At 56.7% G+C, this 121,896-nt stretch overlaps 7 protein-coding genes across 30 annotated transcripts in view; 3 read left to right on the forward strand and 4 right to left on the reverse strand.

Annotated features, from left to right (window-relative positions):
• IQCN (IQ motif containing N) overlaps nucleotides 1-6,882 on the forward strand; it is a 13,743-nt gene extending 6,861 nt beyond the window's left edge. The window contains exon 2 of the mRNA XM_028086985.2: nucleotides 1-6,882. This exon is cut by the window's left edge and continues 5,581 nt beyond it. Within this exon, the coding sequence (XP_027942786.2) occupies nucleotides 1-6,862 (6,862 nt within the window). The 3' untranslated portion in view covers nucleotides 6,863-6,882.
• Nucleotides 6,883-28,179: 21,297 nt separating this feature from the next.
• Nucleotides 28,180-40,953, forward strand: PDE4C (phosphodiesterase 4C). Its single transcript, XM_028087217.2, has 15 exons — nucleotides 28,180-28,348; nucleotides 31,547-31,738; nucleotides 32,264-32,300; nucleotides 32,391-32,464; nucleotides 32,755-32,807; nucleotides 33,162-33,274; nucleotides 33,355-33,448; nucleotides 33,997-34,160; nucleotides 34,360-34,458; nucleotides 34,856-35,020; nucleotides 35,107-35,206; nucleotides 35,839-35,993; nucleotides 37,523-37,645; nucleotides 37,910-38,092; nucleotides 38,624-40,953. Exons 1-15 carry the CDS (start codon nucleotides 28,203-28,205, stop codon nucleotides 39,008-39,010), a joined length of 2,085 nt encoding a protein of 694 aa, XP_027943018.1. The 5' UTR covers nucleotides 28,180-28,202; the 3' UTR covers nucleotides 39,011-40,953.
• Nucleotides 40,954-44,560: 3,607 nt separating this feature from the next.
• RAB3A (RAB3A, member RAS oncogene family) lies at nucleotides 44,561-49,722 on the forward strand. 3 transcript variants are annotated; one of them, XM_028087171.1, is made up of 6 exons: nucleotides 44,561-44,705; nucleotides 45,679-45,749; nucleotides 45,871-46,098; nucleotides 47,188-47,306; nucleotides 47,848-47,972; nucleotides 48,861-49,722. In XM_028087171.1, exons 2-6 carry the CDS (start codon nucleotides 45,708-45,710, stop codon nucleotides 49,049-49,051), a joined length of 705 nt encoding a protein of 234 aa, XP_027942972.1. In that variant the 5' UTR covers nucleotides 44,561-44,705; nucleotides 45,679-45,707; the 3' UTR covers nucleotides 49,052-49,722. The 3 variants fall into 3 exon arrangements, with proteins under 3 accessions (XP_027942972.1, XP_027942973.1, XP_027942975.1); XM_028087172.2 differs by lacking the exon at nucleotides 45,679-45,749; XM_028087174.2 differs by lacking the exon at nucleotides 48,861-49,722 and having other exon boundaries at nucleotides 47,848-48,274.
• On the reverse strand, nucleotides 46,856-52,906 carry MPV17L2 (MPV17 mitochondrial inner membrane protein like 2). Of its 9 annotated transcripts, none has more exons than XR_015769511.1 (6): nucleotides 51,827-52,608; nucleotides 50,826-50,902; nucleotides 50,602-50,730; nucleotides 48,913-48,974; nucleotides 47,870-48,657; nucleotides 46,856-47,395 (listed from the first exon to the last, which is right to left on the reverse strand). XR_015769511.1 is itself a non-coding variant. In XM_088028992.1 (4 exons), the coding sequence occupies exons 1-4, from the start codon at nucleotides 52,206-52,208 to the stop codon at nucleotides 48,933-48,935; spliced, it is 630 nt and encodes a 209-aa protein (XP_087885118.1). In that variant the 5' UTR covers nucleotides 52,209-52,608; the 3' UTR covers nucleotides 47,427-48,932. The 9 variants fall into 9 exon arrangements, 6 of the variants coding, with proteins under 6 accessions (XP_087885118.1, XP_087885121.1, XP_027942971.2 ...); XR_015769512.1 differs by having other exon boundaries at nucleotides 46,856-47,183; nucleotides 47,274-47,395; nucleotides 47,870-48,974; XR_015769510.1 differs by having other exon boundaries at nucleotides 47,870-48,974.
• An 8,633-nt stretch (nucleotides 52,907-61,539) lies between these two features.
• IFI30 (IFI30 lysosomal thiol reductase) lies at nucleotides 61,540-65,179 on the reverse strand. Its single transcript, XM_028087196.2, has 7 exons — nucleotides 64,895-65,179; nucleotides 63,589-63,771; nucleotides 63,434-63,508; nucleotides 63,094-63,186; nucleotides 62,136-62,288; nucleotides 61,917-61,970; nucleotides 61,540-61,825 (listed from the first exon to the last, which is right to left on the reverse strand). Exons 1-7 carry the CDS (start codon nucleotides 65,027-65,029, stop codon nucleotides 61,763-61,765), a joined length of 756 nt encoding a protein of 251 aa, XP_027942997.1. The 5' UTR covers nucleotides 65,030-65,179; the 3' UTR covers nucleotides 61,540-61,762.
• A 2,379-nt stretch (nucleotides 65,180-67,558) lies between these two features.
• PIK3R2 (phosphoinositide-3-kinase regulatory subunit 2) lies at nucleotides 67,559-79,934 on the reverse strand. Its single transcript, XM_028126850.2, has 16 exons — nucleotides 79,839-79,934; nucleotides 77,277-78,019; nucleotides 74,457-74,549; nucleotides 74,052-74,102; nucleotides 73,839-73,970; nucleotides 73,539-73,749; nucleotides 72,950-73,035; nucleotides 72,693-72,801; nucleotides 72,506-72,604; nucleotides 72,162-72,342; nucleotides 71,941-72,066; nucleotides 70,756-70,898; nucleotides 70,336-70,512; nucleotides 69,394-69,465; nucleotides 69,047-69,217; nucleotides 67,559-68,682 (listed from the first exon to the last, which is right to left on the reverse strand). Exons 2-16 carry the CDS (start codon nucleotides 77,596-77,598, stop codon nucleotides 68,475-68,477), a joined length of 2,181 nt encoding a protein of 726 aa, XP_027982651.1. The 5' UTR covers nucleotides 77,599-78,019; nucleotides 79,839-79,934; the 3' UTR covers nucleotides 67,559-68,474.
• An 806-nt stretch (nucleotides 79,935-80,740) lies between these two features.
• On the reverse strand, nucleotides 80,741-119,201 carry MAST3 (microtubule associated serine/threonine kinase 3). 14 transcript variants are annotated; one of them, XR_015769517.1, is made up of 29 exons: nucleotides 111,061-111,438; nucleotides 110,667-110,756; nucleotides 102,314-102,402; nucleotides 102,162-102,234; nucleotides 101,961-101,981; nucleotides 101,320-101,434; nucleotides 100,749-100,909; nucleotides 100,489-100,564; nucleotides 99,992-100,201; nucleotides 99,800-99,901; nucleotides 99,412-99,544; nucleotides 97,801-97,862; nucleotides 97,310-97,395; nucleotides 96,261-96,469; nucleotides 95,447-95,585; nucleotides 91,778-91,910; nucleotides 91,384-91,549; nucleotides 90,735-90,836; nucleotides 89,947-90,069; nucleotides 88,974-89,083; nucleotides 87,709-87,845; nucleotides 86,758-87,002; nucleotides 86,051-86,257; nucleotides 85,538-85,764; nucleotides 84,952-85,074; nucleotides 84,262-84,398; nucleotides 83,972-84,153; nucleotides 82,419-83,122; nucleotides 80,741-82,323 (listed from the first exon to the last, which is right to left on the reverse strand). XR_015769517.1 is itself a non-coding variant. In XM_028126861.2 (28 exons), the coding sequence occupies exons 1-28, from the start codon at nucleotides 119,196-119,198 to the stop codon at nucleotides 82,590-82,592; spliced, it is 3,972 nt and encodes a 1,323-aa protein (XP_027982662.1). In that variant the 5' UTR covers nucleotides 119,199-119,201; the 3' UTR covers nucleotides 80,741-82,589. The 14 variants fall into 14 exon arrangements, 13 of the variants coding, with proteins under 13 accessions (XP_027982662.1, XP_027982656.1, XP_027982652.1 ...); XM_028126861.2 differs by lacking the exons at nucleotides 110,667-110,756; nucleotides 111,061-111,438 and adding exons at nucleotides 113,251-113,282; nucleotides 119,160-119,201 and having other exon boundaries at nucleotides 80,741-83,122; XM_028126855.2 differs by having other exon boundaries at nucleotides 80,741-83,122; nucleotides 101,356-101,434; nucleotides 102,162-102,231.
• Nucleotides 119,202-121,896: the final 2,695 nt, after the last annotated feature.

Here is a 121,896-nt window from a genome sequence, read left to right on the forward strand (position 1 = left end):
AGAGGTGGCCTCCAGCCTAGCCCAGCCATCTGTGACCAGTGCGTTAGCCCCCAACCTAGCCCAGCCATCTGTGACCGGTGGGGTGGCCCCCAGCGTAGCTCTGCCATCTATGACTAGTGGGGTGGCCCCCAACCTAGCCCAGGCAACTATGACCGGTGGGGTGGTCCCCAGCCTAGCACAGGCATCTGTGACCACTGGGGTGGCTCACAGCCTAGCCCAGCCATCTGTGACCAGTGGGGTGGCCCCCAGCCTAGCCCAGCCATCTGTGACCGGTGGAGTGGCCCCCAGCCTATCCCAGGCATCTATGACCAATGGGGTGGCCCCCAGCCTAGCCCAGCCATCTGTGACCGGTGGGGTGGCCCCCAGCCTATCTCAGGCATCTGCAACTGGTCATGTGGCCCCCGGCCTAGCCCAGCCATCTGTGACCGGTGGGGTGGCCCCCAGCCTAGCTCAGGCATCTATGACCAGTGGGGTGGCCCCCAGCCTAGCCCAGCCATCTATGACCAGTGGGGTAGCCCCCAGCCTAGCTCAGGCATCTATGACCAATGGGGTGGCCCCCAGCCTAGCCCAGCCATCTATGACCGGTGGGGTAGCCCCCAGCCTAGCTCAGGCATCTATGACCAGTGGGGTGGTTCCCAGCCTAGCCCGGCCTTCTGTGACTGGTGGGGTGGCCCCCAGCCTAGCTCAGGCATCTGTGACCAGTGGGGTGGCTCCCAGCCTAGCCCGGCTGTCTGTGACCGGTGGGGTGGCCCCCAGCCTAGCTCAGGCATCTGTGACCAGTGGGGTGGCTCCCAGCCTAGCCCAGCCATCTGTGACCGGTGGAGTGGCCCCCAGCCTAGCTCAGGCATCTATGACCGGTGGGGTGGCTTGCAGCCTAGCCCAGCCATCTGTGACCGGTGGGGTGGCCCCCAGCCTAGCCTGGCCTTCTGTGACCAGTGGGGTGGCACCCGGCCTAGCCCAGCCATCTATGACCAATGGGGTGGCCCCGAGCCTAGCCCAGCCATCTATGACCAGTGGGGTAGCCTCCAGCCTAGCTCAGGCATCTGTGACCAGTGGGGTGGCTCCCAGCCTAGCCCGGCCGTCTGTGACCGGTGGGGTGGCCCCCAGCCTATCCCAGGCATCTATGACCAATGGGGTGGCCCCGAGTCTAGCCCAGCCAGCTGTGACCGGTGGGGTGGGCCCCAGCATAGCTCAGGCATCTATGACCAGTGGGGTGGCCCCGAGTCTAGCCCGGCCATCTTTGACCAGTGGGGTGGCCCCCAGCCTAGCCCAGGCATCTATGACCAGTGGGGTGGCTCCCAGCCTAGCCTGGCCATCTGTGACCAGTGGGGCGGCCCCCAGCCTAGCCCGGCCATCTGTGACTGGTGGGGTGGCCCCCAGCCTAGCCCAGCCATCTGTGACCAGTGGGGTGGCCCCCAGCCTATCTCAGGCATCTGCGACTGGTCATGTGGCCCCCGGCCTAGCCCAGCCATCTGTGACCAGTGGGGTGGCCCCCAGCATATCTCAGGCATCTGTGACCAGTGGGGTGGCCCCCAGCCTAACTCAGGCATCTGCGACTGGTCATGTGGCCCCCAGCCTAGCCCAGCCATCTGTGACCGGTGGGGTGGCCCCCAGCCTATCTCAGGCATCTGCAACTGGTCATGTGGCCCCCGACCTAGCCCAGCCATCTGTGACCGGTGGGGTGGCCCCCAGCCTAGCTCAGGCATCTATGACCAGTGGGGTGGCCCCCAGCCTAGCCCAGCCATCTATGACCAGTGGGGTAGCCCCCAGCCTAGCTCAGGCATCTATGACCAATGGGGTGGCCCCCAGCCTAGCCCAGCCATCTATGACCGGTGGGGTAGCCCCCAGCCTAGCTCAGGCATCTATGACCAGTGGGGTGGTTCCTAGCCTAGCCCGGCCTTCTGTGACTGGTGGGGTGGCCCCCAGCCTAGCTCAGGCATCTGTGACCAGTGGGGTGGCTCCCAGCCTAGCCCGGCCGTCTGTGACCGGTGGGGTGGCCCCCAGCCTAGCTCAGGCATCTGTGACCAGTGGGGTGGCTCCCAGCCTAGCCCGGCCGTCTGTGACCGGTGGGGTGGCCCCCAGCCTAACTCAGCCATCTGTAACCTGTTGGATGGCCCCCAGGCTATCCCAGGCATCTATGACCAATGGGGTAGCCCCGAGTCTAGCCCAGCCAGCTGTGACCAGTGGGGTGGGCCCCAGCCTAGCTCAGGCATCTATGACCAGTGGGGTGGTTCCCAGCCTAGCCCGGCCTTCTGTGACTGGTGGGGTGGCCCCCAGCCTAGCTCAGGCATCTGTGACCAATGGGGTGGCTCCCAGCCTAGCCCAGCCATCTGTGACCGGTGGGGAGGCCCCCAGCCTAGCCCGGCCTTCTGTGACTAGTGGGGTGGCCCCCAGCCTAGCTCAGGCAACTGTGACCAGTGGGGTGGCCCCCAGCCTAACTCAGCCATCTGTAACCTGTTGGATGGCCCCCAGGCTATCCCAGGCATCTATGACCAATGGGGTAGCCCCGAGTCTAGCCCAGCCATCTGTGACCAGTGGGGTGGCCCCCAGCCTAGCCCAGCCATCTGTGACCGGTGGGGTGGCCCCCAGCCTATCTCAGGCATCTGTGACTAGTGGGGTGGCCCCCAGCCTAGCCCAGCCATCTGTGATCGGTGGGGTGACCCCCAGCCTATCTGAAGCATCTGTAACTGGTGACGTGGCCCCCAGCCTAGCCCGGCCATCTGTGACTGGTGGCATGGCCCCCAGCTTCGCACGGCCATCTGTGACTGGTGGGGTGCCCCCCAGCCTAGCTCAGGCTTCTATGACCAGTGGGGTGGCCCCCAGCCTAGCCTGGCCATCTGTGACCATTGGGATGGACCCCAGCCTAGCTAAGGCATCTATAACTAAGCTGTCTAGGAGGAGTGGGGTAACCCCCAGCCTAGCTAAACCATCTATAGCTAAGCCGTCTATGACCAGTGGGGTAACCCCCAGCTTAGCTAAGCCATCTGTGACCAGTGTGATAGCTCCCAGCTTAGGTAAGCCATGTATGACCGATGGTGCGGCTCCCACCATAGCCCAGCCATCAGTGACTGGTGGGGTGGCCCCCAGCCTAGCCCAAGCACCAGTGGCCTGTGTGGTGGCTCCCAGCCTAGTCCAGCCATCAGTGGCCTGTGTGGTGGTCTCTAACCTAGCCCAGCCACCTATGACCAGTGGGATGGACCCCAGCCTAGCCCAGCCATTTGTGGCCAACAGGGAGCCCCTCAGCCTCTTCCAGCCATCTGTAATTGGTGGTGCCAGTTGCGTAGCTGGCCAGTCAGGCTGGGCCCCTAAAGTGGGTTCAAATCTACCATCAAGAGTGAATGCCATGGCCCCTAGTCTGCGTCACCCATCATTTGTGACTGAAGTCCCCTTGAGCACATCATACTCCTCTGCCATTAGCAGCCCGGGCCAAGATCTGACCCAGTCATCTGTGGCTGCTAGGATGGCCCCCTGTCAAGATCCTGCAATGGTTGGTGGGGTGGCCTCAAACGCCCAGGCCCCTGAGTTCAGCGAGGTGTCCCTGGCGTTTCATCAGCTGCTCGGTGTCGGTGGGGGACACACAAGCGTCACTGAACTTTCTGCGGTCACTCTCTCAGCCCCGAATCTCTACCAGGCCTCTGGTGCTAGTGGAGAGGACTCTTGTCTAGACCAGGGAACGAGTATATGTCCTGGGGCTCTGTTCCAGGGCACTATGGCTGTTGGTATGTTCCCACATATGTCTCGGGGGACCCTGGCTGCTGGTATGTTCCTTGGTATGTCTCCAGGGCCTGTATCTCCGGGTATGACAGGGAGTGTGTGCCAGAGAAGTGTGACAACTGGTATGGGCCCAAACCAGTTTCAGATGGCCAGTGGCGTGACTCCCATTGCATCCCCGGCCCCTGTGGCAGGTGCCCCTTTGATTCACAAGCAAGCCTCAGAGGGCCCTGGTTTCTCTCGGGCTTCAGTGCCCAAAAGACTGGGTATGAGTCCATTCAAGTTTTCTCAGGCCAATGCAGGTGCCAACATGCCTCAGGTCAATGTTGATCTCCCAATATCTTTGAACCACCAGCATCCTTCAGTGTCCACAATCATGGCACCCGGTTATGAACAAGGAAATGCTTTCAGCCAGGAGCCCGTGATGGACACAGCTAGTGGCCTGGTGCCAGGTTCTGTAGCCACTAGGATGACCACAGCCATGGCCCCAGGTACCGGGGCCAGTGGTGCGGCCCCCAGCCTTCCCCCAGGATCCTTGATCAGCGGCATGGGCCAGGGTCTTCCTCCAGATCCTGTGGCCAGTGCTGTGGCCCAGAACTTTCCTCCAGGTTCTGTGGCTAGTGGGGTACCCCCCAGTCTAATGGCGACATCTGGGGCTGGTGGGAAGAGACAAAGCTTCATAAGACCCTCAGTGAGTTTCACTGCCCCAAGCCTGATCCCAGGTTCAGTGTCAAGTGGGATGGGCCCAGGTGTGTCTCCTGGGTCTGTGGCCTCTAGTGTGGTTCCAGCCATAGATGCTGGGGGACTGAATCAGGACCTGATTCTAGGGTCCACGGATAATGCAGCTGGCCTGCCATCCACAGTGGGGAATGTGGCCCAGAGCCTCCCCCAGGGGTCCATGCTGATCGGGATCACTCCCCGTCCTTACCATGGAGCCCTGGCTAGGGAAGGGTCTACAACCCCCTTCCAGGCCTCCCATGCCACTGGCCTGGCTCAACTGCATCCCCAGGCCTTGGAATCTAGCGGCACGACCAGGAGAGTACACCAAGTGCCCACGGTCCTACAAAGAGCCTCCCAGTTGAGCCACGCTCTTGAGATGATGCCATTTGAGGCCACAGATGACCAGGCCATGACGAAACCAGAGGACCCGAACAAGGCTGTGTCCCAGGTGTCCATATCCAGTGCAGAGTCCATGGTCCTTGACGCAACCCCGTGGATGTCCCATAATCCCCTGTCAACTGACCACAGCCACGAATTCCTTCCCAGTGGTCAAAGGCCGTTGTTGGAGATGGTTCCTAGCCTGACCAAGTCTCTGGCCAGTGGCATGACTCCTGTCCCGCCCCAGTCCCTGAATTTTGCCAAGCACTCCATGGCTGGTGGCACCACCCCAACTCTGCAGCAGAGGTCAGCAACCAGTTGGGAGGCCCCCAGCTCCCACTTTGTGACTGCTAGCAGGGTTCCCAGTGTGCACATGGAGTCTGTCAAGGTTATTGGGGCCCCCTTGGCTCGACAGGCATCAGTGGCTCACGTGGTGCCCCAGAGCCCCTCAGTGACTCACATGGTGCCCCAGGGCCATGTCCACAAGATGGGGGCTTCTCCCATGGTCTCAGGGTCACCGAAGCTGGTCCATAGCAGTACTATGGCATCCAGTGTGTACCCAGGGTCTATAGCTGGGATGGGGACCCCAAGCACTTCCCAGAGGTCAGGGACCACCTACAAGGCCTCACATGTGCTGTATCCGCCCATGGCTGGTGGGATAGCATCTGGTGGGTTCCAGGTAGAAGCGGTCCCCAGGGCACACAAGAAGCCAGCGTCTGGGGACCTGACTCAGAGAAGCCACAAATTTCTTGGCTCTAAAAAATCCTACAGGTTCATGCATGGTTGTCTTGTCTCAGACATGCTAGACAGTAATGTAGCCAGGGTTGTGCCCTTGCATGAAGTGCAGGAGCACGCCTCCAGGTCCTCACAGGAGAGTCCCGAACACTCCAAGAGCGCACCACCAGCCATGATACCCATCATCCGTACCACTGAGGTGGCACACGACACGACCGCCCCTAAGCTGCCCCTGGAATTTCGGAGGGTGTCTCTGGGCTATGAGTCTTCACCTGATGGTTCCCAGAGGCCCCTTTTTACCCCGGAGTCAATGCAGGGGTTCCGGGATTTCCATAGCGCCGTGGCTCCTGCAGGTAGTCATAGTGCGTCCCTGACTCCCACTGTACTCCAGGGCCCTGTGGACGCTGGCATAGCTGGTGGCCAAGCATGGAACTCGGCCGTCCCCAGTGTAGCCGTCGGGCCCATGACCAGCGCCGCGGCCCCCGGTGGCCCCTGGGATCTGGCCAGGGCTTCTGTGCCCAGGGACACTGCGGGTAGAGAGGCAGCAGAGGATCCCAGACCGTCGGGGGAGCTGGTGATGTCGATGCAGGCTGTGGAGAAGATAATCATCCATGCCGTGGTCACCATCCAGGCATGTGCCCGCGGCTACCTGGTGCGCCGAACCATCAAGGTGTGGCACCGGTGGGCCATCATCATCCAGGCTGTCTGGCGTGGCTACCGTGTGCGGCGGGACTTGGCCCGGCTCTCTCAAGCTGCCACCACCATCCAGGCCATGTGGCGAGGCTTCTGCACCCGCCGGAACCAAACCCAGGCAGCATTGCTCTCAGGCGTGTGGACCAAGACGGACAGCAGGACCAAGTCCATGTCGGACCACCGCTGCTTCCAGTCCTGCCAGCCGCATGTCTGCCCCCTCTGCCAGTCCCTGAGCCCCAGGCTGGGGAACCCGCCCAGCGTGGTGATGCTCATGGGGTCCAGCCCCCGCACGTGCCACATGTGTGGCCACACCCTGCCCACTCGGGTGGTGCACGGCATGGGCCGGGGCTCCAGAGTCCAGGCTGGCATGCCGTGGGCCTGTGGCACCCCGATAGCCTCCTGGAGCCCCCGGCAGTCCCGTTGCCAGCATAAGGCAGCCATGGCCATCCAGTCGGCCTGGAGGGGCTTCACAGTGCGCCGCCAGCTGAGGCAACGGCAGGTGGCTGCCAGGATGCTCCATGCCACCCGGCGCGGCCACCACACCCAGGCCTCCCTCACTACGGATGAGCTCTTGGGACCGGCAGCATGGGACAACTCGCGGCACATGCAGTGGCCAGGCGTCTAGGACGTCGGCTGACTGGTGGGCGGGGGCGGGCATCAGGGGAGGGGCAGTGTGGCTCTCTGGGTCTAACGAATAAAGCCCTCCACGGCCTGAGTCTTGGTTCACCTGTGCTCATGGGGGTGTCTTGGGCCTGGTTCGGGGAGTGGGGGGGAATTGGGAGGATCTGGAACATCCTGGATGGGAGCCTCCAACGATGCACTTGGTACATGGGGTCTGTGGCTGGGATGGGGACCCTAAGCCTTTTCCGGAGGTCGGGGCGAACCGACCCTGGGGTCCCACCTCTGTTGCTGTATCTATCCACGGCTAATGGAGTGGGGTCCAGTCAGTTCCAGATGGAAGCTGTCCCCAGCACATTCCAGAAGCCAGCGTCTGGGGATCTGGCCTAAAATGGCCACCATGAGTTCTTTGGCCCTAGAAAATCCTACAGGTGCATGCGTGGGTGCCTCGTTCAGGACACGCTAGGGGGTTCACTTCCTGATTTGGGAAGTGTGTCCTGCCTTTCTCCTCTCACCCCTGGTCTAGGTGAGAGCGAGCCAGACACAGATATGCCCAGCCTGTACGGGCAGGAGCAGGGCAGAGAGGGAGGGGGCCACCTCAGAGGGGGTAGCCTGGGCAGCGGAGGGGCAGAAGAGGGTGGCAACATGGGTTTGGGGCAGCTGTGGAGGGGGCCACAGAGTGGAGGGGAAAGGGAAGGGTGTGGGTGGGCAGGAGTGTCTTGAGTGGAGAGGGAGAGTTTAAGGGCTTCAGGTCATGGTCCAGGTGCGGTTTTTAGGAGAGGTGGGGGTATCCAGGTGGAGAGGGCAGCAGGAGTGACACCCCAGTGAACAGAAAGTAGCAGCCCCCCAGAGGCCCTGTGTCCCGAGGCCCAGCCTGTGTGCAGTCCCGCGGGCCGCCAGCAGGGTGCGCCTGCGCCTGCAAGTGTAGAGAGCAGGCACCTGGCCGCACACCTGGGCTGAGCCCGCCTTTGGCCCTCCCTGCACCGGAATGGCAGGCTCCCAGCCGCCACCACCACTTCTGCTGCAGGCTGTGGTGCTGCTGTCGGGTAATTTCTCTTCACTGTCACCTGTAGAGGTAAGAACAGGTCAGGAGGAGACCTGGCCTCCAGGAAGCTGGAGGGGGGGCACATGGCCCAGCTACAAGCCTGGCTTCTGGACCCCTCCCTCAGGCCACCCTGGTTGGCCTGCCGCTCCTCCCGCCTTCCCCCAAAACACGAAGGGCCGCTCCTCTCAGAAGGGAGGTGGGGCGGGGGTGAGAAGAGCTGGAGCGCCACCACGCCTGCAACCCCCAGCCCCTGCCCCAGCCCCAGCCAGTTCTGCCATCCCAGCGTGAGCTGGACCAGCCAGAGGCTAGTGGGGCCTCCATACCCAGTCTGAGGTTCTGTTTCAAACCTCTTTCCTGTAGCCCCACTCTGCAGGGATTGGAGTGAGGACCCCAGGGCCATGGTGGGGGTGGGGGCCGGGGAGACGCACAAGGGCTCACTTCCTGGCCACTTACACTATTTATGGCTCCCAGGAGACATTCTTGGCACCTGACTTAATTTCCGTCTGCTGCCCTGTAAGACAGTTCCCAGAGTGCATGGGATCCTCCCTCAGCCCTCCATCTCCCACCAGGTCATCGCTCTTTTTGACCCTGTGCCCCAGCTCCAAACCTGGACTCTCGAGAGTGGAGACCACCATGCATGAGACTCTTACCGCAGGAAAGAACTTCGTTCAGAAGACACTGCATTTACCCTCATTGAGGAGCTCGGGAAACAGGCTTGGGCAAGATGAGTCTCCCAGCTGTGCCAGGCCCAGATTCGAACCAGTTGACTTGGCTCTTGCCAGCCTCCTGGTCTGGGACTCTCTGGGCAAAGGAAACTCCTGGCACAGTGCGTGGAAAGAGCCCTACCTCACCTTCTGGTCGAGTCTCCCGCAGCTCATGAGCACCTGCCTACTCTGTACCGGGCACTCAGCTGAGCTTGTGCCCTCCTTCCCCTCCTCTTTCAAGGCCCACTGCTATTACTCAGTTCACTTTAAAAAGTTCAGCTCCCCGGGGCTTGGCTGGGGGTCCACTGTGGCCCTGAGTCGTCTTCTGATTTCAGCAGAAATTCCTCAGTGATGGGAAGCGGTTTGGGGAGGCTGGCCTCTTGGCTCTTGACTCCTTGGAGGTCCTTAAGGGGCCCTCTTCCCACCTTCACAGTCTCCTGGGGCCAGACTCCCTACCCTTCTGAGCCTCAGTTCCCCATCTGTAAAATGGGAATGACGTCAGGCCAGTGCACGATGCCTCTTCTAGACTTCTCTGTCATCCCCACAGAACCTGGGAAACCGGACAGAGAACTGGGGGTGGGGGTGGGGTGGGGTGTCTGTGTGTAGACCCAGCTCCCTCCTGGGGCCAGCACTGGATGGTACTTCCACATTTTCGTGGCCTGGGGTGAGGCAAGGGAGGAAGCACACAGATTTGCCCAGGGCAGAGTGGATGGGGTGGGGCAGGGAGCGGTTGATGAATGAACTGGCAAACTGCTAAGGTGCCTGGAGCCCAGAACTGGGAAGTAATTGTGGGAGGTGGCCCACAAAACATTTACCCACCCTGAGCTCCTGGGCTCAGCGCCTGCGATGGTGTAGAAGCCAGGGAGTGGCTGGAAAAAAGCAGGGTAGGTTTCCAGAGACCCAATCCCCCGATTCTTCCCAGAGCCCAGGCCTCTGAGCCAGGCCCTCATTTAAGGCTCTGAGTTTAGCCTTGGGGACCTTCCAGGTACCTGGTGACAATTAGGGGCTGATTCTCCCCGGAGCTCGGAATGGATCTGTGCAGCTGAGCATCACTGAGTACCCACTAGGTGCCAGACCTGTGTGAGCACTCAGAGGCCCTGACTTACCGTGATGTCCATTTTACAGAAAAACTGAGTCCCAGAAAGTTTAAAAGAGTTCTCCAGGGGGCGTCTGGCTGGCTCAGTTGGTGGAGCGTGCGACTTTTGATCTCAGGGTCATGTGTTCAAGCCCCATGTGGGGGGTAGAGTTTACTGAATGAATGAAAGAAAGAAAGAAAGAAAGAAAGAAAGAAAGAAAGAAAGAAAGAAAGAAAGGAAGGAAGAAAGGAAGAAAGAGAAAGGGAGAGAGAAGGAAGGAAGAAGGAAGGAAGGAAGGAAGTTAGGAAGAAAAAGAGTTCCTCAGGGGCGTCTCGGTGGCGCAGTCGTTAAGCGTCTGCCTTCGGCTCAGTCATGATCCCAGGGTCCTGGAATCGAGCCCCGCATCGGGCTTCCTGCTCTGCGGGAAGCCTGCTTCTCCCTCTCTCACTCCCCCTGCTTGTGTTCCCTCTCTCCCTGTGTCTCTCTCTCTCTGTCAAATAAATAAATAAAATCTTTAAAAAAAAAGAGAGAGAGAGAGAGAGAAAGAGTTCCTCAGCAAGCTGCCTGGGTTCAGCGGGTCTCTAGAATCATAAAGCAAGAATAGGGGCTGGGAGGGTCTGGCCTGGCCTGGAACTCTGACTGTGGGACTTCCGACAAGGGCACCTTGCTTTCCCACTGAGCACTCAATGTGGTGAACTAAATCTTTCAGGTCTTGCTGAGAGGCAGGTGTTTACCATCTGAGATAATAGGGAAATCGACATCCAGAGAGGGGCTGGGGCTGCTCACCCTCATTTCTAACCATCCCCTCCCCTCAAGGTCAGTGGCCTTTTCCTTCCGAGTGTTATTTTTTTTTTTGGTGCTCTTGGAGAGCAGGATGGAGAGGCCAGCTTCCAAGCTACAGGTCCCCCAGTTCAGTGGAAACCTCCACCAACCATTTCAGCCCCCTGAGTTCAGAGACAGGCTCTACCATCCACCCCAGAACCCTGAGTTTAGAGGCAGACTTGTTAAAACACAAAATTCAGTGGAGTACATTTGAAGATCTAAATGGCTTTATTTAATGATTCATGAATTGGGCAGCAGCCCATCTTAGCAGATAGAAAGGAGCTCTGAGGAGCTGTACAAAATGGAAGGCCTTGTATAAGCAGAAGGGGGGAAGAGAAAGGAAGTTTCTGGCAAAGGGTGGATTGTTTCAGGCAAGTTTACCTTCCTTGGGGGAATGCAGAGGAAGGGTGTCTATCAGTCAGATTATCTCCCAAGTGCTGACCGGGTCATTCCAGATTGACAGGGTAGAGGTCACACTCCTGTGGGAGGGGTGGAAACTGCAATTAGATCAGGTATGAAGTCTTGGTTTGCTGATCTGGGGCTTAGCACAAGTGACTCCATTTTGGACCTTTTTCTTTTTTAGCAGACTCAACTGGCCAGAGTCCGTAGTTAAGAGGAAGCCTCCACGATCCCCCACAACTCTTCAAATTCAGAGAAAACCCCCATCACCCCACCGATCCCCAGCTCCACAAGTCCAGTGTTGGCGCCCACCTCCTCACAACCTCCTCACCCCAGTTCTGGCTGCCCCGGTTCAGAGCTTACTCCTACCTCCCACTCCAGCCCCCCAAGTTCCTCCACCTTGACCCTGCATTGGAGTTCCACTTCTCTCAGCCCGAGAACAGAGCCCTCCTCCATGCCCTCAGCCACCACTGATGGGACCTTTGTGACCACCTGCCCTGGTGAGTACTGAGAGGTTTGCAGGGTTGGGGAAATGTTTGGGGGTACCAGGCTGCAGTTCTGAGATTGGCCACCAGGGAGAGACACAGACCTGAGAATACGCGGAGAAGGTCTCCCCACTCTCTACCTGGTCTCACCTAAAGCCCTTCAGACCCTCTTCATTCTATGCACATTTATTAAGTGCCAAGTGTGGATCATCAGGTCCTGTGAGAGACAGCTTTGTTGGGAGACAGATTATAAGTAAATTATATATTTGTTTATAAAAGAACAAAATAAACAGGATAAGGGGTCAGAATGCCAATACAAGTGGATTGAATTAAAAAAAATTTTTTTAAACTTTTATTTATTAAGTAATCTCTACCTGCATGTGGGGCTCAAACTCACAACCCCAAGATCAAGAGCTGCATGCTAGGATTGAAAAATTTTTTTTAAGATTTTATTTATTTGACAGAGAGAGCACAAGAACTGGGGAGCAGCAGGCTCCCCACTGAGCAAGGAGCCCGATGTAGGGCTCGATCCCAGGACCCTGGGATCATGACCTGAGCCAAAGGCAGACACATACCTGACTGAGCCACCCAGGCGTCCCTAGGACTGAAAGTTTTAAAGAATGGTCAGCAAATGTCTCAGTTTGAAGGAGGTGAAGGAGGGAGCCACACAGGTATCTAGCGGGAGAGCAGTCCAGGCACAGCCCACAAAAAGATCCTGAGGTAGGACTGTGCCTGGGACATCTGAGGGAGAGTGAGGTGGCTGGAACCAGGTGAGCGAGGCGAATGAGTGGGATACTGGGGGGGGGGGCAGTGAGGTAGGGTAGTTGCCGAGTGTGACCACAGAGGGCCCCAGGCGTTCAGTAGAAGCCAAGCATTGTTAGGGAGTTTAGAAAAATCTGTTATTCCAAATAACACATCGTCTCCAAAATGTTCAAAGAACGGTGTAAACACAAAGGGTAATGACCTGCTTAAAGTCACAGGATGTAGGGCGCCTGGGTGGCTCAGTCGATTAAGCGTCTGCCTTTGGCTCAGGTCATGATCCCAGAGTCCTGGGATCAAGTCCCGCATCAGGCTCCCCCTGCTCTGAGGGGAGCCTGCTTCTCCCTCTGCCTCTTCCTGCCACTCCCCCTGCTTGTGCTTTCTCTCTCTCTGTCAAATAAATAAATAAAATCTTAAAAAAAAAAAGTCACAGGATGTAAACCATCTTCACAAAGTGTCAATTTTTACATGCGTCCTCAGAGCCTTGCTGCATTTGGGAACAGAATTCTAGATTAGAACCCCCGAGAGTGGCCAAGGAGGGCAGCAAAAACACAGAGAACTGAATGAATTCCTTGGGATACTATTCAAAAGAAAAAGGACAAAGCTGTGCTTTAAAAAAGTCACAGCGGCATTGGGAGGGGGAAGCGAGAACGGCTTCCTGGGAAGGGACTCAAAAGGCTCCGGACCCTGGTGGGTGTTTCAGCCTGGGGAGGGGTGGGGTCCAGGGCTGACTCAGGCCTCCTCCCCTCAGCTCCAAGTGACACTGGGGCCCCCGAGTTGCAAAGGAACCCAGGCGTGGCAGTGGCTGTGTGTCTTCTGGTGTCCGTTTTGCTCATCGGGTCTTTACTGATGGCTGTGAGGTGCTGTCACCAGGGTGTGTCTGAGTTCTAGAAGCTGGATGACGTCTCCATGGGGAGGTGGGGCCTGGGCTGGAGGGACTGCCCTCCCAAGACCCTGCTGTAAACCCTGCTGGTGCCTGAATGCCCTCTTGCGTGTGTTTCTCCTCCAGGGAGCTGCGAACCAAAGGTCATCTTTTGCCCATCGCCCACCAGAGTGATCTCTGTGGGGCTGAGAGAGAAGGGGGCTTGGATGGGGCCGGAGCACCTGAGGAGGGGCTACGCTTGCCACAATAAAGCCCTTACCGTTCCTCTGTGGCCTCCCGAGTCATGGGCTCCTGTGACAAACATTTCTGGGTGCCTACTCTGTGCTGGGATCATAGTGGGGACCATTTCTCCACCCTCATGGGACCTGCAGTCTCAAAAGTGGAGGCAGACAATAGCCAGGGGATCAAATGACATCATTTCACATGGCACAAAGGGTCATGGAGTCACAGATTGGGGCTGTGACCGAATCCCAAGGGCCCACGTGTCCAGGTTTTCTGAGAGGGCAGGGAGGTCTCTCTGGGGAAGTGATATTTGAACCAAGGCCTGAAAGGTGGGAAGGAGCCACCCTGGAGAAAGCTGGAAGGGTGTCCCAGGAAGCCAGCACAGCAAGTGCAAAGGCCCTGTGGTGGGAAGAACTTGAGATGCTTGGGAAACAACAAAGAAGTGAGTGGAGTCAGAGTAGGGTGAGTGATTGGTGAGTGGTGGGCTGCACTGGCTGTGGGAAGCGGTGTGGGTTTTAGCCCAAACATCACAGGAGAGTTTCCAGCCAGCAAGTTCCACAATCCAGTAGATCTTCCTTCAAGTCTTCAGGAGGGCAAATCAGCAGGGGGAGAAGGCAGTCCAGGAGGCAGGGACAGTGCCAGAAGCACCCAGAGAACAGGGAGTCAAAATGGCTCCCCCACTTTATTGTCTCAGTCTTGTTTCCTGGAGTCTGAGCCCCGGCCCCTCACTTTCTCCCCTCCCATTGTATAGGGAGGGGCAGGCTATCGCCTGGGGACCTTTAGTGGGTTAGTAGGTTCTTCCTGCTTCCCACCCACCCCGTCCCCTGGAAACTTCCAGGCTTTTCTAGCGGAGTGGGACGTGGAGGCACCAGGCTGTGCCTTGGCCAGGATTCCAACCTGGAGCTGCGCCCTCAAGGCTGGGTTTACCCTTCTGTGAAATGGGTGGTGACAGAGGTTGGGGGGTCAAGGTCACACAGCACACAGGGGGTAAAGCCTGCCGGGGTGGGGGAGTCATGCTCTAATGATTTTTGGGGGCAGAGGGACAGCGGGGCCTCCCGGGCAAGCAGCCATTCTAGTGAAACATTAACTTGCAGTAGCTCAGGAGGTGGCAGCGACACACAGCCCCTTTCCTATGGCCACAGGACCCCCTCCACCCCCCATCCACTGTAGTTCCAGTCCCCGCTGTTTGTGACGAGTGCATTTAGCAGAGAGGGTCATCTATCTGCTTAGGGTGGCACAGCACGGTGGCCAACTTTCCTGGGGCCTCCAGGGATCCCAGAGGGCCACCCCTAAGCTCCTGAGGCCACACCTCATGGGCTGTCCTATGAAGCATGTGTCCCAGACCCTGAGCGGGTAAAATCTTTCCATTCTTACCTCAAATCTGCACTTTCCTCTGTCTCTCTCTTTGTGTCTCTCCCTTTCTTTCTTTTTCTCTCTTTGGCTCTTCGTGTTTCCGCCTGTCTCCCTCCCTTACAAGCACAGGAATAATTAAACTTAACACCCGCCCACCCTGAGCCTACCTCCCCCTTCACACACACACCCTCCGTCACACTCCTGGCTACTCTCTCTCATACCCATGCGGGGGACACCCTCCCACCCTCCCCCATCACTCTGAACTGGGGGTGGTAGGTGGGTGTGTCCTGTCTGAGCCTGGCACTCAGGTAGTTAAGGGGCTCCACCGGTGGGAGGGGGACCCTGGGCCGCCCACTTGGGCAGGTCCAGTCCTCCCCTCCTCCACTCCCAGGGAGGTCACGGGACTCAGACGGGACTCAGCGGTGGCAGGGAGTGCCAGGCCTGCCTGAGCTTAGCAGATCTTGTGTGAGTTGTGGGGGGGGGGGGCGGCAGTTCTCAGATAGTAGACTGGGGTCCCTGAATCCACCGGAGCTGGGCTGGGAGCTGAATGGATCCCCCATGGGGCCTGGGGCCAGGGGATTTCTTCCTGAAGGTCCTGATGCTCCAAGGCTGTGGACCCTGGCATGGAGAGGGCAGGAGGCTTGGGGAGTGTGTGCAGGCACCAGGGTCTGCTGCTCCTGGGTGGAGGCCCCTGCAGAGCTCTAGGGGGAGGGGCGTCCCACACTGGTGCCTGTGCTATGGCCCCGGCTACCTTGATTGAGCATCTGTGGGCACCCGGGAGAGGGGACAGGGTGTGGGATGGGCCTCCTGTCTAGGGGGAGTCTTGCAGGGATTTGGTTGGCTCTCAGGACCTGACAGGTCTCACATCTGTCTCCCCGGGCTCAGAGATACCTGCAGCATGAGGCGCAGTGGAACAGCACTCTCCTTCCTGCTAAGCGAGGTGAGTGGGGCGGTGGGGGGTGGGCTGGGCTGTCCAGACCACGGGGGCAGGGCTCACAGTACCTCCCCTACTGGAAACATCCAGAGCTGTCCGAACACCTACTTACAGACAGGGAAACTGAGGCCCAGAGAGGTTATGAGGAGTCTGGGACTCAGCCCCACTCTGCTGTCCAGCCCAGCACTGCAGCCACCGCTTTTAGGAGAGGCAGGGGTGGGGGTGGGGGACCAGTGGAGGACAAAGGAGCTGCAGGGACCCTTTGGGGTCTGGATGCAAGGTTTTGACTGCCCAAGGAGAGGAGGCCTGGGTTCCCTCAGTCCAGGGAGGGCATGAGGTCACACCTTTGGGGCAGGGCCAATGACCTCATTCTGGGAAACTGAGGTAGTAAGCAGAGAACCCAGCAGGAGCTGACACTGAATGAATCCCAGGCTGCTCACCAATGTCTGAGTGACTGGTAGGGTCTCTGGGACCCTGTTCGCTTGTACAAGGTAAAAAGGGCTAACACTGTGTGGTCTGAGGGAGGGCAGGATGGGCTGGTCCCCTGCAGCTGGCAAGGTCCCACATGCCTTCACTCATTTATTCACACCCCAGCTGTCTATGGGCAGAGAATAAGGATGAGGGTAATCCTGGTTTACGGATGAGGAAACTGAGGCACAGAGAAGCTAGCCCTCCCTTAAAGTGAGTGGCCAACTGAGGTTTCAACCTGGGCATTCAGGACCCTTTTCTGTGCTCTGAACCCCACTGCTCAGCCCCCCACTGCTCAGCCCCTGACTGCTTCAACCACCCAAGATCCTCCCTGTTCCTCCTCCTTTTTTTTTTATTTTTTAAAGATTTTATACATTTATTTGACAGAGAGAGAGAGAGAGAGAGAGCACAAGCAGAGGGAGCAGCAAGCAGAGGAAAAGGGAGAAGCAGGCTTCCCGCTGAGCAGGGAGCCCGATGAGGGGCTCGATGAGGGGCTCGATGTGGGGCTCGATGTGGGGCTCGATCCTCATGACCTGAGCCGAAGGCAGACGCTTAACCGACTGAGCCACCCAGGCGCCCCCCTGTTCCTCCTTTTTAACATGGTGTGTTGGGAGGCCCTGGTCAGGCAGCCCCAATGAACCCCGGCAGCCAGCTCCCTCTCTGAGCTGCACCTTCTTCCTCTGTAAAGTGGGGACCCCTTAGAGCTCCCCACAAACACTCAATTTACAGCATCAGTCATTCTACTTGCACACGGAATGCGCACTGCATTTGGGGCCCAGCTTTGGGCTTGGGGGACATGGAGGCTCATAGGCTGGGGAGACAGATGTTCAACTAAGGAAAAGGATAAAATTTGGGGATGGGTGAGTGGGAATGCGACTGCCCAGGCTGGGCAGGAAGGGCTTCTCTGAGGAGGTGACATTTAAGCTGAAGAGTAGATGAAAACAAACAGCCAGCCAGCGGGGAGCGCTGGGGGAAGGGCTTTCTCTGCCGAAGGCACAGCTCCTGTAAAGGCCCCGAGGCAGTACAGGTGGGGCTGGAGCAGGTTGAGCTAGGGGAGATGGAGGACGGTGAGAGGCAGCTGTGGGTGGGGCCTGGGACAGATTTAGAGTTTGTCTTAGAGGCAGGACTTGGGGTCACAGCCAGGGCTAGCACATATCGAGACCTTGGGGACAGGCAAGATGGACAAATCAAAAGGCAGCTTCTCAGCCTCCCTCCAAGCCCTTCCCCCTCACCCCTCCTGCTCCCCCTCCTTCCCCGGGCTTTTTGTCCCCACTCTACCCTCTTAACAGGGAAAGCAATTAGTCTGGAGTGGCAGATTGATTAATGCTGCAGCTGAGAGGCTGGGAGGACCCTCCCCTCTCCTGCCTGCAGCCCTGGTCCAGAGTGGGGAGGGTCGGTCAACTGCTCCCCACAGGGCCTGTCTTGTTTGTTTCACCCTAAAACCAGCCTGACCCCCCACGAGCCCGGACCCAAATATCCAGCTGCCTCCCCTAATTTTTTTTTTTAAGATTTTATTTATTTGAGAGAGTGAGAGCGAATGAGCAGGGGGGAGGGTCAGAGGGAGAGGGAGAAGCAGGGTCCCCACCAAGCAGGGAGCCCGATGTGGCACTCAATCCCAAGACCCTGGGATCATGACCTGAGCCCAAGGCAGACGCTTAGCCGACTGAGTCACCCAGGTGCCCCTGAGCCCTAAGTATCTTGGTACTTTCCCCTGACAAATCTTCCCCATCCAGGTGGCCCCACCTCTCCAGGTAACTAGGCAGCTACTAGTTATCTGGTAAATGATTAGTCACCCATCATAACCCTGACTTATCCTTGAATCCCCTTGAACATCCATGGCCATGGACCATCTCTCAGTCTCCAAAACATATCCCACATCCACCCATGGGCCCCACCATGGTCCATGACCTACCCAGATGCTGCCCCAGCCTTTACCCTGCCCCCTACAGCCCCTTTGCCCTGAGATAGACACAGGAAGCTTCTTAAAATTATAAAACAAATCACTTCCCTCAAAAGCTCTCAGTTGATTCCCATAATTAACTCCCAACTCCTCTCCCCACCCCCGAGGCCCTGCAGCAACCCCCCACCCACTCACCCCCACACTCCCCTCTAGGCCCTCTGCTGTTCCTCAAACCCCCTGTCCAGTCCCATGTCAGGGCCTTGGCCCATGCCGTTCCCTCTGCCTGGTATGCTCTTTTTCTAGCTCTCTCCTGGCCAGCTCCTTCTCTTTCAGGTCTCAGGTCAAAGTTACCTCTTCAGAAAGGCCCCTAACTCTGCCTGGACGACATTATCAATGGCCCTCCCATCACTCTCCAGGCTCCTATGCAGTTTAATTTTCTTTCTAGCACTATGTGCTGGAACTATCTTTTTGTATTTGCGGAATAAATAAATGAGTGAGAATGAATGTGGGCAAGTGGTTTCCCCAACTGGAACTCACGTTCCACAAGAAGACAGTGGGCAGGTGATAGCTCAGTGGGCCTCCTGTTCTGGGAGGGGCCCACTGTATCCAACACACCCCACCCTCTGCTTTCCTGCACATCCTCCCAGCTGCCAGGAACCCTCCCAGGGGAGGCCTAGCATTGAACACTTAGATTTCTACATTAGAACTCAGCTACTCCTGGAAGAGGGTTATGCTCTTATGAGGTTGGGGGTGGGAGGACTGATTAAGTATCCTGGGTCCTAGAAGGATCAGATCCATGCAAGAGCTAAGTGGGGTTGGTGGGAAATAAGCAGCTCCCAGCAGTGTGACTCTCAGCCAGTCATTTCCTCTTCTTCTGTAGAGAAATGCCCTGTGGAGGCTCAACTGATGTGTGTTCCTCATACCTTCTTCGCTGAACCCCCTTGCCCTAGCTCTGGCCCTAATTAGCCATATTTTCTCGGACCTCAGTTTTCCCATCTGAATGTTTGGTCTGATTGCTGAGATAAATTAATTTGTGAGGCTCAGTGGCAGAGCAAGAGAAGGCGGGGCTGCCCCTCTGAGGTCCACTTCTCCACATCCCATTTGCTCCTTTGACACCCCCCCAGCACACACGGCCCCCCCCCCCGTGCCAGGAATGCCAAGTCCTGCGGTCAGCACCACTGACAGCTCTCAGCCTGTGACTGGAACACGTGGGTCTGTCCTTTTTTATTAACTACCCCGAAGTAATTGGTACCATTTTCATCCCATTTCACAGACAGGAAAACTGAGGCAGGCTTTTCCTACACCACATGGCGTGGGGTAAACCCAATTCTGTTGGGATGGAGAGGTCATGTTGCAATTCACCCTGATTCTGTTTGATTTTCAAATGTCTCAAGTGTTTACTCAGGGTATGAATGCCAACATCATCTTATTTAATTTCCCCTGTTCAGTTCTTCCTTCAAGAAATGAGGCACTGAAGCTCAGAATTCAGGATTTATTTACCAAAAACAAACCTGGACAATTTCTTAACCTCTGAGCCTCAGTTTCCTTGTTTATAAAATGAAGATAATGGTGAGTGTCTTGTTGGCTCAGTCAGTAGAGCATGTGACTCTTGATCTTGGGGTTGTGAGTTCCAGCCCTATGTTGGGTGTAGAGATTACTTTTTAAAATAAAATCTTTAAGAAAAAAAATTTTTTTGTAGTGTTCCGTGATTCATTGTTTGCATATAACACTCAGTGCTCCATTCAATATGTGCCCTCTTGGGGCGCCTGGGTGGCTCAGTTGTTAAGCATCCGCCTTCAGCTCAAGTCATGATCCCGGAGTCCCAGGATCGAGTCCCGCATCGGGCTCCCTGCTCAGCGGGGAGCCTGCTTCTCCCTCTCCCTCTGCTGCTCCCCCTGCCTGTGCTCTCTCTCACTCCCTCTCTCTGACAAATAAATAAAGTTAAAAAAAAAAAAAGGAAGGAAGGGAGGGAAGGAGGGAGGGAGGGAGGGAGGAAGGAAGGACTCAGATACAGCTCTCTGGTCCAGACCAGGAATCTGGGTGAGGGCATCTTGGAGCCTCCTCGTGGTCGCCTGGATCCCAGAGAGGCTCTCTACCTGGGAACTTGCTTATGTCTCACCACTGTCTCTCCCCAGCGGGTCCGGGAGTCAGTGGATTCTGGCTTGGTCCCCATGAGCCCACTTGGCAGTGGTGTCATTCGGAGAAGATTTTCAGGGACTCCACTGCTGCCACCGCTGTCAAACCGCCTTGGAACCCCTGGAGAGGTTGAGCCCAGTGCCTGTGTGGTGTTCACCATTGAGGCTCGAGGGACGGAGCAAAGCCACAATCCAGACCCACGAAGGTGAGGAGGCAGATGGGGATCGAGGGGGCCAATCTCAGGAGAGAGAGAGAGAGTGCCTCATCTAGCTGAACATTTCTCTAGCTTGTTCAGAAAACATTTATTAAGCACCTACTGTGTGCTGGGCCCTGTACTGGAAACACAGCCATGGGCAAGCAGGTGCCCACAGGATGATGATGGAGAGACACTCATATCAGGTGGAGAGATCAGGGTGCCATGGGAACCCAGAGGAGGCTTCTGGCCCAGCATTGGGAAGTATGAGGTGAGGAAAGGACTACTTGGAAGAGGTAGCATCTAAGGTTAGCATGAAAGATGAAGATAAGTCAGCCACAGAAGCGCAGGGAAGCATATGCCAATTAGAAGGAACAGATTGTACAAAGTCTTGGACTCAAGAAGATCAGGTGTATGAGGAACTGAACAGAGATCAGTGTGACTGGAGGGGAGCCTGGGGATGTGGGCAGGGGCTGGACCACACAAGACCTCATGGGGTGCAATGGGAGGCCATGGGTAGGTTTTCAAGAGAGTGAGTTGATCAGATTGGCATTAAAAAAATTCTCTGTGACTACTGTGAGTAGAATTGTCAAGGCTTGGGCAGTTCTGGGCAGGAGATGGTGGTACATGGACCAAGGAAGAGCCATGGGCTGGAGAGAAGTAGGCAGATTTAGAAGTTATTTATGAGGTAGACACAGCAGGCATTGGTGGGCACCAACAGGGGGTAAAAGAGAGCGGGGACTGGTGTGGACAGCTCCTGGTCTTTGGCCCTTCAACTGTGACATCCCTTTTCATCCTTCCAACAATGCCAAGATGTGGGGACACCATCATTATTCCCATTTTTCAGAATAGAAAACAGGCTTAGAAGAGGGGGGAGTGACAGCCAGCCAGTGGCAGAACCCATGTTCCCCACCAGGGGACCAAGTTGTCTCCCACTGTCATCTTTGGAGAGCAGGGGGCTAAGAGGAAGGGCAGTGACTGAGCCATGAAAGTAAAGGACAGAGAAGAGTCATTTGTTTTCCATCACCCAGCAAGACATGGCAGTACTGGGGCTTGAGTTCAGTCTGTCTGACCCAAACATTTCTCATTTCTCCAACGTGGGGACACAACTAGGGTAAGAGGGTAGATACCTCTATGAGAAATAGCCTTGAAATAACCCTCTGAGATGGTGGCTCTTCCTGCCCCCAAACCTACTGCACCAAGTGGCCCCAAATGCCTTCCTGCCCCAGCCCAGAGCCCACACTCACCCGCCCAGCCCTGCTCCTGTGCATGTCTACTTCTGTTAACCATAATAGAAAATGTTCTCACTCTCCCTTTGCCACTTACCAGGAAATTACCCCTGAGATTAGGATGCCTGGTGGGCAGGGCCTTGAGTTTCTAGAACTGGGGAAGGGAGGGGCAGGCCTGGGATTTGAGGGCAGGAATCATGGCTGTGAGGTGGGGCCCAAGGCATAGCGGGACGAATGAGATCCCACCATTTCCGCTGAGGGTCTGGGCGTTGGTGTGGCTATAAAAGGGTGCCCCTCTCTACCCACCCCCACTGTTGGCAGCCCCGACTAGACGCAGCTTCTGTGTGCCCACCCTAGGGATGGGAGGGTCCTGTTACAGGCCTCCCCATTTCTCTGCCCTTCCCGGATTCCTGCCCTGTGTGAGCGGGGGTTTTAGGGCTCCAAAGAGACCCCATCTTGGGCTGAACCGCTAAGCCTACTTTCCTCAGCTTGGCAGAGAAACACCATCCGTGCCTACCTCTGAAGACCAGAGCTCTTGACTCTGCTTCCAGACTCCTTGCTACGGTCACTGGGGAGGGTTGAGGACCCGCCGCTGCTCAGCTTTCAGCACCTCCTGGGCAGATGACGCTCTGGTGTGGAGGTGCTCCTGAACCCCTGTCTCTCTGCGCTTCCTGCAGCTAGCTTCTCGCGTCTCATCCACCCGGAGCCCCTGAATCCACTACCTTCTTCCTTTTCAGCACCAGGAGAAAGGACAGAGCCTTAGCGCTGGGGGTCTTCAGAGCCCCTGTCTCCCTGCTCTCCATTCGGCAGCAACAGGGAGGACAATTTCTGTCTTCTCCACTCCAAGCTCGTGTCTTGACCCTCCTTCATTCAGCACTAGAGGGGACAGCAAACCATTCTCTGCTCTGGGGGTGTCCCCAGACCCTGTTTCCAACCCCCACCCCAAGTTCTTCTTCCCTTGCTGCCCTTCAGCACCATCGGGGCACGGACAGCTCCTCGGTGTCAGCCCCACCTTGAGCCCCTGTTTGTTTCTACCTTCTCCCGCCTCAGCACCTCTGGCGCGGACAGCTCCTCGCTGTCGCCTCCACCCCCGGCCCTGGCCGGACCCCGGCGCAGACACTCCTGGTTCCCAGGGACGGCTCCCGCGCCCTGTTCTCTTTGCTCCCTGCTCTCCCCGCTCCCTTCTTCTGGCGCATGGAGACCCCAGGGGTCCAAGAAGGGACGGAGGCATCCAGCGAGCTGAGTCGCGCTCGCAGCCGCCAAGGCATAACCAGACCCCCGAAGCACTTGTGGCGTCAGCCCCGGCGCCCCATCCGCATCCAGCAGCGCTTCTACTCGGACCCGGACAAGTCCGCGGGCCGCAGTGAGCGGGACCGGAGCCCGTGGCCGGGGCTCGAGGAGTCGCGGCGCTCCTGGCCCACCTCCAACAGGCGGTAGGTGGGCGGGGGCAGGGCACTCCCGAGGCGTGGGGGAGGGGCGCGCGGGGCCTGGCGGGAGTGGGGGAGGGTCCTTGCTTCTCCTGGGGCGGGGGTCTCTGCTGCTTGGCTTGAAGCAGGTTCTCTGGAGGAAAAAAAAACTGTTTTTATGTGGGGTGGAGCTGGAGGGTGGTGGTGTCATGATTGCTTATAGGTCTGTGATTGGGTGTTCTAAGGTTCTCTCGCCTCTCAGTGTGTGTATGAGTCTGAGCAGCTGCGACCCATGTGTGCTCCGACCTGTCATGTGAGTGTCCACAGCCAGCTGTGCCTCTGGGTGACTGGATGTGTTTGAGTGTGTACGTGCCTATGTGTTTCCCCTTGTGGTGCCCATGGGTGTGTGACTGGGCGTGACTTCACTGTGATCCAGTTGGATGTCCGAGGGTCCTCCAGATCTTGGAATGTCCTAGGATGTTTGTGGGGTTTGTGGCCACCATGAGTATCTGAGGGCACCTTGGGGAGGATGCATGAGAGGACCAGGGCGGGGGCCGTCCACAGCACTGGGGAAGGAGCCTTCTCTGTGGTCTGTCTGGCCCCCTGTCACCCGGGGAGGAGTGGAAGCCTCTTCGGGAAGCCTCTTGGGGAGCAGGATGTTTTTTCCACATCAGAAGGGATGGAATGGAGAAGGGGGGAGTAAAGGGGGAGGGCTGCTCCTCCTTTTTCATATAAACCAAGGGTGGCAGGCAGGGGAATAAGATAGAGACAGAAAAGAAACACAGAGAGGGGAAACAGGGACCTTAGAGGAACCAGAGTTGGGAGTCTCAGGGCTGGAAGGCTGAGGAACTGGAGGAGTGAGGAGCAGGGTCTAGGAGCCCCAGGCCCTCCTTGGATAGGAGGGGGAGCCACCTGACTCTAAGGCCAGATCCAGAGTCTGGGGTTTGAGGTTAGGCTAAGTGACATCCTTTCCTCTCTGGATCTTGGTTTTCATTTCCTCCCACCTTGGTCCATGGACATCCTGGGGCCACTGACTTCTTACTTAATCAACAACCCTGGCCTAACACTTCTAGCCTGGTCCCCTAGCAGCTCTGGGATACGTCTGGGACAGATGGGCCCCATGGCTCAGAGGGTTGGGAGCTGTTCCCAGGTGACCCAGCAGGCCCCTTGGCCCCACCAGCTCCCCCATCCCTCAGCTCCTCCTGCCCCCACTCCCAGTGACTCATGATTTTCCATCTTCAAGAAAGAACAAACAGGTTTGCGCCTGTCTTAGGGGGAGACCCCAAGTGGCTCTGGAAGGCAGGAGATTGTGTTCCTGTGAGTGTTCACAGGGGTGCGTGTGCATATATATGCTGGTGTGTGGGGAGGGGCTCAGCCCTTGGGGAAGCTGAGTTTAAGGACAACCTACTGTGTGGTCCCAAAAAAGTGACAGTGCTTCTCTGAACCTCAGTGCTGACAGTGGGATGCAAACATGAATCTGTATTTTCTACATTTTGTCTTGAACTTTCTTTGTGGGAGCCTGGTTCCCAGATCTGGCTGTCCTCCCCACTGCCCCAGGCAGATCATGTGGTCTGGGAGGATCCTAGCATCTTGTTCAGCAAGCATTTATTAAGCACCTACTGTGTGCCAGACCCTGTACTGAAGACACAGCAATGGGCAAGCAGGTGCTGACAGGCTCATGGTGGAGACACTTACACCAGGTGGAGATAGCACAGGGTGATCTGTGTTGTGATGGGGAGAGCTCAGGGTGCCAGGGGAGCCCAGAGGAGGTTTCTGATCCAGCACTGGGTGAGTAGGAGGTGAGAAAAGATGGCTTGAAAGAGGTGGCATCTAAGCCTAACCTGAAGGATGAAGAAAATTTAGCCAGGAGGATTGAAGGGAAAGATATGCCAAGCAGAATGAACAGAATGTGCAAAGCCTTAGACTCAAGAGGATCAGATATATGAAGAGCTCAACACAGATCACTGTGGCTGAAGGGAGGGAGGAGGAGACTCTCTATTTACTCACAAGCATTTATTGAGCATCTACTGCATGCCAGACACTGAGGGCGCAGCTGTGAGCAAACGCAGGTCCTGCCTTTGAGGGCCTGGTGGGCAAGGCAGATTCAGATCAAGTAATCATGACAAGGAAATGTAAAATTGTACCCATGAGGGAAGGGTGCTCTGAGAATATTTACCCAGCTGGTCAAGGAGGGCTTCCTGGAGGGATCATGCTCCAGCTATGATCTAAAACATGAAGAGTGAGCAGGAGAACATTTGAGCAAGGGCATGGGGTGGGAGTGAACCTGACTGGTTCAAGGAAAAGTAAGGAAGGGGATGAGGCTGGGGCAGAGTGAGCCAAGAGGAGGGGGGTGGGGAGGTTCAGACCTCAAAAGGGTCAGGCCACACAAGGCCCTCAGAGAGGTATGGATTGAGATGGAAGGGCAACAGGGAGCCATTGGAAGCGTCTGGAGCAGAGGAGGGTGAGATCTGACCCATGTGAGCATCTATATACCCTTGACTCAGCCCCTGCTCTCCTCTCTTTGTCTAGATTCTCCATGGGGGCGGGGGAGGGGGCGCCTGGGTGGCTCAGTCAGTTAAGCGTCTGCCTTCAGTTCAGGTTATGATCCCAGGATCCTAGGATCCAGTCCTGTGTCGGGCTTACTGCTTAGCAGGGAGTCTCCCTCTCCCTCTCCCTCACTGTCTACCCCTCCCCTCCGCTCATGCGCTCTCTCTCTCTCAAATAAATAAATAAAATCTTTAAAAAAAATAGATTCTCCATGGGGACTTGGACAAGTCATCTCTCCTCTCCAGACCTCAGTTTACTTGTCTGTAAAATGGGCATAACAGCACCCACCGCCTGTCTCACTGGGGCCACCTGGTGGCAGAGGAGAAGAGTGTCTGCCAAAGGACGGACTGCTTCAGTGGGGGAATTCCAGTCCGCGATGTGCTAAGGGCACTAGAGTGCTGGGCGCTTCCTCGTCAGGCAGGACACAGGGACAAAGTCAGGATGGGGGTCCTCCTGTCCACCCCTCCTTCAGCCTCAGCCTCTTACCCGGCTGGGTTTGGGGCCTCCCGGAGTCAAGCCGACCAGGCTTCAAATGCTGAGTCTTGGCTCTGTGGCTCATTTTCTCCATCCCAAAAGCTATTAATAGAGCATTACTGTTAAAACTGTTAATAAAATATTTAAAGTTGAATCTATTAATGTTTCAAACCATTAAACTATTAAAACTCTTGATAAAACATGAATGTCAGAGTAGTCTCTGGGACTTCAGTGGGGATAGAGTCAGTTACGCATTAATTGGGAGAGGGCACGCGCTAGGGAGCCCTCCAGCCTAGGCTTGATTGACCGTGGCCCTGCCGCTCAAGGCTATGTGTGACCTCAAGCAAGTGAACACCACCTCCCTGTGCCTCAGTTTCCCCATCCACAAAATGAGCGTGATAGTCCCCACTTTGTAGAGTTGCTCTGAAAATCAAATGACTTTTACATGTGCCGCCCTTGGCTCAGCGCCAGGCAAGTAGGAAGCAGTTGTATTGATGCATTTAGTCTTAGCTTTCCATTTCACGTCTGTGACTTCTGGGGAGAGACTGAATCTCTCCATGCCTCAGTTTCTCCTTGGGGACATGGAATCCTTACAAGCTGCTCCCATGGGGCCGAGGTGGTATCGAGGCTCCTCTGACCCTGTCCCCAGTGCCTCCACCAGGCTGATCCTGGCAGCCTCTATCCCCTGGGGACTGGCTATAATTAGGTTCAGCCACAGCAACTACAGATGGTATTTTTGACTTTGGGACAGCAAGTCTGGTTCCCACCAGGTGTCCGGTTGCAGGGCCATGGGGGCAGAAGGGGGTTCCCAGCCAGGTCCTTGAGACTTTCTGCACTGCTGGGCCCCGGTGTGCCCCTTCTCTGAGCCTCCATTTTCTCACCTGTACAATGGGGACCATGGGATGGTTGGGAGTCAGGAGAGAGTCAGAGTCTCCTCCCTGTGGCACCTCAGGTTCCTCCACTGAAGCTCTAATCACCCCATTGTATATCACATTCCTCTCGGAGTGTCAGAACTGTGGGTGCCATTTGCCTAGGGACCCCAAAATGCGTGAAGTCCCCTGGGACAGCCCAGGCAGGGGAGGGAATGTCATCCCCCAGCAGGGACACCGTTGGACTTAGAACTTGTGTGAGGCCTCAGCTGAGAGGCCCAGCCTCCCTGGGCCTCAGCTGCCTCTGCTTAAGACATGGGCATTCAAGGGCGCCTGGATGGCTCAGTTGTTAAGTGTCTGCCTTCGGCTTGGGTCATGATCTCAGGGTCCTGGGATCAAGCCCCACATCGGGCTCCCTGATTGGCGGGAAGCCTGCTTCTCCCTCTCCCACTCCCCCTGCCTGTGTTCCCTCTCTCGCTGTGTCTCTCTCTGTCAAATAAATAAATCTTTAAAAAAAAGAAAAAAGACATGGGCATTCAAGGTCCTGCCACTAAGTCTCAGGTGAGACTTGGTTTCCTTTTCTGTGGAACGGGGCAGGGCCACCCCAACGCCAGCATTCAGAGGGTAGAGCACGTAGTACAGATCCCTGAAAGCCCCAGAATCTCCCATTCCAGGCCCGCTGGGGTCCTTCCTGGGGCAGGGGAGAGGCAGCTGATGCTACACAGACGGAAGATCTGGCGGGAGTGGAGTGCGGATGTTTGTCCAGTAGAGACAGCAAGAGAGGGAAAAGGATCCAGAGACAGGGCCTGGGGAATGTCAGAGCGGGTGGGGGTCATGTGGGGACTTGTGGAGGGAGACCGGGAGAGGGGGAGCTGGGTTCGAACCCGCTCTCCTGGAGCAAAGCCACGTGCCTGTTACTACCTCTCTCCAAGCCTCAGTTTCCCCACCTGGTAAAGGGTTAAGGGTTTGTAGTTTTGGGGCAGCCCTTGGAGGCTTCAGGCCTCATATTCAACATATGGAAAATGGGCAGATGGGTATTGGAAACACTGCACGGGATCTGAGCAGCCCCTTGGCAAACTCCGTGCCTCGGTGACCCTCTCACAATGGAGGACACTTCCCTTTCTGACTTCCGCATTTCACTCTTCCGCCAAGTTGTCAACCCAACAAGCTGCCCTAATTGGGGCCATGTGGACAGAGGGAAGTGGCTAAGATCCAGGTCCTGGGACCCACGGGGCCACCCCCAAAGGGAGGGAGCAGAGAGTTGCGGCCAGCTCAGTGCCTCAGTTTCCCCATTTGTCCCGGTAGGGGCATCACGGAGAGGTCCAGCGGCGAGGCGGAGCCGGTGCGCCCTCTGCCCCCTCCCCGCCGGGCCCCGCCCCCGCGGCTGTCCAGAAAAGGTCCCGCGCAGCCTGCGCTGGGTTCAGCCTCCACGCGCTCTTGGCGATGCAGGGACCCCCCGCGCCCGCCCCGGCCCCCGGGCCCAGCTCCCCTCGGGGCTCCCCGCGCGGCTCCCCCGGGCTCTTCAGAAAACTCCTGGTGAACCAGAGCATCCGCCTGCAGCGGCGCTTCACTGTGGCCCATCCGCTGTGGTGAGGCGAGACGGAGGGCCCGGCGGGGGTCACCAGAACAGCTAGGCTGGAGGTGGGAAGGGCAAGGTCAGGGACAGCTGGAGCCGGGTCGGGAATCAGGGTAGGGACGCTCTGCCCCTCCCTCTCTTTCTCCGTATCTCTCTCCCCCTGCCCCATCTCGGTCTCTCGTACTTGGAGACTCTGTCTTTCTCTATCTCTGTATGTCTCTCCCTCCACCCGCTGCCTGTACAAAGGCCCGGGGGACCAGCGTCTGTCCCTTTCCTGCTGTGTGGCCCAGAGCAGGACGGGCTGAGGCTCACGTCTCCTCCTGACCCTAGCCTGCTGAACGCCCTGCGAGGGAGGGGAGGAGGAATGGCTCCTCCCCTTGTTCTCGCTCCCCAGTCAGTCCCGGAGCCAACAACGAGATGGCCCGGGGGCCAAACACCAAGCCTTCCGTGTCTACAGGGGAAGACCTGATTTGACTGGGGGCCTTCGAAGCAGGGTGTTCGCAGTGTAAGAGGGCGAGTTGCGAGTCCCACGCAGAAAGCGGACCTGCGCTGACTGAGCGCCGGTTCCTCGCAGCCCCACTCGGTTGCGTCCTAGAAAGACTTCATCCACCGTTCTGGGTTCTAATCCCGACCCCTTCAGGAAGCTGTGACCTCGTGGGGCACGGGGTCGAGGCTGGGGTCGGAGGTGGGGCTTGTGGGCGCCGACTGTATCTGGCACCTTGCTCTGGATTCGTGCCACATTGGCACTCACTTGATAATTTGGCACCTGCCGGCTCAGGGACTGAAGGTCCCTTCACCAAGGTCACACGGCCAGTGACAGCTGGCAGGGTAGAGGCAATCGTGACCGTGGTCCTTGATGGCGCCCTTTCAGTCCGGGAGGGGCGGGGTGTCCCAGGTCCCGGAGAGCGCCGCCAGCGCACCAGACGCCTACGAAGAGGGGTCCCTACGGAGGGTTCCGGAGAGAGAGTTCAGGGGCGTCGAGGGAGAGCCCTCGGTCCCAGAAGGTGAGGCTGGAGGAGGATGGGGTCCCTCTGAGGCCCCCTTGCCTCAGTTTATCTATCCAACCGATGGACAGACGCACGGTTCCCACAGTCCAGGCGACCTCGCCCCGCGCCGCCCGCGTCATGGAACCACGGTCTGACCCCACAGCTCCCGGCTAAGTTTAGAGCAGAAAGAAAAACAGCTTTTCTCGCGGCGCGAAAATCCCCGCCCAGCCCTTAACCCTCCGCACCCATTACTTGGATTCTAATCCAGCACCCTGTTGCCTCTCCTGGCCTCAGTTTCCCTATCGATCCATGGGTTTGCTCTTCCAGAAACTTTGGCGAGAGGCAAGAGAGGGGTAGGGGGTAGCCACTCCCAGGGCTCCCCTTCCGAGGGCAGGTTTGGGTATCCGCTGCCGCGGGCCCTCCTGAGTGTCTCTTTGCTAGCCTCCGAGCCCCGGCCTGGGCAGGATAGGGTTAAGAGGCACCCGCCCCTCAGGGTGACGTCACGAAGCGGGAGCTCGGAAGCCCCAGCGGTCTGGTCATTCTCTTGGAAGCGCCGAATTCGAAAAGGCCGAGAGCGGCCGGACATAGCCGACTATTTCCGAACATACCCGAGTGAGGCCGGACTAGGCCGAAAGTGCCCGACTCGGGCCGAGGGCCTCCCGGGCTTGCTCGTAAACCTCGCGCAGCCGGATTTAGGCGAACATGCCCGTATGCCTCCGAACCTGCCTGAGCCGGGTCGGACGTAGCCGGATCTTACCGATTTCGCGCGACTCATGTCCCGGGGTCCAGACTGGTTCCAGTGGGAAGGGCTCTGGGGTACAGATGTGGAGACGGAGGAATGAGGGGCACAGGATCCCTGGGTAGGGTTGCGACTGTGGGGGCAGGTGGACAAACTGGAGGCTACTTCTGCCCAACCCACCGAGGCCCTATCTGGTCCAGAACCTATCTGGAGCAGGCCCAAACATGTGTGATCAGACCCAGATCGGGTCAAACGTGGCTGTACGTGACGGAGCCGGCCCGAATCCAGCCGAACTGGACAGAATCCTGTCGAATCCCCCACCCCCACTGCGGTCTGAGCCGAATCCCCGGCTCAGAGTCTTCTGGCAGGTGCTGATCCCGCCGGGTGGACTGCGATGGGGTCACTTGGCAGGGGACCAGGTGGACACCGGCCCTTGGCCAGGAGCCCTGTGTCTTGGGAGGTCCCCGGTGTCTTCCTGGCTCCGCCTCTCCTGCCTATCCCCTTCTCCCTTCTCAAAAGCCCATGACCCGCACACAGGCAGCCCCTCTCTCTCCTACTAACTCCACTCCTGAACTTCTGTTTCCCCCGGGCCCCTCCCACTTTTTCTCTGATCTGTAATCCCAAGGGATGGGGGTGTAGTTCCCCCTTACCCAGTCCAGGTGTGGCCTGACCGAGACACAGGGCCGAGAGCTGGGAGGGGGTGTTGGGGATTACCGGAACAAGGGGCCCTGGGCAGAGGGTGGTGCTGCGGGCAGAGGTTAGGGTTAGGGGAAAGGTAACAGGCAGAGCGTTTGGGCCTAAGATGAAGCAGAGGAGTGGGGAAACTGAGGAAAGGCCAACTGAGCTGGGGGCATGGTCGACAAGGTTGGGGCAGGGCCATATGGAATGAGCGTGGGGCCTGGGAGCTGGGAGTGAGGACAGGTGATCGGGAACATGGCCAGAGCTGGCTGGGGGAGGCTTGGAGCATGTCAGATCCAAGCTGGACCCAGGCTCCCTCTAGAAAGGAAAGCCCAGGAGGTTGTTTGCTGTCCCAGTGAATTTATCATGCGACACAGACCTTAGTTTACTGTTCAGTAGTACAGGTACACAACGGCAGTCCGCTCGTGCTCTGTTGTTACTCCCAAAAAGCGCTGTTGGGGAAGGAGTATACCATGCCTACATTAGAGACCAGGTGGTTGATGTCCAGAGAAAGGCCAAAACCTACCGATGGTCACACAACCACATGGGGACAGATCGGAAACTCACGTCCCGGGGTCCAGATTGGTCCCAGGGGAAAGGGCTCTGGGGTACAGATGTGGAGACAGAAGAATGAGGAGTACAGGTCCCCTGGGCAGGGGTGCGACTGTGGGGCAGGTGCACAAACTGGAGGCTACTTCTGTCCAACCCATCGAAGCCCCAGGGAGGATGTGACACTACAGGTGTGGGCCACAGCCAGGCATCCACATGCCAGGACCCGAGGCTCTGACCAAGCCTAATCTGCCTTCAGCTTTGACCTGGAAAATGGATTCTCGTGCGGGAGAAGCACCCTGGACCCTCAGGCTGGGCCTGGCCTTGGCCGGGTCATCCAGGCCCCTGCTCAGCACAGCCAGAGGCGAGAGTCCTTCCTGTACCGTTCCGACAGTGACTACGAACTCTCCCCCAAGGCCATGTCCCGGAACTCCTCTGTGGCTAGCGATCTGTGAGTCCAAGGCTGGTGGGATGACACCTCCCTGTTCTTCCCTCCTTTCTTAATTCCTCCATTCAGCATACCTCCTTCAAATGGTCATTTGAACTGGGCTTTGAGGTTTAAGTAGGTGTTTTCCAGACAGCTCACCTATGCGGTCGAGCATGCGGAGAATGATATCCGGTAATTGTCTGTGCTTGAGCTGAGGCTGGGGTTGGGTGGCAGTCTGGAGACATTAAGTCCAATTAGCAGCAACAGAACCAACACCTTGATTTGAGATTCCTGGTAGCCAAAAGGAAAAGAGAAATACAGTAATTTCCACCCTGCCTCTATTAAGATCTCTGCCACCCCTGGTTCCCTATTTGTGAGATGGGGAAGAGACAGGTGAGGGGAGCTCGGGAAGCAAAAGAACACCCAAAGGAGGAGTCATGAGGGGAGGACGCGCTGAGGTGAGGACATAGTATGGATAAAAGCTGGAAGATGGGAACCAGCGTGAGGTCTTCTCCTGGCCGCCCTTCCTGATGTCCCATCTCCCCGCAGACATGGAGAAGACATGATTGTGACGCCCTTTGCCCAGGTGGGTGCCCACCCTTTGCCCCTCCTCCCGTGAGCCAAGCAGGCAGAGCCGACCCCTGCTTTCCAGCGCTGATCACGCCCCTTCCGACAGGTCCTAGCCAGTCTGAGGACAGTTCGGAGCAACGTCGCAGCCCTTGCCCACCTGCAAGGCCGCGGGGCAGCCAAGTACGCAGAGGGCGGGGCGGGGGCGGGGCTTGGCGGAGCGAGGTGGGGCCTACAAGCGCAGGCATCGGGGCGGGGCCTGCGGGAGAGACGGGCTGGGCTGGCGGAGGGGGCGGGACCAGGCCTGGAGTGGCGGGGCCTGAAGACAAGGTGGGCCCGGCTAAGGAAGGGCCCGACCGGAAGGAATGCGGCCAGCAACTCGCCGGAAAGGGGTGGGGTATGCTGGGTGGGAGCGGGGCCTGGGAGACTTGAAGGCAGGGCTGTATGAGTGACGGAGGCCATCCCTACTGCAGGCAGGCATCAGTCGAGAACCCCCTAATTGGCAGTCAGCCCCCTCCACCTACAGGTAACGTGCCTGCTCCTATTCCTTCCTCCCACTGCTGGACAGCTGTGAACTTCCTCTCCATGGTGACCTACTCCGCCCATGAATCCTTAGGCTTTGCTAATTGTAATCCCCAAAACACCCTTGGGGATGGAGTCTTCCACGCCCATATTACAGATGGGGAGGCCAAGGCCCAGGGAGGGCACAGACCTGCTCATGGTCACACAGCTACTTGGGAACAGATCTATCACTCAGGTCCTGGGGTCCTTAATGGCCTTATTGGGAAGGGCTCCAGGGTCCAGATGCAGAGATAGAGGCATGAGGGGCACAGGGTCCCCCAGGGGGGTTGAGGCAGCCCCTGACCAGCTTGGCCCCCAGAGGACACTGGGCAGAAGCTGGCTTTGGAGACACTGGACGAGCTGGACTGGTGTCTGGATCAGCTGGAGACACTGCAGACACGGCACTCAGTGGGGGAAATGGCCTCCAACAAGGTGAGGAGGACCAGATAGCCGAGATCATTTGCCTCTGCCCACAGTGCCCCCATCATCACTGCCCTCACCTTCTCCTGCAGTTCAAGCGGATGCTGAACCGGGAGTTAACTCACCTGTCCGAAACCAGCCGCTCTGGCAACCAGGTGTCCGAGTACATCTCCCAAACATTCCTGGGTGAGCTGTGGTGGGTCACTGCTTGGGCAACATCATAGAGGTAGGAAGAAGGAGGAAAAAGAAAGTCTTGTATTACAGACCTCGATCTGGGGAAGACAGAGCCAGACATGGACACCTCCAACCCCAGGGGTCAGAGATGGACCACAGGGAAGAACAGAGGGAACTTTCAGGAGGAGCAGGACATTAAAGCTAGGGTTCTGAAGCATGTGTAGAAGTTTTCCAAGGGGGTACATGGAGTGAACATGGAGACAGCTAGGTCTCCAGATTGGGAGATGGAAAGGACATTTGGCTGTTTGGGGAAAAATACTGAACCCCAGGTACCCAAGGGCAATGTCAAACAGAAGGGGTCCCTGAGATCAGCCATGAACAGAGGAGAAGGGTAGTAGCTATAGGCCAGATAGGGACTTTACTCCAAGCTTACTTTGATCCAGGTAAAAAGGAAATAGGTTGGTCCTGAGGCTTGGCAAGATCCAGGACCTGAGGCTAGGCAGGGTGACCCCAGCAGTTCTGAATCAGTTTCCCTGAGCCCCACCCTGCTCCGTCTACAGACCAGCAGACTGAGATGGAGTTGCCCAGGGTGACCCCCATGGAGACCCCAAGGCCCATGTCCCAGATCAGCAGCCTGCGTGGGGTCCCCCACAGTGCCAGCCTCTCTGCAGCCACCATCCCACGCTTTGGGGTCCAGACTGACCAGGAGGGGCAGCTGGCCAAGGTGGGTCCCCAACTGGAATCCTGAGACTTGAGTTTGAGTCGTGGCTCTGCTTGGATGCCCTATCTTGGGCCTCAGTTTACCCGCTTATATACTGGGTAGTTGGGGCTCAGTGTAGGACCTGGGGCCTGGTGGGGGGTGTCAAGGGTCCAGGGCCCGAGGAAGGTGAGCTGGAGTTAAGCTCCAGTTCTGCACATTCTAGGAACTGGAAGACACCAACAAGTGGGGGCTTGATGTGTTCAAGGTGGCAGAGCTAAGTGGGAACCGGCCCCTCACAACCATCATATTCAGCATCTTTCAGGTACCTACCTGCCCTCGCAGGGCGACTGGAGTTTCTTTCCTTCACATCTTCCCACCCCAAGACCTCCGGGGACACTCATTTTCAAATCCTCCCTGATACCCCTGAATGGCATAACTTAAGCTGCATATTGAAGGATGGATTTTTCATGTTGAAAAATTCATTGTCAACAAGCCTCAGCTCTGAGCCTGGCCCTGAAGAGACCCAGTCTTGGGGGGAACAGCTGGACAAAGATAACCCCAGCCTTGTGAGGTCTGGGATAGACCAGACGGGAAGGACAGGGACCAAGGGAATTCAGAGGGAGAGATGGGAGGGCATCCTGGAAGAGGGGGCATTTGAGGCATGGATAGGAGTTCAGAAGGAGAGAAGGCGTAGTGACTGGAGGCCTGTGATGGACCAGGAACGGGACCTGCTCAAGAGATTTCAGATCCCAGCGGAAACACTTGTTACCTACCTTCTGACGTTGGAGAGTCACTATCATGCTGATGTGGCCTACCACAACAGCCTACACGCCGCTGATGTGGCTCAGTCCACGCATGTGCTGCTGGCCACACCTGCCCTCGAGGTACTACCCTAAGGCTAGAGGCAGCCAGGGTGGGTGCAGGTGGCAGAGAGCCCACCCCTTACCTCTCATGCCTCGCACCTGCTCAGGCCGTTTTCACAGACCTGGAAATCCTGGCTGCCATCTTTGCAAGCGCCATCCATGACGTGGACCATCCTGGGGTCTCCAACCAATTTCTCATTAACACCAGTGAGTTGGGGGCGGGGCCCTGCCGCCACCTGTCAGTCATGTGATCATCTCGGGCCCACCCACTCCTATTCCCAGCCTAGTTTCCCTGTTTGTGAAAGGGTGGAGACCATCCCTCCCTTAGGTGCTCAGAGCGGTTCCAGGTACACAGTAGGTGCTCAATAAATGAGAAAATAACAACTGTGGCAGAACTGCCCTGGGCCACAAAGATTTTAAAGCTCAGAGTCCTTTGACATTTCTGAAGAACTCAGTCAAATAATTATTGGGTGCCTCCTGTATACATCCTTGGAGAGCTGGGGACAAGAGTGGAGCCTTCTTACTCAATGATCTCAGAGTAATAAGATGACAACTCAGTTGTTCAATCAAGCAGCACTCAGTATGCGCTGTCTCCTGCCATGCCAAGGCCTCAAGGAGTCCCCAGTTTCGAGGAGGCAGAGCTGAACACAGATGCCCCTAGTCCTGCAGTCAGGGCAGGGCTAGGGGGAAAGACCGAATTCTAGAAGGCTTCACGGAGTAGAAGGCATGAGAGGCAGGGGCTCCACAGATGAGTAGGAGTTTGCCGAGGGCTTGGGAAACCTGCCTTTGGGTGGAGTGGGCAGGTGCACAGGTCTTGAGGCTCTCTGCCTCCCCTGCAGACTCAGAGCTTGCACTTATGTACAATGATGCCTCTGTGCTGGAGAACCACCACCTGGCCGTGGGCTTCAAGCTGCTGCAGGCAGAGAACTGCGACATCTTCCAGAACCTCAGCTCCAAGCAGAGGCTGAGTCTGCGCAGGATGGTCATCGACATGGTGAGGCCACAGCTAGGAATGGGATGGGGTGATCTTGGCCTGGCTGAGGGTTCAGTTGGACCTGGCCATGAGCCATCCACTGTGAACCTGAGCTTCCTCTTCTGTAAAATGGGGTAATGACCATCCAAGCCCTGGGCGAGGGTCGCCAGAATTAAGTCCTGGCTGCACTTCACACACTGTTTCTGGGGTTTCAGGTACAATTTTTTCGAAACCTAAGTCTTCCCATTTGATATTTTTCAGATCGGAACACAACATTAAGTTTTGGGGTCTTGTGCCTCAATTCATTAATTTAATTATTATTATTATTATTATTTTAATTAAGCAGGCCCCACGTGCAAAATGGGGCTTGAACTCATGACCCTGAGATCAAGAGTCACATGCTCTACCAGCTGAGCCTGCCAGGCGGCCCTCATTCATTAATGTAACAAGCATTTATTGGACACCTATTGTGTGCTTTCCCTGTGCCAATGACCAGTAGAGTTCTGGCCTTTATGAGACTCATGGTCTGTGAGGGAGGTGGACCCATAGGCAGAGCCATAATGAGAGACCTGAAGACAGAGCCGGGGTGGGGGAGGATACTCAAGGTTGAGGAGGGCTTCCCCAGGAGGGAACACTGAAGTCAGTGGGGCCTGCAGGGTGTGGAGGGCCATGAGGTGGGGGAGGAGTGTTCCCAGCGGAGGGAACGGCATGTGGGGATAGCTCAGAGGAAACCAAGGCTCTGAGTGAAGAGCAATTAAAAGTTTGGTGAGGTGGAGTTGGGGCCTTGGGCAATAGGTGCGCCCAGTGAGTGCATCCCTGAGGCAGATGGGAGGTTTGGGGAGAATTTCTGAGATTTTTATCTGACTCTCAGAGAAGCCCATGGGCTGCATGTAGATCACTCCTGGGCTGGCTCTGCATGGGTCCAGTTAAGTTGATTTTTTTTTTTTTTCCAGCTGACTTTTAAACAGCTGTGCTCAGAGCTGAACTTCCTTCCAAATGGCTGAAAACAGCCCTTTTGGCCACGTGGTGGCCACAGGGGAGTGGTTGGGGAGCACCAAGGCAGGTCCTTCCTGACTTTAGATCCACCTGCGGCTCCCGTGGCCCTCTGCATAAATCCCCCACTCCTCCCTGAGACCCACTGCGATCCTCACCCTCCTTGCTACTGCACTCACTCGCTGCAGCCTCAACTGCCTCCTCTATGTTCCTCAGCTAATCCAGCCCCAGGGCCTTTGCACAGGCCGTACCCTCTGCTGGGCCTCACCAGGCACAGCTCACCTCAGCCCCCAGTTTACTCTCCCTCCGCCTTGCCCTGTCCCATATGTGGGATGTACCCCATGAACCCAACAACCTTGGAGAAGGGACCATTGACTCAGTTCCCCTTGTGAACTGGGTTTGCAGTGAATCTTGTTACAGCCCCCCATTTCACAGATGAGGAAACTGAGGTTCACGGGACTTAGGGTCAGAGTGGGTGCGGTGCCTGGAAGGTGGGGAGTGAGGGATGGAACAGGTGCAGTCCTCATAGTTGTCATCCTCTCTTGTCTGCCCGCCAGGTCCTGGCCACAGACATGTCCAAACACATGAACCTTCTGGCTGACCTCAAGACCATGGTGGAGACCAAGAAGGTGACAAGCCTTGGAGTCCTGCTGTTGGACAACTACTCCGACCGCATCCAGGTGTGTGGCCGGGAGGGCCCTGGGGCCTCCCTGGGGTCCATGGCTCTCATTTTGCTTTATTTCTGAAGCACCGACTATGCATCAAACTTGAAGAAACAGAGGCACCTAGAATCCCACGCCTATGCCTTAGCCATTCTTTCCCCGGCCTCAGTTTCCTCCCCCTCCCCCGTAAGATGGGTGTGTTCACGGGCGCCAGCCTCTTGGGGATGCTACCAGGCCTGAGGGTGGCCCGGCCAGAGCCCTCCTGAGCCGTGGTCTCCCCAGGTCTTGCAGAACCTGGTGCACTGTGCGGACCTCAGCAACCCCACCAAGCCACTGGGGCTGTACCGCCGGTGGACGGACCGCATCATGGCCGAGTTCTTCCAGCAGGGCGACCGGGAGCGGGAGTCAGGCCTGGAGATCAGCCCCATGTGTGATAAGCACACCGCTTCAGTGGAGAAGTCCCAGGTCTGAGGGCCCCCGGGGCTGAGCCACCAGCAGACACGGGGGATAGGGGAGGGAAATGGCGGGTGAGCCGACCCCAGGAGTCCTGGCTTGGCCACAGCTGACCAGGGAAGGGGAGTGGCCTCAGGGTGAGGTCTGCACTGGGCTGGGTGGAGTCAGGCCTGGGACACATTCTCTCTGGGCTGCAGGGAGAGGGATCTGCCCTGGTGGAGCTGGGAAATGTCAGTTTTGGGTGATATGGGGGTCCCTGAAGGGGCTCCCAGTCTGGGGGACACATCCATCCAGCCGTGAGGGGTCAGGGCTGGGATAGAAGGAAAGATTTAGTGGTTGCGGGGGGGCGGTGTCCAGAAGGGGCCAGGGAGAGTCCTTAGAGGAGGGGTTGTTTGAAGAGTGTTTTGAAGGATGAGTAGGAGTTGGGAAATGGCATTCCAGACAGAGGGAACAAGCTGGGCAAAGGCCTGGAGGCCGGACCGGTTCTAGATTCCATGGTGACTCACACCGCACAGCTCCCCACCCCCCCATATCAACCCGCAGGTGGGTTTCATTGACTACATTGTGCACCCACTGTGGGAGACGTGGGCTGATCTGGTGCACCCAGACGCACAGGACCTGCTGGACACGCTGGAGGACAACCGTGAGTGGTACCAGAGCAAGATCCCCTGCAGCCCTGTGGGTCTCAGCAGCCCCGAGCAGGTGGGCCCTGACCGATTCCACTTGGAGCTGACTCTGGAGGAGGCGGAAGAAGAGGAGGAGGAGGAAGGAGCTTTGGACACGGAGGTCTCGGAGTCACCTGACACTGAGCTTCTGGCCCCTGACGCCAGCCCTGACCCTGGGGCCCTACTCGCGGACAACCAGAGGACTGGGGGCAAGCCCTGCGTGGACCATGAGGCCAATGTGATGGCTGAGCCCTTTGGTACCTAATGGCTCCTGGCAGATGGGTGGACCTTCCAAGAAGAGGTGGCCCTTGCCTTGCCTCCCCCCTTCCACCCCCCTTCCCCACTGAGGGAGACAACCAGGCTTCTAGTTATAGGCAGACCTTGGGGTCAAATTGGAGGCACTTGGCTGGGGTCCAGCCTGACCGTGGACTTTGCCGAGAGAGCTCTTCGGGGGGCTGGGCTGGGGGCAGCCTCTTCCAGCGCCCTTGGGATCTCCTTCCTGGGCTTCCACCTCCGGTGTGGAAAGAGGATATCCGCCAGGCCCCTTGTCCACCTTCTCCAGTGGTCATTCTGGACGCACAATCCATCACTTTATCTTTCCACTCTTGATCACGTATTTATTGGGCGGCTACTATGTGCCAGGCTTGCGCCTGCTGTGTGCTTCTAGGGTAGCCCTGCACCTGGGGGTGGCAAGTCAGTCCCAGGAGACCTACTCCCCTCAGGCGCCTCCCCTTCATCTGCCAGGCAGCTCCATGCAAGAGAATGGAAACTTGATTGGGAGAATTTTTAGCCCCAAAACTTTGTCCAGACCCAAATCTGGCTCAGGAGCTCTGGTGGGGAGCAGTAAGGGGCAGGAAAGACAGGGTTCTGTGTCGGGAATTGTCTCTGAAGATTGACTTAGCTTGTGGCTGCCTGTGCACCGGTTCTGGCTTCAAGTCACTGTAGTTTCTGTCTTGGGGTCTCTGGGTTCTGTTCTCCCTAGCCCCAGGACCCCCTGCTGGGTCCTCCCCCCACTTTCTTCCTCTTATAGAACAGCAACAAAGCACAGCGTTCTCCTCCCCGCCCCCCCATGGCAGGTCTCTGTTTCTGAGGCTGCCTCCAGACTCCCGATAGGGGGAAGGATGCCTCTGAAGCTTTCTTCCAAGTCATAGCTCCTTCTGGGCCTCAGTCTCTCCTCTATGGCCTGATCTTAGTACTTGGGTAAATTGTGGTTGGAGGGTGGTGGCTGTGACCTTTCCAAAATATCTTAGAAATGTGGGGGCATTGAACGTGTCTCTGGGGTTAAATAAACCCTATTACCCCAAATTAATGCCATGCCCACCTCAGGGATGGGGAAACGGAGTTGCAAATGGGTCCTGGTGCCTGCTCAAGGCTCTGCAGCTGGGAGCAGGATGTTTGCCAGCGGCGTCCCCTGGTGGACGGAGGCACGGAAGGGAGGCGGGGTGAACCCTGGATTCTCCTTGCCTTTCCCGCTGTTTCTCAGGCTCCTGGCCTGGTCGGGCTGGCGCTGAAGGGGCCTGCCTTGCCCGAAGCAAAAGAGGCATCTCTGCTTAAGTATCACGTTCTGTTCCCGCCTCCAGAAGCCTCAGTATCTCCCCCACCCGCCCCTCCTTCTGTGCCTGGAGAATTATAACAAGACCCAAGTCATCGAGCAGCAGCCCCCCCCCGCCCCCCGGCTTCAAGAACAGCTGGCTTCATTCCTGAATAATTCCATTGATAATTCCATTCCACTGATAATTCATCATCATCACAAGTAATGATCAAATTCCACAAAAGGACAATTAAAATTCATCTGGGTCATGAACTTAGTACATTTCCTTCTGGACTTTTAAAAGGCAAAGATTTAGGGGCACCTGGGTGGCTCAGTCGGCTAAGCGTGGGACTCTTGATTTTGGTTCAGGTCATGATCTCAGGGTCCTGGGATGGAGCCCCACGTCGGGCTCACCCTCAGTATGGAGTCGGCTTGACATTCTCTCTCCCTCTGCCTCTGCCCCGCCTCCCATGTGCTCGCGCTCTCTCTCTCTCTCTCTCTCAAAATAAATAAAAGCTTAAAAAAAAAGTAAAAGGCAGAGATTTAGGGGATTTTTATTTGTAATGTTTTTCTCCCTCCCCTTTTAGTTATAAGTAATACGTGTTTACTGTAGAGAATTTGGAAATAATGTAAACAAATACAAAAGAAAATAAAATTCTGCTATAACCTCCCTGGTAGATCATCTGCCTTCAGCGTTTCACCTTACTTCCCTCTGTTTCTTTCTTCACGGATTTATAAGAACATATGTGCCCCTTCAATCTGGGCCACAGGCATCTCTCCGTCTCCCTCTTACCGACTGCACTCCACCCATGCTGGCTTTCCATACCCCACACTGTGGCCCCACTTCAGGGCCTTTGCACATACTGTGCCCACCACCTGGATTGCTCCTCCTCCACCCGTTGGGTCTCAGCTCAGCATCTGCTCCCCTGCAAAGTCCTCCCAGATCCACTCCCCCCCCCAGGCTGGCACTGGTGGAAGTTCTCAGAGATTCTCTGATTCATGTCCACCACCCTCTCCACACCCTGATCCCCATAGGTCTGGGCCAGATCCACCACACCACCTTGGTATCCCCTAGAGATGGATATTGACAACTTCAAGTCTCTTAACTTCTCTAAGCTTTTATTGTTTCATGGGTAAAATGGGCTCTTTGTGAGGATCACATAATTGCCACAGGTAACATTTGAGAAGAGTGTGTCCTGAGCCAGGCACTGAGACGCCTTGCTGTTCCCCCTTTCTGGAGCATTGTTCCCTCACCTCTCCCTCTGGCCAGCTCCTTCTCTGTCAGGCTCCTGCTCAATGTCACTTCTCGAGGGAGGTCTGCCCTAACCTCCCGGGCCAAAGTCACCCTCTCTCCGATCATTCATTCATACATGTCATGCCATCACAGGGCACTTACTGTGTCCACAGGTCTAGGTGCTGGGGACACCAATCCCTGTCTCTCAGAGCTCTCAGATGGCTAATGGATAAATAAGTTAAATAATTATTTCTTTTCTTTCTTTCTTTTTTTTTAAGTAGGCTCCACATCCAACATGGAGCCCAATGAGAGGCTTGAACTCATGACCCTGAGATCAAGACTTGAGCTGAGATCCAGTGGGACGCTTAACTGATTGAGCCACCCAGGCGCTCCTCAAATAATTATTTCTGATAGGCGATGTGTCAGGAAGGAGAAATACGGTGATGTGATAGGGAGGTGACATGAAATTGGAACCTCTGAAAGGAGGTGGGTGTCCATCAGAGATCTGAAGGGGATGAGTGAGCCAGGTTTAGAAGGAGGTTGGGGAACAGTGCTCCAGGCAGAGGGAACAGCAGGTGCAAAGCCCCTGAGGCAGGATTGCACCTGAACCAAAGGGAGCATCTAATTGGAGGAGCAAGATGAGATGGGGAGGTAGCTGTTGGGAAGTGGGTGGCTAGGGGGCCTGGGGCTCTGGGGCGGAGTCTGGCCTTTACTTTGAGTGGGGTGGGACTTGGAAGGGTTTAAGGCCTTTCCCTCATCAGCTCTGGTGTCCCGCGCTGTGCAGCAGTTCCTCATTCAACCATCCCTAATTCTGGAGTGGAATGCTGATTCTGAACAATAAAGGCCTTGCATTATTTTTACTTCAAAATACAAATCCCTCAGTGCTGCAGCTGATGCGCATTGTTGTAGGCCTTTCCCCTTGGGGGGGGGGGAACAAAACAGGTATTTCTTTCTTTCTTTTTTTTTTTTTTAAGATTTTACTTATTTATTTGACAGAGAGAGATACAGTGAGAGCAGGAACACAAGCAGGGGGAGTGGGAGAGGGAGAAGCAGGCTTCCCGCGGGGCAGGGAGCCTGATGCAGGTCTCGATCCCAGGACGCTGGGATCATGTCCCGAACCCAGGGCAGTCGCTTAACCAACTGAGCCACCCAGGCATCCCCAAAACAGGTATTTCTGAGTGCCACCCACGTACGAAGGGCGAAGCATGCGTTTGGGAAGTAAGGAAGCTGAGCAGCCTTACACGTCCTCACCTCCACCGGGGTGCGCGGGCCGGGTCGTGGGCCAGCCGTGTTTGGGACGCCACCAAATGCCGATCTCCCTGTAGGGGGAGATTAGGGGTGAATTTATTTTTATTTTTATTTTTTATGTTTTTCTCAATTTTCCAATTCTCCGCAGTAGGTTCGTAATACTTCTAGAGTCCTGAGTGGAGGAGAGGGACAAAAATGTTACCCTTAATCAAAATAGATTTCCCAAACGCTGGCGGAAAGCGTGGGACGTCCGCACTTCCAGGGGGCGGTGACGGGGGGCGGCGGAGGGCGGGCTGGAGACGCTAAGTTATTCTGGTCTCTCGGCGCCTCCGCAGCTGGCGAGCTTTTTATAAACAGGACGAACACCACCCCCCCACCCCCGCCCCGCGCCGCGCCTGGGGAGGAAGCAAGGAGATCAAGATTCTCTGGGGACCGGAGTTGAGGGGCAGGGATCCAAAATGGGGGATAGGGTCTCATTCTCCAGCCCCCTTCCGCCCTGCTGATATTTCCCCCTCAAGATTTGGGGAAGTAAACGACTGAGCATCTCAGCCCCCAAAGTCTCCACTGTCTGAGTCTTGTTTCCCCAGGATGGAGGGAATGGGTCCCCTGTCATTTAAGTCAGGAACCTGGGTCGGATTAAGCATCTCCCAGCCCCATCTTTACTGTTTGGGGCGCCACCGACTGCCGGGCTTCCTTCCAAGTCCCAAGCGAGGTCTTTGAACCTCGCTAAGACTCTCTCTGCTTCGCATTTTTGTTGTTTCCTGCAGGTTTTGGGGGATTTAGGAGGTAAGCCATTTCTCTGCCCCCTTCAGCATTATCTTCGAATTTTTCTCCGGAAAGTGGGGCTCAGGGAGAGGAGGGGTTCTTGTGTCGATTAACCCCTTCCTTCTTTTCGAGAAATTAGTTCTCTTGATCCCTATTTTTCTTCTTCTTTTTCATCTCAGAAACAGGATCGGGCATCTACCAACCCAGTCATCTTTGGAGATGTTACGCCTCAGAAATTGGAAGGGGCCTCTCTTGGCCCCTATTTTCGCTTTTTTTTCCCATTTGTACTTACTTTTTAAAAATATTATTTATTTATTTATTTATTTGACAAAGAGAGCACAAGCAGGGGTAGCCGGAGAGGGAGAAGCAGGTTCCCCGCTGAGCAGGGAGCCCGACGCGGGGCTCGATCCCAGGCCTCTGGGATCATGACCTGAGCCGAAGGCAGACGCTTAACGACTGAGCCACCCAGGCGCTCCCATTTGTACTTATTTTGAACTCATAATTAGGGGGCATGGAGCGTCTCTCAGATGTTTGTTCCTCTTTTCTGAGATTGGGAATTGAGAATGTTTTTAACAAGAGGTCGCGGCACCCAAGACAGGGCGGGGACCGCGGAAATCTCAGACCAAAGGTGGGAGGGGGCGGGGAAAGAGAACGCCCCCTGAAGACCCAGGCTCAGCGAAGGCCTCAAACCTCTCATCCCTGCAACCACTTGGGAGCCACCATTGGACAGGAGCAGAAGGGTGATGATCTCTGGTTGGCTACTCAGTCCGTCGCTCGGGCGCTTAAGCCAGTGAGAGGGTACCACTCAGTCCCGCCTCCCTGACACAGCCAGGAGGAGGAGCAGGTAGGCACCGCCCCCGCGCTCTACTGGATGAGCACATTGACTGCACCCCATTCGTGCGTCAATCCGCGCGGGAGCCCCGCCCCTCCCGGCTCTGCGTGCGTCAGTGGGCTGCTTCTCCACGCGCCGCTCCGCCCCAGGATGGCGTCACGACTGTATCTGCATGGGAGGCCCCGCCTCACTCTTTGCAGGACGTCACCGCGGACTGCAGGGGCCTGAGCCGCTGCCGCCGCCGCCTCTGCCCCTGTCGCGCAGCCCCACATCAACGCAGGGGGCCCCGTCACCACCGCCGCCAAAAAGTCGCTGCCGCTAGGGTCGCCACCGCATCGGTGCAGGGCAAGGTGAGTTCCCGGGCGGCCTAGTTCCCCACCTCTCCGAACACCTACATAACCTTCATTTGACTCAGATGGGCTTGGCAGAGTAGGGACGAGGTTGGCTAGGGTTAAATGGGAAGGATGCGGCGGTCACAGCCCTTGTAGGGGTAGGGCCCTGGCTTTCCCTACCTGCCCGCTCCTCACCCCCACCCCCCACCCCTGGCCTCTGCGGCGGAGGGGGAAGGGAGGCGAGTGCCTTGCGGGAAGCTGTGCGCACGGGAGGCTGTGTGCGTGCGCGTGCGTGTAGTGTGAACACGCGTGTGCGCGCCCGCCTGTGCCAGCGGGTCTGTGTGCATACCCTTTTGCTTATGTACCGGGGTATGCTCGTGTGACCCGGTGGGTGTCCTGACCCCGGTGAGTGCGTGCCGCACGCGGGTGGAAGGAGACGCATGGAGTGTGCGTGTGCGTGCACGCCGTGTGCATACGTGCACGGGAATGCGTGTCCGCGTGGGTGACGTGTACACGCCTGCATGGGTGGAGGGCGCTTCGCGCACGGGTGGGTTTGCACATTTGTATATGCGTGTTGGTGTGCGGACAAGTGTCTGTGTCCCTTTCCTGTGCACCGAATGTATTTGACTCTCATGTGCACACGCGTGTACGGGTGTGTTCCCTACTGCGTGCACGTGAGCGTGTGCACGCCCCGCCCCTATCACATGACCAGCTGTCTCAGCCCGATCTCTCCCAGCTTGGGAGTCTGAGGGAAGTGGGTGCTGCGACGCACATCCCCGCGGGAACGTACACGCGTGTGCACTTGCGCCCGCGCGCCTCCGATCTGAGGAACATGAATGACTGATGGGGGGCGGGGCCGGCCGCAGTCACCCCTACCCGCTCAGCCTTAGGGGTTAGGATTACAGCTCAATCTGGGGTGAAGGCATTCTGGAGGGGGCTACAGGGGTGTCCCCATACCCATCTCTCTGAGCTCCTCCCTTGACACTTCCAGCCTTTCAAGGTCACGGCCCGCCCTTTGCCATGGGTCCCACCATTAGTACTGGGGCTCCCGAGGAGTTAAAGGTAATCTCTAAACACTAGCCCCTCTCAGGGGCTCTGGAGTTCTCTGCACCCTGTTCCTGGGGCTTGGGCAGTTGGGGGCGGAAGGGGACTCCTCAGGCTCACCTACACCCTGCACACCCAGATGGCATCCGCCACAGACTCACGCTATGGGCAGAAGGAGTCCTCGGACCAGAATTTCGACTACATGTTCAAGATCCTCATCATTGGCAACAGCAGCGTGGGCAAGACATCTTTCCTATTCCGCTATGCAGACGATTCCTTCACGCCTGCCTTCGTCAGCACTGTGGGCATTGACTTCAAGGTCAAGACCATCTACCGCAACGACAAGAGGATCAAGCTGCAAATCTGGGTGGGTCCAGCTGGGGAGCTCCTGTCTCTATCAGTTTACCTTCCCAGAAAAGCAGCCCCAGCTTAGCCACTTTCCTGTCTGGATTCATTCATTCACACCCTGGGCATTTATCAGGTGCCTTCTGTGTATCAGGGGCTGGAGGCCCAGAAGAGAGTGCCCTGTTCTCCCGTGGGTGCCTCATTACTGCTCTCCAGGAGCAGGGAAGGAGCAAATGCTGGGTCCTCTCTGCCTGCTGTTATCGAGAGCATCACTTGGCTCGGTACCTCAGTTTTCCCCCCATTAAGTGCTTTCATGTGAGTCTGTATGAGGTTTCAGCTGGATCTTGGCCCCCAACCGCATTCTCTGGGACAGGAGCAGACACCTTCCACAGGGTCTGCCACCTCCCTTAACCCCATGGAGACCCGAAGGAACCTGTTAAATCCCAAGCCAGAGCTGTCCCTCCTCTGCTCATTGCGTTTCCATGGCTCCTACCTGACCCATCCCCTGACCTGAGAGACCTTGCCTGGTCTGTCTCCTTCCACCCCCGCCTCCTTACTGTTTCTCAGATGATCCAGGCACAGACCCACTTCAGGGCCTTTGCCCTCGGCCGGGATTGTCTTTCCCCTAATCCCCACATGGTTCCGTCCTCACTTCCTTCAGCTTCTAAAACCATACCCTCGCGCACACTGCCCGGCCTTCTTTGTCCAACTTTTTCCCCTCAGTCTTTTTCACCCTCCAGCATAGGATGCATTTTTCTTCCTTTTTTGTGTGTGTTTATTATCTGTTCCCTGTACTGTGTAGTCGGTTCCACAAGGCAGTGATTCTTGTCCATTTTGTTAACAGCTGTGTCCCCAGGGCGGCACACACAGGTCAACGCCCAGGTATGTTGAATGAATGATGGAATGATTCTGTAGGTACCTGCCTCCGGAGGTTGGTTGAGCACCATGTTCTCCATGTAGGTGGCCAGCCTGCTTTCCCTGAGCCACCGTGCCAGCCCCCTGCTTCTCTCCGGTCCTCAGGGGGGCTGGACTGGACAATCTCGGAGTTGGTTTCCACTCTGAGGAGCTCACGTGTGGGGCCTCTCTGACCCCTGTCTTTTCTTCCCCCTAGGACACAGCAGGGCAAGAGCGGTACCGGACTATTACCACAGCCTACTACCGGGGTGCCATGGGCTTTATCCTCATGTATGACATTACCAATGAAGAGTCCTTCAACGCTGTGCAGGACTGGTGAGCACACCCTCACCGCCTCCCAGACGGTCTTTGGTGTTGGATTCTCAGACCTGCTCTCAGTCTGTAATAACTAAAACGTGGTGGCACTGGCTCAAATTAAGGGGAAAAAAAAAGAGTTTCGTTTCAGGTAGAAAAATGAAATTTTAAATGTATAGGTAAAAAAAAAAAAAAGGGAGGGGGCAGAAAATATAAGAATAGTTTGCATAGGGTGAAAGGATAGAAACATTTACATTTCTGCCCCAAATAACGGTACATTTTAGGGAAATTTCTGAATTGGCAGAGGAGGGAGAAGTTCTTGTGTCTGGGGGACGGGGATCTGGGAAGGGTGGGCAAGCCTGCATGAAAGGGATTTCGAAGGTCAGGGAGCCGTGGGACCGTGTTCATGGCAGGACAGAGGCTGGGAGGAAGGCCCGAGCCTGCCAAGTTCAAGCAGTACTCGGGAGGTGGGGGGCTAGAGGGTGCTGAGGGATGAGGAGACGAGAGGTCGGCGGAGCTAGGATCCTCCCAGACCTAACCCACCCGTCACTGCCTCCCCCAGGTCGACCCAGATCAAGACGTACTCGTGGGACAATGCCCAGGTGCTCCTGGTGGGAAACAAGTGCGACATGGAGGATGAACGGGTGGTGTCGTCGGAGCGTGGCCGGCAGTTGGCTGACCACCTTGGTGAGTGCCTAGCGGGGCTGCCCACCTACAGGCTACGAAAGGGACGCTGAGGCCCTGAAAAGGGAGGGGACACACCCAAGACCTCCCAGCAAAGCCAGGACAGGGCCTGGATTTGAATCCAGACAATTCACACTTTCTGCAAATGGCCTGGAGCCAGGAGCTGGATCTTGATGGATGCATAGGAGTTCATTGTGCAGTAAGTTACTGATTCACTCTGACACCCTCACTGCTAGCCTCGTGTTGGGTTGCTGGGCTCAAGAGGCCTCATTTTGTGGGGCAGAGGGAGAGACCTGGGCTGGGGGAATGCATGGCGGAGCGGGGGGGGGTCTGCCTGGTGTAGGTAAGACCTGGAGGAAGGTGCCGGATCTGGTGCTCGAGCAAAGGGTGGTCTCTCAGGCAGAGGAAGCAACTTTAGACACAGGCCAGAGGCGGGGAAGATCCTGGGAGTTCTGGCAAATCATTTTATATGGCTGGAACTCGAGGGTCACTTGGGGGAAACACGGCTGATCATGCAGGGCCTGAACCATATGCCGAGGATCTGGGACTCCTGCAAAGGACTGGGAGCCAGAGGGTGTGTAAGCAAGGGGGGGCGGGGCACAGGTGGATGGAGTGCCAGATGCTGCCCGGGGCCAGGGCACAGGCTAGGGTGGATGGCGAGAGCAGGGACATAGGTCTTGCCAGGGGCCTGGAAACGAGAAGGGGAGTTTTAGGGTGAAGGAAGGAGTGTGGGAAACAGGGCTGACCTGCTTCCTTGCAGGACTTGTTGGCACCTCTCACAAGTGATTGGCAGTAGGAATCTCCAGATGTTCCCTGCCCTCAGAGAAGCATCTCTGGGGGGTGGGGGTGGGAGGGGACCAGGGCCCTCACCCCTCCCTTCCCCACCCACAGGCTTTGAGTTCTTTGAGGCAAGCGCCAAGGACAACATCAATGTCAAGCAGACCTTTGAGCGCCTGGTAGATGTCATCTGCGAGAAGATGTCTGAGTCCCTGGACACGGCCGACCCTGCAGTCACTGGCGCCAAGCAGGGCCCGCAGCTCACGGACCAGCAGGCGCCTCCACATCAGGACTGCGCCTGCTGAGAGCTGCCTCCGGCCCCATCCCGGCCCCACCCCTGCCCACCCCCTGGGCCCGATCCAGCTCCCACTGGCCCAGGGTGTGAGAACCCCCCTGCCCCCAACTTAGCCCCTCACCCTTATTTATTATCGTAGTTATTTATTTATTTATTGGAGATGTCCCCCAGGGGCTCAGGCTCCCCACCCACCCCTTGTCCCGTCCTGTACATACAGCCCTGTCCCCACCCTGTTGTGGCGTGGCGTGGCGTGGCCCTGTGAACTCACCACTCACCCTCCTCTCAAGACCCCACCTTTTTTAAAATTCACCCCCAACAACAGTTACCGGTTTTGCAGAGGGGGCCCGATGACCCCTCCCCCAGGGCAGGCTGATTGGGTGATGGGAGGTAGTCGGGTCTACCAGCCTCTCGGCTGTGACACGGTGGGCCAAGGCCACTGTGGGGGTCTCAGCATGGACCATGGGGTGGATAAGAGCCAGGTAATGGCCCGCCTGGCTCCTCACCCCCAAAGTTTTACCCTTATTTGGAGGTGAGGGCTGCTGTGGGTACTCGCCACCCTGGGGACCCCCCCCAACACCAGACCTGTTCTGACGTCATGAGTGTCAAATGTTCCCCCCAGATCCCCAGGAGATGTCATGACAACACTACACACACCCAATAAAGTGAATGGATGACACCGTGTCCCCATGAGTGCCAGCCTGCCAGGGTGGCCTTGGTCATCCACAGGATTTTCAATGACCAAAGAATTTAATAGAATTTCCACAGTCTGTGATCTGAGTATGAGACTGGAAGCCACCTGGCCCTGCCCAAGGCTCCAGATTCTGGGGGCTGACTCCAGGCTGGGCCCTGCTCCAAGGGGATGGGCTATGTCCCCACCTTGGGCCCAGGGCCCAGCCCATAATAGTGTTGAGGGGTTGGGGCTTGGGACGGGCTGGTTGGGGCCCAGTGCTGCGGATGGGAACATCTGTCACTGGTTCACGGAGGGCCTGCGGTGAGAGGGGCTCCTTGGTGACCATCTTCATGATTGTGTTCCAGGTGGGGAAACAGGTCTTATACTAGGCCTGGAAGGGGCAGCCCAGCCAGATGCCTAGCGGTTGGGGAGGGGCCAGGACCAGGCTAGGCCTGCTCAGAGTCAGTCCTGCTCTGTCTGGCATCCAGTCTGGAGGGCTGGGGCAGCTCAATCTGCACAGTGCCCAGGGCCACGCAGCCTAGGGGTGGACGGGCCCAGGATATGTCTGTGCAAGAGGGATCTGGTCACACACCCCGTTCACCCCTCTGGATTCCTCTTCACCAAGCGAGAGTCCTCACCCATCTGTCTTCTGGCTGGGCTCAGTCCTGCGGGGCAGACGCAGCAGGTCCTGCCCGAGGTCACATCAAACAGCAGATAGGGGCTGGGTCTTCACCCTGCTGGGGTTCAGCTCCCCACCCACCTGCTGTAGTTTGTAGATTATCACAGGCTAGGAGGACCTCACCCTAGAACGCAGCTGCACCGCCATTTGGGGTTCAAACGTGTGGCCCCTGAGGAGACCCCTGGGTATCTGGTCCGCCCACCGAGCTCACCCGGTACTTCAGGTAGGAGAGGTACGTGTCCCAGCCCAGCGTCAGGCCATTGATGTAGGTGACTCGGAACTGGGGGGGCACGAAGAGGAAGTTCACCAGCTGGGCAGCTGGCCAAACGCACCAGTCGGCCTGCGGGGAGGGGCGGAGTGTGGTGAGGGGCGGGGCCTTGCAGGGCGGAGGCTGCGAAGGGCGGGGCAGGGAGCGAAGTGGTGGGCGTGGCCCACCTTGTAGAATTCCCAGAACTTGTCCCGCAGCTCCTGGCAGCTCTCATCCAGCGATTGGCCCTCCAGGCAGCCAAGGCCTGGGAAGGAGACCAACAAATTAGAGTGTCAGAGGCTGGGGAGTACTGGTGATGGAGCGGATGGGGCAGGAACCCTGAGGGACAGTGGCGTCCCTGGAAGACTGACCAAGAAGTTTAAAAGCCGTGTGGTGGGAAGGGCCACACACAGCAGAGTGGTTGGTGTAGAGAAAGAAAGCAGAACAAATTGGTTCCAGTGAGGGAGAGGTCATAAATAAACACGCACCCCCTTAGGGGCACCTGGGTGGTTTAGTAGGTTAAGCGACCAACCCCTGGTTTCGGTTCAGGTCATGATCTCGGGGTCCTGGGATTGAGCCCGAGTTCGGCTCCACACTGGGCGTGGAGCCTGCTTAGGATTCTCTCTCTCCCTCTCCCTCTGCCCCTCCCACCTCCCTCTCTAAAAACAGACAGACACAGGCACCGCAAAGGATGAAGTACCCTTCCTGAGGCTGAGGCTGTTTTATTTCCCTTCTTTCAAAAAGGAGGAAATTGAGGCTGGGGGGGGGGGCTGGAGCGACACTCTTCCCAGAGCCAAGGGCTGGATGATTGTACCCCATCAACCCCAGCCTCAGCAACTCTTCCTTCAGCCTCAGGGCCTTTGCACAGGCAGTTCTTCATGCCTGCTGGCTCCTTCTTCAAGTCTCAGCTGAGTGTCCTCTCCTCTGGGCGGCCCTCTCAACCACTGCCCAGGGAGCCCCACCTGAGATTGCTTCATCCCTCTCTCACTAAGCACCATTGTCTGATTCTGCCGTTCATACCTGCCCCCAGTGGGTCTGTCCTGGCACCACTGTGACCCAGCACCCAGTCCAGAGCCACACACAGAAGAGGCCCATCAGAAATGCACGTCATCATCCCTCTTAACACAAAGCGGGCTCTACCCCTCCTATCACAGGGAAGGACAAAGCCCAAGCTCACAAGGCTCCTTACCCAAGAAGTACCAGACGCCTAACGTGGGAGAGGCCACCAGCTGGTCGATGAGCACCTTCCTGAGGACGTTTGGGAGGCCAGGGAGGCCAGACGCTGGGAGCAGGTGGTCCAGCCAGAGGTACCAGTAGTGCAGGAAGGGACCCATACTGCAGCCCACTGCAAACATGCTCGCTGAGAACAGTTCAAGAGTCAGGGGGGGACAGCAAGCCCCCCAATCCATTCCGTCCCTGGTTACCCTCCCACCCTGGTAAACCTGAAGCCCTCCCAGAGCCCACCTGCATGTTCTCCCATTACAAGCTCCACTGCCAGGAACCGTTTCAGTGGCTCCTCTCCCGTTTTCTCTCCTCATCCCCTTCACCACCCCGTGAGCGAGTTCTACCATTGCTCAGCTTTCCGGAGGAGGAAACAGGCACAACAGGTTGGGATGTGCGGGGCCAGGGCACAATCCCAGGCTGGCTGGGTCCAGACGCTGAGCCCTTGACTATCCTTGGTGCAGTTTCCAGTGCTCAGTGCTTGGTCTCAGTGACGGAATAAGGAAAGCGGACGGAAACTGCGTCCGGGAGGAGACAGGGACCAGGAAGTAGGAGGAGACGGAGACCTGGGCTGGGAAAGAGGCCTGAGACCCCGGCGCGGGGAGAGAGGACGGAGACCCGAGCGTGGGCTGTGAGGGTCCTGGATGCACACCAAGGTCAAGGGTCCCGCGGGGAATTGAGGTCACAGGTCTCCGATTCTGAGGTTGGGGTCAAAGGTCTCCCGGGGTCAAGGGCCAGCAGCGCCGGCCTCCTCACCTGAGCGCCGGGGATCGAACTTCTGGCCAGGGCGGTTGCGGACCTCCCAGGATTGGCGCACGCCGTCCCCGACCGCCATGAGAACACCACAGCCCAGCGTGTTGGTGACGAGCAGCGCACGGCCTTGGAACAGGGGCTGCCCCACGGCCCGCAGTCCGCGCAGCCAGCGCCAGCCGCCAGAAGCCATAGCCCACCGCGACTCGGGACCCGGCGCCGGGGACGCCGTCCCGGTGCTGGCCAATCGCACGCGGTCCTCGCGGTCTGCACGCCCGCCCCAGTCCTCGCCAGCCGATCGCTGGCGGCTCGGCGTTCCGCTTTGCCGGGCTCCAGATGTAGTAACCAATAAAAGGCCGGCATCCCATCCCCGGGCCAATCGCTGAGCGAAGCCAAACGCTGCCTTCCGCACTTTACGAACCAATCGCAAATAAGCGTCTCTCCGCAAAGCGCAGAGCAATAGTCGCCCGGCCACCCTCGTTTCCCCGCCCCTTTCTGCGCCGGCCTATGGACAAGCGTCGCCGCACCCTAACAACCCGCCCAATACTGCACTGACCAATCGCAGATAGCCTTAGGCCGGCGACTCGCGGTCCGTTGTCCCGCCTCCCGTGCCGAGGTGGCCAATCTTGCTCCGTCGCCTAGTTGCTTTTCCAGATTCTCCGATTCTCCCGGAATTCCTGAGAAGGGATCCGAGCCCCGGCCTCGGCGGCTCCTGCGGCGGAAGTCTAATCCCGCAAACACTCACGGAAGTCGGGGCAGGGTGTAGTTCGGCTGCGCCGGCGGCCCGGTAGAATCCTGGCCCAGCCATCGACCTTGACTTGAGCTGGGTATCTGACCTCAGTTCCAGAATAGTAATAGTTAAAACGTTAGGCACTCTTCTGGGCACGTTACGTGCATTAATGTATTTCACAGGCAGCTCTGCAAACAACTATATCCCTGTACTTTACTTCCTGTGTTCCTGTAGGGAATAATAGGAGTTTCCATGGAAACGTACGTTACTTACAAGGAACCAGGGTGTCGCAAACTGCGGCCTGTGGTCCAAATCCCGTTGCTGTTCTTGTGAGGCTCAAGAGGTAAAAATGTTTCTTATATTTTTTTAAAATGTGTGAAATAGTATAAAATTTCTGGACATGAATCCGTTTTGAAGCCCTATTTTCCTTTCCAACGGATGAACTCTTGAACTGGGCGAGAATCAGCAATAGTTTTACAAGCAGTAGCGCATAAAATTTCAACAGAGCAATTGGCATTCAGATCATACGGAGAAAGTAAAGTTAATACATACCCGGGACAGTTTCATTTGATAGCACCAGTAAAATTACAATAATCAGAAGTGACTCAACTGGTCAGTGATGTGGGAAACAAAGGCAAAAGAAAAATTTAATTTCCTTACTACCTACAGCCCACAGACAAGTCCTTGAAACAGGCAGTGACATTCCTCTAGGGACTCAGGGGCTGCCTCGATGGTATTATCATTGCTAAGGGCAAAAGGCGATCTTAGCCCGACCCCCGGGATCTTGTAAGTCTATTTTAACATAAAAATTCCTTCGGAAACTTCCTTTATCTCTAGCCCCCAAGAGACATGTTGGCAATCATCCCCCAAGCATAGGGCCCACCGATATGCATGGGAAGGGTCTCATGACTAAAGTTTTACTAGACGGTAATAAATGGCCTTTCCCCAACAAGAGCTAGCCCCCTCAAGGTCCTGGAAACCTTGCTTTCAAAATTCCTTCGAGACTTACACTCTCCCTAACCCCCTCCCAACTTCAAAGTATACAATGGGCCACCCCTCATGACCCCGGTGCAGCTCTTTGTGCCCACGGGTTCTGTCCCCGGGCTTTAATAAAACCACCTTTTTGCACCAAAGACGTCTCAAGAATTCTTTTCTTGGCCGTCGGCTTTGAACCCTAACATTCTTTCCTACATCAGTCAGCACCAAATTACTAGGGTTTCTTTCTTCTTTATCTAAATCAGGTAATTACCCCTTCCTTCTTTCTCATAAAAACCCTTTCCCTCCATGAAGGAGACACTTTTCTGGTTACTCTGGAATCTGTGCTCTCGAATTGTAATTCTGAGACCCCGAATGAAACATTTGTTCCTTTTCAGTTTTGCCTCCTTTTCTCAGTTGACAAAAGGTTGGGGGGGGAAAGATCAGAATAATATTCTATGACATGAAAATTATTCAAAAATCAAATTTCTGAATCCATAAATCTGTATTGGAACAGAGCCATGCCCATTTGTTTCTATAGTGTTTCCTCTCTCACTACAATGAGTAGTTGCAACAAAGACTGAATGGTCTGCAACAGTGAAACTATTTACGGTTTTCAAAAATCAAATTTCTGAATCCATAAATCTGTATTGGAACAGAGCCATGCCCATTTGTTTCTATAGTGTTTCCTCTCTCACTACAATGAGTAGTTGCAACAAAGACTGAATGGTCTGCAACAGTGAAACTATTTACGGTGCTCCTTTACAGCAAAAGAGTTATTAGGACACTGCCGGTCTCAGTCCGAGGAGCCAGTGACTCTTGATCTTGGGATTTTGAGTTCGAGCCCCACATTGGGTGTGGAGATTACTTAAAATAAATAAATAGATAGATAGATAGATAGATAAAATCCTAAGTGTGTCTGGGTGGCTCAGTCGGTTAAGTGTCTACCACCACTCGGGTCATGATCCCAGGGCCCTGGGATCGAGTCCCGCATGAGCCTGCTTCTTCCCCTGCCTGCTGCTCCCCCTGCTTGTGCGTGCTCATTCTCTCTCTCTCTCTCACACACACACACAAATGGATAAATAAAATCTTTTTAAAAAAAGTGTCCATCAGGAAGAAGAACCTTTGCTGTCTGGACCTGTGATACTTAGGGTTTCTGTTGAAAGAGGTCAGGATATGCCACCCCAAAATATGCCACTCTGGCAGATTGATTCTTTTGAAAGATAGCAAGATGCAGAAAGGACATACGGAGCTGCTTTTCTCTTCCTAAGAGCAGGAGATAAAATTCCCAAGTGGAAGGTGCCCTCCCTGTACCAGGAGGAAGAAACACCATTATCACCAGAGAGGGCGAGTTGAGGCTGAGGGGATCCAGACAAACAGACCTTGTTAAAATAATTTATCTTCCTGTAGTCGCTGCATATCCTTTAGTTGCTTTTCCATCGTCTCCCTCTGTTGAACCTAGTAAGTAAACACTGAGGCCTAATTCTTGGGTCTCCCTTTTTCTTGTAAGGGCCCCCATGGTTTGGTAATGAGGATGGGATCACATTGGCTGGGGCTCTCTTGGCTCTCTGGGATGTGCCGCTGAGAGGTGCCGGGGGCTGATGAAGCCAGCAGGTAAGGTAAGAATTTTTACCTCGTTTGCTTTCTGGATCTCTATCCATTGGGAGAGGATGGTAAAAATTTCTCTTTGTCCGTTCCCTCTGGGTTCTGATTGGCAAGAGAAAAGCATTTGTAAGGATTAATTCTTTGGATCCTTTGTGACTCTCGTAAATTTGGTTTTGGGTACCCACTTGTTGATCCCTCCCTCCAGGGACAGCTGTTGCTTTCTGTCTGTCTCCCTTTGTGTGCTGAAAGCTTGGCTTGGCTTTCTGCATGCTGCAAGAGACCAGACATCAGGTTAGGAGCCTGGAGAATATGTCGATGACCAGAGAGAAATGGGAGTTGTACTCCCATTTGTGGCTAGGGTCATTGCCAGCTCTCCAGAGAATTGTCTGTCTGTCTGTCTTTTGGCTGTCTTTGGGAGTAGCTCTGGATCTTGGGAAGAGTGCATCTTTTGTACCCTCTTGGGGGCATCTCTTGTGTCCCTGATTAGATCATAAAAGGCTTTGGTTTGGGTTTGGGTGCTAGATCACTTGGAATAGGTATACTTTTGGTTTTTTTAAAAAAAAACACAACAAATTCAGTAGTGCCAGAAAATTTTAGTTTGTCTGAGCTGAAACCTGATAAGATATTTAAAAGGACTTTTAAAATTCTTTTCTTTCCTTTTTTTTAAAGATTTTATTTATTTTTTTGAGAAGGGAGAGGGAGAGAGCATGAGCAGGGGGGAGGGGCAGAGGGAGAAGCAGATTCCCAGCTGAGCAGGGAGCCCGATGTGGGGCTCGTTCCCAGGACCCTGGGATCATGATCTAAGCTGAAGGCAGACGCTTAACCAACTGAGCACCCAGGTGCCCCAGGACTTTTTTTTTTTTTTATTCTTAAAGGAACTCTATGGACAGAAATTGTCTAATTGAAAGCTAATATTCCCAGGCTGATAGGAACTATTTCCAAAGCTAAAATGGAACTACCTACTCAGAGGGCTATTTGGGAACAAATTAGCATGTGAAATCTCTTAAAAGTCTTCTTTGCAAATATTAGTAAATTGTTCCATCTGCCAGAAATATAGTTTGGATTAAACTATTTTTTTAAATTTTTAAAATTTAGGGCGCCTGGGTGGCTCAGTCGTTAAGCGTCTGCCTTCGCTCAGGTCATGATCCCAGGGTTTTCGGATCGAGTCCTGCATCGGACTCCCTGCTCAGCATGAACCCTGCTTCTCCCTCTCCCACCCCCACCCCCGCTTGTGTTCCCTCTCTCGCTGTGTCTCTCTCTGTCAAATTAAAAAATAAATAAATAAATAAAATTTATTTAAAACAAATTTTAAGGCTTTTTATTTTTTTACTTTTAAGTAATCTTTTTACCCAATGTGGGACTCCAACTTAACCCAGAGAGCGAGAGTCGCGATGCTTTACCAACTGAACCAGCCAGGTGCCCCTAATTTAATTTTTTTAAAAATGTAAGCTCAATGTCCAATGTGGGGCCTGAACTCATGACCCAGAGATCGAGTCCCATGCACCACTGACTGAGCCACCCAGGTGCCCCCTCAACTATTTTTTTTAAAGATTAAAAAAAATTTTTTTTTTAATTTTTAAGTAATCTTTACACCCAACATGGGGCCTGAACTCATAACCCCGGGATCAAGAGTCACGTGGTCTTCCAACTGAGCCAGCCAGGCACCCCTCAACTATATTTTTTTAAACATGTGAGTTTTGTATTCTTGTACCTGTCTCATGGCCTAAAATTTAAAAATAAGAGCTATAAGATCTCTGATTGTATGTGTCTCTATGTTTATGTAATATTTTTTTTACCTCCAGAGATATTGCTAAAAAGTAATTGTCAAGAGCTCTATTTAATTGACTTGTTTAAAAAGTGCTTACATAAATTTAGTCAAACACACTCATTATCTCTGTGTTTAAGATTATAAAACTATAAATTCAACCATAAGAACAAAACCTATAATAAAAGTGAATTGTGTAATGTATATCAAGCATGACACTAAATAAAAAAGGGAGAGAGTTGTATGTTTAATTTTTTAGGTTCTTTACGTCTGTGATTTTTGATACTTGCCTGATTTGTCAACAAGAAAAATAATGGGGCGCCTGGGTGGCTCAGTCGTTGAGCGTCTGCCTTCAGCTCAGGTCATGATCCCAGGGTCCTGGGATCGAGCCCCCTCAAAGGGCTCCCTGCTCAGCGGGGAGCCTGCTTCTCCCTCTCCCACTCCCGCTGCTTGTGTTCCCTCTCTTGCTATGTCTCTCTCTGTCAAATAAACAAAATCTTTAGAAAAAAAATAGGATGATAGCTAGCTGTGTCGTGACTCATGAAATGTTCGTAAGTCATCTAAACATAATTGTTTTTTTTTAAAGATTTATTTATTTGAGAGAGCGAGAATGAGAGAGAGAGAGAGAGTACATGAGAGGGGGGAGGGTTAGAGGGAGAAGCAGACCCCCTGCTGAGCAGGGAGCCTGATGCGGGACTCGATTCCGGGACTCGATCCCGGGACTCGATCCCGGGACTCGATCCCGGGACTCGATCCCGGGACTCCAGGATCATGACTTGAGCCGAAGGCGGACGCTTAACCAACTGAGCCACCCAGGCGCCCCAAACATAATTCTTAAAAAGGAGTAAGTTAAATACATGTAAATGGGATAAAAATTTACAAGTGAACTTTTCTTTTTCTTTTTTTAAAATTTTACTTATTTTTTTAATTTATTTGACAGAGAAACAGCGAGAGAGGGAACACAAGCAGGGGGAGTGGGGGAGGGAGAAGCAGGCTTCCCACTGAGCGGGGAGCCAGATGCGGGGCTCGATCCCAGGACTCTGGGATCACGACCCGAGCCGAAGGCAGACGCTTAACGACTGAGCCACCCAGGTGCCCCAAGAGAGGCAGGATTCTAAGATGGCCCCAAGATTTCCGCCTCAGGTGTGCATCTGTATGCCCTCCTCCAGCACAGGTAGATCTTGTCGATATGATAGAATACGAGTATGATATTACATTATTTTGCAGGCATAATTATCCTAATCAGCCCATCTAAAGGGAGACTGGTTAATGTCCTCACTGTCTGCGATATATTTCTATTTGTCAGATTCCTAGAGGTGCCTTGGCTGATTTGAGGCAAGAATAATACCCTGTTAGTCATAATTCCAGTTATTCCTTAAAATGTTCATTTGGCCAAGATCCCACTAAGTTAGTTTCCTGTGGTCAGTGACACTTTCTCCATTTTTCCTTTGCTGTTCGTGACCTTGGCACTTTTGAGGAGTACTGATAAGATATCTTATAGAATGTCCCTCAGTCTGGGTTGGGGTGATGTTTTCTCATGGTTAGACTGGAGTTCTGGGTCTTTGAGGAAAGTCCCACAGAGACGGAGTGTCTTTTTTTTTTTTTTAAGATTTTATTTATTTATTTGAAAGAGAGAGAGAGAGAGAGAGAAAGTGCACACAAGCAGGGGGAGTGGCAGTCAGAGGGTGAAGCAAGCTGAGCCTTCCACCGACCGAGCCACCCAGGTACCCCGAGATGGAGTATCTTGATTGCATCATATCAGGGCATGTGATATGTACATGGTTTAACATGGGTCATGCTAACCCGGATCACACGGTTAAGGTGATACCAACCAGGTGTCTCTACTGTCAAGTTACTCTTTTTCCCTTTCTCTACTCTTTGGAATCAAGTTACAAAATCCAGTCCACTCTCAAGGTGCTGGAGGTGGCAGAGGAGTTAGAATTAGGTTCCTCCAGAACCTGAAACACCTATATACATGATTTGACCAGCCAATTTCCAGAAACTAAGTTTGGCTTTTGGGAGCCAATGCTTACAAAATCCTTACAGGAAAACTGGCTTGTACCTGGCTGGCAGGGTCAGTCTTATAGGTTGGTCCTGGTCAACTAAGATTTCCTGTGCTATTTTAGGGATGTCCGGAGTAGAGCAATTTTCCAGAAGGAATAGATACTGCAGATGAAACCCGGTGGCGTGGTGGAGTTTTTTGCCTGGAGTTAACGGATGTTAGAGGTTTTCAAAAGTCCAAACTTGAGATTCCTTATTGGAAACTCCCAGCAAAGCAAACTGAATGCCTGCTGCCCTTGTGTAAATAATCAGGGCAAATCCAGTGAGACCTGCCAAGGAAGGTCTTCCTTTGAGATTACTTTGAACAAAAGGGTCAACTCAAATATTATCCAGCCATTAAGAAAAGGGAGGAAATCCGGCTAATTATGACAACACAGAGAAACCTGGAGGGCATTATGCTAAGTGGAATAAGCCAGGCAGAGAAAGACAAATACTGCGTGATCTCACTTCCGTGTGGAATCTAAAAAGACAAACCCATAGAAACAAGAACATTGGCTGCCAGGGGCCGGGCGAATGGGGGCAATGGGTTGGTCAAAGGGTACAGACTTTTATTATAAGATGAGTACTTTCTGAGGCTCAAACGTACAACATGGTGACTCTAGGTAACGGTACCATATTGTATACTTGAAAGTTGCTAATCCAGGAGCTCTGAAGTGTTCTCATCACACACACAAAAAGGTAACTACGTGAAGTGATAGAGGTGTTAACTCGTTGGTGGTAAATGTTTCAGGATATATACACATACCCAATCATCACATTGTAGACCTTGAATGTATACAAATTTCTCAATTATACCTCAATAAAGCTGGGAACACCCCCTCTTTCTTTTGTCTTTAGCTAAGGGTGGTATTTAAAGTGATGACTTAGGGGGCACCTGGCTGGGTTAGTTGGTGGAGCATGCGACTCTTGATCTCCAGGCTGTGAGTTCGAGCCCCACATTGAGTGTGGAGATTACTTAAAAATAAGAATAAAGGGGCGCCTGGGTGGCTCATTCAGTTAAGCAGTCTGCCTTCAGCTCAGGTCATGATTCCAGGGTCCTGGGATGGAGCCCCACATTGGGCTCCCTGCTCAGTGGGGAGACTGCGTCTTCCTCTGCCCCTCCCCCCTGCTTGCACGCACTCTCTTTCACGCTCAAATAAAATCTAAAATAAAATAGGGGCGCCTGGATGGCTCAGTCGTTGGGCGTCTGCCTTCGGCTCAGGTCATGATCCCAGGGTCCTGGGATCGAGCCCTGCATTGGGCTCCCTGCTCAGCGGGAAGCCTGCTTCTCCCTCTCCCACTCCCCCTGCTCGTGTTCCCTCTCTGGCTGTGTCTCTCTCTGTCAAATAAATAAATAAAATCTTTGAAAAAAATAAAATTAAATTAAAAATCTTAAAAAAAAATAAAGTGGTGGCTTGTGCCACTTTGGGGAGTTTTACTCAGTTTCAGTGGGTATTTCCCATGTATTCATGAGGTATGCCTCCCTCTGGCCCATATCTGCCCAACTCCTATCACCCAGTGTGGCGTCTGCAAAAGGGAGTAGTTAAGGGCTGTCTGTTGAATTACTGAATACGTCTTCTGCCTCATGAACTCCTAGTCACCCTTCAAAACCCCAGCCCCAATGTTCCTATTCCCTAAGCAGAGCCTTCACTCCCTCTCTGGGCTCCTCCAGCCCTGGTGCCTCCCCTCTGGCCTGGGTCTGCTCCCCGTGGGGCGAAGAGTGTCTGTCTGGTTCTGCCTCGCCTAGAAAGGGGACTTCTCAGGGGGGTCCCAGCAGCGTGTCGGTCCAGGGGGACTTGTTAACTTATCAAAGGGATCACAAAATCCAGAAGTGTTTATTAAACTCGTTTCAATGTAGCACCATTCTCAGTGGGGCGAGATGCTTGATCTGGGGGCAGGATTCTGAGTCTGGGCTTTCATGGAATGTGTATAAGTTATCTGGATGATGGGAAGCAGCTGCTGAGAGTCAGGGATCAGGAAAGACAGGGACAGGTGCCCTTTTGCTCTTCCTCCAGCAGCTCCTTCCTGGGCACCAGCTGTCACTTGAAGCAGACTTCCCTCTGGGAGCTGGCCATGGGTTGGCAAATGTCTGGCTTCTCACCCTGGAGGAGACGGCCATGAGCTGGGGGTCCCGAAAGGAGCTGCTGCCCACCCCCGCCCCTAGCAGACCCCTCCGGTCCCCTTCCAGCTTGCCTGGTACAGGTGGCAGACGAGGCTTAGGAGCTGACTCGGATCTTTCAGGGGTTTCTGCACGAAGCAAGACAGGAAGTCATCCAGTCCCACTTGCCTGTGTCCAGCCCAGAAGGGGCTGCAAATGGCCCCAAGTCTGGCCCCTGCCTCCCAGACCAGAGGGCATATCTGTCATCCTGGTGCTGGCGCGGTGGCCATACCGAGGGCTAGAAGAGTTCTTACCCCATTGACGACGACCCAGGGCACATACGCGTGGGGCGGCTGCAGGGCATCTGTAAGCTGGGCATTGACGTGCAAGAGCTGCATGCCACGGTCCCCCATTGCGCACTCCATGATGGTGTCCGGGGACACCTCTGGGGCATAGATCTGCAGGCACTGAGGGTGGACAAGGGTTGCTGGCTGAGCGGGAGCATTGCCTCAGCTTCCTCTGGGTTATCTCCCCAACGGTCTCTCCTCCAGCCCCCCGCAGGGCCAAGCTTGTACCTTCCTGGTAACAGGAGACATTTGGGTCCACAGCATAAACAGCGCGTGCTCAACACCTACCTGAGTGGAGGCCCTCAGGGCAGGGGCTCAGGCTGCTTCTGTGTCTCAGAAGACCAGACCTGCAGCCCTGGACCCCTTACGGTATCTCATTTTCCTCAGAGCTTCCGTATGTGCTGTTCCCTCTACCAGGAACACCCTTCCCCTTCCTTCCCCAGAATCTGCCGAGTGCTCCTTCCTCCTCTGTCCTCCTCTGGCCGCACTATGACTCTGCAGGGCTCGGGGTGTCCCAGGGTGAGCCTTTTGGGTGGTCCAGATGTTTGATGAATGAATAAACTATTGGTGTCAATGAGTCACTCCATTGGGAGGTGTTTTTTTCATAATCCTCCAGAGAAGTAGGCGGGTCTGTCCTGTCATCCCCATACCCCAGAGGAGGATCATCATCTGTGTCCCTGGACATTTCTGTTCATCCAAGACCAGCTCAGAGGCACCTCCTCCAGGAAGCCCTCCTTGATCTGCCCATGCTCCCCCAAAGAGCTCTGTTCCCCTGCTTCAGAGATTTGAGGCATCCAGAGGGAAGGCCATTTTCCTGGGGCTACACAGAGAGTGGTGGTCAGGCCAGGACCTGAACCTGGGTCTGTCTGGGGACAGGGAAGTCCAGGGTCTCCCAACCCAGGGCCAAGTGAGGGGTGTTGCTCACTGGTTTCAGATTTTTCTCCATGTCATCCATTTCCTCTATGCAGACAATGGTCAGGATGGCCAAGTTCTTCTCTAGCTGGTCCCACAGGCAGGCCTGTGGGATAGGGGGTGGACAGGCAAGGGCATGAAGCGAGCCCAGAGCAGCCCTAGACCGCTCTGCGAGTGATCACGGGTGTTCACTAATGAAGCGGTGAATGAAGATGTGATTCAAGAGGCATGCAGACAGAGGATGGAGCTGCCTGCAATCCCTTCTGAGCCTGGCTTTTGCCTTCCTTACGATGGGCAATCTCCCCCCTCCACCTCTGTGCTCCCACCACTCAGGTACCCTGGGGGCTGCTCACCTCCACCTTGTTCAGCTTGCATTCCTGCTCACCGTGCTGGCATGTGAACTCCCACCTGCCGCTGACATTTTGTTCCTGCAAGGCAGCTGGGTGAGTGCTGGCACCAGGTGCCCCCTTCCCTGGCCTAGTGCCTCGGTTTCCCAGGGCCAGCATACCTGGGCATTTCCATAGGGCACCAGTGTGACATTGAGGATCTCCAGGACCATCAGCCAGGTCGGGAAGAGTTCTCGGACCAGGAAGACCCGGCAGCCGGGGCACAGCGCCTCGTAGTAGAGGCTCACGTTGACAGGTGGCGCTTGTGACTTCCTGGGGGGCATCTGCAGGCACAGGCCCCCAGCCTGTGCGGGAGGAAGGGGTGTGAGCCTGACTCTCAGGCTTTATTGCATCCCTAAATCTTCCTCAATCTCAGTTTTGTTTTGTTTTTTTAAAGATTTTATTTATTTATTTGACAGAGAGAGACACAGCGAGAGAGGGAACACAAGCAGGGGGAGTGGGAGAGGAAGAAGGCGGCTTCCCCTGCCCTCCCCAGCAGGGCCCTGGGACCATGACGGGAGCCGAAGGCAGACGCTTAACGACTGGGCCACCCAGGCGGCGCCCCTCAGTCTCAGTTTTTCTGCAAAACGGATGTAACAAAGACTTGCAAACAGTAGGCACTTAATTTATGAACAGCTCTTGCTTTCCTTCAGTTGAGGTGAAACCCCTCGCCCAGGGGAAATGTATGCAGTAAGGACTCAACACACATGCACATTTCTGGTCACTGCTCTCCATCCTGCCTTCTCGGAGGTGCATACCACAGGAGACTAATGCATGCTCATTTGTGGCCACTTCATCCCCATAGCCTTGGCCCTGAGCTGAGCAAGGCCCTACACTTGGGCTGACCCCTTATTTATTCTTCCTCTCAAGGGGCCCAGGTGAACCCCCCTCCCAAGCCCTACTGCTGAGGCGGCGCCTAATATGTGCTGACTTCCGGTTTCAGTTGCTGGGCGGCAGGCAGCCAGTGCCGGTGCAGGCAAAAGCAAGTGGCTCAGCCTCCGGGGCATGTAGTTGCCCCGCACCAGAAACACGCGAGCTCTTCCCTGGCCGAAAGGCACCCAGGAAGCAGCACCTGGAGGGTCGGTGCCACGGGCCCACTTCTCTGGGCTTCCCTGCACTTCGAAAGAAAACTCCATTCCCGCCCCAGAAGTACCCTGTAGGAGCTCAACGCACCCTCGGGTGGGGCGGGCGGAGACGGGGTGGGGGACAGCTTAGAGTGTCAGACGCGAGATGGGGAAGTGAAACGACTCGGATTGGGGCCACAGCGACGGGGGGGGGGTCTTCGGTGCCGACCCGGGGCCCCGAACCCCGCTCTTTCCCGGCAAAATCTGGGGAGAGGGGAGGAGCCGCCCCTCCCGCAGCACCCCGCTGCCCGGGCGCCCGGGCCCGCTGGCGCCCCCTCCCTCCCCGCCGCGTTGCCGTCCCTACCTTGCAGGCGGCCGCCCCCTCGGGGAGTGTTTCCAGCGGGGACGCCCGCGCCGCCGTGGGGTCCTCCGGCGCTAGCAGCAGCAGCAGCAGCAGCAGCAGGAACAGCAGGAACGGCAGGAGTGGCGACGAGGCCATCACAGCGGGGCGAGGGTGCGGAGGCGGGAGCAGCGGCCCGACAAGGAGCCGCCTTTAACCCGGCGGTGGCCCAGCCCCCCAGGCCGGACCCGCCTCCCGGGGGCCCACGCCCCTGGGGGCTGGGGCGGGCGTCTCTCGGGGTCGGCTGGCCTGTCTGAGTCCCCTTCCAACCTGGCCCCCATCCTCACTCCCGCCAGGTGCCGGGCCCGCAGTCACGAGGCCGTGGCGCCGCCCTCCCCCCGCGCCCCGCGCTCTCCACCCCGACCCCTCCGGGCCGGCAGGGCCGCCCGGTCATGTGAGGCTGGGGCCAGGGCGCCGCGAGCCGAGATTAGGTGGCGGCTTCAGAGACACGGAGACACGGGGACGCAGAGAGAGACGGGAGGGTCACCCCGCGCCCGCCCCGCGGACCGCTCTGGGGGCGGCCGGGGTGAGCCGGGGCGCCCCCCCATTCCTAGTCTGGGCACCTCGCCTCGCTACCCTGCCGTCTCACGGCGGCTGATCCCCCGCCGGAGAGTGGGCCCCCTCCCGCCACCTGCCCCTGGCGCCCCCTCCTCGCCTCAGGCTCCCCAGCCCCGACGCTGCAGTCCCACCAAGCGTGGTCGCGCGGGGCTGCCTCAGGCGGCGCCACAGCTGAGCCAGAAAGCAGAAGCCAGCGCTGGTCTTGGCGCTTCTTGGTCCTCCCAGCCCTGTCTGGGGCGGGGGTGGGGGGGCATAAAGCAAGCGGGCGTTCCTTCTTTCCAGCATCCAGAGCTGGAGGTGGTGGGGGTGGGGTGGGAGTGGGCAACCAGGCCCGCGGGGAACTCCCACGGGAGGAGAGAAGCCCCGGGTTGGGGCAGTCATTACCTGAAGCCTATACTGTGTACAGGGGGTAGGCTGGGGGGGGGGGGTATGGTGACGTGGGACCCAAACCTGCTGGAGTCACCTGGACCCGGGTTTGCCTCCGGATCGTACTGGGCACCCCAGGCGATGGACCCTCAGCTTCCCCTTCTGTCAAATGGGGACAAGAGTGAAGTTTGGGGAATAAAGCCACAGGGAGGGCTCAGAGCCGGGGGCAGGGGTGAGGGGTGGGGTGGGGGGGAGAGTTGCCCCAGGCTGGGGTGGGGGTGGGGGGCACCGCTGGAAAAGTGTTGACCCGGGACAGTAACCAGGCAGAGAATAGCCCGCCTAAAGGCGTGGAGGCTGGGGCGGTGAGGGAATAACCCAGATGTTCAGACTTTGCAGGGCCTCAAATACCAGGCGTGACACAGGACCTGATCCCACGGGAGGAAACACCCACACCTGGCCCAGATTACAGCCAAATCCCCAGCTCCCCAGCTCCTGTGTCTTCTTCCCTCGTGGGGGAAGTCCCCGCCTGCTATCCATAGCAGCAAGGCCCCGGGCTGGGGTTTCCCTGAAGTCCCCACGCTGGATGACCCTGCCGTCCTGTCCCTTTGAACTCTTTGCAAAGCCCATTTCCTTTGTGATGCCTCTCTAAGACTAAGCAGCACAACTCTGCAGCGTTGGCCGAGCTTGCTGGGCAGGACAGAAGCCATAATAAATTGCTACAATTTTTCCAGTGCTTGCTAAGCACCTATTGGATGAATTCACAAAGGTAACCTCACTCGTTTGTCTGGCCCTTGGGGGTGGGGGAAGCAACTATTGACCCTGCTTGGTAAGAGGAATCTGAGGATCAGAGGTGAGGGGTGACTTTCCCAAGGAGACAGGGCTGGTGGTTGAGAGCAGACACCTGAGGCGGCCAGGCTCAGCGGGCTGGGGTCATGGGATCTAGAAAGTGACCTTTATCCTGTGTCCCCCGTTGCAGCAGCGGGTGAAGCCTGTAGGGGAGGCAGCATCTGGCCTGGGGTTACTCATGGGGCACCTCCTGACCTGGGCACACAGCAGGGGCAGCACCTGGAAAGGCCCGTGGGCTCTGAAGCCAGGGGAAGCAGCTCCGGCCCTCTGAGCCCAGTGGAGGAGAAATGGATCAGAGGGCAGCTTTGTTCATTTACCCCTGGCTGCTGTGGGCATGCTGGGCCCTGACAGGTGCTGTATGGGAAGAGGAGAGGGCCAAGGCTTAGTCTTCCTCTTACCAAGTAGGGTCAATTAAGGACATAGGGGCCCTTTCTGGGTGGCAGGGGAGGGGTCGTGCCGTTGACCCCCACCTGCACATCAGAGGGGCGGTGACTTTCCTGAGAGCCTGGCTGGTGGCTGAGTGCTGGGACTCAAGCCCGAGGGGCCGGGGTTGGGGGGGCAGCCTGGGCACTGGTGAGAAGCTGGCGTGGAGTCTGGGGTGCCTTGAGCAGGCCATGCTGTAGGGCTGATCTCCGGGTCTGAGCCTCTCTGCCCTGGCACCTTGGGCAAGTCTCTCACCTTCTCCAGTCACAAGCAGCTAAACTGGGTGGTGGTGGGGTGAGGGGGGAGGGTTGTCGGCCTTCCTTGGCTCCCTGGAATTATAAACCCAGGGGCCAGATCTGTGTGACCCTGGGAATGCCGGCGTCCCCAGCACACCCGTGGCCTTGGAGAAGCCCCGCCATCAACAACAGAAGCATCCACATGTTCCAGGTTTTATATCCATACCAATATCAACGTACCATACAAAAGCTGCCCGCCAGCCTAGCTGGGCAGGCAGGAGGGGGGATCCGCGGGTAGTGTAGAAAACCAGGGCTCTCGTCCCAAAAGAGGAGAGAAAAAAGGGCTTTACAGTCAAGAAAAAATACAATCAGAACCTAACATGATCGGGGAGAAGCCTTGACCCTCCTTCGAGTGGAAGTGCCGAGGGCAGTGGGGTGTGACTGGCACTGCGGGCAGCCCCCCTTTCTGGGAGCACTGCCGCCGGGTGGGGCCGGCTCGCCCGTTTTATTTTTCTTTTCTTTTTGGAGGGCTATTTCTTGGCAGCGGCCCCTTTGTGGGGACAACCAAGTGGTGGTTTCACTTCAGGGTTTGGAGGAGAAGTTGGGGTCTGTGGGGCGGGTCCCGCCCGGCCCAGAATGTCCCGGCCGAGGTGGTTCTTAGAAGTGGCCAAGTAAAGTTCCTTCCTGCCGTGACCCCAGGTCTATGGCTTAAAAATCGGGGCACCCAGGCTGGGGCCGCACAGCCCAGGGGCTTCTGTAAACATGGCAGGTGCAGCCAAGTGGGTCTTCGGGGACCCTGGGGGGGGGCGGCGGCTCTGGTGGGCAGGACACAGCGTTCGGGGTGGCCCGAGGGCGGTGCCCATGGGGGAGGGGCGTATGGGGCCGGGGAGGCAGGATCCCCAACCCGGAGACATGGAAGGACAGAGAGAAGGACAGACGGACGGGGAGGGAAGGAGACAGAGTGGTAGGGAGAGACGGAGAGAATCTCAGAGAGAAATGGAGAGAGAGACAGACAGACAAACAGAAAACCCCAAAGACCGAGCCCTCCAGGCCGCGCAGGGGCGCCTCGGCTGGGCGCGGGGGCGGGCGCGCGGCCGTGGGCAGGCGCGCGGCCGTCAGCGGGCAGCGGGTGGGGGCCCGGGCCCGGGGGCGCGCACCGGGTGGGCGAGCGTGACGGCGAGCGCATCGTTGTGCTGCACCAGCGAGGCGTGCTGGTAGTGCAGCACCAGCTCCTTCAGCGACCCGTACAGGTTGTAGGGCTCCGCGAAGCCGAAGCCCGTGGCCGTGCGGTAGATGACGCAGTGCTTGGTGTCGCCGTCCACCCTGCGGGCGCAGGCAGAGGAGCCGACGGTCGGGGGGGGGGGGGCGGCTCCCGCGTGGGTTCTCCATGCTCCTGCTCTTAACCCCCCTCAGGTGACCTCCGCTCGGGATACGCATCGCCCCACTTCCCGGACCCCAAGCTGGTCCAGATGCCGGCACCTCCTGCCTGAACGCTGCCCTAGCTTCCTCCCTTGCCCCCCAACAAGCCCTCCTGCCGGTGGCAGCCATGGGGGGTGGGGGGTGGGGGGCTCCTTCCCGGCCGTTCTTCCCAGAGTCTAGCACACGGTAGGTGCTCCATGAGAGCAGTCAGGAGTGTGCAGATCCCCCAGCCCTACGCTCGCTCTCGGCGCCCCCACCAGGCACTCACACCACGGAGCAGGCATAGCAGCCCCGCTGGCTGCTCTCACGGATGAGGAAGGTACCATCCCGCTTGCCGCTCAGCATTTCCTCAGCCTGGGTCCGGTTGATCTTGCCCACGTACCACGTGCGCTCCTCATGGTGGGGGAGGTCATCCTCATCCTCCATCAGCGCATACTGGCTGTGCGGGAAGCAGGGAGGGCACCCAGTCATTCACCCTCAAGCCTCTGAGGCTCCCCTGCGGCCTGGACGACTCTCCCTCGCTGGTGAACTCCTACTCATTCTGCAAAACCCACTGAAAACGGTCCCTCCTCTGGGATGCCGTCCCTGGCCCCCATCAGGTAGGTGTTCACTTACTCCTCAGTCTCATTTTTGATCCCCAACCACTCGTTGATTTTCTTCTGCCGGGTGCCCTTCTGGGTAAGCCACCTGGAGGAAGAGGAAAGGTAGGCTCGTTCCACTGCTGGTAGGGGAACAGAGGCTGTAGCACGGCCGGGAAGCCCAGGGTGGGCCAGTGCGGCCGGACCGGAACCAAGCGGCGAGGGGGGGGGGCGGAGAGACACACGTCCGAGGGCCGGTTCTCGGTGCAATGCCGCCAGTTGCCACAAGGGGTCAGCCTTGGCTTGGTCAAGGAAAGCTTGAACCTGAGGGCCTTCCAGGGAACCCCCTACTTATTATTATGTGTCTGTTAACTCTTATTGAACCCCCAGAATGCGCCATTCCAGCAAGGTCTTTATCACTACCAGAGGTTTAGGACTGAGGGCTGCACGGCAGTGTGCCTTCACACAGGGCAGCTCTTTGTCCTGTACCTCAGTTTCCCTCAGCGGTTAAGGGGCAACTTTACAAAGAACTTTGAGAAGACAGAGTGAGCTCATGTGCACAGGGCACCCAGCACCGTGCCTGGTGCACGGCAGGGCCATGTAAGCGTCTAAGGCAGTGGCTCAGCGGGCAGAGGCGGCATCTGAGCCCAGGCTGGGGCTGCTGCGGCCCTAGCATGTGCGGGGTCATACAGCCGGCATTCACGGAGTGGATCCTGGTGGAGGCTCCCGATGACCCAGCCCCGTGGGAGCAGTGCTCCCATTTCACGGACAACTAGGAGGCAGGGGCCAACCCATAGGGAGCCCTGCCGAGGGGGCCAGGAGGGGCCTGTATGAGAGGGAGGGGGCTCGGGGACAGGTGAGGGGTCTCAGGGGCAAGGGGCCACTTGGAGAAAACACGAGTGTGACACCGGCAGAGATCACCTCACCAGATGGCCCTGAACCGAGGAGCCCGCAGGTGAGCCCGGGGCCAGGCACTCACACGAGGTACTGGTCTCGGATCTTGCGCAGCTGCATGAGGTCTGGCTTGAGGCTATTCATGCGCTTGTCGATCTCTCGGTTGTCTGAGGCCTGTGCCCGCAGCTCGTGCTCCAGCTTTGTGCGGCTCTCGTGGATCTCGGCGATGCGAGACTTGAGCCGCTCGGAGTTCAGCAGGATCCTGTGGGAGGAGCGGCTCTGAGGCCTCAGAGGGCTCCCAGCCTCTAAGCCTTTGCACATGGTGATTTCTCTGATTTCTTTTTAGGGAACTCTTATTCATCCATCAAAGCCCATTTCAAATGACCCCCTCCCCCCCGCCTCCCCGAACTCAGGATGCCCCATGTTTCCTTTCTTTCCCCACTTGCACTGCATCAGATCAGGGTGGGGCAGGGTGGGGCAGGGCAGGGCAGAGGAGCTGACTCACCTCTGCATCTCTTTCTCATTGCCCTCGCGTCGGAAGCGCTCCAGATATTCCTTGCTACACTTCTCTTGCGTCTGGCCCTGCTCTTCAAAGATCTTAATGGTCTCATTGAAGGCCTCAATTGCTGTGCGCTTCATCTGCAGTTCCTGCGGGAAGGGGGTGAATCTTAGTTTCTGCCAAGACTCCTTACAAGTCCCTCATGAGGGGTGAAGGCAGATCCCAACTCTGATATGGAGACTTTGCTCAAGCTGTTCCCTCTATCAGGTGCATCATTTCTCTAGCTCCTACTGTACTGAACAAACTCCTATTCAGCCTTCAGAACCCCATTCCCCAAACCCAGTCTTCCTTTAGATCCTCTTTTGGGTACCTTACCAACACTTGGATCTGTTAGCACTGCTGGGAATTAAAGACAAATCTAGTTCCGACATACAGTTCGTGGGGCTCCCTCTCAGGGTAGATGCTTCGCGGAGTACTTTCTATACATCATCTTGTAGAACCTGCCAATAGCCTCCTACAAAGTCAGAACTATTAATGGGGAAACCGAGACTCGGGGACCCTACATCACTTCCAAGATTCTGATGTTCATAACCAATCCCAGACAGGCATCTTGTCCACTCAGAGCCTCCGTTGATCCATCAGGTAAAATGGAGACAAGAAAGAAATTTCTTGGGGATAACAGGGGGGATGGAGATATTCTCTGCCTGAGATGGGATGTTTGGTCTGAATAAGCTACATCCCGACTTACGAAAGTAATTTATTAACAGAGTCCTCGTGTGATAAAGCCGTCCTCCCCCTTCCCTGTTTTAAAAGACGCTGCCCTTTCCCGTGATGTCGTCTTTGTCTCTATCAGCTCTTGTCAGGGTATTAGCTAGCACTTCAAGTAACATCCAGGTTCAAGGGCAAGGGGAAATAGACCATGGCCCCAGTTTACAGTTCCACATGGGGAAAGTGAGGCCCAGGGAGCCGCCGAGGCTCAAGGAGACACCTCCTAGGTCCCGACTCAGCTGCTCCCAGGGGGCTGGCTGGTGCTTTCTCATCAGTTCTTTCTTTTTTTTAAAAAAAAAACACTGATTTCTGTTTTTAGGGCAGCCCAGGCGCTATGTGGCTGCTCTGTGACCTGGAAGCAGACGTCTGTCCCCAAGGCCTCGCCACTGCCCGCCCCCCGCCCCGCCCCTGCGCCTGTGGTACCTGGGAGGTGCGGGTGTACTCCTCATAGAGCTGGTCATATTCGCGGCTCTTATCCTGGTACTGCTGGTGGTAGACTTTGAGCTGGGCACCCACCGCCTCCACACTGTCCTCCTTGACGATCTGGTCCTGGGGACACCCGGTGTGATCAGAGAAGCTGCCCGGGACACTTAGGCCCAAGGCTGGTGCCGCCCTCCCTGGCTGCCGCCCCCCGGGCCACAGACCTGCTGGTACTTGGACACGGGGTAGAGGAGCCGGGTGTCCAGCTTGGCATTGTACTGGGCCAGCGACTCATGGCGGTAGTGGGTGATGAGGTCCACAACGGAGCAGAAGGTGAGTGGCTCTGAGAAGCCATAGTGCCCGTCGCGGTGGAAGACCTTAATCAGCTTGTTGTTCCCGCCTTTCCTGGGGGGCGGGTGGGGGGCGTCAGCAGCCAGGGGGACCCCCAGCTGTCCTGGCTGACAATGCACATGTCCCACTCCCCATGCCACCCCCGGTCCTTCTGACCTGGTGTGGCCTCCCTCCCAGTTTTCACACCCAGTCACCCCCTGAAGGGACAGGCCCCCACCTGAGGGTCAGTGTGTACTCCCCCTGGATCTTGCTAGACGCATCTCGGACCAGAAAGGTGCCATCAGGCGTGTCCCGGAGCTTCTCATTCACCTCCTCTCTGTGGAGACACTCAGGATTGGGGTGCCCACCCCGAGACCCTACCCTTCCGGCCCTGCCCGCCACGTGGCCCCATCCCACAACCCTACCTGGAGATGTCACCCCAGTACCACTCAGCGTCCTGCAGGGAGGGCGGGCTCCCCCCATTAGCCAGGCCTGCAGAGGCAGGCTTTGCCTTGGGGGGTTTAGGCGGCAGCGCTGGGAGACAGGAAAACAAATGCATATTGAGTACCGACTGCATACTGTGGCTGGCTCCTACTGCAACAGAGCCTGTGGATACCGGCAGGGCCCCAAGTCGGCATTCAAGGCTCCCGATGATAAGAGAGAATATGGGGAGGGGGGTCACCTGGGGGTGCGACCTCCTGCTCCTCCAGATGTTCCAGAAGCAACTTCTCCACCAGCAGCACCGGGAAGTCAGGGCTGGACTCAGTCCTGGGGGGAAGGGGAGTGCAGTGGGTAGGGCCTGACGCGCGCCCGGTCCTGCACTGTTTGCACACCTGGGGCAGGTGTACGGGAGAGCACGTGTAGGGAAGAAGGACAGATGACAGGCAGGTGTAGGAGGCCTACTCCTGTTTATGTACACGCAGCACGCACTCAGTAAATGTTCAGACAGCGAACGCAGAGTCCAGCACCTGGGGGGGTGTGTGTGGAGGGGGAGGAAGGAAGTGAAGGTACGCGTACCACCCACGGGCCTTCCCTCTGGTCTAGGTCTCATCCCTCCGTCTCAGGCCTGCTGGGGTCTTCCTGGAGGCCAGGTCCCAGCCTTGCTAGCCTTTCAGTCCTGCTATCACAACAGCTCTGGCCTCTTACCCCCAGGGCCCCGTTCATACTCCTTTAAGCGGGTCTGGACTCCCGCCCGGCGCCAAGGCCCTTCCTCCATTTAAAGCCCCACCCCTTTCAGCTCCGCCTCAGCCCCGCCCCCTCCCACCGCTCACCCGTCAGGCGCGCCCCCTGGCGGCGGCGAGGGAGGCGGCGCGCGCAGCAGCAGCGGCCCGAAGGTGGCGCCCAGGGCTCGCACGGCGGGGCCCGGGGCGGGGGCGCGCCGGGCCACCCGGCCCAGGTGCTGGAGCAGGAAGCGCAGCGTGAGCGCGCGGTGCAGCGGCAGCGTCGGGGGCTCCAGCGCCGGCCCCACCGGCCCCGCGGCCTCTGCGGACAGACGGCCAGGGCAGGGTGAGCCGGGGCCGGCGCCCGTCCGCCCCGGCCCCCTCCCCACGCGGGCTTCCCGCGAGGCTTACCCCGCAGGGCCCGGCGCGCCTCGGCTGCGGCCTCGGGAGTCACGAGGGGCGCGGGCAGTGCCAGCAGGAAGCCCTTGACGCCGTCTGTCAGGGCTGCGATGTCCCACTGCTCCACGTCGCTCAGGGACCAGTCTGCGGTGCAGGGGGGCATGTCGGTCGTGATGTCCAGGCCAGCTGTCCCCCCCACCCCTGCCCGTCGAAGCTTCCCCTCACCTGTACGCAGGGCGGGCAGCTCAGGCCTGTAGAGGGATTCGCTGTCTAGCCCTGGGGAGAAAGGCGAAGGGGTGGTTCAGCTCTAACCCAGGTGGCAAGCCCTGCCCTCAAATGCTTCCTGGAGCCCTCGTGGGGCCTGGGATGGCCACTCAACCTCCCAGAGATAATTGGGGCAGGGAGGGGTAAAGGAGAGAGATGGTGCCAGAGGGCACAGTACATGCAATGGCGGGTCTGGTGACCATATTCCCATCCACATCCTGGCAGTCGCTACTGCCCCAACTCAACACGGAGGCCCAGGGCATCCAAGCTCGGCTTCTTTCCATGCAGAGTGAGTCTGGCAGCCCCATGAGGGGATGAGTTGCCCATCACCAGAGGTAATGGGGTTGTAGGCAGGCTGAGGCTCACCTGTCCGCTCAATGGCCTCCACCAGCTTCACCAGGATGGGGGGAGCCACATCAGGTGGGGAGAACTGCTCTGGCAGGTCGGGGAGTGTGAGGCCTGGCAGAAGGGTAGAGCATGTTGGTGGGGTTCCCTGGAAGGACCCCAGCCCCTTTCTTTGCCTGTTGGACCTCAGCTTGGGCGGCTCCAGGTAGGGTCCGGTCTAGGCAAGTGCCTGGCATCTGTACCACCATCCTAGGGAAGCCAAAACCTGGCTGGAGGGGCTGGGAGGGCCGAGTTGGTGGTAAACAATTTTCTGGGTCAAAATATCCATTTCCACAACTTCGGAGACCAGGTATAGTGGGCTGATTAATGTCCCTCAAAATATGTCCACATCTTAATCCCTGATATCTGTGACTGTGACCTTACTATGCAGATAGAATTAAAGTAAGAAGTCTGAGACAGGATCTGAGATTTAGGGCTCTCAATCCAATGACTGGTGTCTTTTTAAGAAGAGAAGGTCATGTGAGGACAGAGGCAGAGATTGGGGTGATGCGGCCACAAGCCGAGGAACATCTGGAGGTACTAGAAGCTGGAAGAAGCAAAAGAACCATCCATCCAAGAACCTCCAGAGGGAGCCCAGCCCTGCCGACACCTTGATTTTGGACTTCGGGCCTCCAGAGCAGCGGGCAAGTACACGGCTGCTTGAAGCCACCGAGCTTGTGGGAGTTCAGGAGAGCAGGTTTAGGGTGCTGCCATTGCTTGCTGTGCAACCTGGGGCACAGGACCCACCCTCTCTGTGCCTCGGTCTCCTCAAGTAAGAAACTGGCTCACGGTGTCCTCTCCCTCCTTAGTGCGAACAACAAAGTGGTTGAAAAGAATAAAAAGACAAAATCCCTCTGCGGGTTAGAACACCTCATTCCAAGGACCTTCCTCCATTCTCTAAGTCATCTTGTTTTAAAAAAAGTATTACCCCCCGTTTTAAAAATGCCGAAACCCCTCCCAGCGGGTGCCAGGGGCCTTCCTGGCCCTGCGTTTCTCGCTCCACCGGGCCCTTTGTGTGCAGGCTCCGGCCGTCGGCAGGGACGCCCTGGCATACAGCAGGGGCAAGCCCAGGCCTGCGGGGCCTCCCTGAGTGATAGGCCAGGTGGTGCCTCAAGCTGGAGAAAGGCCCAGTTAAGTCAAAAACGCTGAAGGAAAAAAAAGAGAGAACAAGGGGAGAGGAGGTGGGTGATGGGGGGGGGGGCAGTTCTGAAATCTGCCTGTGATGAGTTTGCAAAACGAGGAGGGAAAACTCATCAGAACATGTGTCACCCCCATTTTATGGATCGGGAACTGAGGCTGAGAGAGGGAGCAACCTCCCTCTGGGGGCCCAGGTGACACGGACGTTCTGCTCTCGGCTCCCGATGTGGGGTTGAATGGAGGAAACACAGGCGGCCACAGCATGTTGCTGGGTGGTCCTAGGACCCCAGAGGGGCAGGGCCTGAATGTGCAAAGGACCAAGCCTTCTAGTTGCCAGATGAGGAAACTGAGGCCGGGGCAGGGCTGGCCCCAGCCGCTGTCACACAGCCCTGGAGGATTTGGAGGGCGGGGCTGGGCAGCCACCCAGAGTGGGCATGTGTGTAGAGGCTGGATCGGGGCCAGGCAGAGGAGGGAGGCGGCTGTTACCAGGGGGAGAGGCAGATTTTGGCTGGGAGCCCGGATGGGGCCGCCTCCTGCTCCTCCAGGCTGAGGCGGGACGTAGGCCCTGGAGGCACCAGATGCTGCAAACCCTCGCCTCAGTGCTTCCCATCTGGCCCCATGCTGTGGGGCTCTGGCGTGACCCTCTTGGGGCACCAGTGTCCCTGTAGCGCAAAACCAGGTAGGCCAAAGGTCAGGGCCATGGCGCTTCCCAGGCCCTTGGCCTTCACTGGGTGATGGACCCCGAGTGAGTGGTTTGACCCCTTTGCACCTCGGTCTCCCTATCTGTACACGGGGCCCCCCTGGGTTGCTGTGAAGGTTGGAGCAGACTACCAGGCACTCGGCACTTAGCTTCCTTCCCACAAGCTGAGCCTCAGTTTCCCTGGCTGGAACCCATGTGCTCTGCCCAACATACAGCAATTTCCACATACCCTCAGTGCCCTCAATTCTCCACTCCTAGCACATCCCTTGGAAGTGTGGATGGCCAAGGGTCTTTGGGGAGGGATGTGGGGTCCTCATACCCCAGTGTGCTGCATGGCCTCGAGGGATCATCCCATCCTCTTTGGGCTTTGAGGCTCCCTTCATTTTGGTTACCTGGTTAGGTAACAAAGGGGGTTTCTCAAGGGACCCTATCTGCAAACTGAGGGATGAAGCTAAATTGAACCTCTGAATCCTACTGCACACTCTGAATCCTACTGCACACTCCCCACTGTCCTCAAAATCAGTCCCACAGAATCTCTGAGGCACAGCCCCCATTGCCCTTCCCTTCCCACTCCACTCTACTAGCTGTTCCCCAAACCTGCCATTACAGTCCTACCTCGCAGCCTCCGCCTTTGCTGCGCTTGCTGCCTGGAGCCCTTCACCCCCAGCTCTCCCCTCCATGTGAGGCTCCTTCCTCACAGCATTTTTCATTACCTAATCACATTCTTGTCACTTTTTGAACCAGGAGCCCCACAAGGGCAGGGGCCAGGCCTATGTCCGCCACTGTGTTCCCAGTGCCATGATTTGAGCCCAGCCCTTGACAGCAGCACGGTCAACACTTATCGACTGACCAAATGTGCTTATTCCTCCTCCCCTGGAAGACGTGCCATTGCCTCACTAGAAAAAAGAGGAAACTGAGGATCTGAGGGGACCCCGTCCCTGCCAGGGTCCCTGCCTGCCGCTCACCTGGCTCAGGGGGCCCATCCCGGGGCCTGGCGGGCAGTGGGCGGGGGCCACGTGGACGAGGGCCAGGCCGGGCCAGGGCTACAGGACCCAGGAACTCGACGTAGGTGCCGGGGAAGTCACCTCGTTGCCGCGTGCGCTCATTGAGGCCAGGCATCCAGCCCACGCTCTGTGGGCAGCGCTCGTTGCCCTCGGCCACGCCCAGCACCTGCAGGGCTGCCCGGCTCACCACCAACACGTCGCCTGGCAGCAGCTCCAGGTCTTCTGGCCGCTCCCGGCGGAATGGGTACAGCGCGCGGTACTGGAAGCCCTCAGCACCAGCCATGGCTGGGCAGGGTGGGGTCTGGACGGTCAAGCTGCTGCTCGGGGCCCCAGTGGCCCCATCAGCTGGGGTGAGGGCCGGGAGGGTCGCTGAGTCGGCTTGGGGCACCGAGACCACTATTTCTACTGAGAAGTTACAGGTGACCACGGGGGTCACTCATGCCTTGCTTCCCACCATTATTCCATGACCCTGACATGGGTCACTCATTGCTCGGTCCACCATACGTCAACTGGTGGGAGGGGGTCGGCAGCGTGGTCTCAGCTCACTCAGCTGCTGCGTCCCCCCTCACTCCGTAGGGCAGGGCCAGGCTGCTCACTCCCTCACATGGGGGGCCATCGGCGCCCGAGGCTGGCGGCTCTTCCGGCTGCGCCAGACGAGGGGGCCGAGGGCACAGGCTGTCACCATGCTTGGCCAGGACGCCGACCTAGGGGGAGATGGGCAGGGTGGCATCAGCCAGGTTGGGCTCCTCCCACCCCCACCCCAGAGACGGGCCCAAATATGGGGTCAGAATCCCCTGACTCACTAGGTAACCTTGGGCCAGTCCTAGCCCCTCTCTAGGCTTGTTTCCCCAGCTGTAAAGTGGGTGTAACAACAGCCCTCCCTTGGGGTCACTGGGAGCAGAGCTTCCAAGAACCTGCCCCAGGCATAACGCATGCTCACTAAATAAGCTCTTCATTGCCCCTCCATTTGAGATGGAGAAACTGAGGCTCAGAGCAGGGAGGTCTTTGTTGGACCACTCAGTGGGCCAGGAAGCCAGGACTCATAAACCGAGATCCACCCAACCTCAAGGCCCAGAATGGATTGCAGGAGGTTGCAGCCACATGGGTAGATAGTTATACCCAGAGTGGGTGGAGTGTGATGGGGAATGCTCAGGGTACTGTGGGAGCCCGGAGGAGGGGCCGGGCCAGCTGAGCACAAAAGGAGGCAGTAAGGAAGCAAAGAGGTAGGAAAGCAGGTCCAGGCAGAGGCCCAGCACAGGCAAAGGACTAAGAAGTGAGTCCAAGGTCTCTGCAGGGGAGAAATGAAGTGGGGGGACAGTGTTCCGGCTTGGCTAAATGAGGGGCCTAGAACAGGATCTCAAAACACGAGGGGGGGTCATGGGAGACCAAGGGGACCTTGGCCCCCCAATGCAAGGCAGACATGGAGCCAGGACAGCGTGAATGCGAGATGGGCATCACAGCTGCCAAGCGGGGAGGCTGCTGGATGCAGGGCAATGCTCAAGTCATGGGAGCCCCAAGTCTTGGGGAAACAGCCCACCACAGACAGCCTTCCCAGTGTCAGCCCTGCAGGTTCAGTTCTCCTGAGACTGGGTGGTGGGGGAGGGCGTGCTTTTCTAGAGGGCGGGTCTTCACAGAGAACAGGAGACAGCACTGGCTAAGGGGATAGAGCGTGCAAAGGCTTGACAGCGGGAAGTTGCTTGCCAAGAGTTCAGGGTGGATCTATGAAAGCCACCAAGCCACCACGCCGGTCCTCGAGTACCAGTTAGAGGGTGGGCTTTATCCCCCCCCCCACCACGAGAGCCCCAGAAGGTGTCGGAGCAGGGAGCAGAGGCTCCACATTCCGGGGCGCCCAAACTTACCCGCTTCCTGGCCTCCCGTACTCCCATTCTACAGGTGGGGAAACTGAGGCCCAGTTAGGGGACATCCAGGAAACCACCCGGATCCGCTTGCCTGCCCGCCTCCGCGCTCCAGCATGCACAGGTTTGCACACGCCCCGGTGTGTGCGCCCGGGGAACCGGCGCTCCCCGAATCCAAAAGGCGGGGTGGAGGGGCCAGGCCTGGCCAGGGGCTCGCCGGCTGCACGCAGGGCTCGCGCCCGCTCACGCGTGCTCAGACGCGCACTCGGGCCTGCGTGGACCCGGCAGCCTAGCCCGGGGAACGGAAGTGGAGTCGACCCCCGACCCTCCTGCATCCCACTACGTCCCACACAATGCCTGGGTGCCCCTCATTACTGCTCGACGCCCCATTCCAGGCAGGGCCTCCTTCCATTCGGGGCCGCAGCCCCAGCCCCTTATCTCGGCCTGGGGGCACCCCGTTCCTGTCCCACGGTCCCGGGCAGGCAGCACTGCTGCTAGGTCCAGCCCGAGGCCTCCCTCCCGTTCCCTGAGGCCCCCAGTTCCCGCGGGGCGCGATGCAGCTCGGCGCTCGCGCTCTGACTTCCACCTCGGCCCCACACTCCACTTAGGAGCCCCGCATTTGAGCGCACCCCAGCCCGGCCTGCCACGCCGGCCGGCCTGGACTTACCTGGTCGCGGCCGTCACCGCCGCCGAGGCCGCCGTCGCACCGAGCCGAGCCCGACCCGTGGCTCCACCGCGGCCGCCGTCGCCGCAGCCGCGGGATCCCCGCCTCCGCCACCGCGGTTCCGAACAGCTGGGCCCGCCCCCGGCGGAAATGGCCGAGCGCCTTCGGGGCGGGCGGGTGAAGCTAGGTGGAGGCGGAGCCTCGAGACGTCCGAGTATTTCCGGAAAGAACCGAACATACTCCCGCGGGACTGGCGGGTAGAAGATGCCCCGAGATCGCCGATCATTGCCGGAGACAGCCGAGTGCAATCGGGTCAGCTAAGCCTTTCCCTAAGCTCGGCTGGGCTTTGAGATGCCCGAGCGATTCCGGAAATCGCCGAGTGCCTTCCAGCTGGACTGATGGAACAGAGGCTGAGCCTCCGGACTGCGGAGAGTTTTGGAAAGAACCGAGTATGCTTGGACCCAGAGGCTGACCACTAACTTCCCGAAATTGCCAAGAATGGATGACTCCAAAGGGCGAGTGAGGCGGCCCTGAGCTCAGGGGAAGAGGAGAGACGTTGGGGTGGGAAAGGAGCTCGCCACGGAAAGCTGAGCTTTTCGGGAAAGCGGAATAGGTTGCGGTTGAAAGCGTTTCCATGGCAGCCTAGAGCGTCCGGAAACAGCTGTACAGACTGCATGCAGCCCTGCGAGCGCTAGAGCACGCCCAAGGGCCCAGACGCGGACGATTGTTTCCGGAAATAGCCGAAGATACTCGGAAACGGGGGGCGTGGTCAAAGGTTTCTGGTGCTACCAAGAACTCAAGAAGTAACCCAAAGCACCCAAGCTGGGCTGGGTTGGGGGATTGGGATGGGGGTGGGGTGGTATGGGGCACAGTCCAAACAAAAACCTGTATAGAAAGGACACAAAGATGGTTTATTTATTTTATTAACACAGCTCAGGGCCCCAGATCGGTGTCTGGATGAAGATTTTAAGGGCAGAGCCTATGATGGGTACTGAGGGAGAGAGAGGGCAGCAGCAGGCCAGGGGCCTGAGAAGGCATCAGGGAGATAATCTCATTGGTGAACTCCTATGCAGCCTTCAAAACCCCTTCAAATGAAGCCAGTTTTCACCCTGTCCCCACCGCACTCTTCCCTTACCCCTTTCTTTGCCCCTCACAAATCCAGACATTGGACCTCCTCTTTGTAAATGTGGGCTTTTATTCACGGTCAGCTCCAGGATGGAAAGAGGGAGCAAGTCATGCACAGCCTTGGTCTAGCTCCAACACCAGCCAGTGCTGGGTGGGGGTCTCTGGGAGGGATGCAGAGTGGGCTGCAGTGCCTGGAAAGTGCCCTCACCATGTGGGGCACAGTGATCTTGCCAGGCACCTCCAAATAGGAAATGGAGGTTCTGTCTGACATGCCTAGTGGGTCACATAGCATCCTAGGGAAGAGAGCTGGAGATGGAGTCAGCTGTTAATCTGGCACCAGACTCTCCTCCATTCAAGCTCCCTTGTTGACAAGGCCCACCAAAGGGCCTGGCTGCATGATTTTTACCAGGTGATTGTGGGACAAGTCTCCACCCCTCACCAGGCCTCAGTTACTTGTCTGTAAAATGGGGATGATGACACCACCTGCAGCCTTCTCAAGGCTGGCTGAGGGAGAAGCCACAAGTAAAAGCGTTTGGCATAGAGTAGATGCTTAATAAATAGTCATTGGGATTAGTTTTTGTAAACACAAGGAAACTGAGGCACAGAGCGGGAAAGCCATTTTCCCAGAGCCACACAGGGAAGCCAAGAATTCAAACTTGTGCCCCATTGCCCCCCAGTTGGGTTTTCTCACTTGAACTTCATTCTAGGAAGGCCGTGACACATTGAGGGACACCCCATGGGGTGTTTCAGACACATCATGGTCAAGGGCTCACCCTGGTGGGTGTTAAGCACATGAAATCTTGTGCAGGGCAGACATTCTTTTCCTGCCCTGGCAGTACCCTTGGAGTCCTGAGTCTCCCTCCCAGGGCATCAGTGTCACCCTGTGGGATGGGTGACCCCTCTGCCTAGATCTGGTGAACTCCTACTCATCCATCAAAGTCCCAGTTCCCACACCCCCTCCTCCAGGCTGAAGCCTTCAGGACTAGAAGTAAACTCTAGCAAGACTGGCCTAGGGATGGAGGCTATGATAGTGAGAAGTAGCTTTCAGAATCCAGTCCATCATTGAGATTGCTTGTTTTCTGGGAGAGGGGAATCATTTGTAGATTCTCCAAGTCATACCCAAACTGGGCCCGGACAGGTAAGCTTGCCTGTATCCCCTCAAATCAGTGGGTATTGGGCCAGGATGGGATCAAGTAACACAAAAAAACTAAAAAATACAGAAAACCTAGAAAACACGAACATACATGACTTGTCCAAGTGCTTCCTTCTCAGCCCAGGGGGCAGCGTCTGCAAATGGGGTTCCAGGTGCAATGGGCAGGACCCGGGCAGCCACCTTCACAGTGGCGGCTCAGTCTACCTATCGCTTATAAAAAGTAATAAATTAGTCGCAGGGATTTGCTGCTATTTACAATGCCACCCTTGTCCCCCATTCCTGCCCCTACGGCCCCTGATCTGTACCAGAACAGAGGGAGGTGCCGTCTCCGCCTTCCAGTAAGGACCGAGATGGCTTCTCGCCTTCCAGGTATCATAGTCTGGTGGCTCAGTCTCCATCCAGAAGTCACTTTATGGAAAAAACATTGCACAAAAAAAGCCCAACTTCTAGGCCAGGGAGAGGCCAGGTGGGAGGGATCAGTCCTTCCCGGCAGGTCCAAGGGCTCCCAGCACAGCCTCTGCGCCCTCCACGGCAATCTGTGGTACGGAGGTGAGCGGCCCAGTGGCCTCCTCGGGCGGCTCATCAAAGCTCACCTCTTGCACAGCCTCCTGTTTCTTGAAGGAGTCTCGGCGCTCGGACAGGTGTAGCCGCCGCATGACCACCAGCTCCGAGTCTGGCCCACGGCCGCGGCGTCCCAGCTCCCCATCCAGCCGTTCACCTGAACCCAGCTTGTCAGCTGACTGGCCCCGGCGCAACCGTGGAGACCGGGCAGGTGCGGGCGGGTGTCCGGGGAGGGGTGAGGGTGAGCGGGGTGGGGGCACAGGCACGGGTGGGCAGGCCAGTGGGGAGGGCGGGATACTGCTGGTAGACTTGCGGCGACCGGTCTTGGGGCGGGGTGGCCCGAGCTTGGCGGCCAGGCCATGCAGGGAGCTCGGGCGGGTGTGGCCAGCGGCGGCGGGAGAGGCAGGGCTGCTGGAGCTCGGGGAGGCACTGGGAGGGGATGCCGTGTCTGTGGAGGACAGATGAGGGTCAGGGTCACCAGCCTCAATGTCTCCAGCCTCAAGGTGGGGCCCTGGGGCTGAGCACACCTGCCAAAGCCCACGCCCTTCCCTGTGGCCACCTAGTATGCCCGCTTTTCTTGCCTCCTGTTCCGTGTGCAAGTTGTTCCCTTGGCTTAGATCTGGTGAACTCCTACTCAGCCATCAAAGCCCTAGTTCCTCTCCACCCGCTTCGCATCTAATGACCTACCACCACTCAATGGGCCAAAGATACGCTCCACCCCATGAAGTCAGGGTGAGCCAGAGGGGTAGCAACTGGGGTGCCCAGGCCTCCTGGAGGCCCTCCCTGCTTCCCCTTTGGGTTGCCCCAGTCTATTCCTCCCTTCAGCCGGATGCTAACCCAGTGGGGCTGGGGGTGTCTGTGTCTGGCTGTCTCGCAGACTGGGGGCGCTCAGCATTGGGCCAAATCACCATCCTTTCCTGCCCCAGAATGATCTTTCTAAAACTCAGACCCCTCTAAAACATGCCTTCTCCAGCTTACACACCCTCCATGGCTCCCAACTGCCTACCAACGTAAGCCCAGCTCCTTGGCTTGACTCATCTCCCAACTTCCTCTCTCCCCTGCTTTCTTAATCCTCCTGTCCAGCCCCCTCTGTTCATGATGCTCTCTCTCCTGGGTACACTCTTCCCTGCTCTCACTCCTGTCTCCTATCACCTCCAGGCTGCCTGGAAAGGCCCTTCTGGTCACCTCATTTCCCACATCATGTCACTCCCTCCTTAAAGGAGGTTTAAAACCCTGCTGGCTCCCTCAATGGGGCCAGGCACCACAGACCTGAGTTGCCCCGGGGTGGCACACGTACCTGCTGGGGCATCGGGAGCTGGGCTGCGGCAAGGCGTGGTCGGGCTGGGGGAGAGGCTGTGGGTGGGTGACCCTGGGAGGCTTTCACTGGACGACAGGGAGTGGTGGAGGCCGGAAGAGAAGCTGCGGCTGGTGTGTAGCACAGAGGACTGTTTTGAGATCTTCTTGAAGAGCGACTTCCGCCTGAGGGTGGGAAGCCCTGATGCTTCAGAACCCACACCCCCAGCAGCCCGGGGAGCTGGCCCCCGGGTCCTCCACCAACACTCCGTGGAGGGCCCACCCGCCGCTCACCGGTCCTGGGTCTCCCGCCGGCGGCTCCGCTTGCTCCGGCGTGCCATGCGGCCCTTGGCCACATTCTTCCGGGCGGGGCCCACCTTGATGGAGGTGTTCTCCAGGGCGGTGGTCCGGAGGGCGATCTTGTTGCCGCTCTGTAGGAGGGATGGCGAGGGGTCACCTGGATGCCTCCCATCTAGGGAGCCACCCACCCACCCGTCTACCTCCTCATCCATTGGAGCCCCCGAGCCTATCTGCCCACTTCTCACCTAATGACCCACCGCCCAGTGGGCCAAAGGTACATGTCCACCATCTTTCTGTCCATGCAACGAGCTACCCACCCACCCACCCACCGACCCGCCGGTCCTAGGAGCTATCCAAGCAAGGCCCTGCCTCCTGGCTTGTGTCCGCCTCCCTACCACCAGGCCTCAGCAGCGTGAGCCAGAGGGAGGGCCAAAAGTAGGGGCACCTGGGGGACTAAGAAGGAGGTACATCCTGGGCAGAGTGAAGGGGACATGCAAGGCCTGGAATTGGGACCAGGTGTGGAAAGGTGTGGTTCCAGGGGGAGAACCTCAGCATCAGGGGCTGTCAGGGGGTCAGGGGAGCAAACCAGAGGGTAGACAGCGGGGGCAGATCTGAGGGCCCTGAGGATGGACAGGGGGTAGGGGTTCTGGGAGCCCCAAGGGTGGGCGGTGGTGGGGGCTGTACCTTCAGCAGCAGCTCAACGACATCCATGTGCACCAGCCCCAGGACTGACTCCCCGTTGATGTGGGTGATGAGGTCCCCGGCTCGCAGGCCCGCCTCCTGGGCGGGGCTTCCCTCCTCCACATTCTGGGGGTGAGGGTGGATGGTAGCATCAGCGGTATGGGGCCCCACAGCTGGAGACCCCGTGCCAGCTGGGTCAGCCATGGGACCCCAGCAAGCTGCTGCCTCCCATGCTGTTTCCTTGACCTTGGGGGCTGTTCAGAGAGTGACTGGTGGGGAGGGAACAGGCCCTGGGCTGGGAGGAGGCAGGACGACACTCCCACTGTGCATCTGTGGGCAGGGGCCAGGAGCTTCATGCCCAACTGAGGTCTCTAACCCTCTGTCCATCCCTGTCTGTCTTGCCCAAGCCCCTCCCCATAAGGAAGAGGGACTGCAAAGATCCAGGTGGCACCAGCTCCCGGCCCTGGGCTCCAAAACCTTGCAGGCAATGAGACTAGAAAGTGCGGCTCCAAAAGTGAAGCATCTTGCCAGGGGGAAGCTAGACTCAAACCAGGTCCCACTCTTCCTGCTCAGCCCAAGGCCAACTTACCCAGACAACGTGGTGCACGGTGTAGACATCGCTGTCGCCCATGTAGACGCGGATGGCCCGCAGGCTGAAGCCGTACTTCTTGCCTGAGCTGTGGATGACAATGGGGGGCCGCAGGCTGCCACACACGGGGGACGGGTCTCGGCTTGGAGAGGAGTCTCGGGACGATGGGTTCGAGGACAGCGAGCGTGGGGACAGAGGGCTCATGAGGGGGCCGCCACTGCCATCATCTGCAGGACCAGGGTTGGGAGGGGGTCACTCCCTTGCAGGGACCAGGGCCGGGAGGGCAGCCCCCCCACCAAGCTGATCACTCTGGCTGCTTTCCTGTTGTTCCAATGCCCCCAGCATAGCCCCCCCACCTGGCCTTTGCACATGCAGTGCCCTCTGCCGGAAATGCCAGTCCCCCAGCTCTCCCTGGGGCTAGCTGCTTCCCCCGTCCCGTGGCAGGGCCCCAACCCGGGGGTCAAAACAGACGTGGACAGACAAGCAAAGACAAGGCTGGGCCACGCGCGGTACCGGCTGTGATGATGAGGGACAGGGCGGACACTGAGGCAGACTTGGGCACGCGGCCCCCGCTGGGGGAGACCCGAGACTTCTCGGGAGCCGGGTCTCTTGAGCCCCCGAGGCGGCGGCCCCGACCAGCATCCAGGGCCCGCGGTGTCGAGTGTCGCGCACCAGTGCTGTTGCTTCGGAGGCGTGCGTGGCTGAGGGCAGCTGTGTCGGCTAGGGGTCAACAGGGTTGGTGGTCAGCCCGGCCGCTCTCGCCACTCCGCCCCCTGCCCTCAGGAGGCAAAGCCCCTTCCTCCCCGGTCGGCGTGTACACCGTCCAGCCTCCTCCTGGCCTTTCTTCAGGCAGTTCCCCCTTCCTACACTTCCTTCCTGCCCTGCTCTCCCTGGAAAGCTCCACTCTTCAAGTCCCCTCCTCTAAGAAGCCTTCCCCCACCCCTCAGACCCCGACACCCCTCTCAGAGCTCCCCAGCCTCATCCCCTTCTCCAGTCCCACCCTGACCCCATGAAGCTGGGGGTATCACCCCTAGATTGGGAGTAACACTGAGGCCTCAGGCCTCTCTGGAGCCCTGGCCTCTCCTATCTTAAAGCCTTTGTTAGACGAGCGAATGGTCTCTCTGGAGAGCTCCTACTCAGCCTTCAAAACCTGTCTCAAATAGTCCCTCCTCTGGGAAACTTTCTACAATACGATCCCTCCCATCCGGGACCTCACCTACCAGAAAGGCTTGAGGGCTTGGGCATCACTGGGGTGGCTGCTGGGGGTGGATCAGGCTCCCCCAGAATGAAGATGGGCCTCTTAGGGCCTGCAGAGGCTGGGCTGGCTCCCTCATCCTCTGACGAGAAGGCAAACTTGGGCATTGTGTCCAGGATGATAGTATTCAAGAGAGATGGGCTGGGGCCCCGCTCAGGCTGGGAAGAAGAAGACTGGCAGGAAGAACCAGAGGATGTCCAGGACCTCAGTCTGCAGCAGAGGAGAGCCAAAGTCACACTTGCCAGGTACCCTCACCCCAGGACACCCAGTCACCCCTAGTGGCCATATTTTAACTCTCAGCTTAGAAACAGAGGTAATTTGTAAATGCGGGGTGAATTCCCTCAGCATGCTCGGTCCTCTGTCTGCCCAGAGAATTTCTTTTCTTTTCTTTTTTTTAAGATTTTATTTATTTATTTGACAGAGAGACACAAGCAGGGGGAGTGGGAGAGGGAGAAGCAGGCTTCCCGCTGAGCAGGGAGCCTGACATGGGGCTCAATCCCAGGACCTCGGGATCATGACCTGAGCCGAAGGCAGACGCTTAACTGACTGAGCCACCCAGGCGCCCCTCTGTCTGTCTTCTAAAACCCAGCTTCCAACACCCCTCCGTTAGCGGACATTGATTATTTTTCTGCCGAGTCTGGTCTTTGAAGAATGAACAGGAGTTCGTTAGCAAAGGGTTATTCCGGAATAGGGCAAGCAAAAGCCTAACAGTATGACCGCGTAGTTGCTCTATGCTCAGTGTGGTCCGGGGTGCAAAGCCAGGGGGCCACGTCGGTGGGGCTCTGACACGCCAGCCCACGTGTTTGACCCTTTTCGACTGGGCCACTGGGAAGCTTTCTCCAGCGTTAGACCTTGTGGTCCCCACCTCCCAGCAGGCTTGGTGGCTGCATCTGCGCACACGCCCCAGCCCACCTACCTGATCTCCACGCTCAAGCGGCGGCCGGACTCGCCCTCACCGCTGCGCTCCCACCCTTCCTCCCGGTCCTCACTGAAGCTCCGCTCAGCGAAGGTTGGGGTGGGCTGGGCGGCCAGGAACTCGGAGCTGCTATAGACCTGGCAGCAACAGAATATAACAGTAAGGCCACGGACACAGGCAGCCACACCCTGGGGAAGAGCCGGCTTAGTTGAATGCTTCCTATAAGTCCGACGCTTCCTTGTGAGTCATTTCCTTCTATCCATACTCGCCACATCCCTAAGAACAGAAGAGTCTTTAGCCCACTGTACAGATGGAGAAGCTGAGGCTCAGAGGGCCCTGGCTACCAACGGGGCCACAGCCGGGGTTCCTGCTGCTGATCGGGACGCTCTGCGTGGGTCTCAGGCCCGCAAGCAGCACAGAAGGTTTTTTTCATCCGATTATAAACGAAGGAAGGCGCTTAAGCTGGTGAGGCTCTAAAGTGAGCAGTGAGCGAGGAGCACTGTTCACAAGCACCTCAATGCAGGCACACCCCTAATGTCCATCAACGGAGGGGTAAATACAGTGTGGCCCATCCACGCAATGGAATATCACTCAGCCATAAAGAGGAACCGAGCTCTGACACGGGCTACACCGTGGATGAGCCTCGAAGACGTTGTGCTGAGCGGAAGAGGTCAGACATGAAAGGCCACGTGTTGTGTGATTCCACTTAGGTGAAAGATCCAGAAGAGGCAAATCCAGAGACAGAAAGCAGATTGGTGGTTGCCAGGCGCCGGGGGAGGGGGGCAGGAGAGTGACTGCTCGTAGGGGCGGGGGTGATGGGAAGGTTCTAGAGCTAGACAGAGGTGATGGGTGTCCAACATTCTGAATGTACTAAATGGCGCCGAACTGTACAGTTTAAAATGGCTAATGTGGGGCGCCTGGGTGGCTCAGTTGGTTAAGCGACTGCCTTCGGCTCAGGTCATGATCCTGGAGTCCTGGGATCGAGTCCCGCATCGGGCTCCCTGCTCGGCAGGGAGTCTGCTTCTCCCTCTGACCCTCCTCCCTCTCATGCGCTCTATCTCTCATTGTCTCTGTCTCAAATAAATAAATAAAATCTTTAAAAAAAAATAAAAAAATAAAATGGCTAATGTGGTACATTTTATATGTATTCTTACCACAATAAAAAAAAGAAAAAAGGTAGAACACCGCTGCCCCGCCCCCCCGCCCGCCCAGTGAACATCTTGCCGTGTTTCCTGAGTGCTAGCTGTGTCTGGCCCCAGGCCCACCTTGCTGAACCGGTGGGAACAAGACGAGAACTGAGGGATCTCTGTGGATGACTCCTCGTCATTGGTCTCCTCATCCTCCGAGCCCAGGTGGCGGTAACGTTCCGAACGTGCTGGGGAGGGAAAGGCACGTGCAGCCCACCTGATGTCCACAGGTGGCCGCAAGGGCTGTGGGGTGATGTGGGGAGGGCGTCCCAGGCGGGGAGACACTGTCAGGGCAAAGGGATCGAGGTGGGACAATGTCTGGTGTATTGAGGGACCGCAGGAGGCTTGAGTGGCAGAGTGAGTACCTGGCAATAAACAACTCAGCTGCATTCCTACGATCTGCGGGATCGTGGGTGGGAATACTTGTCTGACCCTCAGTCTCCTCACCCCTGAGATGGGTCACCCAGAAGTTGGTAATACTGGGCATCTTAAAAGGATGCTCCCTATTTTACAGAAGAGGAAACATGCTCAGAGAGGACCTCTGACATGCCCAAAAGCACAGCAAGGTCTGGAGGAGGTGCTGGAAACCGAGCGCATTTCATCTGCCTGGCTGGAGCCCCAAGTGGGCAGAGGAAGAGTTGTCTGAGCCCACCCACAGTGTTGGAGGGGTTCCCCCCACAAAGCCCAGCAAAGCGCCCCGCCCTTCTACGTGACAAACAGGGCTCCGTGCCTGGTCAAGGCTGGACACTAAGGAGGCTGAACTTGCTAGGGATGCCAGGCAAGGGTCTGCCACACTCAGCGCCTCGGTTTCCCCTCCTGCAATCCGGAAGGATGCTGTGGCCTCCTGACCCCAGATGCGCAAGGAAACCAGCCAGGGGGGTGGGGTGGGAGGGGCAGCTACCAGCAGACATGCTCTAATTTCTCAGAAAGCTCAGGAAGTCAGAAGCTCCAGGCTCAGGGCGAGGCGCTTGGGTGGAGACCCTGGCAGACACCCCACCCCATCTCAGGCGAATGTGGGACAGCAGAGTCCGCCCCCTTAACCCCTACTTACTGTCAAAGTAGCTGGTGTCGTCCTCGGCTTCAAGCTGTGGCACAAACTCAGCTTTGTGTCGCAGAAGCCCAGCCCAGTCCAGTGTCCAGAAGAAGGGGTGCTGCTTTACCTCGTGGGTGCCACCTACAGACATGCCCAGCTCAGCCCTGCAGCTCCCTGTCCCCGCTGCCCTCTGGGTCAACTATGAGCCCAAACTTGGCCAACACAGAACCATAAAGATGGCGAGGGGAGCAGCTGCTGTTTCAGAGTCTGAAGAGGGACAGAGCCGGGGCTAGAACCCAGGCCCTGCTCTTGCCTCTGCTGGATTCTGAGATGCCACCACCCGGAGAAACCCCAGAGCCCTAGGAGGGCTTCCTTCCCAGGCCTTTTCCATGTATTTCTACTCCATGGAGTAGACTGACTGTGTGAAGGTATCCTGTTCCCCAGCCTCAGCCCCTCTGGTCCTCTCCAGTGGCTAGGCTTCATCATGAACGTGACCCGGAGTGGCTGTGTAATGGGTTGCTGCAAGAGTCTCAGTCCCTTAACCATTAATTAGGTGGCTAAGGAAATCTGAACAGTGGGATCCACTGGGCTGGGCCTTTGAGGACCTTAGGACACAGCCCATGATGACCCTGCAGGCTCCCATACTCACCCTCAGTGCCTCCTGTCTGCATCAGACCCAGCTCCCTGTTAGCTCCTGGTGAACTCCTATGTATCCTTCAAAACCCCAGCCCCAATCCCCCCTCCTCTATGTAGCCTCTCGAGTTACTGCTTCCCCACCCCCCTGCCACCCTGCCCCAATCACATACCAGTGCCCAGACGGTCCAGTGGGCTCTGTCGGAGCAGCCTGGTGATGAGGTCTTGGGCATCAGCTGGGAGGGCCTCATCCCCTTCTGGCCACATGATCTCATCTAAAATGAGGAAAGGGGAAAAAAAATTAAATTAAATTAATAAAATGAAATAAAATAAAATAGCAGAGGGAGTGAGAGGGTGAGGCTAGCCCTTCGTAGCACCTCCGACCACCTCCCTCACTCAGTGCACACCGAGCCGTCGGCCTCCTCTGTTCCTTCAACACACCAGGCTCAGTCCCACCCACAGCCTTTGCTCTGGCTGTACCCCCCTACCAGGGCTGTACCCCTCTTCTACTTCTGTGGCTCCCTTTCGCTCCTTCAGGCTGTGCTCACACTGTCACCTCAGTGAGGCCTCCGTGACCCCCTATTTAAGGCAGCCCCCACCACAATCTGGTACCCCATCCTCTCCCATCTTCCTGCTTTTTTTTCTTGGCATTTTTTTGTACCTGATGTTCGGTAATTTGCTTATTGATCTCCCTCACTGTCTGTCTTGCCCTTGGCCATGTCCCCAGTGTCTGGTTGGGGCTAGGCACCCTGTAGGGGGGCTGCTGCCCAGAGCCCCAGTGGGGCCAAGACTCGAACCGCGGCCATGGTGGGGGAAACGCACCACTGACCACCTGGCCAAAGAGTTCCTCGGGGGTATCTCCGAAGAAAGGCACACAGCCCACCAGGAATTCATAGAGGACAACACCCATGGCCCACCAGTCCACTGGCTTCCCGTAGCCCTGGCGGAAGATCACCTCGGGCGCGATGTACTCAGGCGTCCCGCACACCTGGGTCAGGCAGAATGGGGAAAAGGAGGGTGGCCTCCAACTCCAGAGAGGCCACAGGAGAGATGGAGAGGTCAAGGCCAGGCTGGGCACAGGGGTGGAGAGAATTATGGGGGAGGGGGGGCAATTTATCTTCTCCTTTGTGCTGCAAAATCTCCCCATGTCCTGAGGGTCAGGATCCAGACAGAGGGAGGCGGTCCCGCACCCACAGCCCCCTGCCCACCCGCACACCTGCTTGTCCACGAACTCCCGGGTGTCCTTCTCGATGTGGCCCTCGTAGAGGTTGGTGGCCATGCTCATGAGCCCAATCTTGGACAGGCCAAAGTCGGTCAGCTTGATGTGGCCAAGTGAGGTGATGAGTAGGCTGTGGGCGGGTGGGTGGTGCACTCAGGGCCAGGGGGCCCAAGGTGCCTGGCCGCTCATGCCAGCCCAGAACTTGGTGCCACCCCAGGTGGGCTGAGGTCCAGCCAGGGCAGCTTCACTCCCCGGAGGGGGTCTGAAAGAGCTTCCTGAACACAGGCACATTATCACAAGAACCAGTAGGTCTTGGGCGGTATTTCAAATCTGGCAAACATCTTGGTGCACCTACTGGATGCGTCTGCTGTTGCTGCTGAGCACCAACTGTATACTCCACTGTTCAAATACAAATTTCCTGAGAATCACTCTGTCTCCCCACTGTGCATTAAAACGTCTGAACACCTACTGGGTGGATCTAAAATATATGTTTGTACATGTGTCCATTCTTTTTAACAAACTAAACGCTTTGCAAACACTTATTGTTTACATTGCCTGTTGAACAATGAACATACTTTGAGCATGTGCTCAAGTATGTATACAGAAATCTTTCTGTGCATCTCCTGCGGAGACCCACTTTTAAAAACTTGGACACCTACCATGTACCCTGCTATTCAAGTTTTCCCATCAGCTTAAGTACATACACGTTTTGCGAGGTGATAGAACCACATGGAACATCTTTAATAAAGTCACATTTTTATGTACCTCCCGGTACACAGGCTGCTTCATTTCTAGAGAACTCACTGTGTATATCCAAGCTGTTTGATAAACCCTTTATTTGGCACATCCTGTATATATAACTTGACTCTATAAAAAAAATAATTCTGTGCACCTACTATGTGTAGCCACTATTTTTAAAGAGACGTTTCCTGAGCAACTACTGTGTACATCAGCTGAGGAAAACCATTTTGGTGTAGCCCCCAGGTGCAGTTAAAACCAAGGGCTTGGGGCGCCTGTGTGGCTCAGTCGGTTAAGCAGTCTGCCTTCGGCTCAGGTCATGATCCCAGGGTCCTGGGATCGAGCCCCGCGTCGGGCTCCCTGCTCAGCGGGAAGCCTGTTTCTCCCTCTGCCACTCCCCCTGCTTGTGTTCCCTCTCTTGCTGTGTTTCTAGCAAATAAATAAATAAAATTTTTAAAAAAATAAAATAAAGGGCGCCTGGGTGGCTCAGGTCATTGGTTAAGCGACTGCCTTCGGCTCAGGTCATGATCCTGGAGTCCCGGGATCGAGTCCCGCATCGGGCTCCCTGCTCGGCGGGGAGTCTGCTTCTCCCTCTGACCCTCTTCCCTCTCGTGCTCTCTGTCTCTCATTCTCTCTCTCAAATAAATAAATAAAATCTTAAAAAAAAAAAAGATAGCTCCCAGAAAACATTAAAAAAATAAAATAAATAAAAATAAATAAAAATAAAATAAAATATCAAAAACCAAGGGCTTAGGCAGGCCTGAGGCCATCCATTGGTAAGACAGCCAATACTTCTGGAGTTCCTATGGGCACATGCCTGTCTAAAAAACATTCACCTCTTGAACACCGACTGTATGAGCTATTTAAGAAAAATGTTTTCCTTCTTAGAAACGAAATGCTATGATGCTGGGGATATGCTTCAAATTACCCAGCCTGGGGGGAGGGGGGAGCTGGAAGTGGGAGGAAGCAGCAGGATCCGCATGGATGTGGGGAGTGGATGGCGGGGGCACTGGACCCTTCTGTTCTGAGCTGGACTGTGTATCTCCAAATTCCCATGTGGAAGCCCTCACCCCCGGGAACTACAAATATGACCTAATTTGGAGGGAGGATGGTCGTGTGACTAGTTAAATGAGGACGCCCTAGAATACAGTGGTCCCTCATTCAATAGGACTGGTGTCCTTATGAAAACGGGACATGTGGACACAGACATGCAGAGGGAGGACACCACGTGAAGGCCAGAGCGATGCTGTCATGAGCCACGAAATCACCAGAAGCTGGGGGAGAGACCTGGAAAAGATCCTTCCCTGGCACCTTCAGAGGGAGCCCTGCTGATACCTTGATCTTGGACTCCTGGCCTCCAGGACCGTGAGAACACACTTCTGTGGCTTTGGCTGCCTAGTCCGTGCTACTTTGCTCTGATGGCCCTAGCAAATGAATGCACCTTCTCTTGACTTCGGGATGTATTTGAAATCTTCCAAAGTGAAAAAAAATTTTTTTTCTCGAGCACCTGTTATGTGTGCCCACCTCCCTGAGCCCTCTGGGGCTGGACACTTGCCTGAGCCTTTTTGCAGATGAGGGTCCTGAACCTGGGAGGGGCGGGTCCTGCTTTGGGGTTTAACCTCACACACTCAGGAGACCCCACCCCACTCTAGGATGATCCACAGAGTTCTGCTGGGCACAGGGCATCCTTAGAGTGTCGAACACAGAGGTCCAGGTATACAACAGGTGCCAAATACACACTTTATCTTCTGAGCTGCTGGCAAACTACGAGATGCCCTGGAAACAGGCAGGGCTCTTAATGCTTCTGTTCACACCTCCACAGAGCAAGTATCTTCATCTGAGAAAGGGACAGTAGGTGCTCAATGCTGCTCTCAAAACAAAAACTTTAATACAAAGGCAGCTGAAGTGTTCTGGGCCTGGCACACAGCCATTGCCTAATAACTGTTGCTCTAATCACCTTACACAAAGCTGGTGCCCCATGAATTTACGCACCAGATTAAAAAAAAAAATGTGCTTTATAAATCCGAAGGGGTCATCATTGTGAGAGGAGTTAGTCATACTGCCATCTGGGTTCCTGAAAACAAGCACATGTCTAGGTATACAGCAGCTGCCAAATACCCATCTGCTTTGTTTTCTGAGCCACTCACAAACTGCAAGATGCCTGAAAACATGCAGGCTCTCGACATTTCTGTTCACACCTCCACAAGGCCAGAACCCGAGAAACTCGAGGTTCTTGCCTGGTATCCACAGGGCACTTGATATAAGAACAGCCCCTGGCTCCATAAATAGCAGGTGCCAATTAATGCAGGCAAGAATGCCTTGCAAATTACGTAGGGGTTACAAAGCATGAAGGATCATTCACACATGTATCTTACAGTCACCCATAGAGGACCCGGCATGCAGTAGGTGCTTCTTAGGTGCTAGAGTAAAATAAACCTCCCGAGGCTCTCGATAAACATGTTCTCTTCCTTTCTTGCCTGCACGAACATACAACAGGTGCTCAAGACATGCACAGTCCCTTCCTTTACATGTAAGGTCTTGCAAAGGGCATATCCCTGCTCCCAGTATATAGATGGTGCCTCCTAAGTGCACGTTCTCTCCCCTTGGAGCAGCAGCTCTTTGAGCGCACAGTCCCTTCCCCTGTATATTTTGTGCAACCTAAAGGGCACATTCTCTTTGCCTGGCAGCCCCTCCATAAATGTACTATCCTTCCCTTGCATACAACAGGTGCCTATTAAGTACCTGATCTCCTCTGTACATACCGGGTGCCCAACATTGCCACTATTCTGTGTCTTCCTGTCACCAGGGGCCCCAGGGGCCAGCAGAATCCAGACAGGCAGGGCTCTGAGCAGCCCCCAGGCCCCAATCAGAGGCCCTGCTCCGCCCACCCCCACCCCCACCCCGGCCCCAAGGCCCCAGGCTGCTCACTTGTCAGGCTTGAGGTCACGGTGCACGATGCCATAGTTGTGCAAGTATTCGAGCGCAAGCACCGTCTCGGCAAAGTACATGCGGGCCATGTCCACAGGCAGTGGGCCCATGTTCTTCAGGAGCGTGGCACAGTCGCCGCCTGTGGGGAGCACAGATGCATTCACAGAGGCCCTGGGCTCTATAGCCTTGCCCCGGGCTTCCAAGACCACTCCAACCTCCTGCAAAACGTCCCCGGTCTGTACCGAACCAAGGTGGGGACCAAGCAGGGCAGGAGGGAGGGCAGATCTCGACTCCTGATTCTCCCCCTGGAAGGACAGCAGCTCCGTAAGGGTGCAGTCCCTTACCCTGTACACAGTTGATGCCTCTTAAGTGCTCGTTCCCTCTCCTTGCACAGAAGCACCTCAATCAACACACACCGCCGCGCTCACCTGAAGGGCCTGCTCATTCTTAAAACAGCAAACTTGCTCCCACAACTCCTCTCCCTGGCCTCCAACCATCCCGGCCTTTCCACCCCCCACCTCCCTCCCTTCCCTGCTCTTCCTTCTGGCCTTCAGGCCTCTGCTCACTAGTACCCCCTGCCAAAGGTGTCCATCCTTACCCTATCCCCCAGGATCCTACTCTCACATTCCTCTTCAGCTCCCTCGGCCCCAACCCCCCAGGATGGGCCCCTGCACCACAGACTGAAGGCCCCCCGAGGCAGGCTGGGACCCCTTGGAGGACAGAGCAGACCCTAGCTTGGTCAAAGGATGGACTATCTTTTGGGTAGAGGGTGAGCTCCCCGTCACCGTAGGCATACAAGCCCTCGTGACCGCACCTTCCACATACTCCATGACCATACACAAGTGGCGCCGGGTCTCAAAGGAGCAGAACATGCTGACCACAAATGGGTTCTCGGCAAAGGTGAGTATGTCACGCTCCACAAAGACCTGTTGGATCTGGTTGCGAAGAATCAGGTTCTGCTTGTTGATCTTCTTGATGGCAAAGCGCTGCCGTGTGTCTCGGTGCCGCACCAGGTAGACAGCCCTGGGGGAGCCGGGGTCACTGAGGCCGGACACTGAGGCCCCCGCAGGCAGTGGGGCCGGGCGTGGGCCCAGAACCCAACCGGCCAGGCCTTTGCCTGTGCTGTGCCCTACATCCGGGACACCCTTTCTCCTTCCCCGGCCCCTCTCCGAAAGCAGCCCCCCTATGGGTCTAAACTGCCCCTCCCTGGTGTCACATCGAGAAGGCAAAGATGGCCCCTAGGTTACTTCTTCACAGTAGATGGAGACCCTTTAGCTCAAAAGCCCCCCAGCACCAGGCTCAAATCGCTCTATGTAGAGCTGAAATGAGCAGATTTTGAACCATTTAGAGCTTGTCAAGTTTGTGTATCTAGTAAAACTGCCTCGGACTAGCCATCCGTAAGATAAACCCTGCGGGCTACGAAGACCCCAAGGCACTATTGCCTTTTGGAGCAGTCTGACCCAGACTCCCGGCCACGCTGCTGAGTGACATCACCTAGACTCATAAGCCCCCTCTCTAGTCCCCCCACTGGATAGTCTTATGCTGTGCAGGACTCCCCCTCCCACACCACCTCCACGCAAATCCATCAAAGTGGCACTAAGATAATGCTCACTGCACGCCCCTGCCGCCGCACAGCCATCTTTTTCCTTGCGTGGTCCCGAAAAGCCTACAATTCTCTGTACCTGGGGCAGGTAACGGCCTAGACCATGGATGAGCCTGTCTGAGGCTCTGGCCTGGCTGTACTGCATCTCTACTTCCCTCGCCAGGCCTCAGTTTCCTATCTCCACACTCAGGGGCCACCTGGACCTCAGTCATCCCCATGGGCATCTGAGAAATGGGTCTATGGGGGACCTGAGGACTTACCCGTAGGCCCCGTTGCTAATGAGTTTGATGGTCTCGAAGTCGTTCTCACATGGCTTCCTCCGTGATGGGCCGACAAGGGCACGGCTCTAGGGGGCAAGGAGGGGTCAGGGGTCCTGCCCCACCTCAGAGTAGGCCAGGCTCTCCCTTCCCTCAAGTCCCAACCACTGGGTCTTGCGTCTGATGCTACTTCCTCCCTCCAAACTTCTCCAGCTCAGCTTCTGAGTTTCTGAGCTTTGGCTCAAGTCATGTTTTCCTTCCAGAAAACTCCTATACATCCTCCAAAACTCCCCTTTCCGGTGCCCCCTACAGTCTGGCCCTGCCCAAACACCATGGCAGGGTAGTCTCACTTGCCTTTACCTTCTCCCTAAAGTCTGGCATTTATTAAGCACCTATTACATGCAAAACCTCAACAAACCCAGGCCCTCCCATGGATTCCTGGTCTACCTTGAAAAGAACAAGACAGGTGGGAGCATCAGAGTTCTGTGACTTACCTCCGGGGACTCAGGTGCTGGAGGCTGTCCTCCCTCTTCCAGGTGACTCAGAGGCACCATCTCTGTAAGACAAGGGAGGAGCCTCAAATGGAGCCTCCATGCCCTGCCCCTCGATCCCCCAGAGATTTCACACAGCTTCCAAGGCTCATCCTGGGCTGGGGACGTGGTGCCTCCCTGACCAGCTCCCATGATACCATCATTGAGCCCCTACGACGTCCAAGTCTTGGCCAAACCCAGGAGGCCAGACTAAGCAATGGCTGAGGAACCTTCCAGAAGCACCAGTGGGAAGCCCAGCCTCTGAACGGCGCAGCTGTCATCCTGGCTCCAAGCCTTGGACCTGTTAACACAGGCTGTGACATGGGCCCTCTGGGTTTTGGCTCCTAATATCCTCCTCAGTTTAGGGTGTGGCCCAGAGGGAGCCCCCCCCCATTTTCTGGCCCTAGGGCTTGGCAGAGGGGTGGTCCCGAATGAGTGGTTGATGAACATGAGCCATGATGATGGCAATAAAGACAATGTCTCACAGTCACGGGACAGAGCTGGGATGGGACAGTGGAGTCTCACGGGTGAGGGAGGCCTGGGTTTGAATGCAGCCCCTTTTACTCAGTGGGGTCCCCTGGGGGGGGGGCACTGAATAGATGATCTGCCCCATAGTCTCAGCTGCCAACTGCCTGGCCACTTTCTGCCTCCTCTGACCCTGGGGCCACCCACAGCGCCACCTGCATTATATCCACTGGACAGCCGAATACAGCCATGGCCACACAGCAAATCTTTAAGGGGTCTGGCCTTGGGCCCACCGAGGTCTGAACCCCTCCCTGCTCAACCTCATCTACCCAGAGCCTCAGTCATTCCAGCTTCAAATGGGGACAATGGCAGCTCGGTCCCAGGGTTAACACAGCAATGATGCTGGGTAGACCCTGGCCCCAGTGCAAAGCCCTGCCAACCCCATCGCCTCCTCCCAGCTTCCCCCTTCCTTGGCTCTAGCCACACCCCTCCTCCCCGCTGTTCTGCCCACGCACCAGGCACGGTTCCACCTCAGGGCCTTTGCGTTCACCCTTCCCCCTGCCTGGTTCACTGCCTCTCTTCCCCAGATCTGTACCTGGTCACCTCTCCATCTACCAGCACGCAGCTTACACATCCACCTTTCATCAGAGCCACCTGTGACCACACCTGGACCAGGCCAGGTCCAAGCTCGATGTTCCCCTAGTACCACGTCTCAGTTCTCCTGCCTCAGCTGTCTGGGGGAGTTCTTGACCAGCCTGGTCCATCCCACAGGTCACCCCGTCTGACTCCGAGTCTACCTCCTGGGCTGCAGCCAGATGACATTGGGAAAGTATTTCATGAGATAATAGCAATGCTATTGCTCATGGTAGCTCCCTGGTCCATCTTAACTCGGCATCGGAGGCCCCGGCAAGTCGGGGGGTCTGGCGTGTGGCTGTCTGCTGCAGGAACCCCAGCGCACCTTCCCACAGTGTGCCCCGCAAGTGGCCGAGGGCAGGGCCCCAGACAGACGAAGGACAGTGTGGCAGCTGTGAAGTCGACAGGCGTGGGTTCGAATCACAGCTCTGCCCCAGCCTCTCCTTGGGTTTTCTTTCCACTCCTCTGTCAGCTCACCCTCGAGGGGGTCCTTAGCCAGGCCCAGCTGCCCGATGATGTACTGCGGCAGGTCCGTCTTGATGCCCTGGCCCTCTCGGGCCTGGCCCTCGGCAGCCTCCAGCAGGTGATAAAACTCCTCGGGGTCAAACTCCTGCGGGTGCAGAGAGGCTGGTCAGCCGGGGCTCAGTCTCACCTCCAGGCCTTGGCACATGCTGTTCCCTCCGTCCGGAGCAGCCCGAGGGGCGGCTCCAGCTCTCCCCTCCAAGTCTCAGTGCCTGACCCTTCCCTGGGGAAAGAAGCCCAGCCCAGCCTGGAGGTGCCCTGTGTGCCTCTCAAACCTCTACCCCAGGGGCACTGTCTCCTGTACCTGAGCAGGACCATCACCCAGCCGTGTGCGGAGACTCACCAGGCACTCAAGGAGCCTCGCTGGCCTCGAGATGATGATGAGCAGCTTCCGGACAAGCTGGACGATGAAGCCGACCTCCTCGCTGTCTGAGCGCTCGTGGGCCTGGGGGCAGGTGGGTGCTGGCGTCACCTGCAGGTCCTGGGCCCTGGCCTGCCCGGGGATCCCTAAACCTCCCCCCCTCCCCCCACGCACATCTTGCAGCAGCCTCTCCAACTTCTCCTGCATCTCCAGGAAGTAACGGGAGGTGACGAGTGCCTCTCCAGACTTGGCCAGGCAGTCGCGGGCCAGCTCGATGATCTGGTGGTGGATGAAGCCCAGGACGCCATCGGCCAGTGCCAGCCGGGCACCGGGCGCAAAGGCAGCCAGGAACTCCTGCAGACGGCCTTCCATCTGTGCCGTAGCCTGCGCAGGGTAGATGGGGCAACCTGGTCATTGGAGGGGGCTGGGGAGCAACACACAGGTGGGGGCAAGAGACACAGCTACGGGGAGAGACGTGACGATGGGGTCAGAGAACTGGGGGGAGGGGAGAAGCAATATGCCTAGGTTGGGGGAGGGGTGGTTTGAGACAGAGAGACAGGGACAGACAGAAATGGGACAGAGCGGGGCATAGAGCCAAGAAGACAGAATGCCACGGAGGGACAACAACATGGAGGGGAGTTAGGGCCGGTCCAGCCATCGGCACTGCCCACCTTGGGGAACCTCTCCCGGTACACATGATTCATCATGACGATTTCATTGTCGAAGGTCCCTGTTGTGCGTCCTGGGCTGGGGGTGGGGGGTGGACGACACACAGTCAGCTTGTGACATGGGACCAGAGACCCAGTCCAGGGGAGGGTCAAGGATCAAAGGCCAGGCTTGGACAGGGTCAGGGGCAGAGATAGAGGAGGAGCCACAATGTGGGCCCCAAAGCCAGCCCAGGGAGGGGCTGGGGTCAGAGGTCAAGACCCACCTGAGGCTGCGGGAACGGGGGCGAAGGTGGGGTGAGCGGTGGCCGCCCTCCTCGTCAGCCACGCTCTCTGAGCTGCGGAAATGCTTGGACAGGAAGCATAGTTCATCCGGCGTCGGTTGGAAAGGAAGCTGGTGGAGGCGCTCCCGGGAGGATGAGCTTGACTGGCAGGAGGGGGTATCAGGGCCACGAGTTCACAGTCAGCGCCAAAGCCAGAACCCCAGCATTACCCGTCAAGGCCTAGGCTGTCTGCTGGTCTCTGGATGGCAGTATGTTCCTGCCTGGCTCCTATGCATCCCTCAAAACCCTAGCTCTGATGCCCCCTCCTCCAGCAAGCCTCCCTGCCCACACCCTAGGTAACCCCAAGACTCCCTCTGGCCAGGCACTAACCCCACGGGATGAGGATGTCTGTGTCCTCCAGACTGGGGGCTCCTTGGGACTGAGGCTGGGTCTTTTCAGTGACCCATACATTGCCCAGAATGGGGCACAAAGGGGGCAGCCAGGATGTTGGCTGACTGGACAACTATCCAACACCTTGATAAAAACCAAAGACGTGTCCCGCCCCACCTCGCACCCGCCTGTCTGCTGGCCAAGGTGGGACTGTGGGTACCGAGACGGTGGAGCTGGGCGTGTTGGTTCCATAGCCAGAAGATGGGAGGGATGCAAGGGACCATCTTCTGCCGTCAGCCCTAGAGAGGAGAACCAGAATAGTTGGAAGGAAGGCATGGCCCCCATGGTTTGTGGGGACTAAAGACAGATACCATGGCTGGCAGATCCTGGCCCTGTTGGAGGAAGAATCTTCTGAAAAGGCTGAGAACAGAGATTCAAGGTGAACAAGTCCGCTATGTGTTTTCTCTTCATCCTTCAGACACCTCCTCCAGGAAGTCCTCCCTGACCCAGCTGCCAATGCATACCCCATCAAAGCTCCGACTTCTCTGAGTTGCAGCTGCTGGGATACATGCTGGTCACCCCCACCAGACTGAGGACTCCCCAAAGGCCAGAGTCCAGCTTCCCCTTCCTAGACCTCCAGCATAGGGTATGGCACATGGCAAGTACTGAATAAATGTTACGGAGTGAATGAGTGACATTTAAGCGCCCAGTACACAACAGGTCCTTCACCAGCTGTTATTAAATGAATTCATGACTTTTAGTGAGTTAATGGTTTTTAGACTGGAAGGCGTGCCCTCCTCCTCCCCAAGGGCTCCCTGAAATTACCTGTCCACGCGCGAGATGTGGCTGCAGAAGGCCGTGCATGTTTGCCAGGGGCAGAAGCCAGAGGGAGAGACCACCAGGGGGCAGGGGATAGGGGAGGGGAAAAAGTGAATGAGGAGGCAGGCCCAGCCACCAAGCACATGCCCCTGCCTGTCCCCTCACCAGCTGTGCTGACACCATCCCTCAAAGCCAGTGACCACTCACCTTCGGGCAAAGGGGAAGTTCACAGCAGATGCGGCTGAGAAGTTCCGAGGACTATCCAGGGGGCTGTTGCCTGCTGGGGAGGAGGTGGGGGACACTGAGTCAGAGGGGGTAAAGACAGGACACCGCCCCTACATGCTTGTTCCCGCACTCACCTGTAGGGACGGAGAGCGGAGACAGGGGCCGGGAAAGGGTCGGTGAGGGCGTTCCTACCACGAGGCTTTTGCGGTTCCCACTACGGCAGCTGTTGGGAGAGGCGGGATGGAGTCAGGCGCTGGCCCAGGCCTCCAGGCTCAGAGGACCGCGTGCCCAGGCCAGAGCACACATATGACCATACGTATGGCTTTGCGGCAGGACGAGAAGCTAGGTGTGACCACTGCCACTCTGGCCCCAAGCTCAGCCTTTGGGGCCTGGGATAGCCACTTTTGACAAATATTACCTATTATTAAGATTATGGTGGTTATTATCGATGGCGGCATCAAGCACTTCCGGCCTCCTGATGGACCCTGCCCACAGCCAGGAGCCCCTGGCTCGCCTTCTCACGCTTCTGTGTTCATGATGCCACCCCTACACCTTTGCCTATGCCATGCCCACTGCCAGGAGGACTGACAAATAAGGCAAAGGGTGGAGAGGACCCTGGAGCCCACTGGGAATTGAGGCAGGTCCCCACTCCATCCCATGCACCCCTTCCCAGGCCCACGGCCCCAAATGTCTCGGCAACCTTCCTCCCCCGGATCCCCCCAAAATGCCAATATGACCCTTAAAACCCTCAAGTCAGCATCTTGCAGCTAAGTCCCGTCCTACTTAACTTTTGCCCACGCGTTTCCCTCCCTCCATCCCAGGCCCCTTCTTCCAGGCCACCCCCACCCTGGCCCAGCCTCTCCCACCTGTGCCCCAGCCCCAGCCCCCCGCCCTGGCAGAGGGAAATTGAGAGCAACTCCGTCTTCCCTCCCTCCCTGGTGCGGTCGCCCAGCAACAGCTCTGGCTGCTCTCGACAAGAGCATCAGCCCACATACTCTGAGCCGCCAACGCAGCTCAGTGGCTCAGAGAGGAAGAGCTGAAACCTCAGGGCCTCACGGGGCCAGGAATGGTGTCCCAGGCAGAAGGCACAGTGCAGGCTAAGGCACGGGACAGCATGGTCAGCAACCGACCGAGGCAACAAGACAGGCAGGGAGGGATCCAGCCTGTCCACGGCTCCAGGTGCAGCTGCCCTCTGAGCCTCAGTTTCCCCATCTGTATACCTTGCAAGGCACCGGGAAGATTTGATGAACTACATACAGTGTTCAACTTTGGGCCCAGCACTGGGTAGACTGCGGTGGGCACGTAAAGTGTCGTCTCTCTCCCCACAACTCCTGCAGGGCCTGGGGCGCACAGCGGGGGGGGGGGGGCAGGCAACGCCTCCCCAGTGAAGTCAGTCACTGTTTGCCTATCCCAACAGCCCCAGAGGTGGGAGAGATCACCTGCACCCATTTCCCAGCCTAGGAAACTGAGGCCACAGATGTCAACAGCCGCAGGGAACTGTCCTGTAGTCTGATGTGCAGAAGCAAAAGTGAAACCCACAGGTTCCTGCAAAACTTCCTGCCAACACCCCCCCTCACCCATATAGCCGCCAGTCCCACATCCTCTCCCAGCCTCATCTGGGTCCTCAGCCCCACACTGCACCATTTGTCACAGCAGCAGCCTTGGGGAAACACTTGGCCCACCTCCCTCTTGCGCTCAGGTGGGGCCTTCTTGAAAACAAAGCCATATCTGAGGTCTCAAAGGGGAACCTGGGCGTCATTTGTTCACTTGCCGAGCATCGGTCAAGTGTCCACTATTTGCTCAGCCCTCCCTAGAGAAGGCCCATGACCCTGAGAAGCTGCCTGGCCATTCAATAAACACCCATGTGGGACAACACAGAGTGAGAATATGGCAGAAAACACTGGCCTGAGGCCAGCTGCCCCCACCTGATCCCTGAGGTGCCCCTAAGCCCTCTGTTACTCCACAGGACGCAGAAGAGTCTAAGCCCTGAACCTAGTATTTGGGGTCCTTTAGCAGCTGCTGTCCCTGCCCCGCCTTTGCCTGTGCTCCCCTCTAGGAATGCCCCAACAAGAACAGAGAGGTTAAGGAACTGCCAGGCAGTGGCTGAGCTGGAATTTGGACCCAAGTCCTGTAAAGTCCACAGCCCTTACTGGGCCTTTGCTTTTCAGAAAGGGAAACAGAGACTCCAAGACAGGCCAGGCTTTGCTGTGGTTAAACCCAGTATTTTTCCCGATTTACCCACTTCTGCCACAGCACCTGCACGCGCCAGCCTCGTGCAGCAAATATCTGCTTCTGAAACAATATTTCCGCTGACGGGGCCCCGGGGACAGACTAGCTTTAGTTTTTCCAAGAAGATCCTCCCCAGGTCTGCCCAGGCCTAGGGACCCGGGTTCGAATTCTGACTCGGTCCCAACTCCTTGCTTCCTGTGTCACCACCCTAGCTGCGACCCCGGCAGGCAGACATCCAACTCCGGGTAACAGGGCGAAAGGAGGGTGTCTGGGCCCCTAGCGAGTACCTTGATCCCAAAGCGTCCACCCCCTTCCCCCTACCGCCACACACAGCGGCCCTCGCCACGCCGCCGGGATGTACTTCTGGCAACTCGTGTTTGCTTGGTCGGCCGCCGCGCCTTTGCCCGCACGGTGCCCCCTACCTTTTGGAGCGCTGCAGCAGCGCGCCCTTGGCAAGGCGGCTCCGGTGGCCTGGCGCAGCCACCGCCGTCCAGTAGCTGGGGTCGGACATGCTGCTTCTCTTTGTGCCGCCGCCGCCGCCCGAGACCCGGGAGGCGCGGGGGCGCAGCCGGCGGCGGCGGGGCGCGAACCTCCGCGGCCGGATTGGCCCCGGGAGCCCCGCGGAGCGGGGCAGAGGGTGCGCGCCGCGGGGCTGGGGGTAGGGGACGAGAAGGAAGCGCGCGCCCCAGAGCGCGGCCGGGAACCCCGCCCCGGAGAGCGCGGGGGCGGGGCCTTTCGGAGGCGGGGCCTTTCGGGGCGGGGCGAGCGACGCGGAAGCGAGGCTGGTGGACCCGCGTGCTGGCTAGTGGGCTGGGCGTTGCCAGGGCCGCGGGCGGAGGGGCGGGGCGTTGCCAGGGATGCGAGCAGCGGGGGCGGGGCGTTGGCGCCCGGTAGGTTAGGCCGTGGAACTTGGCCCCTTTCCCTTGAAATGTAAATCTGTTCACGTCCCCTTTTCCCTCTTTACCCCCCGTGCTAACCCATTCTGAGTGTGGCACTTGAGAACTATCCAACGGCCTGGCCTGGCTCATGCTACCGCGCCCACGCTGGCTCCACTTCTCGGAACGTCCTTCCTGCCTGGCAAAATCCAGGGTCCCCTCTCCCAGGGAGCCTTTTCTTGTGTCTGGCTCTGTCTTCCCAAGGGTCCCAGCATCTCCCAGCCCTGGACTGCCAGAAAGAGCATGTTTAACAAACTGAGTCAGAGCATCTGACATGCTCTGCCTGTCTATGTGATGGAAAGGCCATCAGCCTGGCTACAGTCAGGACTCCGCGGACACCTAATTTAACTTCTCACGACTGTCTTCTCAATTGTAAGATGGGAGGGGAACCGGGTTGACAGGATGATTACATGAATTAGATGCAAGGTGGCACCCACAGTGCCTGATACATGTTTGAAAAATTTTAGTGTCAGGCTAACTTCCAGGCCTCTGCTTCTCCATCTAGAGATGTCCCTTCATGAAAATGGAATCAAATCAGAGGGACAGAAGGTGCTGGGAGTACAGTACATGCTCACCACAGAAATAGGACTGCCTCGGGGCGCCTGGGTGGCTCAGTCGTTAAGCGTCTGCCTTCGGCTCAGGTCATGGTCCCAGGGTCCTGGGATTGAGCCCCGCATCGGGCTCCCTGCTCAGCAGGAAGCCTGCTTCTCCCTCTCCCACTCCCCCTGCTTGTGTTCCCTCTCTTGCTGTGTCTCTCTCTGTCAAATAAATAATAAAATCTTAAAAACAAAAAAGAAAAAAGAGATAGGACTGCCTCACACAGTAGGCAGTGAACTAATGCTTCTTCCTCTCATGATAGTCCCAGAAGGCAGGGATAGTGTCACCCTAATGGTGGCCCCTTCACAGGCCACATGACACTTTGGGAACCAACCCAAGAGGCCTGATGCTGAAGCCCAGATCCCACATCTGAGAAGAGAAGGCATAGAGAGGTGCCCTTGCCTGGTGTGTAATCCTAACTCTCCCCAACCCTCTTGCCACAATTTTGCTTCTCGGGTCTCTCAAGAGACTCCCCACCCCATCTTCATGGCCAGTGTCACTCTCAGGTATCTCCTGGGTGTGTCCCCCAGAATGCTCTCCATCTCCAGGTCCCCCAGGCCTGGGTCTCAAACACCCATATCTGGTCATTCACTCACTCAACATTTATTGAGTACCTACTGTGTGCCTGACCTTGTGCTAAACCCTGAGGACCCCGTCCTCAGAGGCCCCAAGTCTGGTTGAAGAGGCAGAGAGTAACCTGGAAACAACGAAATGATCGAGGTAATTTCGAACACTGAAGTCAAGGAAGGAAAGGAAAGAGGTAACAACGGCAAAGGATGACCTTAGCCCGGAGGCCTCTCTGAGGAGGTGACACTATGGCCAGCCGAGACATTGAGAAGGAAGAGGAGCCAGCCATGGGAAACAGTGTTCCAGGCAGAGGGCACAGCTTCGGCAAAGGCCCTGAGACAGGACTGAGGGGAAGATGCCAGCAGGGCTTACCATGTAAGCCTTGTGCATTGCAAGAGAAGTGCAGTTGTACAGTGGAAGCAATGGGGAGCCATGGAGGATGTGAGAGCAGGGGAGGAGCGTGATCTGAATTGTCACCCCCCCCCCCCCGGTGACTGCCATGGGGAACAGGAGCTATCGGGCAGGAATACAGATGGCAGGAGGCTAGTGAGGCGCTGTGACAGGGTCTGGGAGGGGGGACACTGAGGCCTGGACCAGGGTGAAGCTGTGGAGAAAAGTGGGTAGATTCTGGACTTGTTTTGAGGCCAATGGATGGGTCCTGCCGAGGGGCCAGATGTGGAAGGGAGGAGGGAAGCGGTCACTTCTGACCCTTAGGTATTCCATCTGAGCCACAGGCCAGGGACAGGGCCTCCTGCATGCAGGGAATGCAAGATCCCACAGGTCTGGGGACCCAAGGAGGGACAGAGTCATGGTCTCATGTCACCCTATGCTGACATGCTGTGCCCACGAACCCTCCCCGCCATGTGTGCCAGGAACACACTGCTGCGCAGTCAGGAAAGGAACTACCCCGCTCAATCCCAGCTGTGGCCGCACCCCGCACCGCCTACATGCCCCCCATTAAGCCCACGGCTCTGGCATCCCCAGCAGCCACTTCTCCCACACCCATCTGGCCCCGGTTTCCTCCTCTGCAGAACAGGGCTGCAGCTGACAATCCAGAGTGCCTGTGGCCGCGGCAAAGGCCTCCCATGAAAGGCTGAGCCACTGATCTCTGGCACCAGCCCACTGCCCACCAGATCCTGTCTCTCCCCGGCTCACACACCCTCCATGGCTCCTCACTGCTTTTACAGCAAAACCACACTTCTGGGTGAATCCCTCTCCGAGGGCTCAGATCTTAACCCTGTCTGTGACTCAGGATCTGCCCCCTTCTACTTGTGCTAACGACTGTGTAAATGGCAAAGCCGCCGTGAGCGTACAGAACCCTACCCCCCTACCCCCAACCCTTTCTTGGTCTGACCACCCCAGCCCTTCCCACCTGCCCATGTACTGTCTGCACCCCTCCCAGCCCCGTCCGCTGTGTGGTTTTTAGTACCCTGGAAAGAAAAATGCAAATTCTTCCCATCTTTGGCATTCAAGGCCTCAGAGGGAACACTCTTCTGACAATGCCTTCTGTTGCGATCTTGTCAGAGAGGGCCAAACTCGTGGCCTTCTTCAGTTACCTCCCGCCCTTCTTCAGTTACCACCACCACCACCACCACCAGGCAGAGCCCTCCTACCTACTTCCCATTTGTCCATGCCACAAGCATTAACTGAGCATCTACTGTATACCAAGCCCTGCCCTAGGACAGAGGACAGATCCAGGTCTGGTCCTCAAGGGGCTCCCAAGCCTCTGGGTGAGAAAAACAACCCAATAATCACACAAGAAAACATGGAAATCACACCCATGATGCAGTGTCCATGAGGGAAATGGGACAGGCATAATGGATGTAATTGGGGCTTGGGAGACCCTGAATGGGGGGCTGTGGTTTGGAAAAGCTTCCTATCTGGGGGCTTGATAGAGACTTGACAAATGAAGAAAGGAGGAAAAGGAGGAAATGGAGCTCTGGGCTGAGGGGCAGCACATGCAAAAGCCCTGAGATTGGACCAGCTTGTGTTCTGGCAGCCCAGGAAGTCTCATGGCTAGAGGAGCGTGAGCCAGATGGGGAGATAGACAGGGAGGAGGTGGGGGGTCGCAGGGGCCAGACTCACGGGGCCTCAGCGGCTGAGGGAACAAATGTGGGCTTATTCCTAGGGTGCTTGGGACAGGGGAGGCAGGGACCCATTTCCTTGCCTGGCCCAAAGTGATGTGGTTCTGCTGCCCTCTGGTGGTGGGTGAGGAGGCTTTTCTGCTCAGAGCCCCAAACACTCTGCCTCCATTTGCTCCTGGTTAAAACTGGCTGAGCTGTTCACAACAGGTCCCTCCCCTCATCCGGAGTCGGGAGGGTAGAGGCCAAGGAGTCAGTGTCAGATTTGGCCTGATACTCTCTCCCAGGGTGCCGCTGGACAACACACCCTTAAGAGCTGAGTTTCCTCCTCTCCTAAATAGGGGGTAGAGCAATCCCTGCCTCCCACTGGACACCCCGACCTGGTCCAGCCCCCATCATCTCCTACCCGGATATTGTCCTAGCCACCTCCCTGACTCTGCCACCTCCATTACTGTCACCTGCCCCCAGCAGACCTTTCTTTCCCCAAAGCAGCCACAGAGGCTTTAAAAATCTTGGTCCTGGGGCACCTGGGTGGGTGGCTCACTTGGTTAATGTCTGCCTTTGGCTCGGGACGGGTCGTGATCCCGGGGTCCTGGGGTGGAGCCCCGCAACGGGCTCCCTGCTCGGCGGGGAGTCTGCTTCTCCCTTTCCTCCCTACTCATGCTCTCTCTCACTATTTCTGTCTCTCTCAAATAAATAAATAAAATCTTAAAAAAAAAAAATCTTGGGGGCGGCTGGGTGGCTCAGTCATTAAGCGTCTGCCTTTGGCTCAGGTCATGATCCTAGAGTCCTAAGATCGAGCCCCGCATCAGGCTCCCTGCTCAGTGGAGAGCCTGCTTCTCCCTCCCCAGCTCCCCCTGCTTGTGCTGTCTCTGTCAAATAAATAAATAAAATCTTAAAATAAAATACAATAAAACAAAACACCACCTCCCCCAAGAGGTCACCATCTGAATGTATCCTGTTTGTCCACTCACTTGTTTATTGCCCACCTCCTGAGAGCTGACTGAGAGCCCCCTGAAGGAGGGGCTATGTCAGTCTTGGTCACAGCTACGCCCTTAGCACCTGGCTTGCAGTAGGTGCCCACTTAATGAAGGTAACTGTTACCCAGCACCCAGTGTGGGCTCCAAATTGTTCTCTCTTCTCCCCATTAAAGGTCTGTGGAAAGAATCTAGGCAGCTCACTCATACTAAGGTATAAATGATTAATGGGTCCTCAAATTCTAGACATCACTGACTCACACCTCTGTCGTCTCCCTGAACTTTTCCCAAGCTGTGCGAAGAGCCCATGATAATCCTGATATTCCCTCCTGTGGTGGGGGGGTGGGGTGAGACCCTGAGATGCGCCAGGCACGGAGGGTGGCTCAAACCCTCAGTAGACGCTGGCAGCCATGCTGGCCCTGATACTTAGTCCCCAGACGTACTGAACCAGGAGAACTGGTGTCTCTTCTCTGAGCCTCGGTTTCCCCAGCTGAGAAATGGGGTCAGGAAGGGCACCTCCCTCACGGGGTTGTGGAGGAAACAGAAGGTATTTGGTACAGAGCTGGCACCCAGTCAAGCTGGCTCTTCCTCCCTACACCACTTTGCCCAGTTCAGTGCATCGGGCTGTCATGGTGAACTGTCAGCCTTGGGGTGTGTGTGTGTGTGTGTGTGTGTGTGTGTGTGTGTGTGTGTGTGTGTGTGTGTGTGTGTGTGTGTAGCTTTCCAACCAGCTGAGCTGGGTGTGGGGAAGGCCCCTGAGGTCCTAGCCTGGAAGGCCAGGCTGATTCAGTAGGGAGGGCCCAGAGCAGCCTGGAAATCCAGCACCTGTCTCAGGGATGTCCTTGGGCAACATCCCAAGTTCTGGCCTCACCTTGGCCACCTGTCGGATGGAGGACCTGTTGGCTAGGGCTGAAAATGGAATTTCCCTTTCAAGGTCCTAGTGTGCACAGCAGTTTCATTTTATGGAGGGGTAAACTGAGGCCAGGGAGGTGATGTCACCAGCTCACAGTACCTTGGTGAGGAGGCTGGGTCTAGGTGGCTTCCAAGGCTCTGGGGTGCCAGGACAATGTCCGAGCCCTGCCCCCATGTGCTGTCACTTACCTCCAGGGGTGCAGGCCCAGCGAGGGGCTGCAGGGGCTGCAGGGGCTGCTGGGGCTCAGCAAAGATGGGCTCTGGCTGCTCGGAGACAGACTGCAAAGAAAGAGGCCAGGGACGGTGAACCTGGTGGTGGCCCCTGCGTGTGGCCAAATCCGGAGAGGGACCAGGACTTAGGTTCCCTTAGGGAGAAGGGGCCCCAAGGCCCGGAATTCTGGGTCTCTCCCAGACCGAGAGGGCGGGGCCTGACTGATGACCCCGGAGGGCACCCCGGAGGGCTCCCCGGAGGCGGCGGTGCGACTCTGGGCGACGTAAACAGAGACGCGGGGTAAGGGTGGTTGTCTGTCTGCTTCTCTCCCCCCCCCCACCCTATTTCCCCCCTTCTCCGACAAGGACTCACTCGAGGGTCAGCGCCGGGATGTGCAGCTTGTCCCTGCGAGACTTCATGCCGAGGCCGGGGCTGCGTCTACGCGGCCGGGTGCCAAAACCCCCCTTGTGGCCCCCGAGCCCCGATCGTGGCGCGATCGGACAGACCCACAGACGCGGACGTGGGGACAGCACGCCTGGCGGGCGCGACCGACGCGGCGCTGAGGCTGGGCCGCTGGGGGCGCGGGGGGCGGGCTCTCTCCTCCTCGGGGCGGGGCTCGGAGCCCCGCACCTGCGCGCAGGCCCAGCCCAGCAGGAAAAGTCGGGTTGCGGGAGGCTGGAGTCGCGGGTGCCACCCCCTCCCGGAAAGCGACGCCAAGGCTGCCGGGTCTCGAGCCCCCGGGCTGAGCGGCCGGAGAGGAAGGGCGGTCACCGTCTCCCAGATTGGCAATATTGCTCCATCGTCTGGCCCCGCCCCTTCCCGGCGGTGGCCGGGTCTCTGCCCTCGCCCCGCCCCCGGGGGGGGTCTCTCGCACCCGAGATCTGAGCGCGTCCTGCCCCTGTTCCCCCACCCCCAGCAGCTCAGCGCAGCGTTCGGGGCCCCTCGCGGCGGTCTCAGCATCCCGGTGCACACCAGAGGCCGGGTCCACGCCTCCAGGTCTTTGCTTCACCGGGTTCCCTCTGTCAGGAGCGTCCTCCCCCTCACCCACATCCGAGTTCAGTCCCACGGGCCCCTCTTTCGCGGAGCCATCCCTAAACAACGACCCATGGCTCCCCGAGTCCCACCCTCCCTTTTGCCCAGTGCAGATCCCAAGAGTCCGGGGTTGTTTGTGTCTGGCTATGGCCCCCTCGACACCCCACTTCACTTGGACCCAGTCAGGAACACGGCAGGTAGCAAAGAGTAGACAACCCTCAGGGAGCCTCTGCCCTCGTCCTGCCCCGGTAGCCCAGGACTTTGCCCTCCATGGTTCCGACTTTTTCATGTCCACCACCCCGCCCTCATCCTGGGCAAAGGCCAGGGACAGTGCCTGCCTGCCTTCTGGTCAATGTCGGAGCCCTGCCCCTACTGTGCCCCTCAGGCTCCTCCCCACCAGCTGCACTATCCCCAGTCCAACAAGAACAGATGGTCTGGGCTTGGGGGCCAGTCTGACCCCATCCCCACCATCAGATTTCAAACTCTCATCCAACCCCCAAGGAACTCCCCCTTCTCCTCTCCCTCTCCCTCCCCTGTGCTCTCTTCATTCCAGCTACCCCTGTCTCCATGGTGTTCTTCCAATGCCAAGCTGGTTTGCACCCCAGGACCTTTGCCCATACTCTTCCCTCTAGCTGGAAGGCTGTTCCCCTCGGATTTTCCCCCTTGCCTCTGCCTCCTTTTCCAGATCTAGGTTCAAATGTCACCTCCTCCAAGAGGCCCCACACCTTCAGGGCTAAAGCTGCCCCCTAGCCCCTCTGTCTGTCTCTGTTTAATTTCTCCCCTGTATAATATCACTTCACCATCACTCTCCCCAAGACAGTGTGAGCTCATGGACAGGGTCCAGCATAGGACCCTGTCTCTGGGTCCCCCGTGCCTGGAACAGGGCCCGGCACACAGTAGGCACTCAAAAAAAGTTTGTTAAGTGGGTGATTTCACTGCGGGGCAAGAGAATTCCCACCCCTCAGGCGAACACAGCCCCCAAAGAGGGGGTGTCTGCACTCAAACACCTCCAGACCACCAGCACAAGGCAAACCCCTCCCTGTCCTGGGCTTTGATTTCCCATCAGTAAACCAGCAAAGGCACTGACCAAAATATTCCGTGAGCTTTTGGGATCCAAAAATGCCAACCTACAGACAAACGCTAATGAGACCCTGAAGGATACACTTCTCTACCTGTGTTCCCCAAGAGTGAGGGCCCCATCATGGGAGGCATGCAAGCTGGTTCCAGGATACTTGGCTGGAATTCTATACTTTGGACTCTAGATGCGAGACAGTTTTCTCTTTTCCAGGCTGGATGCCCTTGTGTCAGTGGTACAACCCTACTACACTTCTGTTTCCTCAATTGCAAACTGGCATGGGCTTCCCAGCTTGTGAGAGCCAAGTGAAGCACTTCTGAAGCATTTTGGAACACTGGGAAAGGATCAAGGTTAGAAGCTTTGTTATAATTATTAAATAAATTCACAGTTTGGAGGCTGCTGCTGAAAAATCTGTGCCCAGGACCACACAGCCCACTGGCCTTAGATGAACTCACCCACGTCCCCGGCGTGGCAGGCTCAGCTCCTTCTGAAATGAGAGGAAACAGGGGTCACTCCCGAGGAGACAAACCCTTCACATCCCTGGCCCTCCACTCACCTCACCGCCGCCCCCCCCCCCCCGCCACCCCGTTGGCCCCTTGATCACCCAGCTCCAGACAATGCCTCCTTTCTGCTGCCCTACACACTGGGCTCTGCCTGCCTCAGAGCCTTTGCACCAGCTGTGTCTTCTGCCGGGACTGCCTTCCCTCCCCTCTGGTGCTAGTTAATTGCACATCATCCCTCAGCTCAGGCATCCCTTCCTCCTGAAGCCCTCCCAGACTCCCAGTCACCTCCCTGCCCAGCTCATACCCTACTTGCACTAAAAACAGCTTCATTATTTTAAATAACAAATTAGTTATATTTATAAGGAAGTATCTCAAGAGTGGCTAAATACTAACAATCTGTTGAGGAAGGGAAGATTCTTGACTCATCCTCACCCTGCCCCCTCCCAGATCTGAAAGCCATTTCCCCCTCACCTATGCAGATTTGTGTCCTGGGAGCCGGTGGAGGGTGGGGGCCCTGATCCGTGACTCCCTATTGAAGACCCTTTTAGAGCTCAGCAAGCTGACTTGCATCAACCCTGGGTGTCCTCACCAGGGCAAAAAGCCCTGCACTTGGGGTCCATGGTGACCCCAGAGTCCATCCTCAAATGTGGCTCACCCAAGAAGGTTTTTAAATTCTCAAAAGGCCATGTAGCACCAGTTTAGAATCTGGGGATACTCAGACCTGGGTCCAGATCTACTTATTATCTGTTCCTTCCCGGCTGTGGGACCTTAAGCAAGTAACTTGTACCATCCGTGCTTTGATTTTCCCATCTATAATGTGGAGGTAACATCAGGAGGGGTCCAGGGTAATAATGATCAGTTAGTATTACTGTTGCTGTTGTGTGTTGCTGTGTTATTGTTGAGCTCAGCCAGGGCCTAGGCGGACTATCATAATACCTGATATATTTCACATTTACTGAGTCGCCTACTACAGACCAGGAGCAGGGGCCATTTTACAGGCTGGGAAACTGAGGCGTAGAGGGAAGCCAGCTGCCCATGTCTCCTGGCAGAGAGAAGGCGGGGAATCCAGGTCTCTGGACATCCCTCCCTCCCCCCTCCTCCCCGCCCCAACACACACACGCCAGGGCGGTCGCGTCGGGGACACATGACTATTTTTACCTAGGTGGGCTCTGGGCTGCCCACATCCAGAGCGGGGCGTTCACCATGGCAACCACTGACGTCATCGGCCTCCGCAGCCAATTCGAGAGGGCCGGAAGCTGCCCCGCGCCAGGACGGGGCTGGGAGAGGTTGGCTGGGTCCCCCAGCTGGGGAAGGGGAGGAGGGTCCACAGGATTGGGGTGTCACTCCGAGGCCTGACCCCAGCTACCTTGAGCCCACAAAACAAAGCTGAGCTGTTCAAGATGGGAAGAGGCGGACCTGCCATCCTGAGATGTTTCTGTCTGTTTGAATGAATACCTCTGGGGACCGAGAGCTCACTAGCATTCAGGGCAACTGATCATTGTCCCAGGAACCACCGCCACCATTAAGGCCTCCTTCAGTCCCGCCCCCCCCCCAGTTGTTTTGGGATCTTATGCCTGCTTACCCCTCTCCTCTAACCTGTGAAAGAGTGAGGAGTTGGAATCTGAGCCCAGGGCTACTTGCTGCACCCCTCCCCCATCCCAACCATTTCCTTCCAAAGCCCGGCAGTCCTGGGTTCCCAGGCAAGCGCCCCCTCATCTGAGCTGTGTGACCCCCGCCAAGCAACCTCACACCTCTGTGCCTCAGTTTCTTCATTTGGAAAGCCTCCTGGTGACACAAGGTCTTGGAAGGAATCTAGTAGCAAGCCAAGGGCCTGGCACTGGGGGAGGCTTCAATAAATCAGAGCCAAGACAGTGAATTTTGTGAGGTTAATAATTACCACCAATTGAACAACAAATTTTAATTTGCTTCCAAAATACAAAAAGATGTGAAGTGGCAGAGAGAATCGAGGGAAGGTCGGCAGCCCCCTGCAAAGGCTCTATGGAAAGCTAGGGCCACATGGAACTCTCTCGGCACCGCCCCCGGACCCTCTGCTCCCAGAGCCATCTGCTTCCGCCTTCAGCCCCCTCTTTGCAGGCTGTTCCCCAAGGAGTGGCTCCCGCGTAGACTGGGGTAGGTGGGGGCCCAATCCCTTGGAACTGCCCTTTAAAGATAATATTTACGGCATCCTCTTCTGTTCTTGGCTGGGCTGGGCAATGCTGCCTTCCAGCCAGAAGCCTCAGCTCCATCCCGAGGAACCCCCAATCTGGAGAAGACAGAGCAGGGAATGGACACCCCCATACTGGAGGCATTAGCAGGGACGCGGGGGGAGAGAAGGGGCTGGAGGGGGGGAGCCAAGAGGCTTCCTGGAGGGGGGTGTCAGGCTAATGGGAATCTGTAGGGTGGAGGTGGGACTCAGCCCGGTTGGCACCAAGCCCCATGGGAAGTTGGCAGCTGCAGTGAAGGGAGAGAGAAGTCAGCAGGGACCCCATAGCACCAGCCTGAGGGCTTTTGGGAGGAATAGAATAAGTGGAAGTGGGCGACGAGGAGGCAAGATGGACCTTCGAGGGAACCCCTCCAGCAGCAGCAGAGACAAAGTTCAGATACAAGCTCTGGCCATCTTCACTGCCCCTGGATTTGGGCACCTGGGGTTTTAAAATTCTGTCCTTTGTGAAGCAAAGGTCCAAGCGGGAGATGGTAAAAAATAACGATAAAGTAATACGAATAGAAGCTGTAGCGATAAGTTTGCATGAACTAGCACCTAGAAACACTGCACAGAAGACAGAGCTTAAGCCAACCCAGGAAGGCCCAGGTGCTGGCTCTAGCCTCGACCCAAGGCAAACTGGTGGTCGGAGGGCCAGACCAGGGCCTGTTCACCACCTCCCAGCGCACAGCCAACTGCACGTCCTACATTGGCACAGCCAGACTGGCCAGCATGCCCAGAGCTATTGCCTGGACTGCTCAGTCAGCAACTGACCCAAGTCCCCTCCACTTCCTCAGGCTTTTATGAATTGACTCTTTGACCTTTGGCAAGGGTCAGCCTCCAGAGTATCTGATTGGCTCTGACCAGTAGGCTGCCACCTGCTTGGCGGGGAGGGGGGCGGTTCTCCTGGGCCCATTAACAGAGCTCCAGTTAAGGGACTGTAGAGCGAGTGGCCCCAGACCGAGGCCCTGAACAGTTTTGTACCCACAGCCGCCAGACTGGCTAGAATTCCAAATCTCTTACTCTCCCTCTCAGATCCTCAGTTTCCCCCTCTGAAAAAGGAGGCTAATAATAGCACTGATTTCTTGCGCTGTTAGAATTAAATGCATGTTCAGTGCTTAGCGTTTGTAGGTGCCCATTAACGTGAGCCGTTAATAAATAACGGCCGTTATTTATTAAATAATAATAATAAATAATAGCCGTTAATAAATAACTAATACTATTATTTTTTAAAAATTATTTTCATCATCTGGGGCGCCTGGGTGGCTCCATCGGTTGAGTGTTTCTGACTCTTGATTTCAGCTCAGGTCACCACCTCCGGGTGGTGGGATCGAGCCCCGCATCCGGCTCCAGTGCAAAGTCGGCTTGTCTCTCACCCTCTGTTCTTCCGCCCACTCATGCTCTCTCTCTAAATTAAATAAGATATTTAGATTTTATTTATTTATTTGAGAGAGAGAGAGAGCGTGCACAGGCAGGGGGAGCGGCAGGCAGAGGGAGAGGGAAAGGCAGGCTCCCCGCTGGGCAGAGAGCCTGCCATTTTATTTTATTTTATTTTATTTATTTAAATAAATAAAATCTAAAAATATATATCTATTTTCATTGTCTCCTACTTGGTCGTTCACTCCGGGCCCCTCCCTAGCTTCTGGCCCCCTCTCTGCCCTCCACTGGCTCCAGAGAAGTCTTTCAAAGGCCTGAGATCTGGTTGTGTCCTCCCCTGCTCCAGCACTTTCCATAGCTCCCAGTCACCCTAAGGGGAAAGTCTAACCTCGTCAAAATCAGCGCTGGAAGCTCCTGAAGTAGATGGTCCCCTCTCACAGCCCCAGCTCTAGCGCTAAGAAATGGCTTCTAGTTTTCCCATACAACACATAGAGTTACATGCTTCTGGGCCTTTGCACAGGCAGTGCGCCCTCTGCCCAGAATTCCCTCGCCCACATGGGCCGTCCCTACTTGTCCCTCTGCCTCCAGGCTGCACTAGCAGCCTGCTAGTGCAGGGATGGTCTGGAGGGGGAGCCATACCTGCCTGGGTTCAAATCCTGACTCTTGTCACCTATATGCTGTGACACCTGAACGGTGGCTACGCTTCTCTGAGCCTCAGTTTCCCCTTTTGTAGCATAGGACTCGTCATCAGGGTACGGATGCCTCCCCCCCATGGAACAGGCCCCCACTTCCTGACGTCAGCAGCACCCCCATTCGCCTACCCGATGGCAGTTTCTCTATTTTAAGAGGCCGCGGGCGGGGCTTGAGTCTAACTGGGACTCTGGGCGGGGCCTGCCCCCCCACAACACCCCACTCCTCACCGCCCCCTCCTCTACGCCCAGGCCCCTCGCGGCTGCCTCTGGCCTCGGACTTTCCCCTTTCGGCCCCCTCCCCCCGCCACGACGGGCAGGGGTGGTGGGGTGGTGGGGGTGTTTCTGCCCCGCAGCTCTGGCCGTGCCCTCCCTGACCCACCTCCCACCCCGTCCTTTCTAGGTTTTAGCTTCCCTCAGATTAGCTTCCCTTAGACGCTTCTATTTCCCCATACACCCACCTCCACCTGCCCCGCCACCCGCGTCTGCAAGGCCACCCAGCAACGCTTGGTTCAGGCGCCTTCTCCAAGTGTGCCTGAGCGTCCCACACTGCAGCTGACCACTCCCTGGGGTCCCCGCTGCTCAGGCGTCTGTTTGCCCCAACAGGCTGGGAAATCCAGGGGAGCGGTTTCAGAGGATCAACACCCGCTGCCTCGCCCCTGCCGGGCACACAGCAGGCACTCAATACGCGTTTGTTGGGTAAATGATGCATCTCTGGTTCCCGACCTGCAACCTGGGAGCTTCTTAAAGGTGTGCTCTAAGCCCCAGAGGGAACTGGCTAGATCACCTTAATTCCCAGAAAGGTCAAAGAAGTTGCCCACCGGGGTGACATGGCCCCCTGCGTGGGTTCGAATTCTGGCACCCCTGTTCTTATCTCCTGGTAACTCAGCCTCCCAAACACAAATCCAGGGCCAGAGGTCAGAAAAGGAGGGCTCTTACGGCAAATGGGGAAACTGAGGCCCGGAGAAGCAAAAGTGGCTCCCGCCCTACCCCCCCCCCCCCCCCCGCCGCTGCCGCAGCCATTGACAGTGCTCTGTGCAACAGAGAGCTAGTTAAGGCCGCCGGACTGAATCCCTGTTGGGCCACCTCGAGGTTGTGACTTTTCCAGACTCGAGCCTCAGTTTCCTTGTCTGACAGATGGGCGCCTGGACAGCCCCAACCTCCCCTGCTCACCTTAGGGGTGATCTGAGGCTGGGGCGCGGTGGCTCAGCAAAGGCACGAGGCGGGTAATAATACATATTAATTAATATTAATATATCACTAGTAAAAAGATTAAGACAAGGATGAACATATGGTGAGCGCGCAGACTGCTGTTGCTCATATTATTATTAGAGCAGCTGGTGGGAAGGGGCGCAGCCCTCAGCCCCTTTCTCCCACGCTAGCGCTTGGAGCCTCAGTTTCCCCATATGCCAAACGGGGTATATCCCCTTCCCGCCGGGCAAAAAGCACTTTGAGAAGCGGGTGGGCAGAAGGAGCGACCGAAGCGCGCGCCCCGCCTTCCGCCTCAGTTTCTCCGGACGCCGAAGCCCCGCCCCTGGCACCCAGGCCAGGTCTACTCTGCTGTGCCCCCCGGCCCGCCCACGCAGGGGCCTCACCTGGAGCCCGCGGCGCCGCAGGAGGCTCGGCTCGTCCATGGCCCGCTAGTCCGCACCGCCCGGCCCGCCCCCGGCCCCGCCCCAACCTGCCAAGCCCCGCCGCCCCGCGCCATTGGTCAAGCCGGTCAGCTGATGTGGCCTGGCCCCGCCCCTCCCTCGGAACCCTCCTGGAAGGGCCCCGCCTCCATTGGATCGCCGGACCGCCCTTCCAGGCCCCACCCTACCCCCCAGCCAAGATGAAAACATTTTTTTTTTTCAATGACTCCTCCTAGAAGTAAGAGAACATTATCATCCCCATTTTGCAGATGAAGAAACTGAGGCTCCTAGAAGTTAATTAATGTGCCCAGGGCACGCAACAGGTTGTAGGGTGAGGTGAATTCCATTCAAAATTTAAGGGAGCCCACAAATACCAGTAATTAAGAGACACAAGATTTTTTTTTAAAGATTTTATTTATTTATTTGAGAGAGAGAATGAGATAGAGAGAGCATGAGAGGGAGGAGGGTCAGAGGGAGAAGCAGACTCCCCGCCGAGCAGGGTCGGGACTCCATCCCGGGACTCCAGGATCATGACCTGAGCGGAAGGCAGTCGTTTAACCAACTGAGCCACCCAGGCGCCCAAGAGACACAAGATTTTAATACGATAGTTTAAAGAATCTCAACTAATGCAAAAGATGTGTGATGAACTAAACATCACAATTTCAAATAAAGACAGTATCAGACTCTGCCTTACATGAGCCTGCCTTTCTTGTTTCAGGTTCCCTTGGCTACTCCACTGTTGGCCGTAGGCCTTACAGTATCTTCTCAGGCTGTAGGAAACCCTAGAGAGGGCCCAGTTGCCTTTGAGGTTCTTATAGGCTCCTACCAAATTACAATGGCCAGATTGAGCACATAAAAATACAGGACACCCTGACAACACTTGTTTTTCTCATACACATTTTAAAATTGACATATAATTCACACGCCATAAAATACACCTTTTTATTTTTTTAGAAAAGATTTTATTTATTTGACAGAGAGAGACACCGTGAGAGAGGGAACACAAGCAGGGGGAGCGGGAGAGGGAGAAGCAGGCTTCCCGCGGAGCAGGGAGCCCGATGTGGGGCTCGATCCCGGGACCCTGGAATCATGACCTGAGCCGAAGGCAGACACTTAACGACCAAGCCACCCAGGCGCCCCTTATTTATTTATTTTAAGTATACCTTTTTATTCTATTGTGTATAGTATACAATGGAATATTATGCAGCCATCAAAAAAATGAAATGTTGCCATTTGCAACGACGTGGATAGAACTAGAGGGTATTATGCTAAGCGAAATAAGTCAGTCAGAGAGAGACAATTGTCATATGATCTCACTGATAGGTGGAATTTGAGAAACAAGACAGAGGATCATAGGGGAAGGGAGGGAAAAATGAAACAAGATGAAACCAGAGAGGGAGACACACCATAAGAGACTCTTAATCTCGGGAAACAAACTGAGGGTTGCTGGAGCGGAGGAGGGATAGGGTGGCTGGATGATGGACACTGGGGAGGGTATGTGCTATGGTGAACACTGTGAATTGTGTAAGACTGATGAATCACACGGGCGCCTGGGTGGCTCAGTCGTTAGGCATCTGCCTTCAGCTCAGGTCATGATCCCAGGGTCCTGGGTTCCAGCCCCGCATCGGGCTCCCTGCTCCGCGGGAAGCCTGCTTCTCCCTCTCTTACTCCCCCTGCTTGTGTTTCCCTCTCTCGCTGTGTCTCTCTCTGTCAAATAAATAAATAAATAAAATCTTTAAAAAAAGAAAAAAGACTGATGAATCACAGACCTGTACCCCTGAAACAAATAATACATTATATGTTAATAAAAAGTAAAAATAAATAAAAATAAAATGTACCTTTTTAAAGAATACCATTCAGTGGTTTTTAACGCATTCTCAGAGTTGTGTAATCATCACCACTATCTAATCCCAGAACATTTCATCAACCCTAAAAGAAAACCTTTACCCATGAGCAGTCACTATCCTCCGTCTCCAGCCTCTGGTAACCACCAATCTGCTTTCTGTCTGTGCGGATTTGTCTGTTCTGGACGTTTCATATACATGGGATCCTACAACACGTGGCCTTTTGTGTCTGGCTTCCTTCGCTCAGTACGTTTTCAAGGTTCATCCGTGTCATAGCTTGAATCAGTGCTTCATTCCTTTTTTCTGGCTGAATAACATTCCATTGTGTGGATGGACCACATTTTGTTTCTTCATTCATCTGTTAATGGACAGTTGAGTTTCCCCACTTTTTAGCTATTGTGAATAGTGCTGCTATGAACATTCACACACAAGTTGTTGTGTGGACATATGCTTTCAGTGCTCTTGGGTTTACACTTAGGAGTAGAATTCCTGGCTCATATGGTAACTCTTTATTTCAGACTTTTTCAAAAACTGCCAGACTGTTATGGGCTGTCCAAAGCAGCCGCTGTTATGGGCTGAGTAGCATTCTTCCAAAAACTTGTATGTTGAAATCCTCACCATCCGTACTTCGGAATGTGGCTATATTTGGAGATAGGGCCTTTATGGGTTTTTTTTATATTTTATTTATTTATTTGAGAGAGAGCACAAGGGGGTGGGGCAGAGGGAGAGGGAGAAGCATCTATGTATTTATTTGGGAGAGAGAGCACGAGCGGGGGGGGGGGGGGTGGGCGGGGAGTAGGAGAAGCAGACTTCCCGCAGAGCAGGGAGCCCGATGCGGGGCTCAATCCCAGGACCCT

This window comes from Eumetopias jubatus, unplaced genomic scaffold (genome assembly GCF_037043125.1).
Source record: "Eumetopias jubatus isolate StellerSeaLion01/CBP00866 unplaced genomic scaffold, mEumJub1_p1.0 scaffold_1, whole genome shotgun sequence".
NCBI lineage: Eukaryota > Metazoa > Chordata > Mammalia > Carnivora > Otariidae > Eumetopias > Eumetopias jubatus.

What these genes read in the sequence shown, in the direction of transcription:
- PIK3R2 (XM_028126850.2), bottom strand. Translation starts at nt 77,598, where the DNA reads ATGGCTGGTGCTGAGGGCTTCCAGTACCGCGCGCTGTACCCATTCCGC. An exon ending in GCAGGAGGTCGCACCCCCAG is followed by an intron (nt 72,802 to 72,949) that starts GTGACCCCCCTC and finishes CCTGTCTCCCAG; the next exon opens with CGCTGCCGCCTAAACCCCCC. An exon ending in AGTACACCCGCACCTCCCAG is followed by an intron (nt 70,899 to 71,940) that starts GTACCACAGGCG and finishes CCCTTCCCGCAG; the next exon opens with GAACTGCAGATGAAGCGCAC.
- MAST3 (XM_088029001.1), bottom strand. Translation starts at nt 111,107, where the DNA reads ATGAAGTCTCGCAGGGACAAGCTGCACATCCCGGCGCTGACCCTCGA. An exon ending in TGGAGAGGCTGCTGCAAGAT is followed by an intron (nt 99,902 to 99,991) that starts GTGCGTGGGGGG and finishes ACCTGCCCCCAG; the next exon opens with GCCCACGAGCGCTCAGACAG. An exon ending in GTCCCTCATCATCACAGCCG is followed by an intron (nt 85,765 to 86,050) that starts GTACCGCGCGTG and finishes CTGGTCCTGCAG; the next exon opens with ATGATGGCAGTGGCGGCCCC.
- IFI30 (XM_028087196.2), bottom strand. Translation starts at nt 65,029, where the DNA reads ATGGCCTCGTCGCCACTCCTGCCGTTCCTGCTGTTCCTGCTGCTGCTG. An exon ending in AGGGGGCGGCCGCCTGCAAG is followed by an intron (nt 63,772 to 64,894) that starts GTAGGGACGGCA and finishes CCTCCCGCACAG; the next exon opens with GCTGGGGGCCTGTGCCTGCA. An exon ending in TGGAGAAAAATCTGAAACCA is followed by an intron (nt 62,289 to 63,093) that starts GTGAGCAACACC and finishes GTCCACCCTCAG; the next exon opens with TGCCTGCAGATCTATGCCCC.
- PDE4C (XM_028087217.2), top strand. Translation starts at nt 28,203, where the DNA reads ATGCAGGGACCCCCCGCGCCCGCCCCGGCCCCCGGGCCCAGCTCCCCT. An exon ending in CAAGGCCGCGGGGCAGCCAA is followed by an intron (nt 32,465 to 32,754) that starts GTACGCAGAGGG and finishes TCCCTACTGCAG; the next exon opens with GCAGGCATCAGTCGAGAACC. An exon ending in TGGCCACACCTGCCCTCGAG is followed by an intron (nt 35,021 to 35,106) that starts GTACTACCCTAA and finishes GCACCTGCTCAG; the next exon opens with GCCGTTTTCACAGACCTGGA.
- MPV17L2 (XM_088028984.1), bottom strand. Translation starts at nt 52,208, where the DNA reads ATGGTAGAACTCGCTCACGGGGTGGTGAAGGGGATGAGGAGAGAAAAC. An exon ending in AGGCGTCTGGTACTTCTTGG is followed by an intron (nt 50,903 to 51,826) that starts GTAAGGAGCCTT and finishes TCTCCTTCCCAG; the next exon opens with GCCTTGGCTGCCTGGAGGGC. An exon ending in AGTTCTGGGAATTCTACAAG is followed by an intron (nt 50,731 to 50,825) that starts GTGGGCCACGCC and finishes CCCTCCCCGCAG; the next exon opens with GCCGACTGGTGCGTTTGGCC.
- RAB3A (XM_028087171.1), top strand. Translation starts at nt 45,708, where the DNA reads ATGGGTCCCACCATTAGTACTGGGGCTCCCGAGGAGTTAAAG. An exon ending in GGATCAAGCTGCAAATCTGG is followed by an intron (nt 46,099 to 47,187) that starts GTGGGTCCAGCT and finishes TCTTCCCCCTAG; the next exon opens with GACACAGCAGGGCAAGAGCG. An exon ending in TTCAACGCTGTGCAGGACTG is followed by an intron (nt 47,307 to 47,847) that starts GTGAGCACACCC and finishes TGCCTCCCCCAG; the next exon opens with GTCGACCCAGATCAAGACGT.